The following is a 108,744-nucleotide window of genomic DNA, read 5'->3' as shown; positions in this document are numbered from 1 at the left end:
TTGCAGCTTGGCTCTCTGACTGCTGTCCAATGGACTCTTCAACTGTCACTTGTCCAACATTCCACCAAGCTGCCTACATTTCCCATCAAAACTTGAGGGAAGCTGACAAGTGTCCAACCTGTGTCAGGCGTCACTTGTGGTCCTGCTCTGAGTGAGATACTTCTGGGCAGAATCCTGGCTGGAGCACAGCACAACTTCCTGAGCTCCAACAAATGCCTGCAAACGGAGCTGTGCCAGGTCCCCCTCAGCCTGTTTAGGCTGAGGCTTGAGAGAGCTGCATGGCTGGATCAACCAGTTCCCTAGATGTCAGTCCTGTGGTCCCGCTCCCGCTCCAGTGCCCGTCTCAGCTCTGGCTGGTCTTGCCTCAGAGGCCAGCTGGCCAAGTCACTGACTCCTGAGAAGCCTCGCCGGCTAGGTGCAGGGCAACCTCTAAGGTTCAGTTTAAAATGTGGCAGTGGGGTAAAAGTGGAAATAATTTAGCCATATGGCATGCTCTGTTGTAAGGGTGAAATTCCAGAGGGTTTTCCTGCTGCAGGATCCATGAGGATCTGTCCCTTGTAGCCACATTTTTGTGCCGTGGAGGTACCTTGAAGCAGTGCATGTTTGAAATTTGCGGTGCACTCTGTGGCTAGGAGCATGATATGCAATTGTTTGTTGCGTTCTGGGTGACCCCTTGTACAAATGCTGAGGATCCATGATGATCCGTGCCTTGGACCCATGTTTTTGCACCCTGGCAAAATCAGTAGATGTGTGATTGTTTTGGTACTGCCTATAGACTAAAACATGTTCAACAATCATGAATACTAAATAAATTTCTTTGGGAAAACAAAAAACTTTTGACATACTACGCCAGAAAAGAACGTATGGAGGCCTCAGTTATCCAGATCTTTATATCATACTGCAGATAGGTTGGTCAATCTACTACATCTCTTACAACACCCAGAACCTCCAATCTGGGCTAATACATTACAACCACTCCTAAACACTACACATTTAGCAACAGGATTTGGAATAGTTCAAAGGATCGTCCCACAACAATTCGGCACAACATCTATTTAACATCCTTACTGAAAATTTCGGACCAGAACAGGAAATATTTAGATAGATATCCAGATACTCCACCTTTACATTTCAATGATAGTTCACACTGGGACAAGATAAATCCTTTAATGAATTCTGGAAAGGGGTAAATCTAACGAGATTAATAGATGTCTCAACTCATAATGGATTATTAGAAAAATCTGAACTAGAAAATATAATAAATCATAAAATTCATTGGTTTAGATATTTTCAACTACAAAATCTTGCTGACCACATTAATCTGAAAAAAATTCTCAACTCCCCTAAATCAAAATGTGAATGTCTTATAGACTTAGGCTGAATCCACACACCCGCGGAGCGTCCCAGCGTTGCGCTAAATGTTCGCTAAACACCTGGAAGTATAGCGTCTTTCTAGCACGATTTCTGAATTGCGCTAGAAAGACACTACACTTCCAGGTTTTTAGTGAACATTTAGCACAACGCTGGGACGCTCCGCGGGTGTGTGGATTCAGCCTTAGCTTCGAACCACAGTAAAGGCTTGATATCAAAAATTTACAATATATTGTTATCTACTCAAAAAACTAGAACGTGGAAATTCCAAGATCAATGGTACCTAGATTGCCAAATTGAAAAATCCACCGAAAGATGGAAACGAATAAGGTCATCCAACATCTACACTTCAAAATCTATTGTTACCAAATTACAGACTTATAAAATAATTAACAGGTGGTACATAACACCAAAGAAATTACCCCAAATCTCATCTTCTTCCACACTGAACCATTGGGAAAATTGTGGGGGGGAAGGAAATTTTGCACATTGCTGGTAGGGATGTCCCTCTATAGAACATTTTTGGAAGGAGGTCCTGAAAGAAATTAAACAAATAACGGGGTATGAGATCCCGCTATTACCAGAAATCCTTTTTCTAGACCAATGGGACAAATATCAGACTTCCATTCCCTTGCTAAGATGATTTGATTGCCACATTATTAGTAGCTGCAAAGAGTGCGATAGCTACTCTTTGGAAATCACATTCCATTCCTTCAATTAATAATTGGTATGCCAAAATTTGGGACCGCTTTATCTCGGAGAAACTATACGATAAACTCTATCAAGCAGAACACTGCTCAAGAGGTACAAATTTTTGAGATAAATGGTTCCCATTCTTTGAGTATCTTGAAAGTAACAGCTCTTTACCTGGCTTAAAATTTTTTCATATGTATACAAATATGTAAGTCTTCTTCATACTACTGTCTTATATTTATTTATTGAATCATTATATTAGACATCTTAAACAACCTTTCTCTGCAAATAGCAATCAATCTACCAGTTGTGACTTCTTGTACGTTAGTAAGCTGCATTTTTTTTCTTTCTCGTTGTTTTTTGTTTTGGTTTTTCTTGTTATATTTTGGCATATATTGTTAATGTTATATAGTGCTGTTTTACTGTAATTATATGCATTATATAATTTCAATTCTAGGAATTATACAGCTTCAATTTTAAACAAACTTTCCCTGTAAACAGTAATCAGTTAATCAGATATGACTTCTTGTACCTTAGTAGGCTACATTCTGTTTTATTGCTATATTTTTGTTATATTATAACTGTTATATGTTGATGTCTAATCGTAATTTTATGTGTTATACAGTTTCAATAAAAATTACTAAAAAACAAAAACAAAAAACCAATGATTCCAAGTGGTCTTGCTTAGGATGGCACTGTTAGTATTGGATTTGTGGGTTATTCACTTTTTAAAACTATAGGGTCCCTCAGGATTCATGTGGATCCATGTTTTCTTTTTTCCCTGAAAGGAGTAATTTTTTTTAGGTCTGCACTGTAAAGTTCTCCCTATAATGCAAGCTTCATGGGTGTTTAGGTGGCGTGTGGGAGCTATAGTTAAGAGACAATAGTTTATAACACCTCTACACTGTAATGGAGTATTATTTTCATATTGCAAGTTGGCTGTATGTGAAATGAGATAATGGGATTCCTTGGCGACATTGTCCACTGTTAATGGAAAGAAGGGCTGAGGCTCAAATGGCTAACAACAATCCTGCAGTGTAGTTGTGTTATTATTCAGCTACATGCCAGTTTGGAGTGCAGTTCAGACTTCATGGCAGGACATTAGGCCGCTTGACGCTCCGTAGACACCCTCTGTACAATCCAAGAAACTGAGTTTTCTTTTCAATATATTTTTATTTTGAAAAACAGAATAGAAAGAGGGGATACAGACAGAAAACATGGGATTATATAAAATACGGTACAATTCCTGGGCATAACACCTGAGCATGATGGTGTACAGTAGACCTGCTTAGGATGGTGCTGATAATTGTGTCAATCAGAGATAGTTATGTGCAACAGAATATATAAAATGCAAAACATTTCACCCCACCATGCTTTTTCATTAAATTTTTTGAAACACTTTCTATGAGATGCAATAATACTTGTTTATTTAGGAAACATTTATATTCAACCTTTTAAATCCCCAATCTCCTAACTAATCTATTTTAGTAATAGCTGCTAGTAGTTTTTTTGTTTTCAGCTACACGATAAAAAAAAAACTTTTGATTTTCCCTGAAATTCTAGGGTTGGCCTATTATGTATCTAAGATGAAACAGAATTTTTTTAAAAAAAATTATTTGAAAGTAAAAAAAAAAAAGGTAATATAATTTATTAGATTTCTTGCCTGCCCTCCCTGTGAGCAGGCACAGGGTGAGTTATGTTATATAGATCCAGAGGAGTTAGCCGTGTTAGTCTGTAGTTGCAAAATACTAAAGAGCCCAGTAGCACCTTTAAGACTAACCCACTTTACTGCAGCATAAGCTTTCGGAACCATATGACGATGCATCTGACGAAGAGAGCTGTGGTTCTCGAAAGCTTATGCTACAGTAAAGTGGGTTAGTCTTAAAAGTGCTACTGGACTCTTTACTATTTTGCAACGTTATATAGTGATACAATAAATTAAAAAAATCAAAACATTTAAAATTATAACAAAATAATATAAGCAAGCTCTGCCGAAAGGGAGTTTTCAAGCAGGGATCCAGCCCCTGCGAGGGAGGCGCCCAGGCGCCGCCCACTTTCTGTCAGGAAGAGCCGTCGGGCCTCCTTCAGGCGGCAGCTGAGCCCGCCCCACCGACGGCCGCAGCCCGACTCCAGCGCGCCTGCGCCGCTCCAGCTTCTCCGGCCGGAGGAGCGGGACCAGCGACTTCTGCGCGCAGAGAGGACCCGTGTCCGTGCCTTTTCTCTCGCCTTCCGGTTCCGGTTCCGGTTCCTTTCCCCCCGCTCAGCTGGTTCCGCCCGTGGGGACGGTGGGTGAGCGCGCCGCCTTTCCCTCGAGTCTCGCCGCGGGCTTGGCGGGTCCAGCCGGCCGCCCTTGCGTCCTTTCCCTCAGGAGTCGGGGAACGAGGGCCTGCCTAGGCTCGCTGCCCCAAGGAAGCCGCTCCCCTCGCCTCCTTGCCGGGGCTTTCCCAGCCAGTGGGGTGTGCTTGTTCGAGCCTTGAGGGTCACTTTTAGGCACATAAGCTGAAGGGAATGAGGGAAACGTTACAGATCCTGAAGCGCTGGGCGGGGGGGGGGGGGGTGGGTGAGAGAGGAACCTCAATACAAACAAGGGGGCAATTTGTTTCCTTACCCTTGAGTTCATCTGCAGCGTGCAGGTGGTGTAGCGCTGTTATTCCGTAGCAGCAGAATAAAACAGGAGGCTGAGGGTGTTTTACAGACTAACACAGTTTATTCCAGTCCCAGATGGGGTAGGATGAAAGGCTATGGAATCTGGGAGCTTTTCAGTTTTAAAAAAAGGTGGAGGCTGCTATGGTAGAGAGGTCGAAAACAGCAAAAGTCCAGCGGCACCTATAAGACTAACAAAATTTGTGGTAGAGTGTGAGCTTCCGTGAGTCACAGCTCACTTCTTCAGATACCTTCTGAAGAAGTGAGCTGTGACGAAAGCTCACAACCTACCACAAATTTTGATAGTCTTGTAGGTGCTACTGGACTCTTGCTCTTTTCTGCTGCTACAGACTAACACGACGACCCATTTTGATCTGTCTGTCTGGTAGAGGTTATTAACATTATGCATGGAATGGAGAAAGTAAATTGAGAGAACTTTTCCTCTTTCCCATAATACTAGAGTTCATGGCTACACACTGAAGATGATGGGCAAAAGATTCAGGGTGGACAAGAGGAAATGCTTTCTCCAGCATTTAATTGTGGAATTTGCTGCCAGTGAATGCCATGGGTGGTGGTGGAGAGTGGTCTCAAGTCACAGCTGACTTACGGTGACCCCTGGCAGGGTTTTCATGGCAAGAGACTAACAGAGGTGGTTTGCCATTGCCCACCTCTGCAGCCCTGGTCTCCATTGGAAGTCTCCCATCCAGTTACTAACCAAGGCCAATCCTACTTAGCTTCAGAGACCTGAGGAGAACAGGCTCACCTGGGCTATCCAGGTCACGGCAAATGCCATGAGTATAGACCTTAAAGAGAGTTTAGACAGATTCATGGAGGATAGGTTCATTAGTAGCTTCTAGCCATGTTGACCAATGGGAATTTCCATGAGTACAGGTAGTAAACTTACAGAATTATAGAATCATAGAGTTGGAAGGGGCCATACAGACCATCTAGTCCAACCCCCTGCCCAGTGCAGGGTCAGCCTAAAGCATCTGCTCAGCCTGAAGCATCATTCAGCCTAAAGCATCAGCCTAAAGCATCTGCTCAGCCTGAAGCATCATTCAGCCTAAAGCATCAGCCTAAAGCATCTGCTCAGCCTGAAGCATCATTCAGCCTAAAGCATTAGCCTAAAGCATCTGCTCAGCCTAAAGCATCATTCAAAATAATGGTGCTAGGAGAAAACATCAGTTGTTTATGTTGTTTTTGTTGCTGAGGCTACTGGTTGATTGCTGTGGCAACTTGCAGGTTGTTTGTGGTTTGAAAGAAGTGATTCCTACCATGGTTTGGCTGATGCAGAGAAGGAAGTAAGAACTTTGAGAACAGGTTACGTATATTTCTGAAAACTTAAGTGTAAACTTTCTCTTTTCACAGGACCAGTTCAGTCAGTAACCTCTGGAGGTGCGGATCTTTCTGGGACCTGTCAACCGTGCTTTTCTTTCTAAAAAACTACTTTACTCTGTCTTTTGGAAATGCATTTGTGTTAAGTGCTTATTTGGCTGGTTATAGCAACAAGCATTTGTTATGAAGAACCATGTCTGAATCTATGCACAATCCTCAAAGCTTTGCGTGCCACTCTTCAGTTTGAATTGTAATTCACCCAACCATCCTGCAATCATGTTTGCGCTTACAGAAAGGACATGGTGTCTGTTTGTCAGACTTAGGAGGTCATACCATACTATTGTTTTGTCATATCTTCCTGTGCGGATGGAGAAACCACCTGCACGTTGTCCCACATTCCTCAGGCAATATTGCTCTGACGCCCTCAAGGTAAGAGCCTGTCAGCTTTAAAAGAAATTAGAGTTGTGGAGGATAGGTCTCGTGGTCCCTTCTTACATACCCAGGGTAAGGCCAATCACCATCTTGGGGTCAGGTAGCAATTTTCTCCAGGCCATTTTGGCTAGGGATCCTGATGGTGTTTTGCCATATTCTGGGCATGGAGCAGGGGGTCACTGGGTGTGTGTGTGTTGGGGGGGGGTGTATTTGTGAATTTCCTTCATTGTGCAGGGGGTTGGACTAGATGACTCTAAAGGTCCCTTCCAACCCTATGATTCTCTTCACATTTCCCCACTCACTGGCAGCAAGCCTCTGAAACCCAGTGCTGGGAGTCAACGTAGGGGACCAGGCCTTGGTCTCTATGCCCTCTTTGTAGGTCCTCAAGGGCAACTGCTTGGCTGCTGTGTGAAGCAGGATGCAGGACTAGAGGGACCACTGATCTGATCCAGCAGAGGAATTTTTATGATCATTTGAAAACTACTAAGCCATTTTTATTTTGATAATGGAGCTGAAAATCAAACAGATATTATTTATAGAACATCTAAATTTTCCTTAGCAACTTGACAGTTTTGATTTGCTGGGTTGTATTGAGATTTAGATCAGGAAACTGACTACAATTAGTTTGCAGTTATATGGTTTATAGCCACTTGGGGCTTTTCTCTCCTTTTATTATTTATTTTATTTATTATTTCATATTTATATCTCGTCCTTCCTGCAAGCGGGCTCAGGGTGGCTAACAACATTTAAAAACAATTGAAAACATTACAACTGTGTAAATGTTAAATATTAAAAGACCATTTAAAACAGCGACATTTTGTATTGTGTGGTGGCAGCATCAGGAAGACTTATAATATTTTGCATGCATACTGTGGTGGACAGTTTTTCACGGGGGTGGTGGTGGTGGTGGTGGTGGTGGTGTTAAATCCTGCCCCCCCCCCAGGCCAGCGGAGGCCTAACCTTAGCCATGAGCCTGGTGGAACAACTCTGTCTTGCAGGCCCAGTGGAAAGACAATGAATCCTGCCGTGTCCTGGTCTCAGTAGACAGAGCATTCCACCAGGTAGGGGCCAGGACCGAGAAAGCCCTGGATTTCGTTGTGGCCAGGTGGGCCTCCTTGGGACCAGGGACCACTAATAGCTGTTTTTCTCTCGATCGGAGAGTCCTCCGGGGAATATATGGGGAGAAACGGTCCCGCAGATTTCTGTATCATGTACAGGGGATGAAAGATTCACAGTAGCATCCCAATTCTATGCACATTCATTTGGAAGGAAGTCCTGTTAGATTTCAGATATAGCATCCTGAAACGGATCTGTTGAATTGCTATTAAAGGTTGCACATTTGCAGCTTGTTGCTTGTGTTAGGTGTACTTGCTTGCTTGTACTGCATAAATAACACCGATAGATTTTGTTAGGTACTTGGTTAGGTCAGAGCAGAACAGAGATGGAAAGGAAACAAATACCCCACGCTCACTTCAGATGTTTACGTTTTTCTTCTGACTATGAATCTAAGAGTCCTGCTGGATCAGATCATGGGTACATCAGGGTATTCAGAGAGGTGTAATTCCTTCGAAGCAAAATCATTGATTTATCTACTCCAGTACTATCAATTTTTTACTGGTTTTTTCATTCTCAGGTGGAGGTCTTTCCAAATATGAGAAGATTTTTTTTATTAATGTAAAGATACCTGGGATAGAACCTGGGATTTTCTATGCCATTGAGCCAGTGCCCTTTTTATTTGCCTGTGTTGGCACAACGTAACACAGCTAACCGTGGCTTGGTGTAGATATAAAATTTTATTTTTGTATTTTGTGAATGTATTTACAAAGCAGCATTAATTTGTGTGTGTGTGTGTGTAATACACTTTAGGGTATTAATGATTGTTTACCTCTTTTCCCTGTTTACGTTCTAGGATGTTGTGGATATGTCCCTATTTCCTGCAGAGAACATTAGGAATTTCAGCATCATTGCTCATGTGGACCATGGCAAAAGTACACTGGCAGACAGGCTGCTGGAAATCACAGGTGGGATGAGTCTGATGTATTATTTTCCCCATTGCTCTGCTTTACTTGCCTTCATTTTATCTCGAAATTCTTTACCTTTATTTATTTAGATATTGATAAGTTGCTTTTCTCCTCCATGGGGACCCCAAGTAGCTGACAACATTGTTCTCTCTTCGTCCATTTTATCTATACAACAATGGCCCTGTAAGGTAGGTTAGGCTGATCTGACTGGCCCGGGATATCCCAGAGAGCTTTCATGTCAAAGTGGGGATTCGAACCTGGGTCTCCCAGATTCTAGTCTGACACTAATCACTACACCACGCTGGCCCATCAGTGGGGCTATGCAAGTAAAATTGAACTGTTCTCGTGCTGGTTTCGGATTACTTACATCAAGCTACAATATACATTTAGAAAGCATTTGAACATTTGTGGAGTCTAAAAATGCAGTATTTGCTCTCCAGTGGTTGCTTAGTTTATTGTAATGTTAAACGGAGTTGTTTAATTGTTAAAATCGTATACTGCCTTTTGATCACTGAAAGTGGATATTATTTCTGAAGCAGAGAAATGGGAGCCTCCAGAGTTTCCACTCCATTCTGTTTATTTGGCTTGAAGTCAGTTAGGGCTAAGATGTTGGCCACAGGTTCTGTACTCAAGCTTAAAGTTAGCTTTTAGAAATACAGCCCAGCGCCATAACAACCTCAGCTTCCGTTTTTGTTTTTGTTTGAAATTTGCACAGAAAAGCCGGACAATCTCTTATTTTCCTGGCCACCTCCACCAAATACTTGTCAAAATTTTGAAAATCTAAGTAAGAACCAATATATTATGCAAAATTTAGCAAATTTACCATTTGCATGTTTTGCCCTGATTACACTTTGCCTGGTCTGAAATTAACCGCTGTTTGTTTTTTCCACTGGTGAACAGCGTTCCTGTGTCATTGGCTGCACAGATAGCACTGGAAGTATGAACCTCTTGTACAGATTCCAGTTAGCCAGAGGTCAAATGAAAGGGGCCATGGTTCAGTGGCCAAGTATCTGCTTTGCATACAGATTGTTTCAGGTTCAATACCTGGCATCTACAGTTGAATAGGATCAAGTAGTAGGAAACGGGAAAGACCGCCTCCCCAGTATTTCTATATGTGGCCTCATTGGTAACCAATTGGGGTGCATTCTCTCGAACTGGACCAAACTTAGTTTCTGTAATTCACCATCAAAACATTTAGGCATGATATCATTTGCTTGCCTTGTGCCGTTCTGCAGAACTTGTCATTTCACGCCCCAGGGGCTGAGTCTTGTTATTACATTCTGCTAATGGAAGAGCCTTCCACAGGTAGAGCACGCCTCTTCTGCTGGAAGAGAACTTCCTTGCACTGGAGGATGACTTGTTTCTAATCATCCACGGACTTTACTGAGTGCAACTTTTGCCCTTCCTCCTCGTATTGCAGGCCACTGAGATCCACAAAACGTTGATCCTGGGGGGGGTCAGCAGACTCGGGGACAGCATAGGGTACAAAATGGGGGTATGCAGAGGAAGAGGCTCTGCAGAAATTACCTCCTCTTTGCAAATGGAAAAGCCATTCCACTGGGGAAGCTGCATGTTTGGATACAGGCAGAAATGTCTCTGTTATTACTGAAATCAGGACGATTCATAGAATGAACGCCACTGCTCCTGATGACTGCGGCATTAATCTGTGTTATAGGTAATTTTTATAAACGACTCCCGAGGGCCTTTGGATGAGTCTTCCTGATTTTCACGGGCTGCTGTGCTGAGCCTCAGAACCTTGCTGTCATAGAACAGCTGTCTTTATATATTTAGAAAACATACATTTTTGTAACCATAAGCGCAAAGAAGTATGCCTTTACATCTTTTTTTGTGTGTATTTTCCAAAGTTATATTAGTTGCTGAAATATGTTCTCCTCTCTAGGAACAATTGCCAAAAGTGCCCATAATAAACAAGTGCTGGATAAGTTGCAAGTGGAACGGGAAAGAGGAATCACTGTCAAAGCACAGACGGCATCTCTCTTTTATAACCAGAAAGGAACAAATTACCTTTTAAATCTCATTGACACGCCTGTAAGTTTATCATCATCACTGCTTAAATAATAGGGGGCTGCCTGCACCTTTGCCCTGCTGAGCTGGAGCAATGGCTCTAACCTGCAAGCTCTTCATGCCTGTGTAGGGTTTAGTTCAGGCTCCAAGACTTCGTGGCCATTGATGTGATGGTATTCATTAGACCTTGTGCAGTCATGTTAAGCCAGAGCTGAGTCTGTCGGCCTTCTCAACGTCTGTGGGCCCTTGTGGAATTTTGAGAATGGGCAGCAAAAATGGCTGGGGCCAATTGCGCAATGTTGGGAGGGGGCAAGTCAAGAAGTGCTGGGGCCAATTGCGCAATGTTGGGAGGGGGCAAGTCAAGAAGTGCTGGGGCCAATTGCGCAATGTTGGGAGGGTGCAAGTCAAGAAGTGCTGGGGCCAATTGCGCAATGTTGGGAGGGTGCAAGTCAAGAAGTGCTGGGGCCAATTGCGCAATGTTGGGAGGGGGCAAGTCAAGAAGTGCTGGGGCCAATTGCGCAGTGTTGGGAGGGTGCAAGTCAAGAAGTGCTGGGGCCAATTGCGCAATGTTGGGAGGGTGCAAGTCAAGAAGTGCTGGGGCCAATTGCGCAATGTTGGGAGGGGGCAAGTCAAGAAGTGCTGGGGCCAATTGCGCAGTGTTGGGAGGGTGCAAGTCAAGAAGTGCTGGGGCCAATTGCGCAATGTTGGGAGGGTGCAAGTCAAGAAGTGCTGGGGCCAATTGCGCAATGTTGGGAGGGGGCAAGTCAAGAAGTGCTGGGGCCAATTGCGCAATGTTGGGAGGGGGCAAGTCAAGAAGTGCTGGGGCCAATTGCGCAATGTTGGGAGGGTGCAAGTCAAGAAGTGCTGGGGCCAATTGCGCAATGTTGGGAGGGTGCAAGTCAAGAAGTGCTGGGGCCAATTGCGCAATGTTGGGAGGGGGCAAGTCAAGAAGTGCTGGGGCCAATTGCGCAGTGTTGGGAGGGTGCAAGTCAAGAAGTGCTGGGGCCAATTGCGCAATGTTGGGAGGGTGCAAGTCAAGAAGTGCTGGGGCCAATTGCGCAATGTTGGGAGGGGGCAAGTCAAGAAGTGCTGGGGCCAATTGCGCAGTGTTGGGAGGGTGCAAGTCAAGAAGTGCTGGGGCCAATTGCGCAATGTTGGGAGGGTGCAAGTCAAGAAGTGCTGGGGCCAATTGCGCAATGTTGGGAGGGTGCAAGTCAAGAAGTGCTGGGGCCAATTGCGCAATGTTGGGAGGGGGCAAGTCAAGAAGTGCTGGGGCCAATTGCGCAGTGTTGGGAGGGGGCAAGTCAAGAAGTGCTGGGGCCAATTGCGCAATGTTGGGAGGGTGCAAGTCAAGAAGTGCTGGGGCCAATTGCGCAATGTTGGGAGGGTGCAAGTCAAGAAGTGCTGGGGCCAATTGCGCAATGTTGGGAGGGTGCAAGTCAAGAAGTGCTGGGGCCAATTGCGCAATGTTGGGAGGGGGCAAGTCAAGAAGTGCTGGGGCCAATTGCGCAGTGTTGGGAGGGTGCAAGTCAAGAAGTGCTGGGGCCAATTGCGCAGTGTTGGGAGGGTGCAAGTCAAGAAGTGCTGGGGCCAATTGCGCAATGTTGGGAGGGTGCAAGTCAAGAAGTGCTGGGGCCAATTGCGCAATGTTGGGAGGGTGCAAGTCAAGAAGTGCTGGGGCCAATTGCGCAATGTTGGGAGGGTGCAAGTCAAGAAGTGCTGGGGCCAATTGCGCAATGTTGGGAGGGGGCAAGTCAAGAAGTGCTGGGGCCAATTGCGCAGTGTTGGGAGGGTGCAAGTCAAGAAGTGCTGGGGCCAATTGCGCAATGTTGGGAGGGTGCAAGTCAAGAAGTGCTGGGGCCAATTGCGCAATGTTGGGAGGGTGCAAGTCAAGAAGTGCTGGGGCCAATTGCGCAGTGTTGGGAGGGTGCAAGTCAAGAAGTGCTGGGGCCAATTGCGCAGTGTTGGGAGGGTGCAAGTCAAGAAGTGCTGGGGCCAATTGCGCAGTGTTGGGAGGGTGCAAGTCAAGAAGTGCTGGGGCCAATTGCGCAATGTTGGGAGGGGGCAAGTCAAGAAGTGCTGGGGCCAATTGCGCAATGTTGGGAGGGTGCAAGTCAAGAAGTGCTGGGGCCAATTGCGCAATGTTGGGAGGGGGCAAGTCAAGAAGTGCTGGGGCCAATTGCGCAGTGTTGGGAGGGTGCAAGTCAAGAAGTGCTGGGGCCAATTGCGCAATGTTGGGAGGGTGCAAGTCAAGAAGTGCTGGGGCCAATTGCGCAATGTTGGGAGGGTGCAAGTCAAGAAGTGCTGGGGCCAATTGCGCAATGTTGGGAGGGTGCAAGTCAAGAAGTGCTGGGGCCAATTGCGCAATGTTGGGAGGGGGCAAGTCAAGAAGTGCTGGGGCCAATTGCGCAGTGTTGGGAGGGTGCAAGTCAAGAAGTGCTGGGGCCAATTGCGCAGTGTTGGGAGGGTGCAAGTCAAGAAGTGCTGGGGCCAATTGCGCAATGTTGGGAGGGTGCAAGTCAAGAAGTGCTGGGGCCAATTGCGCAATGTTGGGAGGGTGCAAGTCAAGAAGTGCTGGGGCCAATTGCGCAATGTTGGGAGGGTGCAAGTCAAGAAGTGCTGGGGCCAATTGCGCAATGTTGGGAGGGGGCAAGTCAAGAAGTGCTGGGGCCAATTGCGCAGTGTTGGGAGGGTGCAAGTCAAGAAGTGCTGGGGCCAATTGCGCAATGTTGGGAGGGTGCAAGTCAAGAAGTGCTGGGGCCAATTGCGCAATGTTGGGAGGGTGCAAGTCAAGAAGTGCTGGGGCCAATTGCGCAGTGTTGGGAGGGTGCAAGTCAAGAAGTGCTGGGGCCAATTGCGCAGTGTTGGGAGGGTGCAAGTCAAGAAGTGCTGGGGCCAATTGCGCAGTGTTGGGAGGGTGCAAGTCAAGAAGTGCTGGGGCCAATTGCGCAATGTTGGGAGGGGGCAAGTCAAGAAGTGCTGGGGCCAATTGCGCAATGTTGGGAGGGTGCAAGTCAAGAAGTGCTGGGGCCAATTGCGCAGTGTTGGGAGGGTGAAAGTCAAGAAGTGCTGGGGCCAATTGCGCAATGTTGGGAGGGGGCAAGTCAAGAAGTGCTGGGGCCAATTGCGCAATGTTGGGAGGGGGCAAGTCAAGAAGTGCTGGGGCCAATTGCGCAATGTTGGGAGGGTGCAAGTCAAGAAGTGCTGGGGCCAATTGCGCAATGTTGGGAGGGGGCAAGTCAAGAAGTGCTGGGGCCAATTGCGCAGTGTTGGGAGGGTGAAAGTCAAGAAGTGCTGGGGCCAATTGCGCAATGTTGGGAGGGGGCAAGTCAAGAAGTGCTGGGGCCAATTGCGCAATGTTGGGAGGGGGCAAGTCAAGAAGTGCTGGGGCCAATTGCGCAATGTTGGGAGGGTGCAAGTCAAGAAGTGCTGGGGCCAATTGCGCAATGTTGGGAGGGGGCAAGTCAAGAAGTGCTGGGGCCAATTGCGCAGTGTTGGGAGGGTGCAAGTCAAGAAGTGCTGGGGCCAATTGCGCAATGTTGGGAGGGTGCAAGTCAAGAAGTGCTGGGGCCAATTGCGCAATGTTGGGAGGGTGCAAGTCAAGAAGTGCTGGGGCCAATTGCGCAATGTTGGGAGGGTGCAAGTCAAGAAGTGCTGGGGCCAATTGCGCAGTGTTGGGAGGGGGCAAGTCAAGAAGTGATGGGGCCAATTGCGCAGTGTTGGGAGGGGGCAAGTCAAGAAGTGCTGGGGCCAATTGCGCAATGTTGGGAGGGTGCAAGTCAAGAAGTGCTGGGGCCAATTGCGCAATGTTGGGAGGGTGCAAGTCAAGAAGTGCTGGGGCCAATTGCGCAATGTTGGGAGGGTGCAAGTCAAGAAGTGCTGGGGCCAATTGCGCAATGTTGGGAGGGTGCAAGTCAAGAAGTGCTGGGGCCAATTGCGCAATGTTGGGAGGGTGCAAGTCAAGAAGTGCTGGGGCCAATTGCGCAATGTTGGGAGGGTGCAAGTCAAGAAGTGCTGGGGCCAATTGCGCAATGTTGGGAGGGTGCAAGTCAAGAAGTGCTGGGGCCAATTGCGCAATGTTGGGAGGGTGCAAGTCAAGAAGTGCTGGGGCCAATTGCGCAATGTTGGGAGGGGGCAAGTCAAGAAGTGCTGGGGCCAATTGCGCAGTGTTGGGAGGGTGCAAGTCAAGAAGTGCTGGGGCCAATTGCGCAATGTTGGGAGGGTGCAAGTCAAGAAGTGCTGGGGCCAATTGCGCAATGTTGGGAGGGGGCAAGTCAAGAAGTGCTGGGGCCAATTGCGCAGTGTTGGGAGGGTGCAAGTCAAGAAGTGCTGGGGCCAATTGCGCAATGTTGGGAGGGGGCAAGTCAAGAAGTGCTGGGGCCAATTGCGCAATGTTGGGAGGGGGCAAGTCAAGAAGTGCTGGGGCCAATTGCGCAATGTTGGGAGGGTGCAAGTCAAGAAGTGCTGGGGCCAATTGCGCAATGTTGGGAGGGTGCAAGTCAAGAAGTGCTGGGGCCAATTGCGCAGTGTTGGGAGGGTGCAAGTCAAGAAGTGCTGGGGCCAATTGCGCAATGTTGGGAGGGTGCAAGTCAAGAAGTGCTGGGGCCAATTGCGCAATGTTGGGAGGGGGCAAGTCAAGAAGTGCTGGGGCCAATTGCGCAGTGTTGGGAGGGTGCAAGTCAAGAAGTGCTGGGGCCAATTGCGCAATGTTGGGAGGGTGCAAGTCAAGAAGTGCTGGGGCCAATTGCGCAATGTTGGGAGGGTGCAAGTCAAGAAGTGCTGGGGCCAATTGCGCAGTGTTGGGAGGGTGCAAGTCAAGAAGTGCTGGGGCCAATTGCGCAATGTTGGGAGGGGGCAAGTCAAGAAGTGCTGGGGCCAATTGCGCAGTGTTGGGAGGGGGCAAGTCAAGAAGTGCTGGGGCCAATTGCGCAGTGTTGGGAGGGAGCAAGTCAAGACTCATCCTCCTATGGAGTCAGCAGGTTTCGAATGAGAGCTCCTTGCAGACACAAGGGTTTATTTGAAATGCTTCCTGCTCCGTTGAGGTGGGAGAAAGCTGGGACTAATGCTTTGCTTTGGGAAAAGGTGTTTCACTGAGGAAACAAATGGACATTGCTGGGTTCCACGCTGGGGATCATTGCGTTAATACCATGTTCTTGATATTCATGCATCAGAAGGTTTTTTGTTTTTAATTTGCCTAGGGCCATGTGGATTTTAGTTATGAAGTATCACGATCGTTGTCTGCCTGTCAAGGTGTCTTGCTTGTTGTGGATGCAAATGAGGTAGGCTTCTTAAATACTTTCCTTTACAGTTTCTTGTACATGGAAGAAGGGTATCACTTACAGGTTTTGCTCTTAGAAAAATGGGAAGTTTTCCTCTTGCTAATGCAGCAAGATGTAACTGGTTCAGAATAAGATCCATCAGTCAATCTGGATAATTTAAGACACAGGGAAAAGTTCTATGTGGTATGTGCTGTAGGCATTTCATTGTGAATCAAACATTTTCTGAGATTATGGTCCCTGAGTGCCTGGTCTTGTCTTGTTAGACATAGCGTTGGATCCCACAGCTGCCTTCTGCGAAGTTTGGAAAAACCCTGTCTCCATTGAAAAGACTCTTCCTCCATCAGAGGAAAGCAAAATGGCAGGGAGTTGTAGGATCCAACCTGAAACATCTAGCAGAGTTGTAGGTTCTTTAACTGTACAGGCGTGTACAAAGTTACTGCAATTTAAACCCGTTGATTTCACTTGGGTTAGTTCCTCCCCATGGGATCACATTGTTAGTCCACTGAGACTTTAGGATGACAGGGACTGTCCCGTAGGATGACAAGAGTTATATCATATATTACATTAACAAGTTTCTTTGTGTCCTCTTATTTTCATTTTCCCTGCAACTGTATTTTGAAAAATACTCGCAGAAAACTCACGATGGTTAATATTTGATGTTTTTCTAGGGCATTCAAGCTCAAACAGTAGCAAATTTCTATCTTGCTTTTGAAGCACAACTATCAATAATTCCTGTTATAAATAAGGTAATGCTCACAAATTCACAATTGTTCATATGATATTAATAAACTTCAAGTACTAGTGGGTCTTTGACTGAGTCCAGTGTTAGCAGTCCTGGGCCTTATATCTGGAATTTGAGGTTTCTGTTAGTAAAGAAATGCATAAATACATGGCCTACCCCTTGGGTTTATTTATGAAAGTTAGAGACATTTTTCAAATTGCTAGTGAAAGACGGAGAGGAAAAGTGTAAATGAAACATGTTTTTCAAATGGTTCATGTCCGTGCCTATCCTCTCATTTTGGTGGCAGCTTCAAAATTCACTTCCCTGTGTATGTTGTCATAGTAGTCGAACTGGTATAACAATAATATTGTTTTGCAGATTGATCTAAAGAATGCCGATCCTGAGAGGGTTGAAAAACAAATTGAAAAGATTTTTGATATCCCCAGAGAAGACTGTATTAGGGTAAGGTGTCCTTTTTAAAATAAAAAAAGCTTGTAGAGTTAGAGGTTGGAAGAGAGAGCTGTTCTATATGAAAATTGTATGTATATACTGTATTTATAATAGAAAATAGGAGGTTGGATTCTCCCAAGTTTTTCTGTTGGTGCAATAAAGGTAATGGAGAGGGACAGTTTTGCTCAGCCCCCGTCCTCACTGCAACCCTGTCCTGTGAATGTCTTTTTGTCTACACAAGTCTCATGATCTTACAGAGTTACCCTATCAACAGGGCCCTTCCTCTTTATTGTGTCTGCAAAAAATGCTATTGGGGTCCATCCCTAAATCAAGCAAGGTTGACCTATGCACAAGAGATTTCTGGTTCAGAGTGCCTTGTTGGATATATGGATCAAAAAACCTGGCCCCCAGCACCTGAGTCTGATGTTCGCTAGATTATGCTGGTTTGCAAATCCCCTAACAAGTGGTTAGTATGACTGTCTTTGGCAACACCAATGACTTGGTTATCAGAGGACTAAGTCCAAGAATTTATCTCTAAAAAAGCTGACTGCATTGGTAATCTATTTGGCAAGTATCCATATATATACACAGCATGGTTGGATATGTGGATGGAAGCCAGTATTTATTGTACATGTACTGATTATGTAAACTTCAATGCACACTAGTTTGTCTCTCTCTGATTCAGAGAGAATGCTATTAGTTTGGATGTTTTCTTGTTCAGTGTTAGTTTAAACATTTAAAATAAGCTCTTCTATTACAAATAGTATTCTTGTTTTTTACAGTTTGCAATTCTGAATAATGTGGAATAACCTATTTAATTTAGTATTCATTGCAAAAAATGTTCAGGTATAACTAGATGCCTTAATTGAAGCAAAATATATAAATGTGGCCATTGTATTTCACCAACATTCTTTCAAAATCACTCAACTTCCATTGTTAACTTTTTTTTTAAAGATTTCTGCTAAACTAGGAACAAATGTTGAAAGAATACTTCAGGAAATTATTGAAAGGATACCCCCGTAAGTGTTGTTTCCTCGGATATTTTACGCTTCTGGGAACTGGTTTGCTTTATGTCTAATTTTCTACTTCACTCTGGCTATAAGTTGTCCTCGGAAATCTATCCTTGATTTTTAGAAGCATTATTTTTAGCAAGATTTGTTTGATAACCTAAATGTCATTAAAAATCAGTATACAGAGAACAGTCATTCAGTCACATTTTTATTCTGCCCTCCTCCTGAGGGGCTCAGGGTGCCATACAGGATTCTCCCATCCCTGTTTTAATTTCATCACAACCTTGTAGTGTTGGGCCGAGATAACGCGACTGGCCCAAATGACCCAGTGAGTATAGCAGTTGAGTGGGGATTTGAACTTGGGACTTCCCGTTCTTCGTTCCAGACTCTAATTAATACGGCACACTGGCTCTCAGTCTGACAGTGTTCTACAAGCCAGGTGTGTGAACTTCCATGTTTTATACATTTTAAAAAATTGCTCTAGTAATTGCTCTAGTAATTGACATCTCTGGACATGTGAGCACTTTGAGAATATGCTTCTAGTACTGAGTAGATAATACTGAGAAAATTTGCTTTGCAATCCCTCAATTGTGATTTATTTTCTGCATTTATAACAGGCCTGCTGTTTGCACACATGACCCATTGAAGGCTCTGGTGTTCGATTCCACTTTTGATCACTACAGAGGGGTTGTTGCTAATGTATCACTGTTTGGTGGGGAGGTCCACAAGGGTCAGAAGATAACATCAGCTTACACAAAGAAGACTTATGAAGTTAATGAAGTAGGAATTCTGACACCCAGTGAGCAACCAACAGATAAATTGTAAGCTTGAAGGGTTTTTTTTTCTTTTTAAAAATGTGCTGTTTGGGCCTCTGCAGATGTCTGGATTCTTTTGTTTCTTCTAGAAAATTGAAATGCCATCTTTCCAGAATCCTGTCCAAAGTGGCTTGTCTGTGGTGGCTGCCACTGCCAAGCCTGTTTTGTTACACAGTTACTCTCAGCCATTGGTGGGGCGGGGTGGGGGGGCATTACTTAAAACAGGTGCATGGAAACCAAAATTCTCTTTTTCAGTTTTGAAGCAGTGTATTAACCACTAAATCATAAGGCTGTGTGAAGGATGACCAGTCTCTTCAGTTATCATTTACTAAGGGTACCAGTCTTCTGACTGAAGACAAGTCACAAGTTTGTTTATTCCAGTTCTTGGTGAAAATCATGTATCCCAGCCAGTGAGCACTCAATATTGTCTTTTGAGAACTATATTTAAAACCACTCTAGTCATTCTTGAACAGATAAATCAGAATCACAGTTATAGAGAAAAAACTAGTATACATAAATGATATAAATTAAAAAGCATACATGACATCCTTTCTCCTTGGTTTGCATTTAGAAATAAAATGCATTTAAAAATAACAACAACAACAACATTCGATTTATATACTTCCCTTCAGGATGAAGGGCACTCAGTGTAAACCACTCAGAGCGGTTTACAAACTATGCCATTATTATCCCCACACCAAAGCACCCTGTGAGGTGGGTGGGGCTGAGAGAGCTCTAGAGAGCCGTGACTAGCCCAAGGTCACCCAGCTGGCTTCAAGCGGAGGAGTGGGGAATCAAACCCAGTTCTCCAGATTAGAGTCCCACGTTCTTAACCACTACACTAAACTGGCTCTCAAAAAAAAATTCTTATCAAGACTTTTCTCAGTCCAGTCCAAATTTGAGACATTTGGAAGTTTTAGGATGTGGCTATCTTACATAGATACAGTTATGTGAGCCTCATATGACTTTATTAAACCATGTAATTTGTTTGCTCTAAAGGCATGATGTTGGACACCTCTGAGACTCTGGGCATAAAGTCATAATTCATAAGTTATTCTCAAGGCTGAAAACTGTAAGTTAGCTAGAACAGTGGGAAAATGCATGTTTGCAGATTTACACCAAAATACGAAAGGCAGTCTCTCAGGCCTACTGTGTCAAAACATCCAAAACACTGGTTTAAAGTTAAAACCCACAACTTTAGACACTATCTTTATTTTGACATGAAGGGCAAACGAAGTAGAAGTAAGCCCAGCAGGTAGAACTGACTAACTGCACCTGAGTATTGCTTCTGTGCTTGGCAGGGTGTTTGTGCTTTGTGTCCCTACCTGTTATCAGAAATATTTCCACCTGTAATATTATGCTTTCCTTTGACTTGTTCCGCAAAAGAGTGTAGCAGTCTTATTTAAAAAAAAAGTCAAACTATGAACAAACGGGCCAAGGCCCTGGGAATTGTAGATGTGGCGGGAAAAATTTGTGAGGTTCCTAATTAAGAGGTGAGACACTTGATCTTCCTTGTATTATATATATATATTTCCACATGATGCCAATTTCATTTAGATACGCGGGCCATGTGGGCTATCTGATTGCTGGAATGAAAGATATCACGGAAGCCCAAATAGGAGATACTCTCTATTTACATAACCAGCCAGTGGAGCCATTGCCTGGGTTCCAATCAGCGAAGCCCATGGTCTTTGCAGGTGAGGTGCTCATACTCCTTCCAAGGATGGGGAGCAGCTGAATAGGGAGGGAGGGCTCAAGCTCAGGCTGGGGTGGTTAGGTGGATCAGGAGGGCAAGCTTGGTGTTAACCTGCTTCAGGAAATCAGGTGTTAAATAGGGGTGTGCATCAAAAGTATCCCAGCAAATCTGGGTTTCAGGGATCTCAAAGAATCAGGGGTTCCTGAAATCCAGGAAAGATTCTCTGATCTGTTTAAGACAGATCAGAGAATCCCAGATTTATTTGGCCGTTATTCCCTATGGGGGAAACTCTCTGGGGGCTATACCGGGGGTGGGGTGGGGTGGGGCTAGGAGAGTTATTTTTCAAGAAAATTCCACCATATTTGCAGGAAACCTACTCTTGACCGTCCTCTAAAGACCTCCCAAGTTTTAGGAAGATTAGACCCTGGGGACCCTGAAGAAGGTGACCCCAGCCCCTCTCCATTGTTTCCTATGAGGGAAACGTTTCCAAGCAGGCTCTCGGGCAGAAACACTCAGAGGCAAGGCTGCCAGTGGCCAAAGACACACTCCCAAACGCAAGAGGAAGCCCAACAGAACCAAGCTGAATCAAGGGAAATGGTTGCCCCCCCCCTTCCCGGAACCAAAATGATTCAAGGAGGCCAGCATCAGACCAGAGAAACTTGTCAAAACAGAGAACTCCATCCAAACTAAGCTGATGCAAGGGACACGGTTGCCAATTAGCCCCACCAAGCCAGACAGAAGGCAGGCAGGCGAGGAGGGCTCCTGCGTGGATCGGGCACTCGCTCCCCTCTTCTCCTTTCCCTCTTGGAAAAAAAGGAGAAGCCCAAGAAGGAGCCCGCTAGAGGCTGAATCCATATTTCCTGGATTTGCCTTTGATCAGATCCCAGATTCTTTGACTTGTTTTGGGAAAGCTGGATTTAGCCATATTAGCAAAAATCTGGCTTTTTACCTGGATCCTGGATTGCACCCCCTAGTATGGACTCCTCTCCCTTGCATCTTCTGATTCAGAATATTATTTTGCCCAAGCAGCTGTTCTCATGATGGAGCATCCATGTGGTACCCCAGGACCACAGTTTGGGGGCAGGGGAGAGGGAGGAAGTCAGTAGGGTGGACGGAAGCGTGCGGTGGGACAGTCCCTCTTTGGCAGCCTCAGTGTGATGTTGGATCTTTGGATCTGACCATATGAGATGGCATGAATCGGTCCAAATTAGCTTGCAGGCAAAACAAATGACTTAACTAGGGCACAAAACGATCTTTAAATTGCTTATCTGCTGTATTTTGCTGGGTTGGAACTGTGGGAGTACGGGTTCTAATTGTGTACATTGTTTTTTGTTAAAGACTGGTGCAGTTTGAGAGCATTTGCAGTTGGGGGCTTTATAAGTTGTTGTTTTTCAAAAGGAAGACAGTCAGTTGACCTGTTACTGCATGTACCACATGGAAAGAGCGTATTCTTGTTTTCTAAACTTTATATTTTGTGATCATAGCAGGTTTCTGTAATTTTCCCCCTTTGTCTATGAAAATATTTGCATAACGGGAAATTTTTAAAATTCTGTTTAAATAATATTTTAAAGATTTCCCCCCATTTATAGTCATTTAGATAAGGTAGCAAAGTTAATTTTCAGAAATCGTATCCTCCCCTGTATGATCTGTGAAACATTCTAGCCAATAAACTTTTTCAGAAGAAATAAGGTTAAGACTTCTATATGCAAATTGAGTTCACAGTTTAAAATCTGCCATATTTTTCATGGGCTAAATAAAAGAACAGTTCAGTAGTACCTTAAACACTGACAAAATGTATTCCAACGTAAGCTTTCATGAGTCAGAGTTCACTTTATTAGATGCATAAGGAGGTTGATGCTTTTATATTCAAAACAGAAAAGCATGTCAGGATGTGGGGAGATGTTACAACAAACAGAGGCCAGTTTAAACAAGAACCAATCCAAAGAGTAATCAGTTCTCTTGGAGTGAGGGGGGGGGGCACCTCAACTGTTGTTAGACAGGCAAAATAAGATTAATGTAAAGTATAGTGCAAGATAAACAGATACAATAGGAAGGTATAGAGGGATATGCAAAATATTAGCATCTATAGCACCCTTATTGTTGCTCTTTAGGAGGCAGTTGAAGACAGTGTTACTTAGAACTGCTTTTAATTAACTTAATATTCTTTAGTTACTGGCAGTCTTAAACTGTTTAAATTCTGGAGTTTTTTAGTGGATGATGATGATGATGATAGTTGCCTTGAGTTCCTGCATGGTAGAAAGGAAGCTAATAAATGTTTTAAATAAATATATAAATAAATAAATGTGGTAAGGAATCTCAGGTCCTTCTTATGATTGGGGTAGTGAGTGGTGGTGAATAGTCTTGAAACCCACAACAACCATAGTCTTGAACTTGTTAGTTAATTCTAGTTCAGTCATTTTACATTGGATTCTTCCTGGGTCAGAGAACAAAGAGATCCAGTAGGACTTGGTGGTTGGAGTTTCGGACTCGGATCTGGGAAACCCTGATTCAGCCTGTTACTCTACCATGGAAGTTTGTTGCATGCCTTGGGCTAGTCCTATACTCTCAGCCTAACCTACCTCACAGGATTGCTGTAAAGATTAAAAAGAGGAGAGGAGAGTGATGTAAACTGATTTGACATCCCCTCTGGGCAGAAAGGTGAGGTATAAATGAGGTAAATGAATTTTTTAAAGATCATCAGCAGAATGGCCTGGAAGCGGAAGCCACCCCACTGACTTCTCTGAGTATTGTGATTTTTAGTGTCAGACTTGAGGGCTGCAATGAAGAAAAAAGGCACCGGGTTGCGAAACGGGTCTTGAAGTGGCTCTAAAGAGTTCAGGGAAGTTGATCTGCTGCCTGTATCTGCCTTAATTCTTTGTTTGTTGGCAGGAATGTACCCAGTAGACCAGTCGGAGTACAGCAACCTGAAAAGCGCTATAGACAAACTGACGCTCAATGATTCCAGTGTTGCTGTTCACCGCGACAGCAGCCTCGCGTTGGGCGCCGGGTGGAGGTGAGCCTCGTTGCATTCCGCCTGCCGCTTTGGACATGGTCGTCTTCAGTGCAGTGTAGCCGGGGGGATCTCCTGGTTTCATTTGGCTAAGAAGTTTAATGTGCATTGTTGGCATCTTCTGATAAATCACTCTTTTAACGTTATGTAGTTTAAATGCAGATTGATATCTCAAAATTATACAGTGGAAGTGTTCTGTTTACAGGTTGGGTTTCCTTGGCCTTTTACATATGGAAGTTTTTAATCAGCGTTTGGAACAAGAATACAACGCATCTGTCATCTTGACAGCACCCACAGTTCCCTATAAGGCAGTTCTGTCGTCAGCAAAATTGATAAAGGTAATGTAATCTCCAGACACACGAAGGCATGGTAATCGGATATTGTCGCTCAAGTTTATGCAGGAAGTATGCTCAGTTTAAAAGGTGTCACCACACAACACCGCGGCCTACTTCATGCATCTCCCTGGGCTAGTTGTGAAATGCACAAGCTGCTCCTCTTTCCCCCAACCCAACTGTGGTTCTTTCTTTCCCTGGTTTGCATTTACTGTGACAAACCGTGTAGCCACACGTAGCACCTGCAGAGATTGAAACCACAGTTAGGAGCTTGTTTCAATTGAGCATAAGAGTTTAACTCTCGCTTGCGGAAACCGTGATTACTCTGACTCAGACATAATGTTGAACCCTTGTTAACATTAACATGGAAATTATGGAAATTGAGCCACACCTATAAGCTTTGAGCCAACCTATAAACCTCTCCGATAACCAAGATCAACGACTATGTTTTGACTTTTCTTTGAAACCTAATACACTTAAACCAGTATATAAAGTTTGGTTATTGACCTCTTATATTTCTGCTATATCAATTGGTATATCCAAATTATTCAAAGAACTGCTAGATTTGGTCAGCAGTCACAATGTGCAGAGTGTAGCAGGCCTTGTCCCCACGATGCCCAGCCCAGCAATGCTAACTCAGTTCTCCCATTTGCTTACATAAACCAGAGTAGAAGGTGGCATATAAAACATTGTGGTAACAGCCAGTGAGATTAAAAATGCCACTCTTATTTTTTGTGACGTTTTTGCCTTGCGGCTTTGGAGCTGTCATGAATCCTACATCAAATGGTCCAAGTGGGACTATAGACTGAATAAATTTTCATATTTTGTAGCTCTTAACTATTTTACAGCTGTTCTCAACACACATAGCTCTCCCCCGTACCCTTCCTCTCAAACTGGCAGCGGGCAGTGAGGAATAAATTAAATGTCTCCTGTGAGCCCAGCAGAGCCGTGTACGGTGGGAGGCTGCCTCTTTGCATCTCTGCATGATCTGCTGCTCTGGCTTTGTATCCTCCTTGTCTGCCTCCGTTGTGGGAGTGGGTAACTGCATTAGGTGTGATAGGCACAGTTATTTGTATTTATTTATTTGGGCATTTTCAGGTGTGTTCTCCCCTCTCCTTTCAGGAAATCGGCATACAAAGTAAGAAAAAATTATCAAATTACAAAATGATATCATCAGAGAACCAAAACACAAACAAATCTGGGCGGGTCCAGGTCATCTATCTGAATACCATAGGTCCCAGGCTACAAGCCACAAGCTAAGAGTCTTATGGGCCCCAATCCCTTTGGCTTTTGCCCTTTGGTTTGTGCCTCCAGCCCCTCCTAGGTTAAGTACCTGCAGGAAGAGGGGGGGGGAAATCCGCTTAGGTGTACCTCAGCTACTACTACCTTGCAGCCTGCAAGCCAGCAGGGTCTTCCTCCCCTCTGCTGTTTATAATCACAGGCCTCCTGGGAAGAAGAAACTAGAAATGGGGGCCCCTGCTTCCCCACCCTCCCTGGAGCCTGTTTGGTTATTGCTTGCCCCTGAAACAGTAGCACCCTCACTCACCCAGTAGCTGCCACTACCTGTCACTTTGAGATCTTAGGCTAACAGGCCCCCTGCCTCTCTCTGTCGCATGCACACACACCCCACCCCCCTTCCATACACACTCAGTTAGATACACAGCATGGCCCAATTGAGAGCTGGTGTTCCCGTGACACAGGCCTTTTACAGCCTGGCAATCTGAGGATGACACAGGCTCTCTTAAATGAGAAGTTCCAACTATATTTGAGAAAATAGAGTGAGAAAGGAAGGTGGTTGCAGTTACTTGCAGGGGAGAATTAAAGAAAGCAGAAGGCTTTCATATATGTAAAGGAGATCAACATGGAAAGTGAAACGCAACCTGAATAAACTGCTTCCCAAGCTTAATGGCTTACAGCTGACACATTCTGAGCCGTGTTGACTTGATATGGGCTTATCGAGCAAGAGACCGCTACCCTTCCTTGCTCCTGGGAAAAGCAACAGAAACTACCAGTTCAGGTTTTCATCAGTCTTATCACAGTCACACCCCCTTGCAGGGGTAGTTGTTATTTTCTTACTCTGATTGGTGCTAAGCCTATCACTTGTTTCCTTCGAAGGGGAAACCCTGTCCTTTGCTCTGGGTCTGTCCTGTTCTCACTCTTATTAGAGGCTCCCCAAAGGGATTGTCTGATATTGGAGCTTAATTAACATAGGGAATTAACAGGGACCAGGGTAAGACTCATGACTAGACTGAATTTAGTATTATGTAACTCTGTTTAGGATTGAACAGATTAAAAACATATATACAGGGCTTTTTTTCAGCTGGAATGCAGTGGAACAGAGTTCCGGCACCTCTTGAGAATGGTCACATGGCTGGTGGTCCCGCCCCCCCGATCTCCAGGCAGAGGGGAGTTGAGATTGCCCTCCGCGCCACTCGGCGGCACGGAGGGCAATCTAAACTCCCCTCTGTCTGGAGATTGGGGTGGGGCCACCAGCCATGTGAACATTTTCTCCGAGGGCAACCCACTGAGTTCCACCACCTCTTTTCCCAGAAAAAGAGCCCTGCATATATAATAATACATACTAGTCATTCCCAGTGCAGATAGCAGAATGACTTGTTCTCCAATGACCCATTCTTAGATGTCATGTATCTGGGCTCGTTTCCTTTCAGAAATGTAAGCAGTGAGCTCATCTGCTCTTGTCAGATCTTTCGAAAAGGAAGAGTAAATTGTGCCTCCAGTTTTAATTCAGAAAAAGGAGTGCTCCATGGCTGTCGGAAGGTAGAGAAACATTGCTTTATAATCTGTTCAGTTTCAGAATTGTGACCGAGCTTTTATGCATTCACGTTTGATGGGAAAGGTGCTCAGCAGCCTGAGCAGAACAGCGCAAAATGGCTTCTCTCCCTTTTTGTAGGCACATAGGGAAGAGGAGATAACCATCATAAATCCTGCAGAATTTCCTGATAAGTCAGTTGTGGTGGAATATTTGGAGCCTACTGTGATGGGAACCATCATAACACCTGACGAACATATGGGCAAAATAATCACTCTGTGTCAGGTGGGTTTATAAGTTACAATGGCTCAATTGCTTTGGGATAGAAAACAAATTGAGTCCGTGTTCATTTTAATGAATCAAACCCAGTGGTTTTCAAGCTGTTGCGGAACACTTCAAGAAATGGAGGAAGCTCTGTCCACCTCTCCGATTTTTGCCAGGGACTTGGAGCCATATTTTAGTTGGCGTGCTTGTGGCACTGGCAAAGCATGCTGGGCCTCGTTATTATCGGTGTGGAATGAGCGTGTACGCACTGTCATGCACCTAACACTCCTCAGCTGCTGTGCTGTGTGGTTCAGGAAAGAACATTGCAGAGTCTCTTTCTGAAAGATTTCCAGCTTGTCTGTGTACTTTTGGAACTGTTCTTTTGAACTGACCAAATTAATTCACACACATTCGTTAGTCACTAGAGCTTCTTATGTTTTGGAAAGGGTGATTCTGTTGAAACAAACTAAAATGTCCTTGGATGGATTCACACATTGTTGGCTGTTGTATCATAATTACTCACTTCCTGGATTTCCTTGTCCACACAGGAAAACTCAGGATATCAATTATTATGATTTTGCAGTATCTTAACAATATGAGGATCCACTTTGGATTGAACTTGCTTATTAATGCAGAGTGCAAAACAAACCATTCTCTGACATTGTCTGTATGGGCTTGTTTCCTTTTGGAAATATTGAGGATCCATTCCTTGTTGCCTTATTTGCTTAATCCTTTACTGCTCTTCACTTGTAACAGGAATAGAACAAGGAGCAATATTATTATTTGAACAACAGCAGCTTGGGTTTAAAGATGCCATTCCATTCACAGACATGCATTTTTTGGATCAGTGATGCTGATGCATACCACCAATAGATACTGTACTTTACAGAGTAATGTAGAGAAAGAGAAAGGCCCTTGCCTCAAGCAACTTACAATCCACATTACAATTTCTATATTCCAATACTACTTGGTCTCCCAAAGTCATCAGTTACTCAGGAAGCAAAGATCTGGGTGGCCAAGTGAAATGGTGTTCTGTGATTTCCTTGAAAATATTGATACAAAAAGAAAGTTATGAATAGTGGTGACGAAGCAAGAATCACCAAAGGATGTTCAAATGAAACAAATATTTCCTAAATAAAGGAAAGCTGGTGTGCAGTGGTGTAGGTATAAATTATTTTCCAGATCATTACTGTGAGGTAAACTGTAACTGTAAAAATGATACACATCGTGTTAGAATTCAACATTTGGTGCTACTAAGCAAAATTTCAGTTGTATCTCAGATGGCTGCTTTCACCTGTTAGACTCGAAGGGCTGTTCAGAAAGACCTGGCATACATTGATGATCACAGAGTCATGATGAAGTATCTCTTTCCGCTAAATGAAATTGTAGTGGATTTTTACGATGCTTTGAAATCCCTCTCCTCTGGATATGCCAGGTAACGCTGTTTTCATAAGGCAGAGAAGTTCAGGGTGGGTGGGACGTTTGAAACTACTGCTGAAGATGATGTGCCAAATTACTGGAGACTTTCAAGGTTTTTGACAAGAACTGGTTTCCCTTAGGTTGGGGCGGGGGAGGGGGGTGTTGCCCCTCTTACGTGGAGTAGAGTGAGCATGCCTAATGGGGGGTGCTCACCTTTTGTTTTTTCAGATCTGCTTATGTGCCTGAGAGCAAGCAGATGGAAATCCTAAATTTCCTTTCTGTGTATTTTTTGTATTTATTTTAAGTCCTCCAGTGGAACTGATGGAATATTTTAAAGGGCTTGGTGGGGGCATAGAAGTGGAAATCTTGCTTACATTGTAAGAGTGATGGAGCAGCGAGTGAAATTGTGCCTTAATTTTTATTTGAAGAGTTTCTGTGTTGCCTTCCTGTATAAAACTTTCAGGATAGTTAACAATAAAAGTGTTAAGCAACTGTTGATCAAGATTATAAAGCTTCCACCTTAAAACATGCCAGCATTACCAACAATAAAAACTTTAAACGACTTGCTGCCTGAAGATGAAGTTGGGCCCAGCAAATATCCCCAGGAAGGGAATTCTGCACCTTGGCGGGGGGCGGGGGGGGGCAGGAAGCACCAAAACAAAGCCCTCTCTGTTAGTCACTGATCTCAGTTTTGAAGGCACGGGCATCCAGGAAAAGGCCCCAGAGGATGTTGTCAGGGAATGGGAGCAGGTGGTTCTTCAGATATCTGGGTCCAAAGCCAGAATTTCCCATAATATGCGTGAATCACTATTTTGAAAGGGGGAACATTTCATGACAGGACAAACATTTGATCTAAAAAATTATTCAACAGTTATAATAAAAATGCTGTATTTACAATGATAAGAGAATAAACTATTTGAAGTAGTGAACATCTTGGGTTTTCTCCCCCCAATGACCTTCAGTTTTGACTATGAAGATGCAGGATACCAGACTGCAGATCTTGTCAAGGTGGACATTTTCTTAAATGGAAGTGCTGTGGAAGAACTGACAACTATTGTACACAAGTAAGTAAACTCAATAAACACTCCTGCTTTCAGAGAAAGGTGGGTATCCATTAGAAATTTTCCACACCTGCTACTTGTAGTTTGGGATTAAAAAGTCAAACAGTATATTCAAAGGAACATCTCAAATTAATTTTCTCTCCTTATGCACCATAGTTCAAAATTCTTATACTCTTATGCAAGACCACCATATATACTCCAAGGACGTGTTTGCTGCAAGATACTCCAAAATACTTGGGCCTGCAGCAGATGTGACTCCATAGTTAATTAGAGTGGCTAGATTGTCCTTAGCCTAACACTGGAGGTTGCAAACAATACCTTCTCGCGAACAACAGTTAAAATTTTGTGTATGTGGACTATGAATAAAATCTTGGTTTATAAGAAATTTTGGTTAAAAATCCCAAGGTCTATTTTGGAATATAGGGGATACATGTTCTCTATTAGTTAATTATTGGAATGGCTATAAGAATTATGATAATGTTCAACAAGAGTTATTGAACCTTGTTTAGTGATGGTTATGGTTTATGATATTAATTAATGTAATTGCTTTTGTAAGAAGCTGGTGGCTGTGTTTTTTTGATGGCATCTTTCTATTTAATAAATTAATTTTTAAAATAGTTAAAAACCAATTAAAATTGGAACATCAGAACTGTAACAGAAAGCTTATCCAAGTTTACCTTTCAAGTGTAATTTTCTGCTTTTATTTATTTACGTTATTTTTAGTCTGCCTTTCTTACTGAGACTCAAGGCAGATTACATATGCCTGGGACATCCAAAAAACAATGTGATAGAGTTGGAATTGCAGAAGAATTTGAAAAACAAGCAAAAATTTGATACAGAACTAAAGGATACTGCACCAGTATAAGCAATTTAACATGACATGTTGAATGATGCAGAATTACTTAGTAGGAACATACAGCAACAGTTCGCAGTAGTATAGTCTACAGTCCCTGTCCCTTTTCTAAAGTATTTTTATGAACCATTTTCCATTTGATGATACTTGACCATTTTGTAATTGCATTTTCAGTTTTGTTGTTACACACATTCCCAATTCTTTCTATTAGTGATTTTATTCCATTATGCCACTTTAACTAAACTCAGTATCTACACAATTTTGTTTGCCACTAAACACATTCTAAAACTGCTTGTAATGGGTTACGGTTGTTATCTAAAATTACAAGGATTTGTTTTGTTTTCTGTTCCAGGGACAAAGTATACAAAGAGGGTAAAGCTATGTGTGAACGCTTAAAAGATGTTATTCCCAGACAGCTGTTTGAAATTGCAATTCAAGCAGCAGTTGGAAACAAAGTAATTGCAAGAGAAACGTGAGTTTAGTATTGCTGCTTTGTTTTGTTTGAAAGGCAAATTTTGTTTGAAAAGTATTTGCTGACAAACCAATTTTTCCCTGTATAATTTTTAAAAATATTTTCTAATCCTTCCTTAATATTCTGACTGAAATCCCATTTTTTCAGAGAATATAACGAAACAAAAACAAATTATGCATGTAAAGTAGTACCTTTGTTAACATTACATGTATTTTTTATGGGTGCTCCCCTTACCCCATGGCCAACAGGGAAAACACAGGTTTCCACAGTAAAACATTTCAGTATAACACTAAATATAATTGATTCAGTTTACCAAAATAGCACCCAAGTCAGGATGGTAAAAATAAAATAAAATAACCTTCCTTCTCTCCTGGTCAAAATAAAAATGCCTATAAAGGCATATAAATGCCCTGGCCTGTTTCCTAATAACCAGTTATGTTCTGCAAGATTCCAGAACATTCCAGCGACCAAGTGCTACTACTAAAAAGATCCTGAACATAGCATATGCCAACCTTACTCTGGCTAGAGGACAGCACCAGCGGATGATTTTAATTTTCTAGAAGTATTGTGTGGGAGAAGGTGCCATAGCTGAGATACCCCCTTGTTCAGGACCTTAAAATTAAATACCTTGAATTTAGCCCCAAAGCTACCTGTAGCGGGTTAAAGCTTCCTTAACAGTGACATGAATGTGATTTTGCTGCCTGTTAGCAAATGTTCCTAAAGAATTCTCTGAATAATTGAAGCTTCCAAATTACCTTAAGATAATTTCCTAGAGATTGCTGCAGCATGAGGTGCAAGTTGACAAAATAGTTTCACATTCTGAGGTAAAAGCATTCGCCTCTTGAAAGATGGTAAATCTGCGATTCTCTGTGGAATCTCTTTTCATAGAGGAGGAAGTGTGTAGTGCGGATAGGATATGGAATTCTCTTGGTCAAGCTTTCCTCGCTGGTGTGTGAAAAAGTAATTGTGGAGTTTGCTGACTCCCAGTGGCTGTCAAAAATAACTGCAGTTAAAACAAAACATAAATGCAGCCTGTTAAGCAGTTCTAGCCTTCATTTGAAACTGTTAACTGCTGAATGATAAAGGACTTTGGAGATCATTGGTTGTTTGTGGTTGTGATGGCCTTCCTGGGGGCTAGATGCCACCCCACATAGGATTTTGCCCTTCAATACAGTACAGTTTCCTGCCTGCCCCACAGCGCCAGGGGTCCCCGCAGGAAATGGAAAAAGAGAAAACTGGTTCATGGGGAGTAAGGCCTGGGCCTGAGTATAACCTACCCAAGCTTGGATTGATAACTGAGGTAAAATTGAGATGGTTTCTTTTTAACAGTGAACAAGAACAAAGTTTATTTTAAAAAATGTTACTGAGGTAAGTATTAACATTTAACTAGGCGTTGTGAGATCTTAGTACATGCCTCAGGAAAACATTCTCTCAGGCAGATTTAGAAGATATATCACCATAGCACTGTGCGGCAACTAAGTTACACACCAGGCCCAGCAAAAACTCACTGGCCCATGAACAACTCCGTCCCCCTCAAGAAGATCTGATACGTGCTGAGATCTTTAATCTCCTGTCCTTTAGACTAACCCTCAAAAGATAACTCCTCTCATTCTGCAAAACGGAACCTCTCCCTGCCCGATCACTTTCCCCTGTACAGTTCCTATTGACTAGTTCATCATGTTGCTGTGACTGGCTCCGTTGTCTGTGGGGTACACTTCTATGGCTTTACTTGTCACAGTGGTTTTTACTCAGTATTTTATTTGCCTGGCCTGTCACTTACAGAGAGACTACATGAGTTATGGACAAAGGTGAAGAATCATTGAGAAGTGACATAAAGGGGCGAAGAGCAGGGCTAGAATTGTGGGCATGCTAAGCAGTGTACAGGAAGTGGAGTTTCTTTTTTTAAGAATATCTTGCTCATCTTGATAACTGTAGCCCAGATATTTCTGCTTTGTGATGCACTATGTACACGCACGTTCATGACATTTGGGATTGAACTCTGGGTCACATTGCAGAGTATCTTGACACTCAGGATTTTTTTTAACTGTTGAAATTGTCGACTTTCCCTCAGGGTGAAAGCATATAGGAAAAATGTCCTGGCAAAATGTGTAAGTATCTGTCTTTTTCTTATGGAGTAAATTATTTTATTGCCACCCTTTTCCTTCAACAGCATATATTAGAGCCCCCCCTCCCCCCCCAGGAACTTGTTCTTCCCTTTTGAATTCCAGAAATAAGATATTTAGGAGTATATGAATATTTTGGGTTGCAGATGCAGATAAACTTGATGCAGATAAACTTAAAGTTGATAGTTTTTTGAAGCGGCAGATAGGTTTGTCAAATTGACCATTAGTCCAACACTTTCCCCATGCTTTCTACTATGAACGTTCTCAAGTTCTGATTTTAAAACAGTTGGTATATATGATGCAGAACAGTGACTTATATTCATTTCATCAGTCTTAAACAACATGGAGTGATAGATACCCCAGTACATCACAATTCTGTACAGATTCTCCAACTTTAAAAAACTACTTGAAAGAATTATAGAAAACTGTTACCAGAGGTACAGCACAGCCCGCTGCTCAGTTTTACGTTTGTTACTCATAGACAGTTGAAGGAAATTAAAATGCTTTCTTTCTGAAAAACAGTACGGTGGAGACATTTCACGGAAAATGAAGCTTTTGAAGAGGCAAGCAGAAGGAAAGAAGAAGATGAGAAAAATCGGGAATGTTGAAGTGCCCAAGGATGCATTCATCAGTGTTTTAAAGAGACAGCTTGATAAGTAGTTGAAAGTCAACAAGTATTACTTCCAGCTTCTTTGGAGTCAAGTTATAGAATGGCCAGTGCTGTTTGCAAGCTGGGCGGGAGGTCTTGAATCTCATATGCAGTGTGAGTGTAAATAGACAAATGTGATAGAAACTTCCTTAAATTGTGTGTGTATATAACTATTTTACTGTTCAATAAAACCTCCTGTATCACCACAATCTATTTCTTACTGTGAGAATCCCTGACATGTGGAGCTTACAGACACTTGGAATTTTGAGGAATGTTAGTAGATGCCACCATAAAAAGACTGCCAGGAGGGGTGTGATAAGCTTTTTGCTTCAGGAAACAGATGCTGTTGGTTACACTTCCTAGAGAAAGGGGGCGATGTTGCCAGACTCAGAGATATGAGAGCCAAGCTGCAAGAGACGAATTACACGAGGAGGGGCACGTGAAGGGAGTCACAATGTTAGCCGGGAAGCTGAGTTCTAAAAGAGATTGGAAGGCTTTGTCAATTTCCCCTCTCTACAGAGCCAGGGAGATCTCTGCTCAGAGGGTTTGTTAATTTCCTCTTTGCCTCAGAAGGCTCTTGTCAGTTTCACCTCCCCTTCTAAGCCCAAGAGGAAATAAACCACCTGAGCAGGGATCTCCCTGGCTCTGTAGAGAGGGGAAATTGACAAAGCCTTCTGATCTCTTTTAAAACTCAGCTTCCCAGCTAACATTGTGACTCCCTTCACATGCTCCTCCTCATGTATAATTCGTCTCTTTTAGCTTAGCTCTAAGAAAGTCTGTGGCTGCAGCTAAGGGTCCACAGCTAGGACGTGGCTGTCTGGGATGAACTGGGTGTTTCTGTCAGTCAGTCAGCTGGTAAGGATCAAGCCAAGGCATCCTCATTTCTATTCAAGACTCGGGAAGCAAGCTGAAGAGTGCTGACGTATTGTACGGGCTGCTGTTCCTGAGACTGCTGGAGCAGCAGGACACTGTCAGCACTACAGCCACATTACATTACAGCACTACAGCCGTCTGCAGGACCGCCTCTCCCCACCTGTTCCCTGGAGGGCACTTAGATCAGCTGATAAACAACTGTTGGTGGTCCTTGGCCCCAAGGAGGCTCACTTGGCCTCGGCCAGGGCCTTCTCGGCCCTGGCACCCACCTAGTGTAACTCTGTCTGTGGAAACTAGGGCCCAGCAGGATTTACTATCCTTCTGCCAGGCCTGCAAGACGACGATGTTCCAGCAGGCATATGGTTGAGGTTGGTGCACGGGCTGGTCTCCTGTTGAGGGGGAATGTTGCCCCCTCCCGTGACTATCTGCCGAGTCACATCGTGTGTACTATCTCCTGTCCCATGGAATTTATTTAGGTTTGGGCTTGGCTTGTGGGCCACAGGTAGAGTTGCTGCCTCTTATACTGATTTTTATGCTTTAATGTTTTTAAATGTTTAATGCGTTTTTATTAATTGATGTTATCTGAGCCCGCTTGCAGGGAGAGTGGGTTATAAATTTAATAATAAATAATAATAATTCTGCTCTATGTTCAGTCGTGTAGGCCTCTTTCTCTTCACTTCTATTCGGAATATATTAGATTAAATCCAAACCACCGTGATGGCTGGTTGCCTCCCCCTGCCCAAACACTTGCTGAAGGGCGTGTACAGTGCAGCGAGGGAGCTTGACCAGTCTCTTCACAGAGCAGTTTGACTGCGGTCTTCACAGCGCTTTTGCCATGAGGTCTAAAATAATACTTCTGTAACTACAGGGCACCTTCCGCAGGTGGATAGTTACTGCTCGGGTCAACCTTGCTGAGGTTTGGGTGTTGAGTGACCCTGCAGCCCTCTCTCCCACGACAACCAAGTTCAGCCATTGCGGGTAGACAGCCTCTACGCCGCCTTTATTGTTCTGTCAATGTTTCTACATACAGTATTAAAGTTGGTATTTAATATAAAAATCTTTAAATATTGTACATTAGCTTATGTGATGTCTTTAGGATCACTGCTGGCTTTTTCCACTTACCCTATAATAATAATATTTGCTGACTTCAAATAATTGACATATTTAAGTATAAATTTAAAAATATATTTTAATTTACTCTAAATCTCAGCACCGCACGTCAGTTTCCTCAGTGTCACTGTTGGATTGAATGTACGAATGAGCCACTCGAGACAAAACAATAACGTCCATACTGCTTTTGGCAACAGATTTCAGTGGAGCGAGTTAATCTCGTAAGTGTTCTTGTATTCAACAACGCTGGTTTATCCTGGCCATGCGATTAGGCTATGTGAGCGTTACCGCCTAATGGCTGGCAGGTTAAGTTCTCCAAGCTTCAACAGCCTTCTTAGCTGTAACTGCCACGGACTGAATGGGGGGGATGGGTCCATGTGTTTGAGCTGTGGTCCAACTCTGGCACTACAGAAGCGAACTCAGCCCTTGTTCTGACAATTGTGTTGAACATCTGAAGTTTCTGTATTAGGCACAGAAGAGACCAGAAGAAAACCAAACAGCAAAATATTTATTAAGCTCCAGAATGAGGTATGATAGGGTCAGTTTCCCCTCCACAGACAAATGCCTTTAAGAAATTGGCACAAAAATGCATCAACTGCAGTCCTTGTTACACAAAAGAACCTTTCCAACAAAGCACCTGGCCTCTGCCCCCAGAAGGCATCTCTCTATTCAAGGCCAGTTCGCTGCTGAACAAATAAAAGTGTAACCTGTGCAGGTAGTAATGCTATACTTTACCTTAAGCTCAAGTTAGAACTGCATTCCTAGTGATGCAGAACAGCATGGGGAATTAAAGGGCATGTCAGCATTCAAAGTCTGTAGAACTCATGAATATTTTGTCTACTTTTGCCTTATGGGAAAAATCATAACCTTCTAAAACTTAAGTAGACTTGAATTGCATAAGAAAATGACAGGTAAGCATGCCGAAGGAAGCAAATCGTGTGCGTAAAGCTGTCGGGGGTGGTGGTTTTCTTTTACAATGCCAAAGTGTTCCCCCCCCCCTCACTTTTTTCTCTCCAGGAGAGAGCTGGAAGCCTCAAAAAGGTGATGTGGGGGACAGCGATTGAAGAGAAGGGCGTTTCGTTTGCCCTCCTCCTCTTAACACAGCTGTGGGCTGCACGGCAGTTCGTCCACATGGGATCCTCAACTTGTTGGCATCGCTTTTGCCAAGAGTCACAGGCAGCTGTTGGACTCATCCACTGGCACGGAATACAAGCCAAGCGTGCCCCGCCTATCGAGGTGCTTGAGGTGGCTTTGATTTTGCTGTAATGACTAACGTGGCTGTCATTCTGGAAGCTGAAGCTGATAAAATGTTTCCAAAATAATTGCCTGCCCTTGCAGATACTGCTTTCAAACAAAGAAGGTGTATATTTTTTAAGGCAGCCAATCACTAATGTGCAAGTGTGTAAACATTTCATAATAAACTCCCTGATTATCTGAGTCTATGTTGACATTACAAAACTCAAGCCAAAAAGTGTCTTGAGACAAATAATGAAATATTTTTATACTTTGCATTACAGAATGCTTTTCTCTCTGTGCAGAGAGTACAAATATGGCTGTGCTCGGACGTCATGATGGTTCCATTGATTTTTAATCGCATACAGCTAATGTGTAACAGCGAACACAAATTTCGCTAGGAAAGTACAGCTTGTTACATGGCTAGGAGGAATGTAAGAGTGTACATGTTGGACCTTCAAGTAAGGGGGGGGGGAGAAGCATAGTCCTTAGGACTCTCTGTTTTAACCAGTTTCCAGCATATTGCACAGCAGTCAATTCACCTGCTATCTAACACATTGCCAGGGACAAGCAGACGGATTCTAGCTCTGGTTTCTCCTTCAGTCTTGCTCTTTCATACTGTGCAGCGGATCCACAAGTTTGTTGTGCACATGCATTAAACCTTTAAGGAAAAAACAACTGTAACTGTAATAGAATATACAAGATTACGGATTTATTAATGCAGAAAAGCTGCCATTTGGGGCTTTTATACTTCTGATAGTTAACAATCTCCATTTCACGAATAGTAAAGAGTTCAGTAGCACCTTTAAGATTAACCAACTTTATTGTAGCATAAGCTTTCGAGAACCACAGCTCTCTTCGTCAGATGCATCTGACAATGCATCTGATGAAGAGAGCTGTGGTTCTCGAAAGTTTATGCTACAATAAAGTTGGTTAGTCTTAAAGGTGCTACTGGTCTCTACTATTTTGCAACTACAGACCAACATGGCTAACTCCTATGGATCCATTTCACTAATGAGCATGCATAGAAAACGGTTGCTAAGGACCAAGCCAAATGGTGCGCCCAGTTCCACTGACAGGTGCAGGGGGTCAACTCTGATAGGACCCAAGCGTGTTGTTCAAACAAATCTGACCTGGAGAGCCACTGCTGGCCCTGTTGGGGAAACATGGGTATGGGTACTTGAATGTTTACCTTGAAGAGGCAAAGAGTGGCTCCCTGGGGCCATTTTAAATTAGGAAAATGCGAGGGAGAGAGAGAGTCTAGATCAGTATTGTGCCCCCGTGCCTGGAAAGTTTTTCAAAAAATATTAGAAGCTTCCATCACAGAACACCCAGCATTGCTTCTGGTTGGTCCTAAGTCCTCCCCACACTGGTAACAAAGAATTAGGTTTCTGTTTTTAAGGAAGAATGAATATTCTTTTCCGTGGCTGCCCAATCTCTTTTCTAAGCAGGATGTCTGTGCTTTAATCAACAGTGTGACAGACAAAAATTCCCCAGCACAGAGATGTAGTGATCTCTACGGAAGTATGCAGTGTCAGAAAAGCAGGCATCCCAGCAAAGAAGAAGTGGCATCATTGATGGAAATCGTGACAGTCATACTTGTCCGTGTCAAAGAGGCTTCTTTGCACACCAGAGTCCAAAAATGTGCCGCTCTGTTCTTTCACGGACAAAAGTGAACAGAAATAGCAGAGATCTGAATTACTGTTTGGGATTCCAAACTCTTGGCATTACTGCTATTTATGCACCAGATTCCTAGAAAAGAGGCACCATCAAGTTATTAAAGCGCCTCCTACAAGGCAAAGATTTTTCTTAAGCATTTCTAAAATAATGGCGAGAGGAGAAAGGTAACGACAAAGACCTGAGCCATGGGTGTAAAGGAGACTGAACAGTAAGCTGTAAGTGGGTGAGATTTTTTAATGCTCTTCCATATTCATTTAAAACTTTGATGTGCTCAATTTGTATTTCCAAGGAAAGATTTGAGGCCAGTTTTCTTCTTGCTTGGCAAGTTTTCTGCTTGGTAGATTTAAAAAGATGAGGAAAGCATTTAATTTTTTTTTTAATTCTCAGACTTATAGCCTGAATGGTACAATATAGAGGCTGCTTCCACACACGTTGGATAATCCACTTTCAATACTCTTTTGTGAACATTTGGAACTGCTTTTCCATGTGTGGAACAAAAAATCCACTTCCAAAGGACTGCTAAAGTGCATTGAAAGTGCATTATTCAACGTGTGTGGAAATGGCCAGAGTGAGATGGCAGAATGGACTGTATGGGTGGACCTCAATGCCACAAAACCTGTTGGGAAACCTTGGGCCAGTCTTCTCATCTTAACCTACTCTCAGAGAGTTGCTGTGATAAAAGAACAGAGGCAGCCAATTAAACATCTGAACTGACTCTCAGCCTCTCCGGGAAGGGGGTACTCACCTTTAAAATACTTCACAGTTTTAACTCTTAGTTCTAAGGTTGCATCTTCGTCACAAACAAAGATTGTGTGAGGATGTTGCTGAAAAGCAGAAACTGTCCACATATGATTGACCCCTTCTTCAATTGCCTTGTACAAGGCAAAAGCTTTGTGCGCTCCTGTGATTAGAATCATTACCTGTGAGAAGAAAAAGTGAATGTGCAACTATTCCAAAACACGATCAGTTTGCTAGAGTACACCTGTTACCAATTGCTCCAGCAGATATTAATACATGTTCCTTGTTGCCTTTATTTTATACGTTTGTGAAAGATGCGCACACCCACACAAAGGTTTAGATTAGCAGATCCCCTGGAGTTTTACCATGGCAGGAAGGATGTTTGTGCGTGTGTGTGTGGGAATTTAAAATTACCACAGGAGAGCAGAGGCAAGAAAGTCACACACTCCATGAATGAGAAATCCTTCCATCTGTGGAAAAACTCCAATCTCAGTACAGCAGTCTAGGAAGCATTGCCATTTATCCCCCTTCATTAAGTCAAGACACAACTGTTACATAAAAGGGGAGTTTTTTGTGACTGTAAATGGTTATTCACTCAAGATCACCACCTGGTTATAATCAGTGCAGGCGTGCACACAAACCATGCTAGGATGTTCTCGCCCCCCCCCCCCCACATACATGCCAACAAACTCATCCACTCCACTCAGTCTTTTCTATCGTTTTGGTGCCTGTATTATTTCCCCCCGTGAGTGAGTCAACCCCTATGCATGAATCCACTCTCAGTCCTCCTGGTCTAATTCTCAGGTTGTGTTTGGTCTGTGCCGCCACAACTGAGGTTTCAAGTGACTAAAATTCACAAATACTAGGAAGGAGGGTGTAATGAAATGGTTACCAAGGGTGAAATGAGTGCTGCTTGCAGTTAATCTGTCTTAAAGGGAAAAAATATGTTCCCCATGAGGTTTATGGGCTGTAGTGCCAGGGAGGGGCCTGCAGGAGTCTTGGTAGGGGACGCCCTTCATCCTGGACTACAGCTCCCAGCTGCCCCAGGGCCAAGAAAGTGCGGGAAAAATAAGGGGTGGGGCAGCCACTATAAAAAGAGACTCAGCCCATCTTGGAGGGTTCCAGCCTCATCAGCTAAGCCTTGCCATCGTCCCAACTTCTAGTTTTCTACGGGCAAGGAATGTGTCTTTGTACAGGCCTGGTAGTCAATTGACAGAAGCTTCCAAGTTCTGTCAAAACTTGTTCTACCAGGGATGGTGAGAACCAGGCCTCTGTCAACATACAAAACACAGAAAGGGATACAGCAAGCCCAGGTTTTGCCTATAGCTTGCCAAGAAGGGAGAGGGGAAAAGACAAAAAGCAAAAAGTCCTGACATACTGCATGGGCCTCTAAAAAGACTGAGTGGGCTTTCTGAGACATGCTTCCACTGCCCCCCACCCTCCGCCATGAAACTCTGTCTTCATCCTCTCATACAAGGAAAGCTGTCTAGTTACACATGGCAATCGTTCCCGTCCCTCAAGGGCATCTTTTCCCGTCTTGTAGTCCTTGTAAGAAGTCTGTGAGGGAGGCGAGGCTGAGAATGTGTGAGAATGGCACAACATTGCCCAGTAAGCTTCAGGGCCAAGAGGAGATTCGAGCCAAAGTCCCCCAGGTTCAACTCTACAATCATTACACTGGCTATCTAGGTTGGTTGGTTGATTTTGTTAAAACCAAAATTACACCTATTACCATCTTAAGATGAAGCCACATACAGGGGGCCAAGTTCTTCCAGAAGGCAAGAAGAATGGCTGTTGTGGAAGGGGTGGGGGCTAGTGAAGATAAAGCAAGTCTGTTAGGATCCCCTTTATTTCCTCTCTTAGATTTTCCTTTAGCCTCCTTCTTTTTACACCCTCTGGGTAGATTGCTGCCACCAGGAATTATATTCCAAATTATTTCATTTAAATTTCCCTTTTAATAACGTGCCCAAGCGTCAGGCTCCTTCATGGGTCTATGTGGCCCTGAGGAAAGAAATGGGATATAGGAACAACATATACTCTGGGATGGGAAAAAACCCAAAATAAACTTTTTATTTTTTCAAGCAGCATATCGGTTTCACTCTATTACTGAAGCTTGATGGTTACAAAAATAGTCATCAGTTAGTTCTCAAGGTTTCTTTACATAGGCTCAGTCACACAGCTATACACAAACTTTCTCTCTCAAGCGCACAGTTTTCCTGCTTCAGATAGAATGAATGTTCTCTCGCAAACACGCACAGTTCAGGCCTCCACACAGCTTGCCTGCTTTGCCCAGACTGGATGTTCTCTCTCTGCTCAGTAACTAAAAACTGCCGTCATCAACCGATCATCTCACTCACTCATCCCTCTCTTTCACCCCCACACTTCACCTGTGCCGCACCAAGCATTTAAAGACGCACACACTCAAAATCATCACAAAGACATTAGTGGTAAATGCTGCAATAATCAGATTAATTCAGAAATTAATCTGCCAATGCTTTACAAGGCATCTTCTGTCCAATTCAGTCAGTTGGTGTAGCTGTTTGAGTGCTGGACTTCAAATCTGGGAGACCTTGATACGAATCTCTGCGCTGCCATGGAAGCTCCCTAAGTGACCTTGGGCCAGTCACATATTCTAAGCTTAACCTACCTCAGAGGGTTCTTGTGAGGATAAAATCAAAATGGGGAGAATGTTGTTGTAACCTGCTCAAAAAGCAAGGTAGAAATATTACAATAAATGAAATAAATTCTCCAACATGCGAGGACAAAAAAGGTGAGCTTACTTCTCTAGCATCCATCACTGTTCCCACACCAACTGTTAAGGCCATAGTTGGAACTTTAGATAAGTCTCCATCAAAGTATTTTGCATTTGCCAGAATGGTGTCCATAGCTAGTGTCTTTAGTCTTGTTCTTGATACCAAACTGGAGCCTGGCTCATTGAATGCAATATGGCCATCTGGACCAATACCTTTCAAGAGAACACAAATCAATTATATGGATACTTCCAAGAACCTTGTAAAATATCTTTAAAACAGAGAATAGACCTGTGACAAATTATAAACTGAGATATAATTGGACATTAATACTGGTAAAGTGTGTCACTTTAAAGTTCCATTTCTCCCGAGGGCTCTGAACCAATCAGAGCCCTTGTGATTTTGGCCTCAAGCAAATCCAAGTGATTGTCAGCCAGTCAGAGCCCGTGGAACTCTCTGGAAAGATGAATAAAAGCTAAGCTAAAAGGAGGGAGGGAGTGCGCATCTAACTTAAGGGAAGGTACCTGAAGGGCTGCCATATAGAGGATGGCGCGGAGTTGTTTTTTGCTGCCCCAGAAGGTTGGACCAGAACCAACGGCTTGAAATGAAATCAAAAGAGTTTTCGACTAAACAATACGAAGAACTTCCTGACAGAGCAGTCCCTCAGTGGAACAGGCTTCCTCGGGAGGTGGTGGGATTATGCGAGGGAGGGCAGGAAGGGTTACATCAGGGCTTAGTTCTTGTGGCCCCTCTTACATGCCCAGGGTAAGGCTGATCGCCACCTTGGGGTCAGGTAGCAATTTTCGTCAGGCCAGTTTGGCTGGGGATCCTGATGGTGCTTTGCCATCTTCTGGGCATGGAGCAGGGGGCACTGGGTGTGTTTGGGGGGGGGAGCTGTGAATCTCCTGCATTGTGCAGGTGGTTGGATTAGATGACCCTAGAGGTCCCTTCCAACCCTAGGATTCTGTGATTCTACGGTGAGTAAGCAATGCAAGCAAATGTAAAGGGAGCTGATGAGCCATATTAATGTATAATTAAATTCTCACTAAGCTGTTTTTCCTCCTTTCTCTTTGTTTTTTTAAAACAGAATTTTAAAAATAAAACAATATTGTTACCTCCAACAAACAGATCGATTCCTCCAGCTTCTTCAATCTTTTTTTCAAATGCATCACACTCTGCCTTTAAGTCTGGAGCGTTCCCATCGAGAATATGAGCATTGCTCGGATCTATGTCGATATGCTTAAAAAAATTGTTCCACATGTAAGAATGGTAGCTCTCTGGATGATTTCTGGGAAGCCCTAGAACAAAGATCGAACACAGAGGTTAGTTTTTTTCACCACAGTTCAACTCTGGAAAGGAAACAAGATTCCTAGATTCACAGACACACACACAATAAACCATTTTAGTTCAAGCCACTTGTGGACTCTAATCTACATTAGTAAAACCAGTATTTGCCGAAGAAAGAACCTACCTACATATTCATCCATATTGAATGTCTTCACATATTTGAATGAGAGATCTCCTTTTTTGTGATATTCGATCAGCTTTTGGTAGCAGCCCAGAGGTGTACTTCCTGCATTAAGCAAATTATTTCATTATTAATAAATAAATAAGAAATACTTTCATTGTAATTGCAAGCATTTTTTTGTTTAGATGTTCTCCCCCCCTATGTTTTTTATCCTCACAAAAATCAGCTAGTGAAATTGGTTAGTCTGAGTGAGAGAATAACTGGCCCATGGCCATCCAGGGAGCTTCCATGGCAGTGACAGACAGATTCCCCCCCCCCTTGGGCATGTCCTGTTTAAAACCCAACATCTCATATCACTGGGTCTGCTGCCATAATTTCAGTGTGTGGTTTTTTTTCACTTTTTGAGAACTTTGTTCTTCCTTTCTAGAATCTCAGAATAATTTACGCTGCAAAATGGAAAAAGGACCTCTGTGCAAGCTTAGAAGAACAGGCAAACAAACTTGTTGAATATGTACTAATGGCGCAATTAACAGCTTGTTTGAGAAACAGATCAATCCCGAATTTTGAGGAGAGCTGGAATGTGTATTATGCAAGCAGCAAGACAAATTTAGGCAATGTAAAAGCAGAATGAGAATTAGTTCCAAATGAAATATTTGGGGGTGGGGGGAGAATTTTTCTTTATTTAAACTATAAACAGTAAACATAAAAGATAAAAAACGTTCTAAAAAAAACACACTAACAATACATATAAACATAAAATACAATACATATAAACAAAGAATAACAAACAAGACAAGTAGCTAGTAATAATAAAGGAAAAATACAGTTTAAAAGGATAAGAAAAAGACTAAAACTAAACTACAAATTGAGTTCCGATTTTCTCCACAACAAATATATCTTTTTCAAAGGCTCATTTATTCTATGTCAAACATAAAAGCCCTCTTTTTTCTATTGTTCATGATTCTTAAACCCTAAATCCAGGTATCATAATAAGTCATCAAGTTTTGCCATTGACGCAAACCAAAACTTTTCTGTCATATATGCCTGTCTGCATATCTGCCATGAATGTATTCTGTGTTGTGTTACTGGTCCTCTGAGGGCATGAGAAGTTTCTTGTTGATGTTAAGGCAGTAGGTTATCTTCCAAGTATTTACTTTCTCTTTCCCCTACTGCCTCCAGCAAATGTCCTTGAAGGCCGGCTGCAGCCGGCTCGAAATGTATCCGTCTTGGGAACTGAGATGATTTCATTCTTTGATCTGTCTAGCCTAAACCTAGCCTCTCCTCTTCACCCCCCACTGGCTCCTTCGCACTCAAACTTCAACGGTCCCTATCCTGATGGCAGGAACCTTCCCTATAACTAACACTACCAACCCCATCCACGTCACTTCTGCCAATTCAGTTGTCTGAGCACCTTGAACTTGATGGATCTCTAATAAAGTTACTTCAACCAATACACCTGCGTGTTTGCTGTAGAGAGTTTGGGGGATCCACCTGTGCCAAGGACTGACATTATCCACCATTCCTCCATTGTAGGCAATGTTGGAGTTTTCCATTTTTCTGCATACAGTACTCTTGCTGCCATGATTAAATATAAAAACAAAGTTCCAAAGCTTCTTTCCAACTGACTGCCCATCATTCACAACAAAAAAGTCTCTGGTTTCAACTGGATTTTAATCTTCAAAATCTTCTGAATCAATTATTGTATCTGCAATCAGAACCTGTTTGCTTTCTTACATGTTCACCACATATGATAAAATGTCCTTGTTTAGCACATTTCCAACATCCATTTGAGGCATACTTGTACATTTCATCAGCTGAAAAGCAGCAGGCATTTAAAAGGGGGAAACTGGAAGCGCAAACCCCTATTCTGCAGACCTTCTGCTGCCCTGAAAGTGATGTTTTTATGAACCAAACGAACCAGTTTGCAAACCGGGGCAAGTTCGTGAAAGTTCCTGGTTCATGAAATGTGACGAACCACGAATCACATGGTTCGGATTTTTCCTGGTTCATGCCCATCTCTAGTGTTGACCTTAACCTAGTTGTACCATAAATATCTATGTCACCCAAATCTTAAGTCATGCCCTTCAAGGGCCAATAGTCTTTTATTTTTCAACATCAAAAAGAGTCCAGTAGCACCTTTAAGACTAACCAATTTTATTTTATTGTAGCATAAGCTTTCGAGAATCAAGTTCTCTTCATCAGATGCCTGATCCGAACCAGTTCGGAACAGGCATCTGATGAAGAGAACTTGATTCTCGAAAGCTTATGCTACAATAAAATAAAATTGGTTAGTCTTAAAGGTGCTACTGGACTCTTTTTGATTTTGCTACTACAGACTAACACGGCTAACTCCTCTGGATCTTATTTTTCAACAAAATCCATTCCTTCATCTAAACCAGACAGTTAGCTGCAAAATATAATCTCAAATCTGGTAGATCCAAACCTCCTTTTTCCTTTGCATCCTGTAGAATCTTAAATTTAACCCTTGGTTTTTTGCCTTGCCATATAAATCTCAATATACCCTTCTGCCATTGCTTAAATGGTGCCTCAGTTTTCAATACTGGAATTGTCTGAAATAGGAAATAACATTCTAGGTAAAACATTCATTTTAATTGTAGCTATTCTTCCCAACAACGATAGTTGAATTTTATCCCATCTTAACATATCACTTTTAATTTCATTCCAAGTCTTAATATAATTATTTTGGAATAACATACAGTTCATATTTGACAAAATGATACTCAAGTATTTTACCCTTTTCTCAATTTTAAACCCTGCTTTGCTCTCCAATTTCATTTGGTCTTGTATTTTCATATTTTTAGTAGCACTTGGGTCTTCTGCTTATTAACCTTAAGACCTGCCACTGCCCCAAAGTCTTTCAATTTTGACATTAAGGTTTCAACTCCCTTTAGGGGATCCTCCAAAACCAGCACCAGATCATCCGAAAAGGCTCTTAACTTATAAGTCTCCTGTTTCACCTTTAAAATTCCAGTTGTCTCATCTTCTCTTATGTCCCTGTTCAGGACTTCAAGCACCAGTATAAATAACAAGGGTGACAGTGGGCAACCTTGTCTTGTACCTCTTTGTATTCCACATGGTTTAGTTAACTCCCCATTAACAACTATTTGTGCTGACTGGGATGTATAAATCGACTTGGTCCATTTTATAAAATTATCTCCAAAGTCCATATCTTCCAAGATCTTAAAAATTTCCAATTTAAATTGTTAAAGGCCCTCTCACCATCTAGAAAAATCAGAGCAGCTTGTTTTTCATTATGTTTTTCCAAGTACTCCAGAATATCCAATACTATTCTTGCATTGTCCTTCAGCTGCCTCTTAGGTAGAAATCCACTTTGGTCTTCATGAATAACATCCTGGAGAATACTTTGAAGTCTTCCAGCCAATATAGTTGCAAACAACTTATAGTCATTGTTTAATAATAATATTGGCCTATAATTTCTTGTTAATGTCTGGTCTTGTCCATCTTTTGGTATAAGTGTTATATTGGCTTCCTTCCACATCTCAAACATTTTACTCCCCTCTAGGATAGTGTTCATCGTCTTTTGTGCTCATTGCTTAGTATCAATTTAGGCTTTAAATGTGGTTTGATATACAGAACAGTTCCATTCCTCTTTTTAGTGTCTTCTATAAATTCTTCATCCAGTACTTTATAGGTCAGCAATTTTGTATTGTTTTTTCCTAATATGGGTTTCTTGCAAATAAAACTTATCATATTTTAGGTTCTTCAAATAGTGAAATATTTTCTTCCTTTGCCCCATTAATATTCTATGTTAAACTTCTGTAATCCATATTGCCATCAGATTCTTAAAGTTAATAAAATGGGGGGGGGGGGAATCAAAGAAATATATGTGGGAAGATAGAAAGAGCGGAGTTAAGTAAGACTGGTAGACCCCATCTCCACCTCCTCCTTACTCTGCTCCAGTTGCCCTGTTGATGCCTCTGTTAAACTTTCTTTCGGAGTGTCATCCAAGTTTCTATATTTTTCCAGAAAGTCTCTGGCTTTATGCACCGAGTACAGCCTAAATCTTTGTTTTTGAAATGTAAAAATCACACCCTCTGAAGTATCCCATCGAAAAGCAATATTTTTCTAATTTTTCCACCAGAAAGTTGTAATCCTTCCATTTGCGCAGAAACCAAACAGGAATTTCTTTTAGAACAATAATCTGGGTACTGCCAATTTTTAATTTTGTGTTATAATGCTGTTGTAAAATTTGCTCCTTTACCATTCTTAGAAAACAGACCAGTACATGCCTTGGGAGCTTCCTTGTTCTAGCACATTTTGAGTTAATTCTGTATACTTTGTCACTTTCCATTTGCATTAATTCCTGATCCCAATCCAAAAATTCAGCCAAGGCTGTAATCAGTTTGTCTGCGATGTCCTTACCCTCCTCTTCTGGACTGGATCTAAACCTCAAAGAAAATTCTTTTTTTCGCATTTCTAATAAAGCCAAATTATCCAATTGTTTTTTCATCTATATGTCATGAGAATCTACTTGTTCTCTAAAACCCTGACCTTCTCATTATTTTGGTTTACTTCTGCAGAAACTTGTTTCATAGGTTGGTCCGATTTTTGAACTTGCTCTGTCATTTGATCTCTCAATGCAACAATATTTTATCCATTCATTTCTCAAGGGAGTCCATTTTGTCCCCCAGGTTCTTCCCCAACTCATCCATCTTGTCAGTCATTTGCTGGAATAATTTCTGAAATTGTTCAATTTCCAGAAAATCTAAAGAACCACATCGGGTTTTTCTTGTGGTGGTCATTATCTGTAAATATTCTGTAGTTACCAGAAGGAACCCGCAGGTGGCAGCACGTGTCTAAAAATCCATAGCCACAAATTATCTCTTTCGCTACAGCAACCATCTCTCTTTCACTCTTCGTTTAGTCCTGTTACCATAACAACCAAAGAAAACACTCCGGAAGCCCAAGGTCTTCTTATCTCCTTTAGTCAAAACAACAGAAAATCCACTACTTCATTTTTTTAATGAACATTACTTTAATCTCAAATGCATTTTTCTTCCCAGAAAAAGTCCAAATCCACAAGAGCTGTAAGGATCTTACCAAGGAATTTACAAAAGACTGGTAAAGACTTAGTGTCATGATATTAGGAAGGCTTTGTTAGGAACAAGGCACATGCAAAATCCAGTCACACACAGACTTCAGAGATAACTAGTTTCCCCCCCCCCTTTTGGGGGTGCTGGGCATTCAGGCGTAGAGCACTCAAGGCCAATCTGCCAGGCCCCCAGCTGCACAACCTTGAAAGAGAAAGTGCAAGCTAATCTTGGCAAAGAAACCCAGCTGCACCATCCCCCTTCCTTGGGACAGATGGCAGATGCCAACATCCTGAGATCTTCTGCTACCTGAAAATCATTTCCCCCCAAGTTTCTGCGGATATTTTTTGTGAAAGTCTTTTAAGAGCTTAGGTGTCGAATGTCTGTGGCTCTAACCCATTCAGCTTGACTCTTACGGAAGACCTTCCATTGGACCAAATAATACAGTCCTCCTCCTTTTAGGTTAGAGTCCAAGATTAAGTTGGTTTCATAATGTGGTTGTCCATCTATCATTAGAGACGGGGGCTGGGCAGGATCAGGGTGCCATTTGTCTGCCCCTGGATCCTTTTTCAGCAAGCTGAAATGGAAAACTGGATGGATGTGTCTTAAACTCTTAGGAAGGTCCAGCTCCACTATAACAGCATTGATTCACTTGGTTATTTTGAAAGGGCCTATATACTTCCACCCCAATTTCTTACTGGGCTGGGTGCCTCTAAGATTCTTGGTACATAAATATACACTGCCCCCCACTTTCAAATCCCAGGGGGGAGATCTGTTTTTATCTGCTTGTTGTTTATAATCCATCTTAGCTTGCTCCAATGTTTTTTTTTAAATCTTCCTCTGATTTACAATGTCAGTCCACCATTGCTGTAAGTTCCCCGTCTTTTCCCATAGCTCCTTGGTCCAGTAAGGGCATGGGTTTTCCTTCAAAACCTTGTGTCACTTTAAAGGGGATGGTTTCAATATAACTGTGTACACTGTGTTGTAATAGTATTCAGCAAAAGGAAGGTAGTCCATCCAATTATCTTGGTAATTGATGTAACACCTTAAAAACTGCCCCAACACTTGATTCATTCTTTCACATTGTCCATCTGTTTGTGGATGGTGACTCAAACTCAGTCGCTGATCAATCCCAATTACTCTCAGCAGCTCCTGCCAGAAGGTGGCAATGAACGGGGGGCCCTGTCAGAGATCACCTTGGTTGGGAAAGAATGCAAACACACCACATGTTGCATAAACAAGTTTGCTAGCTTCTTGGCAGTGGGGATTGTAGAGCAAGGAACAAAATGGGCTTGTTTCGAAAATAGGTCCACTATCACCAGAATCACTGTTTCCCTTGGAAGGGGGGAGATCTATGATGAAATTCATGGAAATAGTTTCCCATGGTCTGGCGGGGGCTGGTAAAGATTGTAGTAATCTAGGAGGCTTTCTTCCCCTCTTTTTCCCCATTACACAGATTTGACAGGTGGACACATATTGAGATATATCTCTTCTCATTCCTGGCCAGAAAAACTGTCGCTGTGCTAGGCGGAGGGTTTTAACAAATCCAAAATGACCAGCAGTTTTATCATCATGACAACGTTTCAATACTTCCTCCTATAGAGTTTCTGGGATATATAATCGTCCGTTTGCATCCATTCTCACTTTTTTGCAAAAGTTCTGGTAAGCGCTCTCCCCCTCCATCTCAGTTTCCTCCCTCACTTTCACTAACCAAGGTTCAGGTTGCAGGCAGGGGGGTTGTGAATGGGTCTGGGATCAGGATACAACTCCTCCCAACTGGCTGGGGGTGAATAGTCGGTCAATGACCTCCTTCTTTTGGCTGTCATGCTGTGGAAGTCTAGACAATGTGTCAGCCAAGAAATGTGATTTCCCAGGGAGGTGTTTGTGTGAAACAAAACTTAGAGAAAAATTCCGCCCACTTAAGTTGCTTAGCTCCTAGTTTCCTAGGCAGTCATAAATACTCCAAATTCTTATGATCTGTCAATACCTCAAATGGAATTTTCAGGGCCGGATCTACATATTTTTTGAGGGGGGGCAAAAGTGAAAAATGGCACCCCCTTATATTTTTTCTTTATATATACATCTATGATCAATGTTTTAATATAGATATATAATAAACAACTTTTAAACCACCGAATAAATTGCGTTGACTTCTATGAATTGTTAATAATAACAACTTTACATTATCTTATCCATCATTAGCTAAGCATTCCTCCTAGAATTCCTTTTGTTGTAGGGAGCCAAGGGAGTTCATAGGCAGACATGCATGTTAGATATTAGGAAGGCAGAGTTTAAGGAACTCAGAGGCCTGATGAGAGTCATTCCATGGCAAAAAATACTGGAAGGGAGAGGAGCAAGCGAAGGGTGGGCTCTCCTAAAACAAGAGCTATTGCGAGCTCAAGCTGTCAATGTTCCAGTAAGACAAATGTGGTAGGGAACTCACAATGACAGGGGAAATTTAAAATCCAACAATGGAAGCCCACTACCCAAATAAAGAAAATAGATTCAAATTCTTAATTCTAGAAAAATAACATTTATTGGTTAGCCAAGGCAAGTTTCTGACACCCAAAAGAATCCACAGCAGATGCAAAGTAGAGATATATGAAAAGTAAACTCTCTTGCTAGGGCATCATGTCCTTTGGAGAAAATGCAGATAACTACTTAACTTCAACTAAAAGTGAATTTTTCTGGCTTTTTTTCCTGCAAAACTTCTCACAGCATCATCATAATTTATGGCATTTGCCACACCACTTTCAATAGACAATATAGCCAGTCTTGACAAACACTCCTGATACATTGCTGACCTGAGGTAATCTTTTGGCTGGAGATCAGATCTAATTCTGGGAGATTTCCAGCCTGGAAGCTGGCAACCACCATACCATAAGGCTGAATGCTAAGGACTGTTCTTACTAGTGGTGTAAAATTTCCACAAGTTTTGAAGCCATAGGAAAAAGGTCCCCCCTCCTTTTTTTTTTGCTACATAACCTGGGAAATTTGGGGGGGAATTGATATGTACGCAATTCATTAACTTACTTTCCTGACAAATCATGTCTTATTTTATTGATTTAACAACTTAGCATATAGAAGTGTGCTATGTGGAATAATTAAATTTAAAAGTATAAAGTATATTAGTATTAGTATCCCACACCCCTACCTTCCTGCCTTGGTTTGATCATCTCCCTCTGTGCTGATCTCTGAGCAAATACAGCAAATAGAATGGCGCCTGCCAGCTGGTGGGGTGATGGAGGAGCCCCCCCTCCCCCTCCATGCGCACCTTTTGGTGCGGTGGCACTTCAAGCTCTTCTCACCCCGGGCAGCAGCGCGCACATGCAGAGACAGGAAAAAAGCGAGTGAGCCAGGCACAAGCGCCTATTTGCTGGGAAGAGAGGCGAATGCAGATCCCCCTCCTTGCCGGTGCACAGGCCGCTCTCTCTTTGATGGAGTAAATGGAGGCGGCTACTGGCTGCCGGGGCCTGGCAGGGCGGCAGTGGAGCCCTTCCCCTTCCCTTCCCCCTTCACACACACATGCCTTCTGCTGGCTGTCCCACCGTTTGGTGTGCTTTGCTCTTGAGAGTTGAGGCAGAAAAAAAAAACAAGAGGGAGAGCTGGGCATGAGCGGCTGTTTGCTGGGGAGGAGAACTCGGATTCTTCTCTTTGCCCATTTGCTGCCCCCTCTTTGATGGCGCCCGGGGCAGGCAACCCCCCTGCCCCCCCCCCCAAGATCCGGCCTTGGGAATTTTGGCCCCTTCCAGTAAATGTCTCCAGGTTGAGAGGGCTGGCTTTACTGCCGCAGCTTCTTTGTCCCAGATCAACCAGCGGCACTCCACCTCTGAAAACCTCTTTGAAACATAGGCACATGGGTGTAGCTCCCCATCTGAACCCTCTTGGAGAATCACTCCCACGCCATTGCACAATCACTTGCATCAACCTGGACAATGAATTTTTTATTCTCGTCAGGATGACATAAGATGGGCTCAGAAGTAAATTGTTCCTTCAGTTTCTTGAAGGCTTGTTGGCACTCCCCGCTCCAATTCAGTTTAGCACCTGGCTTTGCCGCCACTGCTTCTCTGCCTTTGGTTTTTAACAGCTCTGTGAGAGGCAGGACAATAGTCACAAAATGCTTAATGAAAAGTCTGTAAAAATTTGCAAAGCCTAGGAACGATTGTAACTGGCATCTGGTTTGTGGTGCCTCCCACTCTTTGATGGTTTGGACCTTGCCTGGGTCCAAACTTAACCCTTTGCTAGACACTCGATATCCCAAATAATCGAGCTCTGTTTTGTGAAGTTCACAAAAGCTTGGCATACAACTTATTCTGATGCAGGGTGGTCAGTACTTCTCTGACTAACTGGACATGGGAATCATAATCCTGATTGTAAATTAACATGTCATCAAGAAAAACCACGGACCCTTTGTATAGATGCTTATGCAGAACTTCATTTATCAAATTCATAAAGACCCCTGGGGCGTCCTCTAACCCAAAAGGCATCACCAGATACTTATATTGACCCAGAGGCGTATTAAAGGCGGTTTCCCACTCATCTCCTTCCCTTATCCTCACTCTGTAATAGGCATCTCGCAAGTCCACTTTGGTGAAGATTTTTCCCTTGGTAAGCAGCCCCTGCAGATCTCTTATGATAAGTAGTGGGTAGGCGTTTGACACCGAAACTACATTTAGTCCCTGGTAATCAGTGCATAGTCTCAACCTCCCATCCTTTTTCTTGCAAAACAGCACCAGAGCTGTATGGGGGGAGTTAGCTGGGCGAATAAAGCCGCTCTGCAGATTCTTATCAAGAAAATTTCTGCGTTCTTCCCACTCCGCTGGGCTCATGGCATATAACTTCCCCTTTGGGAGACTGCCCTGAGATCAATTCTATTACACAGTCAGTGAGGCGATGTGGAGGAAGATCATCTGCCTCCTCCTCTTCAAAAACTTGCCTTAAATCATGGTACTCCTGTGGAATTTCAGTCAATTCCTCCTGGGTCAGGCATACCTCCTCCAGTATGGGGGGGAGTGGGCCCCCATGTCATATTCCACACATGCTTTTGGCATCCCTCTGCCGGGAAGCATATACATCCAGCTTTCCACTGTACATAGGGATCACGGTCACAGAGCCACTGGACTCCCAGCACCACTGGGAACTTAGGGTCTTTCTTCCCAATAGTACCCCATCCCCACAGGGGTTAACTCAGTTTCATAAGAACACTTGTCTCTTTTCATATGAGATCCATCCATCTGTTCAAACTGGACCGGCTGAGGCAGTACAACTAGGTCAAGCCCCAAACCAGTTGCAAGGGCAGGGGATAGCAGATCTCTGCTGCATCCCTAGTCTATGAGGGCTCAGATGTGAGTTCCTCTCCTCGGATGCACTGAGGTGACAGGGATAAAAAAATAAGGTCCCTTTGGGTCTCATCGAGGGTGTTGGCACCTGTGATTCTTGGGCCTGCTGGCGGGTGCCCTTCACAGCAGGTCTTTTCCGTTTCCTGTCACATTTTCTTCTTCTTTGCTGCTTTCATTCCTCGAGGTTTCTAAGTTCCCCAGCTCCAGGCTGGCTTTCGCCAATGCACCCTTCTCGTTGGCCGGTGGCGCTTCCACTCTCTGAGTAGAATGGCTCAGCCCTCTCCAGCTCTGGCCCCGGAGCACCGGGTTTGCCGCCTTCTTCCACTAGGGCATTCAGCTGCAAAGTGACCAGCTCTGCCGCACTTTAAACAGTGCCCTTGTTCCAGCCTCCTTTCCTTCTCAGTCAAGCTGAGATTTTCTCTCCCTCTTGGCTTGTAAACATCCCCATGGGCTTCTCCAGCTCTCCAAGGCTGTCCAGCCTGATGCTGAAGGCAGAGCAGTTTGACAACTTGCTCCCGGTTCTCAGTTTCGCATGCCAGTTGGATCCATCCAAGCAGGGTTCTTGGATCATCTTGGATCATAGCTTTGGCTACCAATTCTGGATTTAGTCCAGCATGAAAGAACTCCACTTTCACTGATTCATCCCACTCGGGAACTTTAGCAACGCACGCCCAGGGGCGGCTGCAGTGGTGGCACAGGGGGTGCCAGTGGCACCTGCCCTCCTGGCAGCTGCCGAGGTGGCACTGGACCAGGGTAGACGGGCTGTGCAGGCAGTCCCAACAGCACCTGTCCACCCGGCTGAACTGCTCCATCTGGAAGTCATGGGGCTTTCTGCCCACGGAGGGAGAGGGCGGTTGCTGCTGGTCATCCAGGCCTCTTGGCTGTGCTGGCTGGAGGGCTGCCTGTAACAACTCCTGCATGTTCCTCTTGAATATGCGCATGTCTCGTCTCAGCCTGAATTTGGTGTACAGTGTCCATAGTCTTCTCTCCCTCTCCTGCTACCTCTTCATCCACATGGAGGTTGGACATCGCTCCCGTGATAGAACTGGGTCTGTAGAGCTGAGCCCTCTGACAACCTTTCAAATCCAGCGCCCTCCAGGCAGAGGTTACATGCAGGGCCCTGCACTGCACCGGAGTTCCTTCCATTAAGGCTCGGTAGTCCATGGGCCGCCAGGAAGCTCTTGTATGGAGCCTCATCGTACTTTCCAACGCTTCTGCATTGGGCCCACACTCTTTGGCGGGATCTTTAGGTCCCATCTCATCCTCTGGCAGCCCTGCATTCCCAGCATCCACTCCCCTTCCAGCCATCACTCAGGCAGCAGGATTCAACAGGCTCTGGGGTTCATGTATGCAGAGTTGGAGAAGGCAAAAGGTGATTCCTTACATACTGTAAGCATCCTGCCAGGAATTTACAAAAGGCTCCACTGATTGGTTTTTTGAAGCTTTATTGTAAAGACCTAGTGACATGATATTAGGAAGGCTTTGTTAGGAATAAGGCACATGCAAAATCCAGTCACACATAGACTTCAGAGATAACTAGTCCCCCCCCTTTGGGGGGTTGGGCATTCAGGCTTAGAGCACTCAAGGCCAATCTGCCAGGCTCCCAGCTGCACAACCTTGAAAGAGAAGCTGCAAGCTAACCTTGGCAAAGAAACCCAGCTGCACCATCCCCCTCCCTTGGGACAGATGGCAGATGCCCAGGGCTTTTTTTCTGGGAAAAGAGGTGGTGGAACTCTCCATTATGACACGCCGCCGGAAGCAAACAATGACATCACTTCCAGGAAGTGACATCACTTCCGGAAGTGCTCCCGGCTCCGGAAGTGACACTGCTTCCTGGCCGTGCCATCGCTTCCGGAAGTGACACCACTTCCTCTTCGCTGCCACATGAAGTGACTTTTTAAAATTCATGTTAGAAGTGCCCACTATAGAGAGAGGGAAGGGGGGGAAATAGCAACAACCACAGCATGTTTATATACTGCTCTTCTAGACAGATTAGTGCCCAACTCACCATGGAGAGTAAAGCCACCAAACACACAGACTTTTTAAAATTCATGTTAGAAGTGCCCACTATAGAGGGAGGGAGGGGGGATAATAGCAACAAACACAGATTTTTTTAAAATTCACGTTAAATGTGCCCACAAGAAGTCCTCCTGCGGCTCGCAAGCTACGAGGAGAGCTCACGCCAGCCTCATAGCGCGTCAGCACCGAGGCGGGCAAGTCCTCCAGCGGCTTGCAAGCCACAAGGAGAGCTCATGCCGGCCTCGGAGCTGCGCCCGCTCATAGCGTGCGCTGGCACCGAGGTGGGCGAGGCCTCCTGCGGCTTGCAAGCCACGAGAACAGCCCATGCCAGCCTTGGAGCTGCGCCCGCTCATAGCACGCGCCAGCACCGAGGCGGGTGAGTCCTCCAGCGGCTTGCAAGCCACGAGGAGAGCCCATGCCGGCCTCAGAGCTATGACCGCTCATAGCGCGCACCAGCACCTAGGCAGGCGAGTCCTCCTCCGGCTTGCAGGCCACGAGGAGAACTCGTGCCGGCCTCGGAGCTGCACAAGGCGGGCAAGTCCTCCTCCAGCTTGCAGCTCCAGCTTCCGGCGCCTAAGTGGCAGGTGTGGAGGAGAGACTGCGCCCCACTCACCTCCACTTCTCAATGCCACAGCCACCCCTCCTCTGGCTTCCCGACTCAGGATGGTGAGCTGGGTTGAAGGGTCTGTTTTTTGTTTTCTTTTTTAACAAGTCTCTGCTGCTGCTGCTGCTGCTGCTGCTAAAAGAGAGAGGCAGCGCAGAAGGAAAAGGAATCACGTGGGCGTGGCCACCACCCACGTGATCTCTTTTTAGAGGTTCCGGAACGATGTTCCGGAGCGTTCCCCCTGAAAAAAAGGCCTGCAGATGCCAATAGTAAGTCTTTGAAGAAGGAACTTGCAAATCTTCCCCTTTAATTCAATATTTAGACTTTGTACTTTCTAGGTCCATAAATCTTCCAAGAAACCGGAGAAAGATTTATTCAAACATCTTTTTATAACCTCCTGAAAAAATGCTCTCTCACCAAAATGAATTATCTCATTGTCTTGGAGAAAATCTCTCTTTGTTCTTAAAGTAATTGTTCTGTTCTAACATCAAGAAATGAGGAGAAGAAAGCGTAATGTCCATTAATATGCTCCAGCACACCTCTGAGTAGAGATGAATCTCCCCGATTCCAACTGCTTAAGGCAGGGTGGACCTGACTGCCGAGACCTCCGCCTCCGCAATAAAATGCCCCCCAGAAGCAATCTTAGGAAAGCAAATGGGAAAACTCACGATCTGTCCTTTGATCCAGGCAGATTAGCCAGGTGGAACCTCTCCCACTATCAGCCATTAGCTGTGCTGTCTCTTAGCTCTTGCTGGGACGTCCACCTTCCTTGCCCTCCTCACCGGAACTCCCCAAATTAAATATTGTGAGAATAAGTGTAAAAAAGTTTCATGAGCAGAAACTTTTTAATTTTTTTATTACGAGATATATAATATTCCCTTACATATTTTGATATATTACTCATTTGTTAAAAGTTATATTGACTATGTAGAAGTGGCAAAAATACGTAATACTGAATGTGTAGCAATGATGAAACTAATAATGTAGTTGCAAAACAGATTAGATATGAAATTTGTAACTTAAAATGATGAATATAAATGGACCTTAATATAAGTAAGTAATCATAGAATCTCAATAGATAGTGTGTTAAGAATTTAATGAAGGGGACATTGGAGAGAAATACTTTGTGTTTTATATATTCTGTTATATACAATTATTTGTGATTTACACAATTATGCTACACAATTCCTTTTTTCCTTTCTGTAGCTCCTTTTATTATTATTTTTTTAAAATAAAAAAATATAAAAAAGTAAACCTTCTTCTTTTCAATTCAGCTCAATTATATTCACTCTGCAGCTCACAGACAGCCAATTCACATTTGCCGTCAGCCAAAAGAGCCGTATTTACTTCACCCACTTCTCTGGCAGTGGCTGTTCAAGGTGGAAACTACCTGTCTGCTGTAGGCCCCACTGGGCAACAACCTTGCCTGTTTTCCTGAAACAGAGGGCAGTTGCCACACAAGGAAAAGCGCTCAGAAGAGGCATACATGCATCTTGAGTTGTTTAGTTCACTACCCCTGAATTGTTAACCCAGGACTGGGTAGGCAAGATTCTATCTTTTCAAACCTTTTAAAATTCCTACTGGGAACCCCCACGCCGTGGGCTATATAGGAAATTGTGACAGGAAATCCTGTGGTGTGGCATCTAGCCCTGGGAAAACTGTCTTGGGATTGTTATGAAGATAACACTGAGGAGAGAGGAGATCCATGTACACCAAATGGGGTTCCTTTGGAGGAAGGATGGGATAAAAATGCAATAAATGGATAAATGACAGTAGTTAGGCATGTGCCTTAAAATAAACCACTTTCAAGCAGAGGGCAGTTTCAGATGCAGTTCAGGAAACAGTTGTACGCTGGAATGCCTCTTGATGTTAAAAACTCCCAGCAAAGACGCTGGGCCAGCAATTCAACAATCAAACAAGGAACCGAAACTGGACTGTCAGGAGGCGAGGAAAGACGTGGTGAGGCGGGGGAACGGGGCTGTGTCACAGTGACACAGAGCAAGCGGAACTCAGGAAAGGCCTTTTGAATTCAGCAGTTAAAAGAAGGTTACATATTTGGTTCAAACATAATGCTAAGAGACAAAAAAGCAGTCCTCTGCTCAGGGCACTAAAACAGTTCAGAGCCACCAAACAACTGAAGCGATGTTACTGGATAACTGAGTTGCCTCAAAAACATTTTCAGAATGCAAAACAAAAGATATATTATATATATATATATATATTACCTGTTGGTAAACCAAGAGTAAAATACCTGGTTTGGCTTGGCTTGGCTTGGATGATGCGATTGCAGATATACTTTGCAGCCCATTCACTAGCTAGGTCATAGTTATCCAGGATTACCAGCCTCATCCTTGTGAGAAACCACTCCTAAGGCAAATTAAAGTTAAAGCTGGAGGGGAGGGGAGAAGAAACAAGAGAGAGAGAGAGAGAGAGACAATTATTCCAACAGCAACGCAGACGGCGTGTTGTCAAACCAGGCTTCTACAACCTGTGACCTGCTGAGCCACACGGAGCCACTGGCTATAATCTGCTTTGTGGCTCATAACCACCTCCCTTCTTGTCTTCCGCTGTTCTCGGCAAGCAGGAAAACCATGAGCTTTACCAAGCCTCGGGTGGACCATCGAAAGGTGGTCTCCTTTTGCCCTGAAGTCATGCTGACCCACTTTCACCAGATTTCAAACGCTTACAAGTTGATAATCAATCATTCTTACACTGAAGTTGCAAAATACGGTCTTTTCCCTTAGGAAACCTGTCAAAGATCTTACACACATTTTGTACATACATGCATTTTTACAATCTTAATTTGCTCTAACAATAAAAGTCCTAGTGATAGTTACATTTATTTATTGAGTTATTTATATTGCACTTTTCTCCCCAGTGAGGATCCAAAGTGGCTTACAACTAGGGATGCCAGCCTCCCGCTGGGGGTGGAGGATCCCACCCTCCCTTCCTGGCTGATGGGGGGAAGCTGCCTGGAGCATGCAGCACTCTGCATGCTCTCAGTGACATAACTTCTGGTTTATAATAATAATAATAACAACAACAACATTCGAGAAGCAGCAGCATTTCAGGTATCTCTACACGAGACTCCTCAGCACGTGTTCACCAAGTGTAGAGAGACACAATGTTAGCCAGGAAGTGTAGTTTTAAAAGACAGAGCCAGTGGAGATCACTCCTCAGAGGGTTTGTTAATTTCATCTTGGCGTCCCAGAAGGCTCTGTCCGTTTCACCTCACCAGTCTTAACTGTGTGGGATCGCAACCAGAGGGCAGCAAGGAATGGAAATGGGCTAGAACTGCCTTTCAGAGCTGGGCTTGGACCTGGAGAGGTTCTAATGGGCTGAAGTTTCCCTTCTGGCATTTCACAGCCCCTTCACACAGCTCCAGTGTACAGCAAAGCCTTTGCCCAGCCGCCAGCTCTGTCTTTTTAAACTACCCTTCCCAACTAACACTGCATCTCTCGACATGTGTTCTTCACGTGTCATATGTCTTATGTCGAGAAATTCTCAGTGGAACTAATTCTTTAGGAAGTGGCCCCAAACATAGCCTTTCCACGGAGATGCTGTCACTTCCGGTTTACACCAGAAGTGATGTCATCACAGGCACACAGGTAGTAGTGAATTTCCTGTATTGTTCGGGGGGGTTATCCTGAATGACGCTGGAGGTCCCTTACAATCCTATGACTCTATGATTCATGAACGGACAGAAGTGGGACTCCCCTTCCAGGAGCCCCTCTCCAGTTTCGAGGCAGGGGGACCTGGCATTCTGCTTACAACATCATTCTCCCCTCCTTCATTTCATCCTCCTAACAACAATCCTGTAACAGTTGGCATCGAGAAACTGACTATATACCCAGTCTGTTTCTTAGCCTTTTTTCAAACACTGGTTCAAATTTCTCAGCCTAGTTAGAAGCAGAGAAGCCTGTTTTCTCTGGGAAAGAGAAGTCAGGATGACGAGGCCCCTTCCCAGACAGATAAGGTGAGATGGAAGTAGCTGCAGGTACACATCGCAGAGCTTTAAGGACAAAACATAGACGGGAGTTTTCGCACCTGAGTTCCATCTCATTAAGAACAGCATTCAGGGAGTGAAGTGACTTGCAAATACGTGCAAATACATGTTAGCTGCAAAGACATGGCCTCACAAGGTGAGCAACTTGCTGACTGGTCAAGCCATCAGGCCATACTGCAGGCAGGTAGCCTTAAAACCTGAACCATCATTTTAGTAACATCCTTGCTCATGGTCATATTTTCCTTTGGGATGGATGCCAGGGGTGCCTGTAGCAATATACCCTCTTTCTGCCTTGAGCCTGACGGTCTGGCCAGGTGTCGGCTTGGAACTCTTGTTCTCTGGATTTTGGACTGAAGTTTTGCCTAGACTCTTGTGCTCTAGCTGAATAAAATAACATCTGGTTTAGGACGGAAAGCCTGAACAGTATCACTAGGATCATTATTTAGCTTGTTATTAGTTTGTCTTCTCCTGATTGCACACTTCTTTAACAGTATATTTTTGGCATTTTTTTTAAAATAAACTTTATTAATCCTATTCTTGTGATATTATTTCGGGTTTCAGTGCTTGAGCCTACTTGCTGCAGCAACCTAAGAAATTGTTTTATGGAACTTATACAGGGCTTAGACCGGAGTAACTCTGCTTAGGATTGCACTGTTAGTCTAGAAAGTGGCATACCTTGAAGGGTTGACTTGTTTTTTGTTTGATACCCTGCAGGGCTTGAGATTTGCCCCTTGGTCACAGGCTGAGGTTAGCCAAAGAGGCTGGTGTGGCTTTGCTGCTCTGGAAGTGACGATGCACTCTCTCCAGCATTGAGTGTTTTGACTTTGGACTCCCATAAGAAATCTCCTTGTGGGACAGGGAGGGTTTGACAGTAGGTCAGTCTGAGAGGGACACGCACAAGGCTGCCCACCAAGCTTCCATGCTGGAGTGGGAATTTGGACCGGGGTCTCTGAGATCCTTGTCACTCTAACCACTATACAACACTGGTTCAGACCAAACAGAAATTCTATTCAGAAGTTAGTGGTTTTCTCTAATGGCAGTACAGAAACAAAAGGCAGCCATGATTAGACATTTTTCTAAGTAGTTTAGACAGCTGTTGGGTAATAAGCCACATATATACAACTGCCCTGACCTGGCTGGCCCACGTAAGCCTGATCTTGTCAGATCTCAGAAGCTGAGCAGGGTTGGCTTTGGTTAGTAATTGGATGGGAGACCTCCAACGAAGACCAGGGCTGCAGAGGCAGGCAATGGCAAGCCTCCTCTGTTAGTCCCTTGTCATGGAAACCCCGCCAGGGGTCTCCATAATTCAGCTGTGACTTGAGGGCACCACATACACACATACAGACAACCACTACAGGATGTGTCATCATAACTGAAAGATGATTGCAGAAAGAAGTAATAGTAATATTTAATGGCGCCTGCTGTCAGCTGCAAACAAGCAAACTAGACAATATTGCTTATTGGATTGAAGCAGGGCTTTTTTTCTGCAGGAATGCGGTGGAATGGAGTTCCGGAATCTCTTGAAAACGGTCACATGGCTGGTGGCCCCGCCCCCTGATCTCCAGACAGAGGGGAGTTGAGATTGCCCTCCGTGCTGCTGGAGTGGCGCGGAGGGCAATCTCAACTCCCCTCTGTCTGGAGATCAGGGGGCGGGGCCACCTGCCATGTGGCCATTTTCTCCGAGGGCAACCCACTGAGTTCCGCCACCTCTTTTCCCAGAAAAAAAGCTCTGGATTGAAGTATGGTACTAGATCAGTTCTGTCTGAAAACATAAATGTGACAGAATGCATCAGATAGTTAGGGGGGGAAGATACTTGGAAAACAATAAAATTTGAAAACTTGCATAGGGATGTAAATAACTGAAGTAACCGATCCAATAAATACTGTTTTCTTACTTGTTCTGTATATTTTCCCTTCTGAAAAGGTATTATATTTTCCATTTGGGCCCTAATTAAACAACAGTTTCTCTTAGGCCAGCTATTCTGGCTTTTTAAAATGCACGTCTGACTTAAACGTATAAATAAACTGAAATTTAAAATCCACAGGATCTGAAAATTGTGATTCAAGATACTGAAGTGTCAGCAATGGCACTCTTGGTATCTGTAATTCTCCATAAAATAAAGCTTATGATGTTATCAGGTTAGTCAAAAATGCCAGTGGGAATTACACAGAGGCCATTGAACTAGCTAGATAGCAACGAACTAGAAAGCCATGAATGTAAAACTAGTCCAGCGATTTTCAGCGGAGATATCGAATACAAAATGTTGCATAAGACGTAAGAGTGTGTGCTCTGGTTCCCATTCCAGCAGCCTGGACAGGTGTTAGAATTAAAGCGGGTACCTATGAAAGACAATTTCACTGATCAGGGTTTTTCTGGCCAGTTCCCACATGACCAGTTTAAGCCTTGACAATGTATCTACACAGGCCATATAGCTGTATGTTCACGCAGTCTTCATGAGTGCACGTATGCATGGACAACTGCACACATTTATTTCAGAGGAGTGAAGCTATGGTGCGTTGCTTCTTCCCCAGCACATGTGGTAAAAATATATATTCACATGTAGTGATCTTCCTGTTATGTCATTTTCCCCAAGGCAGATCTACCACAGCAGAAGAGTAGCAACAGAAAGCCGACACGTATGAGCCTTAACACAACTTGCATCTCTCTTTTTCATCTTCAGCCAACACATCAGAGCCGTAGCGAAGGTGAGGCAAGTGAGGTACTCGCCTTGAGTGCACAAAGCTAAGGTGTGCAGAAAAAAATATTTAAAATATTAATCTACCGTCCCACGCTGCCATGCCGTTGGGAAAAGGGCACATTTTTATAAATTCAAGTTGAACCAACCAAGGAGGGGCAGCTGGTCCATTTGGGCGAAAGGGCAGGGCCTCATTAAGCTCAGCTCAGCTCCTTGCCTGTTACAGTAAAGGTAAAGTTTTAAAAAGCCTCCCTGCACTTTCCACCGGTCCAGGGCTAGCAGGCTGTCAGCTCCCTCCCTAATCAATCCTCGTCTTCTCTCCTGCTTGGCTTTCTGGACCTCAGCCAGGCTGATGCTTCCTGCCTTCCAGGGAGAGCCCCCCCCCCCCGGTCTTTTTAAAGCGAGAGGCTCCTTTCCGGACCCAGGGCTGCCCAACGCAAACCTATGGAAAGAGGGCAAGGCATATTAAAATAAGAAAGGATCGGCAGGCGTGTTCAATGGATTCTTCTGGAATTTCCTGATCAATCAGAGACTCGTAAATGTGGCTGAACCTTCTGCCCAGTTTCCAATTGCAGCAGTGGAAAACAAATGAAGGCTAAATCAACAGCTCAGGCAGGACTGACCTGGCAGGGGCCTTTTCTGGGCTGGGCTGGGCTGGGCTGGGCTGCTCTGGAAGGGCCTGGGCCTTTGCTGTGCTGCCTGGTGAGGAATAAGGGGGGGGGGACAAACATTTCCCTCTTGTCAATAGAACATGAAGTAGCAAATAATATTAGTTTTGATGAGGAAGCTATGGTTCGCACCAGGTACAATTCACTAAAAATCGCCCCCAATCTTAGCGCCTTCCCCAACGGTGCCTTTCCCACGGGCAGGTGGGAAGACGTGGTCGGGGGCGGGCAGGGACTGGGGGCAGGGATTTCCTTGATCCTGGCTGGGGGATGGTCTCCAAGTGTTCTTGATGTAGTTTAATTTTGTATTTTTAAGCAGTAAGTTAAATACTCACTTATGCATTTGTTGATTTTTAACGCTGATCTCATGACCAAAATAAACATTATTGTTATTTACATATTTACCTTTTTATGAAAAAAATAATTACCATGAAAGTATAATGGGTACAAATTCTTTATTTTTGCCTTGGGTACAAAATTAGCTAGTTATAGCTCTGCAACACAGCATACACATACCTCAAATTCAAAGTTTTATGTTTATAAATGACAACTAGTATTAAGTCCAGTGGCACCTTTGAGATCAACAAGATTTTCAGGGCAGAAGCTTTCAAGAGTCAAAGCTCCCTTCTGTAGATATCTGAAAAGGGGAGCTTTGACTCTTGAAAGCTTACACTCTGTAAATCTTGTTGGACTCTAAAGTGCCGCTAGACACAAAACCTGTTGTTCTGCTGCAGACCAGCACAGCTACCTACCTGAAACTATCTTCACAGTTAAACAATGGACAGATACGGCATTTACACAAGTGAAAATAGAAAACAATGAGACCTGGGGATAGGGTTGCCAACCCTAGGAAGGGAAATTCCTGGAGATTTGTGGGTGGAGCCTGGGAGCAGTGGGGTTGGGGGAGGGGAAGGACCTCAGCATGGTATCATTCCTTCGAGCCCACCACCCTCCAAAGCAGCCATTTTCTCTCTGTGGCCTGAAGATCAGTTGTAGTTCCAGGAGAGCTCCAGCCTCCATCGGGAGGTTGGCAAACCTACATGGGGAATTGTTAACAGAGATTAACCCCTATAGACTAGGTTACTTCTCTTATTATCAGAAACAAACCGGAAAACCAAGGTTACTAGGGTTGCCAGCTCCAAGTTGGGAAATTCCTGGAGATCTAGGAAGTGAAACCTGGAGAAATCTGGAGAAAGTGGGGATTGGGGAGGAAAAGGACCTTGGCATGGCATAATTCCATAGAGTCCACCCCACAAAGTAGCCGTTTTCTCCAGGTGAACTGATCTCTGTGGTCTGGAGACCAGTTGTAATTCCAGGAGATCTCCAGCCACTACCTGGAGGCTGGCAACCCTGAAGCCACTACCTGGAGGCTGGCAAACCCAAAAATTCAGATTGCTACATACCAGCCTAATATTTATAACAAACATAAGTTTACAAGGATCTGCAGGGGGGCACTTCACTTTTTCTGTATCCCCTCCCCCCCCTTTCCTTCCCTCCTCCTGGCAGCCTCCGTTTGCTCACCCTGCCCTATGTCGTTGTCTTCTTCAAACAACTTACCTTTTCTCTTCCCCCACCTTCAACTATATTTCTCAGTTTACTTCATTTATATGCTGCCTTTCTCCACAATGGAATCCCAAGGGAGCTCACTACAGTCTCCTTGCCTCCATATTATCCTCACAACAACTGTGAGAAGCAGGTTAGGTTGAGGGTGTGTGATGGGATCAAAGTCACCCTGTGAGCGTCCACAGTGGAGTGGTGATTCGAATCTGGGTCTCCCAGTTCCTACTCTGAAACTCTAACCGCTACATTACAGCGGCTTTGGTTGAGGCGGGAGGAGGGGGGTGGAGGCTGCTGTTGAACATTAGCAAGCAGCCAGGTCTGGGTGAGTCATGTGCAAGTCATGTGGCATCAAGACTTCTGATGCTCCCCTCTGAGCCTGGCCCCAGTGAGTCCTCCCTTGAAGCCTAAAGTAGCCCTGGAAAGGGCCCTGCTCCCCACCCCTTCTACAGACAGAAACCAAGCCTGAAATTCTGGCTAAACTGTTATGGTTGCCTAGCAACAGCCACCGAGAGTATATGGTTAAAGCTACAGGTGGTCCTTTTATTATTATTTTTTTAAACCCCTCTCCCCCCCCTGGGGCCAATGTATTTTTTTTTAATGTGAGCTGTGAATTTCCTGCATTCTGCAGGGGGCTGGACTGGATGACCCTTGAGGTACCTTCCAGAGCTATGTTTCTATTCCAGTCCCAGACTAGTTTTCCTGTTCCCAGGGATCAGCATTCCACACTGGGGAAGCCATTCCAGTCCCAGAACATGGAGGCCAGTCCCAGGGGCCATCATTTCATTGTTATTCCAGGCTCAGATCAAGATGGGTAGCTGTGTTAGTCTGAAGAAGACTATAAGACTAACGAATTTTGTTAGTCTTATAGGTGCTACTGGACTCTTGCTGAAGAAGTGAAAGCTCATCTCCTACCACCAATTTTGTTAGTCTTATAGGTGCTACTGGATTCCAGCCTCAGAGTAGTTTATCTGGTCCCAGGGATTGCCAACCCACCATGTGGCTGCCATTCCAGTCACAGATAACTGATTCCGGTTCCAGGGGCCATCATTCCACTCCGGCAGCTGTCATTCCAAGGTACAGAGCAGGATTCTCTAAATCCATTCCTCATTTTCTTTGCAACTTTTGTGCACTATAATATATTCCAATGGAGTCAATGCAAGTCAGTTGGCATTCCTATCGTATTCAACAGGCCTTCAGGAATCTCCCATTGTTCTCAATGGGCATTCTTGTTAATTTGTCTTAATACATCCTGTTCCGGAGTGTTCACAGCAGATCCCTGTGTAACTTTAAAGTTTGCTACGTTTTTGCATTAAATTAACAGTCAATACTAAACAACAATATTGTTTTGCTTTTCAGTTTGTGGACACAACAGCCAGCCAGCAATTCTGAACAACAACCAGGCGACGTAGATGTTAAAATCCACAGGAACTTTCACACTTATCTTGAAACAGCTATACTTGCAAACTGCAATCCATAGGAAGGTTTTTAAAAAGTGACTGCAGATTTTAACTGGGTATAATTCACCTACAAGATTTCTTAAATGACAATAGCCTTGCTTAAGAGTAATAGAGCATAGCCTCCCACTGCCTAGACAGGCCTCCTAGTATGTTCCTCATTAACTGAGGACAGGAAATACGAGACAAGACTAATTTTCCTTAAGTGTAAATCGGGTGCTAAACAAGCCCAACAACAAACATCACGCACGGCAATGCACTGTACTGCATTGTCCTTTAGCTTTACATGCCATAAAAATGATATTCCCTGTTGCATATGCAGACACCTCTCCCCCAACACAGAAATCTGGTTTGAATGTTCTATTGCAAAAGGACAAACAGGGACTCCACACCCAGGTCGCTCAGCCGCCTCCCCCGAGCCACTAACTCACCCAGAGCTCAAGCCGCACCGACCCCTTCCCGCGGCACCGAAAAACAGGAAAACGGACCCGAGACGAGGGCGGGCGGCGAGCGGGGCGGGATCTTCCGGCGAAGGCGCTGGGGACGGGCAAAGGGGCGAGTCTCTAGCAGCAGGAGAGGAGGCAGAGCCGGGAGACATCTTCTGCGCGTGCGCCGACTTCACTAGCCAAACCGGCCGCAGCCCCGAGAGCGCCCTTTTTCTTGCGGGGGTGCGGAGGAAGGCTGCAGGGGGCTGTCAGGAGCGGCAGCTGCCCGGAGCGTGGCAGTGTTACTTTATTGTGCACTGTGCCTGCCTAAGCGGGCTCTTCATTATGGAGCCTTCCAAAAGTTTTTTTAACTTTTTAAAAACAATTTTTTATTTTAACTTTTTCGTTTTACATAGAAAACAGATTTAACTTTTATACTATACGAACAGTTTGGTTTCAAAACCATAACATTAACAATCAACCTTAAGAAAGAAAGAAAAAGAAAAACAAGAGAACAACAACATTCTTGTGAAGAAGGGAACACGTAATACAAAGATTAATAAAATACAAAGTCTAAGTATTTCAACTTGCTTTAACTTTTAAAAGCGTTCCTAGACTCCTGTTTAGTGATAGCAGAAGAAAAGCAATGGGCTTTAAAGCAGTATGTGCGCTGCTTTGGCGTATAAAAGCTACCTTTCCCCCATCTGAACCCAGGATCAGAGAATCATAGGGTGGGAAGGGACCTCCAGGGTCATCTAGTCCAACCCCCTGCACAAAGCAGGAAATTCGCAAATACCCCCCCCCCAGTGACCCCCGCTCCATGCCCAGAAGATGGCAAAACACCTCCAGGATCACTACCCAAACCGGCCTGTGGAAAATTGGCATTACCCTGGGCACGTAAGAAGGCCATGAGAACTAAGCACCGATGTCACTCATTCTGCCCTCCCCTTCATGATCTGCCCAGGTTCACAGAATCAGCCTTGCTGTCAGGTGGCCATCTGGCCTCTGCTTAAAAACCTCCAAAGGAGGAGAGCCCACCACCTCCTGAGGATCCCCAACTTTTTTTTAACTGGAGGGGATTGAGAATGGGCAGTAGAAAGGGCTGCTGTAGGAGATGTCTGCTATGGGTGATTCTCCTGTGAAGGAGGCAGTTATTTCTAAATGGGCATGTCTTTTGCTTCACGGAAGAAGTAAAATATGGGCCTGGAAACAATTTGGCAGGCAGGTTTCATGGCACTCATGGGGTTACTGGTTTAGGATCATCGCTCTCCTCTTTCTCATGCTGTAGGGTCATAGATCCAGAGGAGTTAGCCGTGTTAGTCTATAGCTGCAAAATAGTAAAGAGTCCAGTAGCATCATTAAGACTAACCAACTTTATTGTAGCATAAGCTTTCGAGAACCACAGCTCTCTTCGTCAGATGCATCATCAGCAGATGAAGACAGCTGTGGTTCTCAAAAGCTTAAGCTACAAATAAGTTGGTTAGTCTTAAAGGTGCTACTGGACTCTTTACTATATGACAATCTTAAAATGGATGCTAAATCAAATAGAAACAATGGTAGCCATCTCAGGCCCTGACCTGGATAGCCCAGGTAAGCTTGATCTCATCAGATCTCAGAAGTGAAGCAAGGTCAGCCTTGGTTAGTCATTGGATGGGAGACCTCCAAAGAAGACCAGGGCTGCATAGGCAGGCAATGGCAAACCACCTCTGTTAATCTCTTGCCATGAAAGCCCCACCAGAGGGCACCATAAGTCAGCTGTGCCTTAAGGGCACTCTCCACCACAGCCATCTCTTTTGGGGCAGCAGTGTGAAGATTTGTCTTCCGAACAGGATGAACATACAAGCCTCTTATACCTCTTCTATTCTTTGTCTTTACAGTCTGAATTGCAGATTTAGAGAGCCTTTTGACTAGACGGGCTCACTTGCTTTTACTAGGTCTGTTGTAGGCTGTTTAAAGGGGTCCTTTTCGATTCCTGTTTTGCACCACATAAAACTTGCTCTGATTTCCTTCTAATAATACAAGCTGCAGTTTTTTAAAAAAAAATTGCAAACACTGTTACCCTGAGGAGGCAGAGAGACCATAACTAATGGTACAAAAACATCCAGCGTGGAAAATAATTTATGAAGACAATGTTCCTAAGAGGTTTTTGAATTACTAGTACCACTTCCAGTCAGTGTTTGAGAAGGAACTGCATAAGATCCACAGAGATCAAAATTTTGGAATTTTGGGGGGGGTATATTTCAGATTACTAATTCTGTCCAGGGCTTTTTTTCAGGGGGAACGTGGGGGAACGGAGTTCTGGGACCTCTTGAGAATGGTCACATGGCTGGTGGCCCCGCCCCCTGATCTCCAGGCAGAGGGGAGTTGAGATTGCCCTCCGCGCCGCCAAGCGGCACGGAGGGCAATCTCAACTCCCCTCTGTCTGGAGATCAGGGGGCGGGGCCACCAGCCATGTGACCATTTTCTCTGAGGGCAACCCACTGAGTTCCGCCACCTCTTTTCCCAGAAAAAAAGCCCTGTCTGTGACTATCTGCATTGATATCTGTTGACAACAATACTTAGATCTGAGCTGTGTTACTTGAACTGGCACACTTTTAGAGTTTGATTTTTCTGTAGCAAACTTATAGGGGTCCAGGACGAAGCTGAAGTTCATTCCCAGTTCCCAGTTCCTTATTCACAAAGCCAAAGAAAAATATTGTGGGGAAATTGAAAAGGTCCCCAACGCAAGTTTGCAGGGGTACATATTATACATCTCCAGATTCAGAAGACTCAGCACTCTAAGTGGACCTATACTGGGTCATCCTGTAACGAGTCAGATCCCGTGTCTAAAACCAAGTTTCAACTTGCCAAGAGAAAGATGGATCTCTCTCCGGGGAAGCAGAAAGCAGTTAGTCTTTAGACCTGTCAAACAGATAAGTTCTTTGAACCAGCTGTTTATCAGTACATTTATTTATATAGGGTTCAATATTGCTTTGCAACTCCTTATCAAACACACAGACACCAATCTAGAGTTTATTTCACTTTATTGAAAATATACCCTAGTTTTTTAATGAAGCAAGCAATCAAAATATAAATGGCTATTAATATGAATCCTATAACAACAGAACATAGAAAGGCAATAAGAAATAAGTTCACTAACATTTCTCAATAAACCCTAAGTTTACATTGCTCAAAGTTTCTATGAAATACATAGGTAGAAATAGTTTCTCACCTAGATTCTCTCAAGAGATTTCTTCCATCAGTACCCTGCTTATTCTTTCTGTGTTTGCAATTATATACCTAATCATATGTAAATATTTAGGGTCTATTCACATGATAGCACAAACAAATATTGATTGGTTTGACACTTCACTGAATATTCATAATTTCATAGTACAGCCTTCCAATTAGTTAAAAAATTATGTCATAATCTGAACTGCACAACAAAACTACAAATCTCTAACAAGTGTCAGGAAAAGTTAAGTTGGACGATCACCATTGGTTGAATCTCTGATAGAGGAACATCAATCTCAGTAGAGTCCACTATTTTAATTAATTGTCAAAGGATGAAAGCACACCTGTTGAATTACCTTATACATAGAAAAAATACACTGAAAGTTCATGCAAAGTATAAAAGTTCATCTAGAGAGTATAGAAGCTAGGCCTAGTATTGTTCAGTATTGATCATTGGCATATGATCTTAATCTATATTGGCATAACAATCCTACAAATCTCAGATCTTCAGAGACTGCCCTCTGCAAGAGGACATGTGCTGGTTCTGATCCAGTCTCTATTTCTGGAGCCAAGGCCTATTATTTCACTTTTCTCCAAGAACCTTGTATTAGTCATTGCTGTCAATAAGGAACTGGGAAAATAAAAGCCCTCTATGCCTCAAAACAATCTTTGGATCAACCCAGCGCACACAGCCCTGAACTCCAGAGACTGTCCCCTACAAGAGGACATGTGCTGGTTCTGATCCAGTCTCTGGTTCCTGAGTTGAGGCCTCCTATGCGGCCTGCCTGCAAGAACCTTGTATTAGACACTGCTGTGAATATGGAAGTGGGGAAAATACAAATCCTCTGAACCCCAAAACAATCTTTGTATCACTCCAACTCACACAGCCCTGAACTCCAGAGACTGTCCCCTACAAGAGGACATGTGCTGGTTCTGATCCAGTCTCTAGTTCCGGAGCTAAGGCCTACTATTTGGACTGCCCTCCAAGAACCTTGTATTAGACATTGCTGTGAACAAGGAAGTGGGGAAAAGATAAGCCCTCCACACACCCCCAAAATCTTTGGATCACCCCAACTCACACAGCCCTGAACTCCAAAGACTGTCCCCTACAAAAGGACATGTGCTGGTTCTGATCCAGTCTCTGGTTCCAGAGCTGAGGCCTACTATTTCACCTTTCTCCCAGAACCTTGTATTAGACATTGCTGTGAATAAGGAACTGGGAAACATAAGAGGCCTCTGCACCCACAAATAATGTTTGGATCACCCCAAATCACACAGCCCTGAACTCCAGAGACTGTCCGCAAAAGGAGGACATATGCTGGTTCTGATCCAGTCTGTACTTCTGGAGCTGAGGCCTCCTATTTCACCTTTCTCCCAGAACCTTGCATTAGACATTTCTGTGAATAAAGAACTCGGAAATATAAGAAGCGTCTGCACCCCCAAATAATGGGTCCCAGAGATTGTCCCCCCACAACAAGATGTGTGCTGGTGCTGATCCAATCTCTGGTTCCGGAGCTGAGGCCTCCTATTTGGCCTGCCTCCCAGAACCTTCTATCAGGCATTGGCCCTCTGTGCCCAAACACAATCTTTGGATCACCCCAAATCACACAGCTCCGCACTCCAGAGACTCTGCCCTACAAGATGGCATATGGTGTTGCTGATCTAAACATTGGTTCTGGTGCTATGACGCCCAATGTGGGCTGCCTCCCTGTAGCTCATATTGGGAACAGCTTCTGTCTCTAAACAGGTCTGGTCTTGGACCTCCGCAGATTTGGAGCCTGGACTAGAGTGTTAACTTATCCATTTGAGTGCCTGATTATAAGTGGTCACGTCTGCCCTCACGATGTTAAGAAGGCTTATGAATAAGGCACTATCATAAGCCCCTCTTATGTGTTTAAAACACAGACTAGCTGTGTTTTAACCATAACCATAACTGTGTTTAAACATAACCATAGAACAATGGAGGACTCCAGAAGAACTTGAATGAATTCATTCACACACCTTTCGAAATCTATCTTTACCCCCTTTCCCACTGTAGCCTCACCCATCCAGACAACATCAATCATCAGACAATCTTTTTACATCTGTAGTTCCTCACAGGGAGGCACAATCAAACATCCCTACATCATTGTCCCACCTCAAAGACAGTTTGACTTCGTCTCCACCAGAGACAACCATTAAGCCATGGTTTATGAGTAGAAGGTGCAGTTCTGCCTCAGCGCATGTTTGGGGGCTCAGAGGGATTTTATTTTCCCCAGTTCCTCATTCACAGCAATGTCTCATAGAAGGTTCTGGGGGGCAGGCCAAATAGGAGGCCTCAGCTCTGGAAGCAGAGATTGGATCAGCACCAGCACATGTCCTGTTGTGAGGGACTGTCTCTGGAACTCAGGTCTGTGTGATTTGGGGTGATCCAAAGATCATTTGGGGATGTAGAGGCCTCTTATGTTTCCCAGTTCCTTATTGACAGCAATGTCTAATACAAGTTCTGGGAGAAAGGTGAAAGAGGAGGCCTCAGCTCCAGAACCAGAGACTGGATCAGAACCAGCACATGTCCTTTTGTAGGGGACAGTCTCTGGAGTCCAGGGCTGTGTGATTTGGAGTGATCCAAAGATAGTTTTGGGGTGCGGAGGGCTTATCTTTTCCCCACTTCCTTGTTCACAGCAATGTCTAATACAAGGTTCTTGGATGCAGGCAAAATAGTAGGCCTCAACTCAGGAACCAGAGACTGGATCAGAACAAGCACATGACCTCTTGTAGAGGGCAGTTTCTGGAGTTTGGGTCTGTGTGAGTTGGAGTGATCCAAAGAAAGCTTTGGGGCACAGAGTGCTTATATTTTCCCCAGATCCCTATCCACAGCCATATCTAATACAAAGTTCTTGCTGGCAGGTCACATAGGAGGCCTGAGGTCCAGAACTAGAGACTGGATCAGAACCAGCACATGTCCTGTTGTGGGGGATAGTCTCTGGAGTTCAGGGCTGTGTGATTTGGGGTGATCCAAAGATTGTTTTGAGGTGTAGAGGGCTTTTATTTTCCCCAGTTCCTCATTCACAGCAATGTATCATAGAAGGTTCTGGGAGGGAGGCCAAATAGGAGGCCTTGGCTCCGGAAGCAGAGATTGGATCAGTACCAGCACAAGTCCTGTTGTGAGGGACAGTCTCTGGAACTCAGGTCTCTTTGATTTGTGGTGATCCAAAAATTATTTGGGGATGCAGAGGGCTCTTTCATTTCTGAGTTCCCTATTCACAGCGATGTAAAGTACAAGGCTGTGGGAGAAAGGTGAAATAGTAGGCCTCAACTCCAGAACCAGAGACTGGATCAGCACCAGCACATGTCCTCTTGTAGGGGACGGTCTCTGGAGTTCCAGGCTGTGTGATTTGGGGTGATCCAAAGATTATTTGGGGGTGCAGAGGCCTCTTATGTTTCCCAGTTCCTTATTGACAGCAATGTCTAATACAAGGTTCTGGGAATAAGGTGCAATAGTAGGTCTCAACTCCGGAACCAGAGACTGGATCAGCACCAGCACATGTCCTCTTGTAGGGGACAGTCTCTGGAGTTCAGGGCTGTGTGATTTGGGGTGATCCAAAGTTTTTTTCCTGCTGCAGCTGCTGCCCTTTTCCTATTGAATTGTTCTGGAGACACCCTATTTTGAAGCTGTTAACTGAAGATCTGGGTGTTGTAGGATGACCCAGTATAGGTCCACTTAGAGTGCTGAGTCTTCTGAATCTGGAGGTGTATAATGTGTACCCCTGCAAACTTCATTCTTGCGTTGGGAGCTTTTCAATTTACCCACAATATTTTTATTTGGCTTTGCGAATAAGGAACTAGGAACTGCGAGCAAAGAACTGGGAACTGGGAACCAACTTCAGCTTCGTGAGAAGCTGCGCTATTCCCCTGCTTGCTACCTTCAGACTCCAGGACGGGAGCCAGGGCCCAGCGCCAGGCTCAGGGGTTTGGCAGAGATTCCCCCCCCCCTATTTACATTTGGGGCTTGTCTGTCAGTCAGGAGGGCTAAAGCAGGGTGAGGCCCAGCCCCTGCAGGCCTCTGGCCTACTAGGCCTCTCCCCCCCCCCTTTTCACTCTGTTGGTGGGGGGTTCTTCCAGCTGCAGCAGAAATAGGCTTTGCTGTAGGCCACAGGGGTGAACTGCAGCCACCTGAGGGGCAGATTGCTTCATATACTATTGCCACGGGCTTAACGGTGGATGCTGGTGGCCCCCCTCCCTGTCTGGGCTTTTCCCTCACCCCCACCCCCGGTTACACTTTGGGGGCTTGGGGTCGTCTCATGCAGAGAGGAGGGCAGGACTTCTGGCCTTAGCAGGCCTTGTTACTTGAGGGAGGCTAGAACTGGTAGTGTGGGCTGGTGGCCATCTTTTATTAGGGCAACTACAGAGGTGTGGTTATCAGTGGCCATTAGGTGGTGCCGGGGCAGTCATCTTTGTTTAGGTCATCTTATTGGGCAGCAGCCATTTTGTGGGTCATCCCATAGGTGACCATATAACTTCTGTACTCGATTTAACCATGCTGCCCTAGAAAGGCCAAAGGAAGCCCAAAGGCAAACAGCCAGCAAAGAGGCAAGCCCCTGAAAGTGCTGTGCCAGCGCTGTCCTCCTCTGATAGGAGGAGTCCTTTAGTAGTAGAGTTGCCAACTCCAGGCAGAAATGGACCATAATGGAGGAATTAGCCAAAACCTGGACCTTGAACTGGACCAAACAGTGTAGAAGGGAAGGCAATGAGGAGGTTTCGGTTCTTCATGCCCAAGAGAAAATCTGCCCCATTTGGCTAGATATGATTTCCGGGTGGACGGTTTTCTGGCTTCTAACAGGATCTTTGGGAACAGGGAGTAAAAAACTAATTCAGAGGAGACACGGACCAGGCTGTGAGTTTCAGGTTAGCTAGGTTGTGGCAAAGAATCACACTGCCCTGAGGCGGGTTTGGGGTTAGAGGGAAATTGTGGATTCTGCCCTGTGCCATTGGAAACTGAAAGGCAAAGCAGACCTGCCTCGGCCATTAAGGGGCTATTATGATTGCCGAGGAACCTTCCCTCATCATCTTGCTGAGTGTGGGAGTTGTAAGAGCCAGTTTGGTGTAGTGGTTAAGAGCACGGGACTCTAATCTGGAGAGCCAGGTTTGATTCCCCACTCCTCCACTTGAAGCCAGCTGGGTGACCTTGGGCGAGTCACAGTTCTCTGGAGCTCTCTCAGCCCCACCCACCTCACAGGGTGATTGTTGTGGGGTAATAATAACACTTTGTAAACCGCTCTGAGTGGGCATTAAGTTATCCTGAAGGGCGGTAGATAAATTGAATGTTGTTGTTGTTGTTGTTGTAAGGGGCAGAGGAGGAAATGTCTACAGGCAGGAGCCTGGCCAAGAAATCTGACAAATTGTCTCTGTGAGAGGCCTTCTCTTTTCCTGACCTCAAGCAATACCATGCCCACTTCTTGTTGAGGTATGTCGCAAAGAGGTCTATAGTCAAACTGGAGGGGGGGGGGGCGTCTTGTGTCTAGACCATTTGTAATTCTGCGTTACTGACGGACTCAGGGCATCTGCCAGAACATCATCCTTGCCTGCTATGTGGAAGGCGGAGAAACTGATGCACTGTGGGATAGCCCGCTCCCATATTAGTGAGGATATCCAAGAGAGAGCGAGGGAAGCTGTCCTCCCCTGTCTAACTCACGCATGGCTGTTGTATTGTCCAAGCATATCTGTACATTCTTGCATCATACTAGGCATACAAAAGCTTTCAGAGCATACCTTATCATACTGAGTTCGAGGAGATTGGCATGCACAGAAAATTCCTGAATGGACTATGGTCCCTTAACCAGTTGGTCTCAGAACAAGAGAGAGAGGCATTTGTGTTAATAGAGATTTGTATTGGGGATTCCATTTGTCACTCCAGCACTTCTGGGGCCAGTGGATGAGATGTGGGATAGGGAACCACTTTTACGGGTTCTGGCTGTGTAGGTGGAACTCTCTGACGTTCCTGTTTTGGAGAAGACGAAGTTGGGCTTGCAAGGGTTGCCCTCTCTATAGTGGCAGCCTTTCTCTAGCCCCAAACCACCCCCCCCCCTTGAAGGCAGAGGTCTCCCCATCACAGACACAAACCTGCTCACTGCTCTTTCAGCCACTTTCTTACTGGTGCACCATAACACTGCATACCACCTGACTTTCACCTCCAGTCGGTTTTTATGCTACAATAAGAGTTTTGCTGTTCTATTGCATATATTTGCAGTGAATCAATAGTGTTAGACTAAGGTGCTGAAGCACAGGACAACTGTTTTATTTTACCATTTCTAAGCGGTCCTAGAAGATAAAAAAGCTGTTAACTTTTTATGGTTAAGGTTGTATGCCTCGTCTAACTCTAGTTAGAGAGCCAGTTTGGTGTAGTGGTTAAGAGCGGAGGACTCTTATCAGGAGAACTGGGTTTGATTCCTCACTCCCCCCTTAAAGCCAGCTGGGTGCCCTTGGGTCAGTCACAGCTTCTAGCTCTCTCAGCCCCACCCACCTCACAGGGTGTTTTCTTGTGGGGATAATCATAAGAAACTTTGTAAACCACTCTGAGTGGGTGATAAGTCATCCTAAAGAGTGATATATAAATCAAATGTTGTTGTTGTTGTTACTATTACAGTAATGGTGAAATACTCAACCTCCTCAGACTGTGTTTCTTTGGCATATGAACCTAGCAGGGCTTTTTTGTGATGTTACTCAGCAGTAATGAGTAGAGATGGGCATGAGCTGAATTACGATTTGAAAAAAACCCCGATTATGGCATTTGCGCCATTGGGACCGGGCTGATCGGTTCCGTCCACGGCAACCGATGCAGCGTTCGGGTGTGGCGCTTGCTCGGGTCTTGATCGGATCGATCAGTTTCTGTTCGGGATTGCAGACACTCTGGCGCCAGCCATCTATTCCCAGGGAAACGGAGCCCCAGCCATCTATTCCCGGGGAAACGGAGCCCTGAGGAAATGGAGCCAGGGGAATGCCTGAGCTGTTTCCCCTCCTTCTGTCACCCTGGAAACGCAAATGGAAGTCCAGCTTTCCTTGATCAGCAGGGCTTTCTTCCAACCACGGAGCAGCCAGCAAAGCGCGTGCCTGTCTCGTCCATTTGGGAGAAGAGAGGGGAGGGTGGGGGGAGGGCGTGTTCTTCTGTAGCCACGGGCACTCGAATCTCATCCCTGCAAAGCCTGAGAGGCAGCTCTTACAGCCAAACACAGCCCTCCTGCGTTGCAGACCCAGGCTTATAAATGTCAGCCTGTGGCTAGATAAGGCTCTTCCTACAGGTTCCCTTTCAAAAGCAAATAAGAGTCCATTGATTGAATAAGGAAACTTTACTGCAGAAAAGGTCCATTATAGTCCACTGTCCTGAATAGAAGACTCAGGATGGTACACAGTCATTGTTACCAATGAAGAGCAAAGCATGAGGTACAGAGTAACAATTCCCATCTGAATCAGCCTCCCCCCACAGTTCTCAAAACAACATCTTTCAGTCCTGGGAAGCTGCTCTCCTTCAAGGCCAATGCTTGGTGGAACGGTGTTAGACAAAACAGTCTCCTCCGGTGGGAATGCTGCCTGGGAACTGGTGCACCTGCGAAGAAAGCACTTAAACACTAGAAGCATTAGAAAATGGAGTCAGTACAGTTTAAACATACACTGGACCTGACATTCTGCCCCCCTTAAAACAGATCCCCCCCTGGTTTATATGGGTAACGAGTATGAAAAGCTTTGGTTAATCTAGGAGCATGAACATGTACAGAGTTCACCCACTCATCGTAGCCAGAATCGAAATCTTTGGTTAATCTAGGAGCATGAACATGTACAGAGTTCACCCACTCATCGTAGCCAGAATCGAAATCTTTCCACCTAATGAGGTAAAAAAGCTGATTTCGTTTGAATTTAGAGTCCAAAATTTGTTGCACTTCATAGTGTATTTGGTCGTCTATCAAAGTTGGAATGGGTGGAGCTTTGATGTGCCACTTGTCGTCGGTGGGAGCCCTTTTGAGGAGACTGACATGGAATGTATCATGAACATGGCGCAAGTTCTTGGGTAAATTTACAGCAACAGTCACTTTATTGATTACTTTGCGTACAGGGAAAGGTCCAAGGAACTTTAACGCTAGTTTGCGGCTTGTCTGAGCTAGTTTCAGGTTCTTGGTGGAAATATAAACATGATCTCCAGGTTGTAAATCCCATTCGGCCGCACGATGGCGATCTGCGTACTTTTTGTAATCCAGTTTGGCTTTTTCGAGGTGTTTCTTAATAAGAGTCCACTGTTGCGCGGCCTCCCCCCACCAGGAAGATACATCAGGCGAACTAGAGGAATGGAAAGGGGGAGTGTCCAACGGGAAGGGATTGAAGTGAGCTCCATATACAATTTTGAAAGGGGCCTCCCCAGTGGAAGCATGCACACTGTTGTTGTATGAGAATTCAGCCAGAGGGAGAAGATCCACCCAATTATCTTGTTGAAAATTAATGTAGCAACGAAGGAACTGTTCTAAAATCTGATTAGTTTTTTCGGATTGTCCGTCGGTTTGTGGGTGGTGGCTTGAGCTGATTCCTTGCTCAATATTCAACATTCGCAAAAGCTCCCGCCAGAAGTTGGCAACGAACTGTCCGCCGCGATCCGAAATCACCTTGGACGGAAAAGAATGTAATTTTACGATGTGTTTTAAGAATAAATCCGCCAGTTTTCGAGCGGTGGGTATAGCAGTACATGGAATAAAATGGGCTTGTTTGGAGAACAGATCTACTACGACTAAAATGCAATTATGTCCTTTCGAAAGGGGTAAATCAGTGATAAAGTCCATAGATATTATTTCCCAAGGTCTGTTAGGTGTTTCCAATGGTTGTAGGAGACCTGGAGGTTTCCCTTTCCGGGTTTTGGCGCTGAGGCAAATGGGGCAGGAGCTAACGTATTGGGAAATGTCTTTGCGCATGCCCGGCCACCAGAATTGCCGTTGTATTAGATGCAACGTTTTCAGATACCCGTAATGACCAGCAGTGGGGGCATCATGACATCGCTGTAATACCTCCCGTCGGAGGCTGTCCGGGACATAAAATTTGCTTCCAGCTAGCCAATCCCCCTGTGGGGATTGGGTCAGTTTGTTTCTAGGCGCTTTATCCCCCTCCTTTTCCACTTCAGTTTTAAGTTTCGATTTCCACTCCTGGTTGTGCGGGAGGGGCTGGCTTGCTCGGCTGCGGGTAGTCACCACGCCACCCAATTGCGTAGGTGAGAATACCGTGTCTACAGTCTCCTCCCGTTTGCTTTTGTGTTGGGGCATGCGCGATAGGGCGTCTGCCAGAAAGTTAGTCTTGCCCGGGAGGTAATTTAAAGTGAAATTGAATTTGGAGAAGAATTCTGCCCATCGCAATTGTTTGGCATTTAGTCTGCGTGGGCTTCGAAGGGCCTCCAGATTTTTATGATCTGTCCAGACCTCGAAGGGGTATCGCGCCCCCTCCAGCCAATGTCTCCAGTTAGTGAGGGCTGCCTTTACTGCAAAGGCTTCCTTCTCCCACACATTCCAATTTCTTTCTGCATCTGAAAACTTCCTTGACAGGAATGCACAAGGCCGCAGTTTCCCATCCTCCCCCTTCTGCAATAATACCCCTCCTATCGCCGTATCGCTGGCGTCGACTTGCACTATGAAAGGGTACTTTTCGTTGGGGTGGCAGAGGATGGGTTCTGTTACAAATTGCCCTTTCAGGCATTCGAAAGCAGTTTGGCAATCGGATGTCCATTGTAATTTGGAGGAGGGTTTTTTAGCCTGGTCCCCTTTATTTTTTGTTTTTAACAGTTCCGTTAAGGGGAGCGTGATCTGGGCGAAGTTTGCTATAAAGTCTCTATAGAAGTTGGCAAAACCCAGGGATGACTGTAGTTCTTTGCGGGTGGTGGGAGTTTGCCATTCTTGGATCGCTTGTACTTTGGCTGGATCCATTTTTAATCCCTCTTGGGAGATACAGTACCCAAGGTAAGTGAGTTCAGTTTTATGGAATTCACATTTGGACAACTTGATGGGTAGTTTATTATTCATCAAGGTGGCCAGGACTTTTTGCACCATTTGAATGTGTTCCTCCTCTGTGTCCGAATAAATTAATACATCATCAAGGTACACCACCACCCCTTTATAAAGGAATTCGTGTAGAACTTCATTTATCATGGACATGAATACAGACGGGGCTCCCGCCAATCCAAAAGGCATAACTAAGTATTCATACTGTCCGAGGGGTGTATTAAATGCGGTTTTCCACTCATCCCCTGCCTTGATACGGACGTGGAAGTAAGCATCTTTTAAATCTAATTTTGTAAAGATCTTACCTTGGGCCACGACGTTGAGAAGGTCTCGGATGAGCGGGATGGGATAGGCGTTGTTGGTGGACACAGCATTAAGTCCTCTAAAGTCCGTGCACAGCCGAAGTCCCCCATCTTTTTTCTTCACGAAGAGAACCGGAGCGGCGTGGGGGCTATTGGCTGGGCGGATTTGAAGATTGGTGTCGATAAATTTCTGGAGCTCTTCTCGTTCATGGAGACTCATGGGATAGAGTCGTCCTTTGGGCAGTGAGGCTCCAGGTAAAATTTCCACCGCACAGTCAGTTCGTCGGTGCGGGGGTAAAGTATCAGCTTCTTCTTCGGAGAAAGCATTCAGAAAGGGCCAATACGGTTCGGGTATTTGGTTTATTTCTTCTTGGGTGAGAAGAGCCTTCTCAGTGTGAGTTGGATCACTACCCCAGTTTTGGTTCCAACGATGGTTTTTACAGTTGGCGTGACTGAAAGTGATGCATCCTTCTGCCCAATTTATGTAGGGATTGTGATCACATAGCCACTTGCTGCCTAGAATTAACGGGTATTTGGCAGTGGAGCTGATGACAAAAGACCTTTTCTCCCAGTGTTGGCCCATGCCTGTGATCACTGGGATGGTTTCGGTGGTAACAGGGTTCATATTGGTGCCATCCATTTGTTCAAATATTACTGGATTTTGCAATTCACGAGTTGGTAGGACTAGTCCGTTGACTAGGGCTGGGGCGATGATGTCTCTTGAACAGCCCGAGTCGATAAGGGCTTGTACTCGGATGTGCATCTTCCTCTCCGGGTTAAGTAAAGTCACTGGCATGAATAAGATGGACCCAGGCGGCCGGTTCCGTGCAGGGACGGGCTTGGGGTGGATCTGTCGGTTGGGCCCTTTTACGACAGATCCATCTCGTTTCCCGACTGGGGGCTTTCTGGATTTACCTCTGCATTTGGGGAAGCGGGGTCGTATTCCATGACCTCTTCCGCTTCCAGCCCCCTTTCTGAGGCGGGTCGTTGGGAAGCGCCGCGGCCTCTGTTCGCTCGTGGAGCGGGAATCGGGCGTTGGAGAGTAGGAAATGGAGCAAGGGTCGGACGCCGTAGTTGAAGCGGAGGTCTTTGCACAGGCCGGTAGGGGCATTGTGCTGCAAAGTGACCGGCTTGTCCGCATTGCAAACACAGCCCTTGTTGCCATCTAGCATCTCTCGCTCCACGAATGGCGTATCCAGCTCCCCGTCCTCCCCTCTGTAAAGTTAAGGGTCTTCTTTGTCCCGTTTGTTGTTGTTGTTCAACCAAACGGACTTCCAGAATGCGATTTTCAACTTCACATGCAAGCTGGATCCAACCTAATAACGTAGGAGGATTGTCCTGCATAAGGGCTCTGTCCAGAAGTCTCGGGTTTAGCCCTTGCTTGAACAGGATAATTTTGGTGGACTCCTCACACCTAGGGCATTTGGCGGCTAGTTGTCGGAATTTCGTAATATAGTCCCTTGCCGACATGCTGCCTTGTTTGATGGCTTGCAATTCTGTTCGGGACCTGGTTTCCTCTAAGGGGTCTTCGTATTGTGCTCGAATAGCGTCCACCAACCCCTGGAGAGTATTGAGTTCGGGGGCCCCGATATTGTATAGGCCTACATACCAGTCCGCTGCTTTGCCTTGTAAGCGGGAGCCGAGATGCTCAATTTGACTGGCCTCGCTGCCGAAGAGGTGTCCCCACCGGTTGAAGAATTGCACTACTTGCACTAGGAAAAATCCTAGTTTGGAGGGATCCCCATCAAAAGTAGCTTCCAGTTTCACCCAGCCCATCGGGAGGTCTTGTCTCGGAGCCGGTGCTGGGTAGAAGTCCGTCGGAAGCATCAAGGGCGCTTGAGGTACGAGGGGAGGTAGTTGGGGACCCGGTTGCGGCAGGGGTGCTGGTTGCACTGGCGGCGGCAACACCGGCTGAGCTGGTGGTGGTGGCCTCGGCTGGGCGGGCGGTGGTCTTGGTTGGGCCGGTGGCTGTAGCAGTGGCCGGGCAGGCTGCTGCAACCTTGGTCGGGCTGGTGGTGGTAACGCCGGAGGCGTCGGCAGTAGCGGTTGAGGTGGAGGTGGCCGGTGCGGTCGAGTGATGATCGGCCGCTGAGGGGCGGGTTGGTGGGGTTGTAGTGGTGTAGGCCCCACCGGTTGATTCGGAGGTGGTAATACGGGTTGGTCCGGTGGCAAACGGATCGGTTGCTGCAACGGGATTAGTTGCGGTCGAAGCGGAAGGGGCCGCAGCGGCGAAGGCCTGATGGGTGGTGGGCCGCGCGGGCTTGCCCCTCCCGGCGTCATTACTCTGGGAAGCAGAGGCTGGTCTTGTGGCGCCGGTAGACCGTCCCTTGGGATTTGCTGAATGGGGACAACTTCTAGCGGTTGTTGTGGCAATTCCTCCCCAGGAGGAGCCAGAGGCTCTTCCGACTGATCCGGCCGGACCGTTATTGGAGAAGCGGGAGGGGGTATCACCGTCGTCTCGGTTGGACGGGTTGGCCTTTCTTCTCCTTCTCTAGGCATCTCAGCTGGAGTCTCAGCTGGAGTCTCATGAGGTGGATCCCCGTTCGATCTAGGGGGTTCTGTTGGAGCTTCTCCAGGTACCTCAGCTGGAGTATCCCCGCTAGGCGGAATTTCGTCTAATCTAGGAAGTTCCGCGGGCGGTTCTCCCGGTTCTCCAGGGCAGGATTCCTCCTCTCCTGAAGGCGGCGGCTGCTGCGGAACGACCTCCACCGGATAGGAAATAACGCTTTGGAGGGTAGCTATCTGTACAGCCATTTCTTCAGGTGATATTCTCTCTCCTGCCCCCATCGCTGAGATTAGGTGAATGGCATGAGCCAAACTTTCCTCCATGTCGATCAGCCTAGCTTCCAACTGTTGCATTCGGCTTGGACCCGGTTGCCCCAACACAGAACCTCCCTCAGTTGCACTCACCGGGGAAAACGGCCCCCAAGGCGGAGGGTCTCCTTGATCGACTCGCGATCTCGCTGCTAGAAGTCCTTTGGCTAGGCCCGTCACTGCCGAGATGCCGGAATCTACAGCATGGGTGCGACTTTGCATCTGCACCCAACTTTGTTCAGGAACTTCCGTTGGCTCTTTCCACGGGGCAAGTTCCGAATAATCCCAACTCAGGGCGCCGCGGCGGGATGTGTTCCCGTCCGTCTGTTCGGTCGTCCTGTTCCAAAACAGCCACGGTTGGCTGCTATCTAGCTCAGGGACAGTCTCTAGGCTTCGGCGCCCGTCCATCGAAACTCGTGGATGTAGTCCACCGGCCCGGCGCTCTCTCGTTTCTCGGGGTCTGGCTCCCCACTCCGACGGGGTGGGTAACGAGATCAAGGGGAGAGCGGCCGCCGTCGGCCTTGTCCCCTCACTGCCGAGGTCGATGAGAGGCGGGGTAGTAATCGAAGCTCCGGTCCCGGCTGGCACCGGTTCCTGAGATTCTTGGGGTTGCGCTGTTTGACTGTCGGGAGACGCATACGGATCAAACAAAGGATCCCTGTCCGGGACTACCTTGGATTCCGCTGGGCCCGGCTCAGGCATGATTGGTAACAAAATGTCAGCCTGTGGCTAGATAAGGCTCTTCCTACAGGTTCCCTTTCAAAAGCAAACAAGAGTCCATTGATTGAATAAGGAAACTTTACTGCAGAAAAGGTCCATTATAGTCCACTGTCCTGAATAGAAGACTCAGGATGGTACACAGTCATTGTTACCAATGAAGAGCAAAGCATGAGGTACAGAGTAACAATTCCCATCTGAATCAGCCTCCCCCCACAGTTCTCAAAACAACATCTTTCAGTCCTGGGAAGCTGCTCTCCTTCAAGGCCAATGCTTGGTGGAACGGTGTTAGACAAAACAGTCTCCTCCGGTGGGAATGCTGCCTGGGAACTGGTGCACCTGCGAAGAAAGCACTTAAACACTAGAAGCATTAGAAAATGGAGTCAGTACAGTTTAAACATACACTGGACCTGACAATAAATAGCCATGTGCTGTGCAACTAAGTTTCACTTTCTGCTTGCGGTGGAGTGGGACAGAGCTCTTGCTTGTTGTCGCTTTTGGAGAGAGAGCTTTAGCTTTAGGCTTCAGCGCACAGATAGGGAATTAGGGAATAGGGATCTATCTCCTCTGGTTCCAGGGCTGCTGCCTAGCTCTGGGGCCAAGCTCGGTGGGCACCTCGGCTGAGGGCTCACATTATTACACACTTTAGTGCCTGGTCACTCAGGTCTGGGGGAGTGTTGCTGCTGGGGTAGGGCTCTAGTCTCTCTCTCTCTCTCTCTCTCTCTCTCTCTCTCTCTCTCTCTCTCTCTCTGGTTCCAGGGCTGCTGCTGGTGGTGGCCACCTCCTTGGCTGAGGGCTCACACAGTGTCCTCCTGCATTGTTGGCTGGCAGTATGAGGCTCCGGGTGGGGGGAAAGAGTGGTCGTGGGGGGAAGTGCAGGGATTGTCCCGGTTGCAGCATGGGAAGCAGTGCTGCGCAGCGCTCTGGAGCAGCAGTGCCAGTGACTCCCGCTCCCCCCAAATCACCAGTTGAGGTTGTGGAGGAGGCCCAAGAACTCTTGCCGACGGCGGAAGAGGAACTGCTAAAAATGTTTGGGGAGGAGGAGGAGGAGGCTGAGGGATCGTTGGAGGAATGGTTGGGGTTCAAGGAAACCTCCAGCCCGTCCCCATCCCAAACTACCGGTGCTGCTGTCCCTGCCTGCACTCCACCCACCACTCCGTCTTCCATTGCCAGCACCGTGGCACAGCCAGCAGCAACCCTTCGTCCTCCCTCCCCTGGAACCTTAAGCGGGCCACGGTTCAAGAGCAATGTTTGGAGGCACTTCCGGGCTGTTGGTAATGACCCCCGCACGGTGCGGTGCTGTGCGTGTGGGACCATGGTGCACAGGGGCAATGACCTGCAGCACCTGTCATTGTCGAACGTCACTCGGCACCTGAAGAGGTACCACCCGAGCCTGTGTTCTCCGTCCTCGGGCAGCGAAACTTCTTTGGGGGGGAAACAGAGGGCCGCCAGCGAGTCTGATCCGGGATCGGTGGGAGGGTCTCCAGAATGCAGCCAGAGCAAGAAGCCATGCCCCGAGGGTGCGGCTGGTGGGAGCGGAAGGGTCAGGCAGGCCTCCCTGGGGGAAGTTGTTCCCTCGGGGTCGGAGGTGGTACCGCTGAAAAGGCTGAGGTCAAGGGCTCAGGAGGCGGGCATTTGTGCGGTGGCACAGACGATCGCCCTGCAAGGCTTCCCCCTGTCGGTCATGGAGGGCATGGGCTTCCAATTCCTGCTCGAGCACTTTGCCCCATGGTTCGAGATGCTGTCACGGCGCACCATTGGGCGTCGAGTCGTGCCCGCCCTGTACGAGGTGGTGCGAGACATGGTGCGCAGAGACCTGTCGGCCGCCCAAGACAGAACAGTGCACTTCACGGCTGACCTGTGGAGCTGCTGCCATCACAGGTACCTTGCCATCACTGCCCACTGGTGGCAACCAGAGGACCTCTGCCTCCCCAGGCCAAGATCTGGCAGCCATAAAAAGGTGCCCAACTTGAGCCCGGGCTACAGGGCGGTTCTCCTTCAGGCCCAGGGGATGGACGGGATCCACACAGGGAAGAACATCGCTACCACCGTCAAGGCGGCTCTGAGGGAGTGGATGTTCGGGGTGGAAGGGTTTGTCTGTGGCTTCATGGTCACGGACACAGGAGCCAGCCTGTTGGCAGCCCTGAAAAAGGCATCCCTCCCGGGCCTGGTGTGTATGGCGCACAAGCTGCACCTCGTCATGCGGGACGTGCTCAGGCTGGGGAGCAAGCCGAGGGACAGCTGGGACGAGGGAACCTTGCGGACGCGCAGTGTGCTGGAGAGCTGCCGTCGCATCGCTTCCCACTTCTCCCGCAGCATCAACTCGTCCCGAGAGCTGTTCAAGAGGCAGGGGGAGGAAGGGGACCCCGAGCACCAACTGTTCCAGGACCTGCCCATGCGCTGGAACTCCACCTACGACATGATCTGTCGTCTGGTGGAGCAGAGGCACGTGGTGCAAGACATCCTGTCCTCTTTGGATGTGCTGAGGAGGGGAGAGGAGTTGGGCCTCAGCTCCATGGACTGGAGAGTCCTTGCACAGATGTCCCAGATCCTGAAACCATTCAAGGATGCCACAGAGCTCTTGTGCTCCTACCAGGCCAACCTGGGTCAGGTCCTCCCTCTGATCCACGCCCTTGACCGGTTTCTGGCCCAGGAGCTCCAGAAAGGGCAAGAGCTGCTCCCCAGGGTCCGGGACTTTGTCCGGAGGATCCAGGCCTGCGTTGCCAAACGCCTGCATCCTCTACACTGCGAGGCACCGTACCAACTGGCCTCCCTCTGTGACCCCCGCATCAAGGGCGGCATTGGCATGCAGGCGGGTCAGATGCAGCACTGGAAAAAGGAGCTCCGCAGAGCGGTGCTCCGTTTCCAGAGACAGAGGGCAGGAGAGAAGGAACCGGGCAGCGGCGAGTGGCAGGCGGTGGAGGAGGAGGGTGAGGGTGAGGGGCAGGAGGTGGGAAGAGAGCCACACCATGGAAGAGCCACCCCAATGGACACTTTCGATCTGTGGGCCTCCTCGGTGGGCAGCGTGGTTAGCTGCAGCACGGCGGGTGCGTCCCACCCAGTGGAGGACTCAGCGGGGGCCATGGTGTGCGAGTACCTTTCGGAGCCCCCCAAGCCCCCCATGCCAACCCGTTGCAGTATTGGGCGAGGAAATCAGACCGCTGGCTGGACCTGTCCATCGTCGCCACCAACATCCTTTCCTGCCCTCCCACCAGCGTGCAAAGCGAGCTGGTGTTCTCCCACATGGGAGACCTCCTCCGTCCCCCCGCGCACGTCTCAACCTGGAGCTGGTGGACATGTTGACGTTCATCAAGGTGAACCTCAACCTACTGGGCCACCCTCCCATCGACCTGGACCTCCCTGGGCTCTTAGCCACCCTGGGCTTGTGGTATGAGACACTGTTGCTGTTTTAGGACAGCAACAATGATACCTCGGTAGTCTTCAGGTTTCTCTTTCTTGTTCCTGTTTTGGGGTCATCAGCGAAGCAGCAACGTAACTGGAAAAAACAGCAATTTAAAATCTGATATAAGAATATCTCATGCAGTATTTCCTTTGCCAATTTTCAAAGTAAAATGTTTTTGGGTATTATTTCCTAGACATACATTTGCATAAGCCTTCTGCTCAGTATTCATTCTGCATTCATCACTGGGTGATTTCTGGTCGATGAGTTCCAGTAGTGGCCGGCCCAGCTCGTCCACAGCGGGCTCAAGCCTACCTCGGTTCTCGGGGCGGCCTCCATGGATGTTGTTGGCCCTTTGTCCTCCTCTCCCAGACGAGTTCCCGTTCCCTCCTCACAACTCTCTCTCTCTGGATCTGCATAGATGGCTCCAATGTAGTCCCCCAACCTCTCCTGTCGCCTACCCGTCCTTTCTGCGAAGGATGGTAGGTGCTGTGCTGCCTGCTGATGCTGCTGCTGGCCACGAGGAGCAGCTGTGCTGCTGTTGCTGGTGTGTGTGCGGCAACGCAGCCCCCTCCCCTTTCCATGGGCCCCTGCTGCCCCCTCTGGGCAGGGGGGCATGGGACGCAGCAACCAGTCACGTGACGTCCTTTCCACGAAGGCAGTAAGGTGTTTGATGGTGGCTGCTGCCGCAGAGTTCCTCAGTGGGAGGGATCCATGGAGCAGGCCTCACGGCCTCCCCACACCTGGCATAACTGCGTCCCTCTTCCCCCTCCTCAGGATGACACGTCCCGTCCCTCACATGCTCCCAATGGTGACACGTCCTGTCCCATTCTGGCGAGGCAGGAAGGTGGTTGACGTCTGATGGTGGTTTTGGCCATGAGGGGGGCAGCTCAGGAGCTGTTGTCTGTATGGTTGTGCGGCAAGGAAACCCCCCTTTCCATGGGCACCTGGTGTCCGCAAGGGAAGGGAGGTCATTGAGGTCTGCCGCTGCTGCTTTGGGGCAAGAGAGACGTCTCCAGAGAGGTTGCCGATGTGAGAGTGGGACCGCGCGTTGTCTCCCCCTTTGCATGGGCACCTGCTGTCCCCTCTGGACAGGGGGGAATGGGTCCCCTGACTCATGTCTGCCCCACGAAGGCAGGAAGGGAGTTGAGTTCTGTTGCTGATGCTGCTGTCATGTTTCTGCCCCCCCCCTCTCAGGAACCACACTGATCCATCCAGCTGATGTCTCCTGTCCTGCCCATCACCCACATTCCGCACAGGCAGGATGGCGGATCCGGTCTGCCCCCCGCTTCACGAGGGACTCTCCTGTGACTGCTCCCTCCTTGGTCACATACACAGCTCAGTTGTGCGATTGAGCAGCCGATTGTACCATATAGGGGTGGAGTTGGTTGTCGACGTGGCGGCTCCCCTGTCAATGGGGCTGACGGGACCTCTTTCAGCTGGGTGGGAAAGTGTCATGCTGCAACCGAGGACCTTGGCGGCGAGGCAGGAAGGTGGGTGGGTGCGGTCGGGTGATGTTGGGTACTGTGTTGCTCTCTCTTTGGTTAGCCTGGTTGTGTGATCCCGCATCCGAAGAATAAAGTCCGTTGACAATGTGGAGGATCCAGGACGGGACCTCTTTCAGCTGGGTGGGAATGTGTCATGCTGCGACTGTGAGCGGACCTTTACGGTGAGGCAGGAAGGTGTGTGGGTGCAGTCGGCTGCTTTCGGATATTGTGCTGCTCTCTCTTTGGTTTTACAGCGGCCGACTGCATTGTGTGAGGATACATTTGGTTGACCATTTGGAGCCTCCCCAACGGGACCTCTTTCAGTTGGGTGGGGATGTGTCCTGCAACTCTGGTCCTTTCTGCCGAGGCAGGAAGGTGGGTGCTGTCGGCAGCCGTCGACCAGCTCCGAAGCTGGAGCCTGAGGACACCCGGTAGCTGGGGGATCAGGCTGCCGTGGGGCGAATGTCGCCTCCCCCCCCCCCACACACACACAGGGCTTAACTTCGTGCTGGACTTTGGCCCGCCGGTTGTGGGGGACCTTCCCGCCCCTGCCCCCCCCCCCCGATGACACGTCGTGTCCCAACAATCCTTTTCTGGCGAGGCAGGAAGGTGGGTGCTGTCGGCCATCACGATGGTTCTCAGTGGGAGCCTCAGACTAGGACACGCAGTTGCTGGGGGACCTTCCCCCTCCCCCTGCCCCCCCCTCATGATGACATGTCATCATGTCCCTACATTCCTTTTGGGCAAGGCAGGAAGGTGTGAGCTGCTGGCTGCCGCTGCCGCACTGTTCCACGGTGGGACCCCCGCCTAAGGAAAGGAGGACACTCAGTAGCTGTGGGACTTCCCCCTCCTCCCCCTCCTCATGATGACACGTAGTGTCCCTCGTATCCTCCTCATGATATGTCCCGTCCCTTCCATCCTTTTCTGGCGAGGCAGGAAGGTGGGTGAGATCAGCTGCCGTCGTGTGTCGCCTAAAGAGAATTCCTTTGCTGGGGTGACGAAGTTGAGCATGTCAGAGAAGCGGAAAGCAATACTGCCAGGAGGAGTTGAGAGTGACTCAGTTGACTGTCTGACCTTCTGGAACAATCACGCAAGGCAGAATGGTCAAAGCTAGACCCCAGACAAAGATGAATTGACCCCCTTCAGGAATCAGCGGTCACGTCAGAAGAAGAGAACGGGCAGATCCAGTGGTGCTGGGACAGAGGAATTGTTGAAGTGACCAGCTACTGGGCAGCAGCAGTTGTAGAGGGTGAAACTGTTGGAGAATCTTTCATGGAAAATGGCAGGGATACTTCAGCTGACCCTGGTTGGTAGTATGCCAAATAAAAAAAAATGGGAAACCGCTTCTGATAATCTCATACTTCAAAAGCCCTATGATGAGAGGATCAAAATTGGGGGGCGGGGGGCGGGAGAGATATAGTGCTGAGAAACAAGACCTCCAGTTTGCAAGCCACTCAATTAGCTACTGGGGAAGAGGAGAGGTTAGGTGTAACTGTTTTTAACGACAGGACTGGGTTAACACCAAAGGGGTGTCCAGTTGCTGAAGGGAATAGATGCAAAAGAAAAAAGATGCAAGATGCAACACATGTAGCAGGAACATGGAATGTGAGAAGTACAAAACCTGGGCCGATTCTGCACGGCTTACCTGAAGCCAGGACGTTGCGGAACATGCCGGCCAAAACACGGAAGATCTTTCGCATTTTTGCTGGCATGTTCCGCAACGTCCCGCAATGTTCCGACTTCAGGTAAGCTGTGCGGAATCAGCCCTGGTAAGCTGGAAATCATAAATTAAGTAATTCATGATTTAAATTTAGTAATCTGGGATGTGAGTGATCTAAAATGGATTGAAAAGTTTTCAGTGAGAAAAATACGAAGCGTTTTACTCTGAAAATGGCAAACTCAAAAGAAACAAAGTTCTAGTGAGGTGAGAGGGAACACAAGCCATTAAATATATATTGTCAAGTCAGACCGAATCAGACTTTATGGTAAGCCTATCACCATAACCATCATTCAAGTTTACACCCTACTACCGATGTTGAAGAGGAAAAATGGAAAGAGAAAGACTCTGGGGCAAGGATTGCCACCCCTCCCCCCCGACCTCCTATTCGGGACTGATGGAGGACCGAATATCCTGGGGGGGGGGGTGTCAGTTCTCCCAGCGCAACTGTTTCACCCTCCTTCACCCAGGTTCCAGTCACGCATACCAGGTCCAAATCACTCACCGCAAAGAGATCTTGCAGCACTGCGGTCTTATTGTTTATGGACCTGGCATTGCACAGCATCAGTGTCGAAGGAAGGTTCTTTTTCCTAGCTCCATCACCAGCGTTTCTCAGGATGGGACGCAGGTTAGAAGGGCACCGAGCCATTCCATATCTCCGTGCCCTTCTCCACTGAGACCAGCTCCTACCGTCATACCTCCCATGTCCCCAGAAGACTGGGATCCCTGACCCCATGACAGCCCTCCTCCCTATGTCCACCATCATCCAACATACTCTCCATTCCCCACATCAACAACAGGGGTGGTGGTGAAACATATGAAACATTTGCTTTCTTATCAGTTCTCAGTTTATTTCACTGCTTTAGCAACATAAAATGCAACTTTTAAACTTATTCTGTTCATAAAATTCTACGAGGCATATCTATGAAACTTAAAATTATAAATTCCTTCATTTGCTGCATGCAAAATTAGAAATATGCCCAAAATTAGAGAGAGAATTACAAAACTGCTGCACCTTGTGTTACCCTTAGCACATGTAGCTTAGTTTTTGCTAACTGAGAGGAAGAAAAATAGCAGTAGATAAAATTTTGTGCTAAACAGAGGTATGCTGTCTGTACAGAAAGTCTCATACAATCACAGCAGGGCTACCAGCATATTTGTTTTTTGGGAAGTCTTTTTATAATCTATTTTTTATTTTTAAAACAGGTAAAGGAATTGTAATGATTTTAAGTAAATGTGTCTTTAAATGCTTGGTGTGATATACGTGAAGAGTGGGGGTGAAAGAGAGGGATGAGTGAGTGATATGATTGGTTGATGACTGAGAGAGTGGGCGGAGTGAAGGCAGTTTTTAGACTGAGAGTGGAGAAAGAACATTCATTCAGGGAAAGAGAGGCAAGCCGTGTGCTGCCTGAGCAGGTTTAAGCATTTCTGTGAAAAATACTGAGTGAGGAAAAGAGAGGCAAACTGTGTGTGGAGCCTTAGAAGAGATCTGTGTGAATGAGTTTAAGTGAAATAACTTTAAGAACTGAGAAGTACTCTTAGGAAACCGATATGCTTCTTGAAAAAATAAAAGTTTATTTTGTTTTGTTATATCCCAGTGTAGCTGTCATTGCTATATCCCATTCCTATCCTCAGGGCCACATAGAACCACGAAGGAGCCTGACGTCTGGGCACGTTACTAAAGGGAAAACTTAAATAAAATATCTTGGAATATAATATTCCTGGTGGCAGCAATCTACCCAGAGGGTGTAAGGGAAAGATGAAAGGCAAACTCTACCCAAGACTTGTTTTCAGTTCCCTTCCTAATAATCTCCAGCATAGCGTTGGCCTTTTTTATTGCCGTCGCACACTGTATCAACATTTTCAGTGTCGATACAGAATTTCAGAATTATCTACCACGACTCCAAGATCTCTCTCTTGGTCAGCCTCCGCCAGTTTGGACCCCATCATTGTATATTTAAATTGGGAGGGGGGGGGGGTATTTGGCCCCAATGTGCATTACTTTGTACTTGGTCACGTTGAACCTCATTTGCTATGTTGACGCCCACTCGCCCAGCCTCGACAGATCCCTTTGGAGTGCCTCACAATGCTCCCTGGTTCTCACCTCCCTGAACAATTTAGTGTCATCAGCAAACTTAGCCGCCTCACAGCTTACTCCCATCTCCAAATCATTAATGAACAAGTTAAAAAGCACCGGACCCAATACTGAGCCCTGCGGTACCCCACTGCTTACCATCCTCCCCTGTGAATATTGCCCATTTATACTCACGCTCTGCTTCCTATTCATTAGCCAGCTATTGATCCACAAGAGGACTTGTCCTTTTACCCCATGACTATTGAGCTTACTTAGCAGCCTTAGATGAGTAATTTTATCAAAAGCTTTCTGGAAGTCCAGATAGACAACCTGACAGCCTGGTTGGAAATGGTTCCCCTCTAGGAAACAATAGGGAGTGACTGAGGGCACCTTCTTCAGAGGCCCATAGAATTGGACCCCGAGTCCAATCTTCCTGAAATTTATATGGTATTTAGAAGACAGTAAAGAATAGGTTCCCGGAAAAATTTGTTAGATTTATCTTGAAGAATGATGTCCCCAACCGCCCCCGATATCCTCCAAAAAAGTTTTCTCCACAGGGAATAATAGAGCGTGACTGTGAGCACTTCCTTCAGGGGCCCATAGAATTAGAATCTGGGGTCCAACCTTCCTGAAGCTTGGGGGGGGGGGCGGGGTTGTCTGTCGAGGACAGTCAGGACTAGGTTCCCCATAAATTTGGTGGCGTTTTCTTGACAAGTGACCCTCCTTCCCAGACCCTGGATAGCCCCAGATAGTTTTCCCCATAGGGAATAATAGCCAAATAAATCCGGGGTTCACTGATCTGTCTTAAACAGATCAGAAAATCTTTCCTGGATTTCAAGAATCCCGGAACTTTTGTGATCTTTGAAACCTGGATCCAGTTGTCCCAGACTTTTTTTTTTTGGTTAATATTTTTATTTTTAAAAACATGAAAGGATACAGAAAAGAAAGGGAAAAGGGGAACAAAAGATAAAAAGAAAAAAAAATTAAAGAGATACAGTACAAGGACTGTGTAAATACAATGACCATATAATATTTAAAATGCAGTTTTCAGGTATACAATACAAACAGAACTCAGGCATATGTCCTCTATTCTTCGTAAATAACCTCGTTATTAAATCAACCAAGGCTAGCTTAAATGAAAAAAGTATTTCACATTATAAAATTTTTAACATATATAAAATAGTGTAGAAAAGTTAAGATATGTCTTTAAAGTATTGTTAAAAATACAATAGAATAGCTGTAGCGTTTATATATCACATTCAAATTATAACACAACAGTTCTCCAGAATGTTTCATCTCTCCCTTATTATTAAGACAACTACCAGATATTTGAAAAAATTGAGAATTTTATATTTATTTATTTATTTATTTATTTATTTCTGTTGAAGCAGAAGAGCAGATACAAATCTCCTTTTGTTTGGCACCGCTTTTAGATTCCCCCTCATGCAGCTGAACTCTAGTAGAGCTTCAGTTGCCAGTCTTAATTAACTCAGGGAGTAAAATAATATTCTGGTATTTTAAATGATTATATGAAATTTCCCCAGCTGCAGGAAATCAGTTTCAGGGAATGTTTTTAAATGATGAGATTCCTGTTAATCATATGAGAACCTTGCCAACTTTGTTAAAATCGGAAGCCTGTGTTGCTCCTAGAAAAATGTGATTGGTCGTTTCTTTGTGATTTGAAAAGTGCCCTTTTCTGTTTGTAGTTCTTCTGTTAATACTCCCTTAATTAAAATGTTTGCCTTTTGCTTTGCATAAATTCCTTTTATCCAATTGTCAAACTTTAGGCCACAATTTAAATTTTGCATTTTGTGAACGGCACTATTGAAGCTGAATTTCCAGAGTTGACTGTGAGGAAGACTCCTTTGGAAACGAGATTCTACCTAGACTCTCACTAGTTTCAACTTAGGTTCATGAAGTTATACTTTTTAGAACCATTTAAACAGGGTGACCTGACCAGAATCTATTTGGTCACCTGAAGCTCCCTCCTCTAGCTGTCCCTGCCTTATTCCAAGGTAGTAGGACTTCAGAGGTGCTTGCAGCCCATCTTCCTCCTAGGCGAGAAGCACAAATGCAGGGGTGGCCTGGGCAGAAACTTATGTGAACTTGCCTTCTGAAATCTCAGGGTCGGTGGAAGAAGAAGTAGAGCGGGATGAGGATGGAAGAGAAAGAGCATATAATGCAAGGAGAGATGATGATATGGTGAGCAGACAAGCAAGCCAAGGGAGCGACTCATCCTCTTGGATCTCCCTGCCCCTCAGGAGATAGCAGCCCTCCTGCCAAGCTTCCCAACCTAGGAACAGTCCGGGCAAGGGAGAGGGGTGTCCAGTGGAAAGGCCAAGAGCGAGGGGTACCCTAGATGCTGACCCAGCCTCCTGAGCAGTGATTGGCAGCAACCTCTGTTGAAGCCCCAAAAGTCTTTTGCATTTTGAGAATGGAGGTAGGAATGGGCAAGCATCACAGGGCCTGCCAGGCACTGGCCCCGTCCCTTTCCCCAGCCAATGTGGAGAGCTCGTGGGAAGTGTCGGCAGGAATCATGAAGCCCACCAGCTCCATATGGGGAATATTGGATGGAAGGATCCCAGGGGTGGGGGCAGACCCTTCTCGGACTCTGGCAAGCAGCTCCCAGTTACAGCAGGCTAGATGGGGCTTCAGGGCCTCTTTGTTGAAAGAGCGGCTTCCTGGAGCATCAGTCGTTGCATCTAACAGGTGGCCTTTCTCTCTCAGGAGTTGGAGTCAGTCATCTCCAGTCTTTGGGACATATCAGATCTCCTGGGAGAAACATCTGCAGGTATGTCATCTCCCCTGCTGACGGAAAATGGTAATCTAATGTTCTCTTTCTCTATTTTAGTCCTGCCCTCCCACCAAGGTGCTCAAAGCAGAATGCATGCTTTCCGCCCATCTCTTTCACATTCCTCACAACAACCTTGCAATGTAGGGCAGGATGAATGAGACCGACTGGTGCTTGATCACCCTGTGAGATTTATGGCTGAATGGGGATTTGAAGCTGGGTCTCCCAGGGCCTCATGAGCTGAATCTTTTCAGCACCTGTTTCCAAGCAAGAGTCATTGGACTCCGGCCCCGTGTTGGCCCCTGTCCCCGTCCCTATGCTTATGCTCCTGCATCCGTCACCAGAGTTAGGACACTCATTGTGACAGACAAGAAAAGCTCCCGTTAGCGTTGCCTCTTCCATAATACTGGAATATATTAGAGCTCCACAATGGAACCAAAGAGATGCTGTCATGCGAATGCCCGAGACAAGAGCTGTTCTGCATGGGAACGTATTGGCACGCCCAGGGCCACCAGAACGTCATTGGTCACCTGAAGGTCCCTCCGCTTGCGGTCCCCACCTTATTCCAACTTAGTGGGGCTTCAGAGCTGCTTGCAGCCCATCTTCCTCCTAGGCAGGAGAAGCACAAATGCAGGGGTGGCCTGGGCAGGAACTGATGTGAACTTGCCTTCTGAAATTCCAGGGTCAGTGGCAGAGGAGAAGGAGGAGGATCAAGAACTACAAGGGCCCTGCAATGTGGGAACATCCCCAATTATGGTGAGCAGAACAGCGATCCAAGGGAGCAAATCATCCACTTGGATCTCCCTGCCCCTCAGGAGATGCTGTCATGCGAATGCCCAAGACAAGAGCTGTTCTGCATGGGAACGTATTGGCACGCCCAGGGCCACCAGAACGTCATTGGTCACCTGAAGGTCCCTCCGCTTGCGGTCCCCACCTTATTCCAAAGTAGTGGGGCTTCAGAGGTGCTTCCAGCCCATCTTCCTCCTAGGCAGGAGAAGCACAAATGCCAGGGTGGCCTGGGGCAGCAACTGATGTGAACTTGCCTTCTGAAATCTCAGGGTCGGTGGAAGAGGTGGTGAACCAGGATGAGGATGAAAAAGGAAGAGCGTACGATCCAAGGAGAGATGACGATATGGTGAGCAGACAAGCAAGCCAAGGGAGCGACCCCTCCACTTGGATCTCCCTGCCCCTCAGGAGATAGCAGCCCTCCTGCCAAGCTCCCCAACCCAGGAACAGGCCAAACAAGGGAAATGGGGGTCCAGGGGAAAGGCCAAGAGTGTGGGCTACCCTAGACGCTGACCCACCCTCCTATGTAGCCAGTGGCAGCAACCTCTGTGGAAGCCCCCAAAGGCTTTTGTGTCTTGAGAATGGAGGTGGGAATGGGCAAGCATCACAGGGCCTGCCAGGGCCTGACCCCGTCCCTTTCCCCAGCCAATGGGGAGAGCTCGTGGGAAGTGTCAGCAGGAATCATGAAGCCCACCAGCTCCATATGGGGAATATTGAATGGAAGGATCCCAGGGGTGGGGGCAGACCCTTCTCGGACTCTGGCAAGCAGCTGACCATGAAAGCAGGCTAGATGGGGCTTCAGGGCCTCCTTGTCGAGAGAGCGGCTTCCTGGAGCATCAGTCCTTGCATCTAACAGGTGGCCTTTCTCTCTCAGGAGTTGGAGTCAGTCATCTCCAGTCTTTGGGACGTATCAGATCTCCTGGGAGAAACATCAGCAGGTATGTCGTCTCCCCTGCTGATGGGAAATGGTAATCTAATGTTCTATTTTTCTATTTTCCTCCTGCCCTCCCTCCAAGGAGCTCAGGAGCATAAGCATGAGCACAAATACTGGGGTGGCCTGGGCAGCAACTGATGTGAACTTGCCTTCTGAAATCTCAGGGTCAGTGGCAGAGGAAAAGGAGGATGAGGAGGAACATCAGCAAAGGCCCTGCAATGTGGGAACGTCCCCAATTATGGTGAGCAGAACAGTGATCCAGGGGAGCGACCACTCCACTTGGATCTCCCTGCCCCTCAGGAGATAGCAGCCCTCCTGCCAAGCTCCCAAACCGAGGAACAGTCCGGGCAAGGGGGATGGGTGTCCAGGAGAAAGGCCAAGAATGTGGGGTACCCTAGATGCTGACCCATCCTCCTGATTGGCCACTGGCACCAACCTCTGTTGAAGTCCCCAAAGTCTTTTGCATTTTGAGAATGGAGTTGGGAATGGGCAAGCAGTACAGGGCCTGCCAGGCACTGACTCCGTCCCTTTCCCCAGCCAATGTGGAGAGCTCAGGAGAAATGTCAGCAGGAATCATGAAGCCCACCAGCTCCATATGGGGAATATTGAATGGAAGGATCCCAGGGGTGGGGGCAGACCCTTCTCGGACTCTGGCAAGCAGCTGCCCATGACAGCAGGCTAGATGGAGCTACAGTAGCTGCCTTGTAGAGAGAGCAGCTTCCTGGAGCATCAGTCGTTGCAGCTAACAGGTGGCCTTTCTCTCTCAGGAGTTGGAGTCAGTAACCTCCAGCGTGTGGGACAGTTCCCTACCAGTGACACCTGCAGGTATGTCATCTCCCCTGCTGACGGAAAATGGTCATCTAATGTTCTCTTTCTCTATTTTTCTCCTGCCCTCCCTCCAAGGAGGTCACAGCAGAATGCTTGGTTTCCGCCCATCTCTTTCACATTCCTCACAACAACCTTGCAATGTAGGGTAGGCTGAATGAGAACAAATCGTGCTTGATCACCCTGTGAGATTTATGGCTCAATGGGGATTTGAAGCTGGGTCTCCCAGGGTCTCATGAGCTGAATCTTTTTAGCACCTGTTTCCAAGCAAGAGTCATTGGACTCCGGTCCCATGTTGGCCCCTGTCCCCGTCCCCATGCTTATGCTCTTGCATCCGTCACCAGAGTTAGGACACTCATTGTGACAGAGAAGAGAAGCTCCCATTAGTGTTGGCTCTTCCATAATACTGGAATATATTATAACTCCACAATGGAACCAAAGTGATGCTGCCATGCGAATGCCCGAGACAAGAGCTGTTCTGCATGGGAACGTATTGGCACGCCCAGGGCCACCAGAACGTCTTTGGTCACCTGAAGGTCCCTCCGCTTGCGGTCCCCACCTTATTCCAACTTAGTGGGGCTTCAGAGCTGCTTGCAGCCCATCCTGCTAGGCAGAAGCACAATTGCAGGGGTGGCCTGGGCAGGAACTGATGTGAACTTGCCTTCTGAAATCTCAGGGTCTGTGGCGGAGGAGAAGGAGGATGAGGAGGAAGAACAACCAGGGCCCTGCAATGTGGGAACATCCCCAATTATGGTGAGCAGAACAGCGATCCAAGGAAGCAAATCATCCACTTGGATCTCCCTGCCCCTCAGGAGATAGCAGCCCTCCTGCCAAGCTCCCCAACCCAGGAACAGTCCAGGCAAGGGCGATGGGTGTCCAGGGGAAAGGCCAAGAGTGTGGGGCTGACCCAGCCTCCTGATTGGCCACTGGCAGCAACCTCTGTTGAAGCCCCAAAAGGCCTTTCTGTTTTGAGAATGGAGGTGGGAATGGGCAAGCAGCACAAGGCCTGCCAGGCACTGACCCCGTCCCTTTCCCCAGCCAATGGGGAGAGTTCCCAGGAAGTGCTGGCAGAAATCATGGATGCCCAAAGGTTTCCTATTGGGGAACATTGAATGAAAAGATCCCAGGATGGGGGCAGACCCTTCTCAGATTCTGGCAAGCAGCTGCCAGACAAAGAAGACCAGATGGCGCTTCAGTGGCCTCCCTCTAGAGAAAGCAGCCTCCTGGATCATCGTTGCAGCTAACAGGGGACTACCCCACGCTCTTGGCCTTTTCTCTGGACACCCCTCTCCCTTGCCTGGCCTGTTCCTCAGTTGGGAAGCCTGGCAGGAGGGCTCCTATCTGTCTCCTGTGGAGCAGGGAGATACAAGTGCATGATTCGCTCCCTTGGCTAGCTTTTCTGCTGACCATAAGAGCTGCTGCTCTGTCTCTGCCGAGATATTTATACGGCTTCTCTCTGCCCTCCTTCCCTTTTCTCAGCCAATGTGAAGAGCTCCCGGGAAGTGCCGGCAGGAATCATGATGCCCACATCCTCCTTACTGGGGAATATAGAAGGAAAGGATCAGGGGATGGGAGCAGACCCTTCTCGGACTCTGGAGAGCACCTGCCGGTGAAAGCAGACCAGATGGGCCTTCAGCGGCCTCCCTCTAGAGAAAGCCGTTTCCTGGAGCATCAGTCGTTGCAGCTAACAGGTGGCCTTCCTCTCTCAGGACCTGGAGTCAATTAACTCCAGCATTTGGTCCATCTCTGACCTCCTCACAGGGACAGCTCCAGAACCCCATGTTTCACCTCCTGTAAAGACAGAAAATGGTAATCTAACATTCTCTTTATCCATATTTATTCCTCCCTCCAAGGAGCTCACGGCAGAATGTATGGTTCCCACCAATCTCTTTCACTCTGGAGAGCAGCTGCCAGTCAAAGCAGACCAGATGGGGCTTAAGTGGTCCCCTTGTAAGGAAAGCTGCTTCCTGGAGCATCAGTCATTGCAGCTAACAGGTGGCCTTTCTCTCTCAGGAGCTACAGTCTGAGACCTCAAGCATGTGGAGCGTCTCAGACCTACTACGGGAAACACCATCAGGTATGGCATCTCCCCAGCTGTCGGAAAATGGTAATGTAATGTTCTCTTTCTCTATTTTTATCCTGCCCTCCCTCTAAGGAGCTCAAGGCAAAATGCATGGTTCAAATCCATCTCTTTCACATTCCTCACAACAACCTCACGAGGTAGGGTAGGCTGAGAGAATGACTAGTGCTTGAACATGCTGTGAGATGTGAATGGGGATTTCAACCTGGGTCTCCCAGGCCCTCGTCTGTGGACTCTTTTAAGCACCTGTTGCCAAGCAAGTGTCATTGGACTACCGTCCTGTGCAGCCCCCCCTTGTCCCCGTGTTAATGCTCCTAAACCGGTCACAAGAGTTAGAACTCCCATTGCTCAATCCATCCTCCTAAAAGAAGAGACGCTCCCAAACACTTTGCCTCTTCCAGAGTATTAGAATATATTATAGCTCCCCATTGGAACCAAAGAGATGCTGCCACGAGAATACCCGAGGTAAGAGCTGGTCTGCATGCGAATGTATTGGCATGTCCGGGCGACTTTCTAAATAAAATTCGGTCCAAGGAGGAGGATAATATCAAGCAAAGGCGGGACAGGCAGCAGCTCCTCCTACGAGAAGCAGGATATTCCAAGAATGTGAGTGGGCCTTCAGTGAAAAGAAGACGCAAGCCGTGAGGACTCACGGGGTGGGGGTGGGAAATCTGTAGTGGTAAGGCGGGACTTTGGAAAAAATGTGCCTTTCTACACACACGGAAAATTTTTACAGCAGGGACTTCAAGGGAGCGCGATGTCTTTTTTTAAAGGAGTTTTTTAGACTCCATCAAGGGCCTTGGTCTGGAAACATCAATGGATCCAAAATACAGCAGCCCGGCTTCTGTCAGCGGAGAGAACTGTGTCATCCCCGTGCCAAAGGAGGCTGCCCATTTGTTTCCAGAGACGATTCAAAGGGCTTTAAAGTTTTGGGACACCATACTTAAAGGACCGCCTCCTCCCGTATTATATTGTGCAGCTTGCCAGTTCCGATCCGGCAGCCAGAGTCAGGGGTTTTGGCAACCTGCCTATGGAATGCCCTCCCCTTGGAGCCTCACTGCTGGAACCCGTTTTACTCTCTTTTAGGTGCCAGGCCAAAATGATTCTGTTGACCCACGTTTTTAATTAAGAGGCTGATCTCTGAACACCATCTTTGGAGTGTGTCCTACTCTGAAGATGGTTATTCATTTTAAGTTGCTCTTTGCTTTTATGCCACTGCTGGATTTTAATGCTACATTTTAATGAACTATTATTGTTTCATGTCTTTATTAGGTTTTATTCTGAAAGCCGCCTGAGCCATTTCCCTGGAGAGGCAACATAACCTCTTTCTCAATCGATAAATAACCATTTGTTTTGGCCAGTTTGCTGTCTGACAGACCGGCAACACAAGCACACACGTTTTAAGTGCCCATCTGGATGCTTTCAGGTGGGCAGTATTAAAATAAATAATTGTGGGATTCTGTGATACCCAGAGTTAAACACCAGCTTGTTTCCAACCGAGATTAGTTCAATGAAATTCATTGATACAGCTCAATTTTTTAGTTTTTGATGCTTGAAGTTACAAGCATGTTTCATTGTTGGCACCGTACTTTAACGTTGCATCAGTTTTATAGAGATTGGGTTTTTGTTTTGTTTTGAAGATCCAGGCCCTTCAAGATCATCTTTTTAAAAAGGGCAGGCAGATGATGGCGCTTGCACAGAAATGTAAGGAACAACTCTTTAACTAGAATTCAGCAGCTGAGTGTTCCTGGCCTCCGAGATGAATCCTGCTTGCCACTACAGTGCCCGATCGGTTTGTTCATCATATCAGCCAATGTGTCCATGGCCACAGCTTGCAACACAAAAATCAAGTTTTATCAGGGTTTTGGTTTTTATTTTGTTTTTAAGATCCAGGCATTCCAAGAAATTATTTTTTAAAAGGACAGAGAGATGATGTCACTCACTCAGAAAAGTAATTCCAATTCAAGATTTTGGTATTAACCTATAAAGCCCTTGCGGATTGGGACCGGCGTATCTTCGGGTCCGTCTCTTCCCGTATGTGCCCCAGAGGATGCTTCGATCTAGTGGAAAATGACTATTAATGGTCCCTGGCCCCAGGGAGACCCGCCTAGCATCAACCAGAGCCAGGGCCTTTTCGGTCCTGGCTCCAACCTGGTATAACACTCTGTCTATTGAGACCAGGGCCCGGCAGGATCTGTTATCGTTCCACCGGGCCTGTAAGATGGAGATGTTCCGCCAGGCGTATGGTTGAGGCTGGGTTTGGTCTCTGCCGGCCAGTAGGGTAGAACGGAGCCCTCCCTATCAGAACATCCACCTCCAAAGAAACTTTAGTGACAGTGGAAATGGCTCAACTGAATTAATTTAGCGCTGCGCTGTATTTGTACTTTAAATACTTGTATTTATTGTGTTTTTAAACGGTAAAATTTTAATGTGCACCCATGTAATCTGCCCTGAGCCTGCTAATGTGGGGAGGGCGGAATAGAAATTGAAACAAAACAAAATAAAATAAATTGGACTTCCTTCCTGTGTACGCCCCTCCATCCACGTGTTTATGCTCCTAAATCTGCCACAGGAGTGAGGACTCTCATTGCTCAATCCATCCTCCTAAAAGAAGAGAAGCTCCCAATAACTTTGCCTCTTCCAGAGTATTAGAATATATTATAGCTCCCCGTTGGAACCAAAGAGATGGTGCCAGGAGAATGCCCAAGACAAGAGCTGTTCTGGGTGGGAATGTATAGGCACGTCCAGGGCCACCAGAACGTCTCTGGTCACCTGAAGCTCCCTCCTCTAGCTGACCCTGCCTTATTCCAAAGTAGCGGGGCTTCAGAGGTGCTTGCAGCCCATCTTCCTCCTAGGCAGGAGAAGCACAAATGCCAGGGTGGCCTGGGGCAGCAACTGATGTGAACTTGCCTTCTGAAATCTCAGGGTCGGTGGAGGAGGTGGTGAACCAGGATGAGGATGAAAAAGGAAGAGCGTACGATCCAAGGAGAGATGACGATATGGTTTGGGATCCATGGAGGTCTGAAGCAGCTCCAGTTGCGGAGCTGACCGGACTGCCGTTTTAAGCGGCCGGCGGGGTGAAAATAGCCCGCGGCCGACTGCTCTCAGGCGGAGAGCAGGCAAAGAACGCTCAAGACCCTAGGGCGCGTTGATCTCGGACGAGGGGGGCCTCTGCGCAACGGGTCCCCTCCCGATCCTTGAGGTCCCACCCTGCGACGGGTCAGCTACAATCTCTGCGGCAGTTTTGGAGCCAATTCGGCTGGCATAAGACCTACATACCCAAGCTTCGATTGGGGGAAGAAGTGGAGAGGAGAAGCTAAAATCGAAACAGTGATTACAATCCGAGAAAAGTGAAAGAGAAGGTAAAGATCACTATCTTCCGATACGGGACAGATTGATAAAAACAGAGAGGAAAAAAAGTAGATTTTTAAACTGCAACAGATTAATGAAAAGGAGGGGAAGACTCGGCAAGAGTTGTATTTGAAAAGAAACTAAGTTTAAAGAAGTTATTAAAGAAATCGGACTATTGTTTTGAATACCTGTGGTTATGGAGCTGTGAGAAAAAGACACCATCGCGAGATCTGCTGTGGGAAGACGGGAGACAGGAAGTGCGTAACAACAATAGAGTGGCTGGAGAGAAGCGGCCCTTGCTGGAGGGCAGGAAGAAGGGAATCGCCATTTTTGAAAGGGGAAGGGTCGCGGCTTCAGCGGAAAAGGAAGTAGGCCATTTTGGATTACAAAATCATAGAGAGACCATAGAGAAAAGACGCCCGACATTTTGGACTCCTTAAAAACTAATTTATGCAAGAAGACCGGGACATTTGAAATAAAAAAAGGTACTAAATTTAACGCCACGGAGTTAAGGAGGAGAGCGGACTCGTGGGAGCGAGCTAAAGCAAGCCCCACGATGTCGAAAAAAGAGTGGCAATCGGCAATAGAGAACCTGGATAAAAAACTTTTAGAGGTGATTAAAGAATTTAAAGACATGAAATTGGAGCTGATTAAAGAGGTTAAACAGACAGTAAAATCGGAGCTGTCAGAAGTAAAATCGGAGTTGTCAGAAGTGAAGAAAGGTATGGAAACAATACAAAATGAATTACAAGGAACGCAGCAGAGAGTTAAAACAGTAGAAGGAGCGATGGAGAACTTAGCAGACACGCAACAGACAGAGATGAGACTGATGAGGGGAAGGATGGCGGTTGTGGAAAGTAGACATATGGAGAAGCAGCTCAGATTTCGCGGTTTGCCGGAGATAGAAGGAAAGACAGCGCAAGAACAGATGACTGAGGTGTTAGCTGAATACCTGGGGAAGGAGGAGGAGGAAGTTGTGGCTATCCTAGATGTGGCATATCGCGTGAATTCGAGAATTGCAACCCAGAGGAAAGTACCAAGAGATGTGATTGTGGAATTTACAACACGAAACATGAAAGAGAAGATTGTGACTAAACAGTTTCAAGATCCATTGGAGATCGATGGCAAGACAATTATCATAATGAAGGAATTACCCAGATCAGTGTTACTAGATGGGAAAAAATATAAAGCGCTAATCCAGATGTTGAAGGACATGAAAATCAGGTATAGATGGGAGCTTCCAGAAGGTTTGTCCTTTGAATTTGGAGGTGCCAAAAAGCGCATTAGATCTGAGCGGGAGATGGAGCGATTTATAAGGGACAATGAAAAAGACTTACCAACAAGATTATGAGTATGGAGTGTAAAGTATTATCTTGGAATATAAATGGACTAAACTCACCGAATAAGAGGAAAAATATCTTCCACTGGCTATTAAAACAAAAATGTGACATTGTTTGTTTGCAAGAGACTCATATTCGAAAGCAGGATGTAAAATATTTAAAATTGGGAAAATTGGGCAAGGAATTTGTAGCGGCCTCAAGCAAGAAAAAAAGAGGAGTGGTGTTGTATGTAAAAGAGGAGCTACAGCCAAAATTTGTAATGAAAGATGTGGAAGCCAGATTTGTAGCAGTGGAATGTACTTGGAACTTAAAGAGAGTGTTGGTAGTCGGAGTTTATGCACCTAATGGTGCAAAAGAAAGCTTCTTTGAGGATTTGAAGAAGCATTTAGACGATCTTTCATATGACCAGATAATTCTTGCTGGAGACTTCAATGGAGTGACAGACTTGGAATTAGATAAAAAGACAATAACAGCACAAAAGAAAAGAGGATTATTACCAAAGCTCTTTTTTGAGTTGATTCAACAAGAGACTCTCGAAGATGTATGGAGGAGAGAATATCCCAAAAGCAGACAGTTTACTTTTTATTCTGCAAGGCACTCTACATTATCAAGAATTGACATGATCTGGGCCTCAAAGGACTTAGCGTTATGGACTAAGGAGGTAGAAATAATGCCGATGGTAGGCTCAGATCACAACCCAATTATGTGGAAATTAGGGAAAAGGAGAAAAAGGAAAGCATGGAGAATAAATGAGGACTTGCTACAAGAAGGAGAGAATATGGAGATACTGAGAAGAGAGACAAAGTTCTTCATACAATACAACGTGAATAAAGAAGTACCAACTGACAAAGTTTGGGATGCTTATAAGGCGGTTGTAAGGGGCATACTAATGGACTTAAATGGTAGAGCAAGAAAGAAGAAAGAGGAGAAAAGACAAGAGATTGAGGGGAAAATAAAAGCCAAAGAAACACAGTTAAAAAAGAGACCAGGGAAAAAGAAATTATATCAGGAAATTAAAATACTTCAAGAACAGTTAACAGCAATGAGTAATAAAGAATTGGAGTGGAACCTTAAAAGATTGAATCAGAAAGTATTTGAAGGTGCAAATAAACCTGGGAAGTACCTGGCATGGCAATTGAAGAAGAGAAGGGAAAAGAAAATAATAAATAAAATTTGTGAAGACAACAAAACGTATTTGGAACAGACTACCATTAGTAGAGCCTTTTATAAATTTTACGCTAAGCTGTACAATAAGAAAGAAGTAAATAAAGAATCAATAGCGTCATATTTGGAGAAAACGAAACTTCCAGAAATCTCGGAAGTTTGGAGAAATAAATTGAACAGTGAAGTAACGGACGAGGAAATAAGTAAGGCAATACAATCTGCAAATCTAGGAAGGGCGCCAGGGCCAGATGGACTTACGGCTAAATTTTATAAGACAATGGCCAATGAACTGGCACCATTCCTAAAAGAGGTGATCAATGGAGTTCTAAGGGATCAAAGGATTCCAGATACCTGGAGTGAAGCGAATATATCATTGATCCCAAAAGAGGGCCAAGACTTGACTAACGTGAAAAATTACAGACCTATATCGTTACTTAATAATGACTATAAAATTTTTGCGAAGATATTGGCGGAGAGACTGAAGGGGTGGCTCTCGGAGGCTATAGAAGAGGAACAAGCAGGTTTTTTGCCAGACAGACAAATAAGAGACAATTTAAGGACAGTGATTAATGCTATTGAATATTATAAGCGTTGTGACAAAGAGGTTGGTTTCTTCTTTGTTGACGCTGAAAAGGCGTTTGACAATCTAAACTGGGACTTTATGTTTGCCACTATGGAAAAGCTACAATTGGGAGAAAGTTTCATCAGAGCAATTAAGGAAATTTACAGAGACCAGACTGCAGCAATTGTGGTGAATGATGAAGTGACTAAGAAATTGACTATAAGTAAAGGAACGAGACAAGGTTGCCCGTTGTCTCCACTGTTGTTCATTTTAGTATTGGAGATCCTGATGATACAAATACGTCAAGATGAAGAAATTCGAGGAATAAAAATAAAGGACTATTCATATAAGGTCAGAGCATTTGCGGATGATATAATGTTAATTGTAGAGGACCCATTGGAGAACATGCCAAAAGTGATAGATAAGATTAAGGAGTTTGGAGATTTGGCAGGTTTCTACATCAATAAAAAGAAGTCAAAGATATTATGCAAAAATATGACTAAGCAGAAACAACAATTGTTAATGGAAATAACGGACTGTGAAGTAACAAGTAAGGTGAAATATTTGGGAATTGAACTGACTGCAAAGAATATAGATTTATTTAAAAATAATTATGAGAAACTATGGACTCAGATAGAGAGAGACTTGATTAAATGGAACAGGTTGAATCTGTCATGGTTGGGTAGGATTGCAGCAGTTAAGATGAATGTGTTACCAAGAGTAATGTTTTTGCTACAGACAATACCAATCATCAGAGACTCTAAACAATTTGAAAAATGGCAGAGGAAAATATCAGATTTTGTATGGGCAGGCAAGAAGCCTCGAGTGAAAATGAAAGTTTTACAAGACGCAAAAGAAAGAGGCGGAATGCAACTGCCCAACCTGAGACTTTACCACGATGCAATCTGCCTAGTGTGGCTGAAAGAGTGGATGACGCTAAAGAATAAGAAATTACTAGCCCTAGAGGGATATAAGAAAATATTTGGATGGCATGCATACCTATGGCACGATAAAGTAAAGGTGAACTCGATGTTCCTGCATCATTATATACGGAGAAGTTTATATACAATCTGGAAGAAGTACAGAATTTATCCACAAGAAGGAACTCCTTTGTGGGTAGTGCCATATGAGGTGATAGATCCGAGAGCTGTTGATAATGAGCAACAATGTTTAACTTATAAAGAAATAGTTAGAACTGAAGCATCCAAACTCAGAATGAAGACGCAGGAGGAACTATCACCTTATTATGACTGGTTCCAGTACAGACAGATTAGAGACTTATATAATTCGGACTCTGTAAAGGGAGGTATACGAACAGAGAACTCGGAACTAGAGCAGACCCTTTTTAAAGAGGACAAGAAAAGAATATCTAAGGTATATCAAGTACTGTTGAAATGGTATACTGAGGATGAGATAGTAAAAACACAAATGGTGAAATGGGCTATAAATTTTAATAAAGAAATAACAATGGAGGCATGGGAATTCTTGTGGAAGACTACAATGAAGACAACGACATGTACTAGCATTAAAGAGAACATTTACAAAATGATCTATCGTTGGTACATGACACCAAAGAAGATTGCGCTAGGGAATTTGAACACTTCTAATAAATGCTGGAAATGTAGGAAGCATGAGGGCTCCCTCTATCATATGTGGTGGTCGTGTGAGGTAGCTAGGCAGTACTGGGGGGAAATAATAAGAGAAATGAGTGAAATTTTACAATTTCAAATAAATAAGAACCCAGAACTCCTGCTACTAAATTTGGGAATGGAGGGAATTCCAGCCCATCATAGGACGATGATATTTTATATGACAGCAGCAGCCAGACTTTTGTACGCGCAAAAATGGAAAGTACAAGAAGTGCCAACTATTGAAGATTGGATCTACAAATTGCTGTACATGGCAGAAATGGACAAGATGACAAGAAAACTGAGAAATCTGGACTCAGGGCAGTTTAACACAGACTGGGAGAAGCTGAAACAATATTTGGAGAAGAAATGGGAGGTGGGAGGAGAACTGTGGCAGTTTGAGAACTACTGAAGTATAATAAAAT

The 108,744-nt window shown here is 45.7% G+C and overlaps 2 protein-coding genes across 2 annotated transcripts; one reads left to right on the top strand and one right to left on the bottom strand.

Moving 5' to 3' along the window:
* The first annotated feature begins 4,260 nt into the window (after positions 1 to 4,260).
* On the top strand, positions 4,261 to 33,653 carry GUF1 (GTP binding elongation factor GUF1). Its single transcript, XM_054990439.1, has 18 exons — positions 4,261 to 4,349; positions 6,076 to 6,471; positions 8,384 to 8,495; positions 10,396 to 10,544; positions 15,719 to 15,799; positions 16,468 to 16,545; positions 16,899 to 16,982; positions 17,925 to 17,989; positions 18,598 to 18,801; positions 20,353 to 20,492; positions 23,381 to 23,504; positions 23,707 to 23,839; positions 26,745 to 26,888; positions 28,169 to 28,302; positions 29,249 to 29,350; positions 30,553 to 30,672; positions 32,744 to 32,780; positions 33,318 to 33,653. The coding sequence occupies exons 2-18, from the start codon at positions 6,319 to 6,321 to the stop codon at positions 33,453 to 33,455; spliced, it is 1,998 nt and encodes a 665-aa protein (XP_054846414.1). The 5' UTR covers positions 4,261 to 4,349; positions 6,076 to 6,318; the 3' UTR covers positions 33,456 to 33,653.
* A 2,262-nt stretch (positions 33,654 to 35,915) lies between these two features.
* GNPDA2 (glucosamine-6-phosphate deaminase 2) lies at positions 35,916 to 67,231 on the bottom strand. The gene is made up of 7 exons (XM_054990609.1): positions 67,140 to 67,231; positions 58,553 to 58,716; positions 43,297 to 43,398; positions 42,941 to 43,123; positions 41,856 to 42,040; positions 39,086 to 39,260; positions 35,916 to 37,321 (listed from the first exon to the last, which is right to left on the bottom strand). Exons 2-7 carry the CDS (start codon positions 58,674 to 58,676, stop codon positions 37,260 to 37,262), a joined length of 831 nt encoding a protein of 276 aa, XP_054846584.1. The 5' UTR covers positions 58,677 to 58,716; positions 67,140 to 67,231; the 3' UTR covers positions 35,916 to 37,259.
* Between the last annotated feature and the right edge of the window lie 41,513 nt (positions 67,232 to 108,744).

This window comes from Eublepharis macularius, chromosome 10 (assembly GCF_028583425.1).
Source record: "Eublepharis macularius isolate TG4126 chromosome 10, MPM_Emac_v1.0, whole genome shotgun sequence".
Lineage (NCBI taxonomy): Eukaryota > Metazoa > Chordata > Lepidosauria > Squamata > Eublepharidae > Eublepharis > Eublepharis macularius.
This window is presented reverse-complemented; position numbering and strand designations above follow the sequence as displayed.

Coding starts and splice junctions, on each gene's coding strand:
- GUF1 (XM_054990439.1), top strand. CDS start 6,319: ATGTTTGCGCTTACAGAAAGGACATGGTGTCTGTTTGTCAGACTTAGG. Junction 16,546..16,898: donor TAATTCCTGTTATAAATAAG/GTAATGCTCACA, acceptor ATTGTTTTGCAG/ATTGATCTAAAGAATGCCGA. Junction 23,505..23,706: donor GCGTTGGGCGCCGGGTGGAG/GTGAGCCTCGTT, acceptor TTCTGTTTACAG/GTTGGGTTTCCTTGGCCTTT.
- GNPDA2 (XM_054990609.1), bottom strand. CDS start 58,676: ATGAGGCTGGTAATCCTGGATAACTATGACCTAGCTAGTGAATGGGCT. Junction 43,399..58,552: donor TACTCTTGGTTTACCAACAG/GTAATATATATA, acceptor TGCTTAATGCAG/GAAGTACACCTCTGGGCTGC. Junction 39,261..41,855: donor CAGTGATGGATGCTAGAGAA/GTAAGCTCACCT, acceptor TTCTTCTCACAG/GTAATGATTCTAATCACAGG.